Raw genomic sequence first — 144,179 nt, 5'->3', positions numbered from 1 at the left:
AGTTCAAGACCAGCCTGAAAAACATGATGAAACCCCATCTCTACTAAAAATACAAAAACTAGCTGGGAATGGTGGCAGGGGCCTGTAATCCCAGCTACTCAGGAGGCTGAGGCACGTGAATCACTTGAACCCGGGAGGTGGAGGTTGCAGTGAGCCAAGATCAGGCCATTGCACTCTGGCCTGGCTGACAGAGACGAGATTCCACCTCAAAAAAAAAAAAAAAAAGAAGAAGAAGAAGAAATAATGAGGAGTTCTAACCATGCCATCAGATTAGTTAATATTAATACATAAATTTCCTGTGACTATAGTACTATCATATCCATTATCTCCTCAACAAATCTCCAAGGCAGGTGTAGCAAGAATCTAGGAATCTCCCCGTTTTATTTTACAGATATGAAACTGATGATCAATGCAATTTAAGTGATTTGCTTAAGTTTACACAGTGTTTGCTCTTTTCACAGCAAAATGTTCAATCCTGTGGCACAATGATAGGACAAATAAGTAAAGCAGCTAATCAGTCCAAATTCATTCCTACAGGACAGAGAACTATTTCCTAGGAAAGCAAACCTGGGCAATTTTCTCAAAAATCAAAAGGAACAAATAGATAGCATTTAGTTATTAGAGGCTATTCAGGAAGGAAGCCAAAATTATTCATTAAGGTCTTAAAAAAATCCTTCTATTGAACCACCAAATAAAAAAAGCATTAATATTATACAATACTCATACTGGGCTATATTCAGTGGTAAAACCCTAATATCAAGAGAAAAATAGATTTAAGTGTAAAATAATTAGTGAATTTTTAATAATGCTCTAATGTCCCTAACTCGAAAGTACTGTTTTCTAAGTAAATAATCAGTTTAACCCTCGACTAAAAATAAAGTTTGCCTTGTCTTTTATTTTGCTTTTTAGAAAATCCATCATATGGTAATGAACTTGCCCTTTATCAGCGTACCACCACAATGCTAGAAAAGAAAAGGAAAAAGAAAATGCAGTCATTCTGTGTTTGTGTGTATATATATATATACACACACACACACACACACACACACATATATATATGCACACATATATATGCGTTTGTGTATATATATACACACATATATATGCGTTTGTATATATATATACACACATATAAGTTATATGTACATATATATGCTTTGTACCTTATACATATATATGTATACGTATGTAACTTATATATATGTAATATATGTACTTTTTTGTTGAGAAAATTTATGTATACATAAAAGCAGGTTTTGTTTCTCTCTGTGACCTCCCCAACAACACACAAACACTACAAGCACATGACATATGCACTCACAGACATGATTTTTACGTATAAAATGTTTAAGAAAAATTGCCCCAGACATATTTGTTTGAGCCACGTATAATATGAGGCATACTTTAAGAGGAATGACAGGGCTGTGTGAATTGCAGAGAATTCTGTTGGCTTATAGGAAGTTGGTGCAATGAGGCTGTCCAAGGAAGGGTAGGCTTTAGTGCTTGTACCTTAGCCCAGGTTTTCTGCAATGTTGTTAACTTGCTCTTTGTTTTGTTCATATTGCACCTCTGGAATCTTATAATTTATTGCTGTTCACTTGGACAACTTTGAAATTTTAGAGAAAAAAAAGTAAAAGGTGACTATAAGAGACTTTTCTATATTTATATTGTATTTGTTTATTCCATTGTAGTATTCAATCTAAAGTTGTTTTCTGTTGGGCATAAGGGCGTAGTAGCCTTATGGTCTTTTATGATCCTTATCATCCCAGGGGTCATCTGCTCTTCTGAATATGACTGCAACTTGTAGCCCACAAGACCTATATAGGCACAAGAGCCTCACTAAGCAATTGGGCATCAAGTGCTGCCTCTTTTCTCGATACTACAAGATGGGGCTTTCCCAGACCTTACAGATGATAACTCAGAAGAATGTTTAAGCATTTAACTTACTGAAAGATCAGGTACACATCCCAAAGCAGGGCCAAATATTAGCACCAGAAGTTAATAATTCATTTAACTCCTTTCCTTGTATTCTCATTCTACCTCCTGTTCACGGGGGTAGGGAGCAAGCAGGAATAGAGGATTCATCTTGCCACATGGACAACAAAATGCTTAGAACTTAATATCATTTTATAGATAGATGTCAATAAGGAGAGACTATAGTGTTAAGTTCAAGATTTAGTCCCCTCTGGGCCAAAGGCTGGGTATTTCAAAATCAAAAATTACATAAAAGTAGGTACAGAGGCAGTAATGATAGGACCCAATGTTATTCATCCTGTAAAATTACAAGAACTCTTCATATTCATCAAAGCCTCTAAGGCCTAAGTGCTGCCATTTCTTTCATTTTTGCAGCACGCAAAAGTATAGCCAACTAGTAGGTATTCTGTTTTCTTTATAGCCTTCTGCTTTCTTAGTGGTGAATTAAGCTGATTTTAATATCTGCCAGCAACTAGCCATTTATCTTGATCTGCTGCCTGAAAGTGTATGGTTCCGTTCCTTTCAGTTCACCCTGAAGATCCTGTCAGTCTTTTGAAATCATTGAGGGGGCAAGTCTGACTAGTTCTCCTTAACATGTGAATTTTCTGCAGCATAATATTTGCAACTGTCCATTGGATCATGGCTTTGACAGCAGTTTTGATTTAAACTTAATTCTCTGTAGTTTCTAATAGGTAAATGGGGGTATTAAAGGCTTTATTTACTTTGGAGGGAACATATTAGAAAAATGAATCCAATTTATGTAGTTAATGTTTCTCCCTTGACCCCAGAATAAAGTCTATATTTCTGCACATGGCTTTCAAGCCCCTCACTGATCTGATGTCATTCATCTTCTACTGTTTTTAGCTCCACCTTGCTTCTCATTCTCTAGCATGCCTTCACTTATTTTCTTAAATTAAAAATTAAGTGCCTTATATTGTTCCTTTGCTTAAATCTTTTCGATGCCTTTCCATTAACCTCAGGATAAAGTAACAAATCTAAAATATGACCACGAAAATCGCACATGATCTGACACCTGCCCACTTTCCTATTAATAATTTCTGCTTCACGACCCTTTCAGTTCCTCTAACATTCCATACTTTTTCCCCATTTTACAATCTTTACATATTCTTATATTTCTGCCTGGGATACTTTTTACTAACATATATAACATCACTTTAATTTATCATTCTCACAGTCTCAAATATCACTTTGTCACAGAGACCTTCTCTGACCACCTACCTAACCTACATTCATTTTCTCGTATACTGTATTATAAGACACACTCTCTCCAGCTGTAAATCTGTGAAACCAGAAAAGTTGTGTGCTTTCATAATACAACGTTGAGACAGGCATAGAATAGACATTCTCATTTCAAAAGGGAAAAATATAAAATAAAAGGAATGATCCCAAGTAAATTCAAAACCTAATAGTACATACTCCATTAAATCTTAATGCTTGAGATTAAGCATTAAGCGTTAAGATTGAGCATCTTTGGCTTAATGCTTTGCCTGCCAGACCCACTGGGGTGGCTTTCCCAACTTCTGGACATACTGGGTTTGCAACGTCACCCTGACAGCTCAGCAGGGTGCTGTTGCGGTTTTCTGCGGTGGCCCTACCCATCCTGCAGTTCTCAATTAAGGTTGAAGTTGTGCTTCCAGGGTTTTACAAAATGGCTACACCTTTTGAAATCAAAGTGAAGGCAGCCCTCCCTGCTGCCCTACGCCTGTGCATTTTGGGCCTGTGTAGGAGTGGTAGAATTGTTGATCTCTGAATTGCCTTTGGAGTCCTTATTCTCTTGTCTTAAAGATGGCAGGTGTTCACAGTATCTATAGCTCTATAATCCAGTCCTGCATGGTCTAGGAAGTCCAAGTTCTCCTTCATTTTCTTTCATTTCTGGTTTCCTTCAGTCCCAGCTAGCAGTATTTCTGCTAGTATAATCTCATCTCTATTCCTGGTTTTTGTTAAGGTGGTTGATTATATCCCTGGTGGTTCACACCCACACTAATCTTGTTATGAAATGGTCTGCCTACCCAACCCTTAGTTTTGTTTCCTGAACATTTATTGATTTTAGTAATATTAAAATGCTGAGAATTTTCCAAGTCTTTAATTTCTGGTTTCTTTTTGCTTAGCAATTTTATGTTTAATTCATTTCCTTCTTCCCAACTTTTACTATAAAGCGTCAGGAAGAACCAGAAACTTCAACCCTTTTTGCTTAGAAATCTCCTTAGCTAAATATTCAATTGTCATGTTCTTTGCCAGTTTACTACAAGGATTGCTTTTCTTACAGTTTCCAATAATATGTTTCATTTTCATTTCCATGTAAGATCTTACCAGAATGGCATTTACCATTCATATTTCTGCCAACATTCTACTTACGGTTATTTAAGTATTGTTTGAGAAGACAGAAGATTTCTCTACAGCTCTATTATTTTCTTTATAAGCTCTCACCATTATTGCCTTTAAAAGTACTTTCACAGCAATCTAGGTTTTCTCTAACATGTACCTCAATCTAGTCTCTACCCATTATTCAGGTGCAAAGCTGCTTTCATATTTTTAGTTGTTTATTACAGCAGTCGCCCCATCACCAAGGCTTATTACTAATGTCTGTCTTTGTCAGTTTGGATTGCTATAAGAAAACACCAGAGCCTGTATGTCTTATAAACAACGGAAATGTATTTCTCACTGTTCTGGAGGCTAGAAGTCTGAGATCAGGATGCCAGTATGATATAGTTCTAATAAGCGCTTTCTTCTGGGATGCAGGCTGCTGACTTCTCATATTTTCACATGGTGGAAAGAGGATGAGATAGCTCTCTGGGTTTTCTTTTTAAACGGCACTAATCCCATTTATGTGGGCTCATCCTTCTGAGCTTATTACTTCCCAAAGGCCATACCTCCTAATATCTTCATATCGGGACTTAGTATTTCAACATATGATTTTGCAGGGACATAAATATTTAACCCAAAACAACACCCAGCATAATACTTGTGATAATATTCTTGTGTAAATATCTGTTATTGTTTTCTTCACTGTACATTAAGATCCCTGAAGGCAGAGTTTATGTCAGTATTCCCAGGGCTCATGAGCACATAATCCGGCACACAGTAAGTAGGTGGTAAATAATATGAGATACATGAATGAATAAATAAATAAGAATGCAGAATAAGCAATAGTTCACTACAAATATAGTTGTACTGAAAGAATGAATGAAACCTAAACTCTTGCCAAATTAAATTTGTCCTGCATTTTTCCAGAAAACTTTTCTCTGATTATGTCTTCTCCTGGGAATTCCTTCTAACCAATCTTCATCTGTTGATAATTAATAATTTGTATTTTCCCAGTTACTATCTTAAATGCATCCAATTATATAATGTCTATTCAGTTTCCCTGTCAGAATTGATTTCCTTCTCACATGTTTCATTTGCTTATAGTATTGTTTTTTTGCTTCTTTGAGAGATTATTTATCACATTCTACTGCAAACTATGCTCAAAAGTCTGTATATTTTCCCCAGTTTAGACTTTATGCTCCTGGGGAACGTGAATGAGTACTGTTAATACTTATTGAAGGAGGCTATAATTGACAGCCCTCTCCTCTGTATACATTTCTTCCTCCTTCCAATGAAATGAATGTTTAATTGGGTACATAGACACTAAGACAAGTAATATATTTCTCAGCCTCCTTTTTAGATAGGTTCAGGCAAATGACTAAGTTCTGACCAATGAGATATATGCTGAAGCAGAGACTTCTGGGTTGTATCATTGAAGGAAATGGGTGTGGCTTTGCCCTCCTGTGTTTCTTTTCACCTGACTTGGAAAGCAAGTGAGGAGTCATTTTAGAGTCATCTCAAACAAGCACAGAGGTACAAAATCTCACGAAGGACAGAGCAAGAAGATAAAAAGAGTTCAAGGCCTAGCACCATGGGGATTATAGTCCAAGCATAACAACTCAGAGAACTTCACGCAGAAGATCTACCCTACTATTTCAGACTTTGACATGCAGGAAAAGTGAATTTTTATCTAATTTCTGCCATTGTTATGTTTGTCCCTCAGTTACATGCAACTCACTGTACATATTCATTAATACAAATGTAATTAGAAACTTTGTAGTTTACACACATTTCAAAGGAATACCCAAGTTTCTCTAAGCTACGTGGACAGCATTTCACAAGATCCTACTAGTAGGCAGGAGTGCCACCATTTTGGATACCTTTAAATGCTTTAGCTTTATTTGGTTAGTCATTTGACCTAGGTTGTTGTGCTCTCAAAAATAATTATATTTTACAAATAAGTATCTTGAATCTGGCCAGCGTGCCACATTTTCAAATACAGAAAATTTCCTAGCGTTTGCCATACTTCCCAGTGAATCACTTAACGACTTACTGCTTGTGAACACGATTTGCAAATATATATAGGTGTGTGTGTGTGTGTTACGTAGTTTTAGTCTATAACATAAAATCATGAGAAATATAAGAGAAGTCCTCTTTATGGTTTCCAGCTTTAAATTTATGTTAATGGGAGACAGAATACTGCCCACAAATTTGGAAGGTAAATGATTTTTAGTCAACCATAGATATGCATTGCAAACTAAGAATATAAACACAATTCATTTTTAGCAATAAATGACCATGAATCCAGGCAGACACAGTATAAACAATAATGCTACCTGTCTCCCAAGGTAGTTAATTAATAATAATCCCTTTGCCCCTCAAAAATGTCACTGCTTGGGTAATAAATACTAATATGTTCATCTTTGCACATCCCAAAACTTGCAGCTGAAACATAAAGCTGTCAGGTTGGAATAAAATGAGGTTCATTTATTAGAATAGTCTAATGGGCCTGAGAGTGCAGGAACAGAAGGTGGTGACAGAAGATTATGATGAGTAGTTCCAACTAGGGAAAGAAATGTATGGAAAGGAATGGAAGACAAATATCTCCCATCCAGCAAGGTGTATCTATTAAAGACAAGTTCAAAAATGAGTGGTCAACCCCTGTTGCTGGAACATAGGGTATGATGCTGAGAAGATGATTTATCTTAGTGCCTTTTAGGTTATAGAGCTTATTTCTGAATATCAGGGATGGAAACAGAAATTTGATCTCCATTATCACCATAATTTAATTTTTAAAGGGTTACATCAGTATATTATCAAAAATTGTTCCCTGGTATAATCTTATATAGGGTCCTCTGGTACTTTTAAACTAACTCAACTATAATTATTAGTATTTAGTAATGTATGCAGATAGCTAAAGACAAATGGTACATAATAGCCCTAGAAGGGAAGTCTAGGTTTTCATCCTTGACCCTCTCATCATGGTCAACAGTTTATAAACCCACGTTCACACACACACACAAACCCACACACACCTTTTTGGTGGTAATAGACAACATAAATTATAGGATTAGAACGTCATTTCTTTAACTTTAGGCAATTGTCTTGCCTGAAAAATGAGAGATTTAGCTTAATTGTGCTAACTTCCATCTTGTGGCTTCCTTTTTCCTGAGAATGTTGCTGATTATATTATTATACATAATTCTTCTGTTACCTCTATACATTTAATAATATGCTTAAATATTTATCATTTGTTCTATGAAATTTACTTTGAAACATTTTATTGTGAAATAAAACACACATTTGGAAGGGTACATGGAAGAAAAACATACAGCTTACTGAAGTCATTACCCGTGTGCTTACCACAAAAAGTAAATAAAACAGTGACAATAACCCAGAAGCACTCACATGCTGTTTTCCGGGAACATGCCTCTGCATTCTCCATAAAGCTTACTGCACCCTTGACTTATATGTTAATAATTTCTTAGTTTTTCTTTATTTTGTATACCACTTGCAATCTTAAAGACTATAATTTTGTTTCCCCTACTTTGTGTTTTATAGAAATGGAATCACACCTTATGTTTTATTTTGTGTCGTGTTTGACTTCTTTAACCCAACATTATATTTATGCCACTGTTGCTATGTGTTTATTCAGTTTCATAACTGTTTATTATTCTACCTTAAAAACATGCACAATTATTCCATTCTGGTGTGGATCAGTATTTAGCTTGTTTATAGATTTGGCACAATTCATGTTTATTGGACATTTTGGATATCCTCTTTTGTGATGTGTGTGTTAAAGTTTCTCAAATATTTTAGAATATTTGAGATTGAGAGTCTTTGTCTTCAGAATATTTGGTCTTTAGAATATTTGTCTTTAGAATATTTGGATTGACAGTCTTTGTCTTATCAATTTTGAGGAATTTCTACTCTGCATAAAAGCCTTTTGTCAATTGTATGTGTTAAAGTGTTAAATATATGTTCTATGTTCTATTCTGTGGCTTGACTTTTCAACTTTTTAAAATATATTTATCTCCATCTCTATCTCTTTTCATGTCTTTTGCATTTAGGCCTACAATCTACCTGGATTTGAAATTTTTGTACATTTATAGGGTGAGGCAAATGTCTCATTTCATTTTTATACGGTTATCCAATTTTCTCAGTTGAAATACAATTATTTTCTCCCTATTTTGAAGTGTCATGTTTACCACAAATTAAGAGTTCAAAATTGTAGAGGACTTTTCCTGGACTCCATATTTCACTCAGGAAGTCTATTTATCTCTACTTACTCTTATAGTACCATAGTATCTTGATTACTGTTATTTTATAAATAAGTTTTGATGTCCAGTAAAACAAGTTCTCCCATCTTGTTCTTTAAGATAACCTTAGTTTTCCTATATGTTTTCTGCATTTTCATTTACATTTTAGAATCAGTTTGTCAAGTCCAACAGGTAAAGGTCATTTTTTGTTGGAGTTACATTTAATCTATAGATCCATTTGTAGAAACCTGAGGGCCTCACATAGTTTAGTGTTCTAATCCATAAATATAGCATAATCCTCCATGTATTTAAATTTTCATTAATTGTGCACAATATGAATTATAAATTTCTGTATAGAAATCTTGAACATATTTAGTTAGACTTATTCTAGGTATTTGACATATTTGGCACTATTGTAAATGATAACATTAAACTTTATTTTTGTTGTTTTTGCAGTTAAAAAGACATTACATCCAATGATTTAGTTAAATTAATTAATTAAAATAACAGATCTATAGATTCTTAGAATTTCTTAACTATATTAATTTCATCCAAAAATATGGCAGTCTGTTTCCATTCTAATATTTATATACTATATTTTTCTTGTTTTATTGTACTTTCTAGAACCTGTAGTAAAATATTGAATGAAAGTGGTAACAGTAGGCACCTTTTCCTTTTAATTGACATCAATATTTCAACATTATAACACTAAGTATAATGTATATTGACTTTGTGTTTTTGTTTAAGTTGCCCTATATCATATTAAGAACTTTGTCTTCTATTCTTAGTTTGTTGAGGATTTCTTCTTGCATGTATGTTGAATTTCTCAAATATTATTTTCTGTGTAAAAATTGAGATTATCTAATGATTTTTCTCTTTTATTTTGTGAATGAAATATGTCCCATAGATTTTGTTTTGTTTTTTCTTATGGTAAAACACACATACCATAATTGTTACCATCTTATTCATTGGTGACAGTTCAGTGGTATTAAATACATTCATAACGTTGTGCAATCATCACCATCATCAATCTCCATAACTGCCTCCACTGAAAATGGGCTTTTCTTTTCCACCACATGGCCAGGCTGCAATTTTTTAAAACATTTAAGCTCTGCTTCCCTTTTAAATACAAGTCTCAGTTTCAGATCATTTACTCGTTCGTGCATATGAGCACAGGTATTTAGAAGTAGCCAGGTCATGTCTTGAATGCTTTGCTGCTTAGAAATTTATTCTGCCAGATAACCTAAATCATCACTCTGAAGTTTCAAGTTCACAGATCCCTAGAGCAGGGGCACAATAAAGCCAGGCTCTTTGCTAAAGCATAGCAAAAGTGACCTTTACTCCAGTTCTCAGTAAGTTCTTCATTTCTATCTGAGACCTCCTCAGCCTGGACTTCATTGCCCATATCACTATTAGCATTTGGGTAACAACAATTTAACAAGTCTCTTGGATGATCCAAATTTTTCCTCATCTTCCTGTCTTCTTCTGTGCTCTCGACACTCTTCCAACCTCTGCCTGTTACCCAGATCCAAAGTTGCTTCCCCATTTTCAGGTATTTTTAAAGCAATGCCCAAGTTTTGAGTACCAATTTTCTGTACTAGTTCATTCTTCCACTGTTAAAAAGAACTACCTGAGACTGGGTAATTCATAAAGAAAAGAGGTTCAATTGGCTCACAGTTCTGCAAGCTGTACATGGTGCAAAGTGGCTTCTGCTTCTGGATAGGCCTGGCAAAACTTACAATTATGGTGGAAGGCAAATGGGGAAGCTGGACCTTCGCATGGATGGAACAGGAGGAAGAGAGAGAGCAGAGGTGACACACACTTTTAATCAACCAGATCTCACAATAACTCACTATCACGATGACAAAACCAAGGGGGGGGTGGTGTTAAACTATGGAAAACACCTCCATGATCTAATCACCTCCCACCAGGCCCCACCTCCAACATTTGGGATTGCAATTTGACATGAGATTTGGGCAGGGACACAGATACAAATAATATAAATAGGTATGTAATTATATGTGTTATTTTTGCTTTCTCTGTCCTCTGCTATTCTCTTCCTCCTCCTCCTCCTCCTCCTCCTCCTCCTCTTCCTTTTACTTCTTTATTTTCTTACACACACTCTCTCTCTTACCCTGTCCAGGGGTTTATTATTTTTTTGTTCTTTGCAAAAAACAATTTTTTTGTAATTGTTTATCCTCCCTATAGCGTATAAGTCTTTAAACTATTTTATTAATTTCAACACTGACCTTGTAATTTCTCACTATAATTTCCATAGTTTTATTTTGATTATTTTATTTTACCGTTCATATTAATATTTGAATCTCACATTTTTACCTAGCACTGAAAATGAAAATCCTTATTTAGATAAACTGAAAATGTTTATTTTTAATTGTAACATCGAATAAATATATTTTAGTGAAATCACTAACATATTTCGGTGTATATGTTTCATCTTACACTATGATTTATATTTATCCTCTCTAATTTTCTTTTCTACTGCTTTTGATATTTCTTTTAGATAGATCTAGTATTTAAAACTAGCATTTCTCTTTTTTTCTTGTCAGTTTGGATGTTACACATAATTACAAAAGTTTTTCACTGATTACCATAGACTTTAAAACATGAATATTTGATTTATCAGTGTTTAATGTTAATTGATACCTTAACCACTTCCAGGAACTTGTAAAAGGATGAAGATATTAGAAACATTTGAATATTTCAATCCATTTATCCACTCAAAATTTATTTACTATTTAATTTGCCATGAGGAATTATAAATTAGAACACAATGTTTATACAAATTTACACATATATTTAAGTATTTGCTGCTCTTTATTCCCATCTTTATCTCCAAATTTATATCTGAAATTATTTTTTTTTCCTGCTTGAATTGCTGAGGAATATCCATTATGTGTGTATATGTATGGGTGTGCATGTGTGTATATACATAGATATGTACAACCAATGCATGTCTACTGTTACTGAATTCTATTAGGATTTAGTTTTGTTAAATAAGAAAGTCTTAATTTCCTTTTTATTCTTAAAGAATATTTTTGTTGGGTAAAGAATTGTAAGTTGGCTGGTTGCATTTTTCTGTTAATGGGTCAGCTATTAGTCTAATTCTTACTTTTATAACGTTTCCTCTTATATTATGTTAGGTTACTTTTTAAAAGTTAACTGTTGTCTTGATTTTTAAAGTTTTTTGTTTGCTTGTTTTCTGTGATGTGTTTAAGTGTATTTTTATTTAAATAACTCTGCTTTGGGCTCCTTGGATTTATTGAACATGAAAATTAATATACTTCATGAATTTCGAAAAGTCCACAAACATAATCTCTTTTGAATGATCCAAATAATGCTTTTATATCATGCTTTTTACCTTTTCCTTCTGGAATTCTAATTAAATATACATTAACATGTTTTAACATTTAAAATTATTTTATTATACAAAATACTTGTTTATTTCAGAAATTAATATTACATGCACAAGAAAATATTGAAATTAACTTCTAATCTCAGATAAACTTCAGAATAATTCTGTGAAGAACCAGATAAAGGTCATCGGAATTTCAATTGGGTTTCAATTAACAGGACAGAGTTTTGCAAAAATAAAAAATGGAATCTTAGCAAAGTTGATCTTCCTCTCCTGGAACTTGCCGTATCTTCTGATTCGGAAATCTTCATCCCATTTTATTTCTATTTTTATTTTTAGTGGTAATGGATAGTTTAAAGAAAATAATTTGATTTTTGTATAATTAAATTATATTTATACTCTACTGAATTATTCATTTGATTAATGTGTCTTCCTTTCTTGAATCATAATGCTTATTTCTAGCATTGGCTGAGACTTATGAGATAATATCTTATGGTAGAGCTAAGAGTTGGCCCCGTTTTTCTTTTATAAACAGCTTTACTGAGATACAATTCCCATATGATAAAGTTCACCCACAAAAAGTATGCAATTCAGTGGTACTGACTATCTTGACAGAGTTCTGCTGCCATCATCATAAGTCAATTTTAGAAAATTTTCATTACCCCAATCGCCATAAAAACCCAAACCCAAGAGCAGTCCCCACCATTAGCATTCTGGCTTTTTCCCCAGGTCCAGGCTACCCGTAATCTATTTTTGGTTTCTATAGATTTGTCTATTCTAGACTTTTCACATAAATTAAATTATATATGTTTTCTAGTATTTTGTTGAGGATTTTTGCATCAATATTCATCATAGATATTGGCCTGTAATTTTCTTTTATTGATGTGTCTGTCTGGTTTGGGTATCAGAATAGCACTAGCCTCACAGAATGAGTTTGGAAATATTTCCTCCACCTCTGTTTTTCAGAAAAGTTTGAGTAGTATTGGTAATCTTAATGTTTGACAGAATTCAGCAGTGAAGGAGTCAGGTACCAGGCTTTTCTTTACTAGGAGACTCTATTATGACTTCAATCTTGTTACTGCCTTCTCACTTGTGGTATTTTTTTTTCAGTCTTGCTGGAGCATGCGTCAGTACAGTACTCCATTTTTTAATTGCCAAATAATATTTTATTGCATCAATATATCACATTTTATTTATTCATTCATTAGTTGATGGGAATTTGTGTTGCTTCCATTTCTGGCTATTATAAAAACTGCTGATAAGAACAATCCATGGTCCCAGTGTTATGTGGACATATATTTTAATTTACCTTGGGTATTTACCTAGGATTAGAATCACTTCATCACATAGGAGCTCTGTGTAACATCTTAAGGAGCTACTAAACCGTTTTTCAATGAAACTACTCGGTTTACATAGCCTTGGGTAATGCATAAGGGTTCCAGTTTCTCCACCAGTAACTAACACATTTTAATTGCTCCCTTTTATCTTATAACCATTCTAGTTGACGTGAAATACTATCTCATTGGAGTTTTTCATTTCCCTAATGGCTAATAGTTTTGAGCAATGCTTTTATGAGCTTATTGGCCACTAATAACCTTCATCCATTCTTTAATTTATGGTCATTTAGATACTTTCTATATTTTGGCTACTGTGAATAATGCTGCAATAAATAGGGGACTGCAGATAGCTCTTCTGATTTCGCTTTTTTTGGATATTTACCCAGAAGTCGGATTGCTGGATCATATGGAAATACAGTGATTTTTAACTTTTGAGAAGCCTCCATATTGTTTTCCTTAACAGCTGTACCAATTTACTTTACAACTAACAGTTTGCAAGTGTTCCCTTTTTTCTACATCCCTGCTAACACTTGTTACCTTTAGTTGTTTTGATAATAGCCCTTCTAGCTGGGGTAAGGTGGTATCTTATTGTGGTTTTAATTTGCATTTCCTTGATACTTAGAGATGTTTAGCATTTTCTCATGAATCTGTGGGCCATTTGTATGAATCCTTTTGAGAAACGCCTGTTCAAATCATTTACTCAATTTATAACTGGGCCATTTTCTTGTTATTGAATTGTTTATTGAGTTTCTTATATATTTTGGATATTAGCAACTTATCAGATGTATTGTTGGCACATATTTTCTCCCAGTCTGTAAGTTGTATTTTCACTGTTTCGAATGTACCCTTTTCTGTGTAGAAACTTCTAAATTGATGCAATCCTATTTGTCTATTTTTGCTCTTGCAGCCTATGCTTTTGAGTTCCTATCTAAGAAGTCATTCCCTTATATTTTTTCTGGTAGTTTTACAGTTTCCTGTTTTATGTTGAAATATTTAATCCATTTTCCATTGATATTTGTATATTGTGTGAGATAAAGGTTGGTCCAATTTCATTCTTCTGTGTGTGAATATCCAGTTTTCCCAACATAATTTATTGAAGAGACTGTATTTTCCTCAATATATGTTCTTGACATTTTTGTTAAAAAGCAATTGACTGTTGCGTGTGTTTGTTTCTGGGCTTTCAACTCTGTTCCATTGGTTGATATGTCTGTTTTTAGGCCAATACCATGCTGTCTTGTTTGGAATAGCTTTATAATATATTTCAAAATCAGGGGTGTGATGCTTCCAGTTTTGTTCTTTCAGCTTAAGATTGTTTTGACTATTCAGTGTATTTTGTGGTCATATACAAATTTTAGAAAGTTTTTCTATTTCTGTGAAAAATAGAATTAGAATCTGGATAGGAATTCAATTAAATCAGTATATCATTTTGGGTAGTATGGATATTTTAACACTATTTATTCTTCCAATTCATGAACATGAGACCTTTTCATTTATCTGAGTCATTTCAAATTTCCTTTATCAATGTTTTACAGTTTGCAGTATATGTACATAGATAGATTAGATAGATAGATAGATAGATAGATAGATAATTTTCTTTTCCCTTATTTGTATTCAAAAAGATATCAAATTCTGGTTTTTGCCACGTGTGTGTGTATGTGTGTGTGTGTTTTGCCATGGAGGAAGAATACAGTTGAGCATAAAATATAACTTATGCTCAAGAAAATCTTATTTTCTTGGCTTTTGTCTCACAAAACACGAAGCCTATTCAGGAAAATATTCCATGAGTCTAATAGGGAGATGAGGGAATAAAAGACTAAATTTGGGAAAGCTATTTCCCTCTGACTAAAGAGATTCTTCTAGAATAAAAAAGAAAAAGAGTCTTTATATCCCATGAGTGACAGGGCCTAGAGCTCTGTCTTTTAGTTGTGCCTTAAAGAAAGGGCAATATTTTAAGAAGAAATAGCTCTATGGTTCTGATGTTGATTATTCTTCCCTTTTCCCCAACCATGGTTTGAAGACAACAGAACCACTACACTTGCAAAAATCATATGAATTTGGACAATGGTTTTCTGACCAATGACTGATGACAAAAGAAGCCTCTTAAATGCTGAAGAGCTACATAACTCTCTCTCTAGTTTTGTACTGCCCTGGGGGAAGAGTCTCAAAAGTGACTTTAGATGAAACCTCCACCTGTGTGATAGCCTAAAGGCTTGATGTCAAAATAAGTTGTAATCAAATTAAGAAATATTTAATCTCCTGTTGACTAGAGTTTGTGGACTTTGAATTGTATCCATTACCCTTGAGTATTATTTCTAGCTATTCAGTACAGTTTATATTTAACTCACAAGCTACCTATAAGTCTTCTCCTCATATTTCAAGACCCAGCTCAAATGAATACACCTTTAAGTTTTCAGCAGATTTATTCACCTTTTCTCTTCATAGTGAAATAAATATACATATACAGACATACACACATACACACACATATATATGTGTGTGTGTGTATATATATATATATGTGTGTGTGTGTATGCCTCCATCATACCTTATCACTCACCAAATTTATTATAGTTAAGCATTGTTCTTCCTTATTATAGATGAACATTAGAAGAGCGAGGTTTTGCCACACAGTCACACCTTTGTATAACAACATTTCAGTCAACAGACCACCTATATGACAGTGGTTCCATAAAATTATTTCCCTTATTTTTACTGTGTCTTTTCTAGCTTTAGATATGTTTAGATATACTAATACCATTGTGTTATAATTGTCTACAGTGTTCAGTACAATTCACATGCTATACAGGTTTGTACAGTGTTCAGTACAGTAACATGCTATACAGGTTTGTAGCCTAGGAGTAATAGGCTACACCATATAGCCTAGGTGTGTAATAGGCTATACCATCTAGGTTTGTATACTGCACTCTGTGATGTTCACACAAAGTCACTTAATTTATTGGAACATATACCAGTGATTAAGCAACACCGGATTGTATTAAATTCTGTGTTCCTATGTCCTAGTAGAGTGACTGGAGCCTGGTTTGTGTTCAACACATTTTTTCAATTGTATTATTATTTTTATTATTCTTTTTTTAGAAATTTAGTTTAATTAGTTCATTGTGCAAAAGCTATAAATTAAAAGCTACTTGACATAATAGAGTTGTTTCAACATACAAGATTAATTTTGATACTACATTATGGCAATTAATTAAACCATAAATAATCATTTACATAGGAAGCCAAAGGCTTCTGACAAAAAATAAAATATTCAATAATATAATCCTTAAGGGACATTTGTCTTGCACTGAGGAAGCAGCTGAGGTCTTGGTAGTGAGAAAAAAATAGACTCCAAGTTTTCCATTTAGATGAGCAAAGTATAGCAAGAAGAAATCTGATCATGATTTGATTAACACATGAAACATAATTATCTTTGTTGCATATGAGTAATGGAAGTGGACACTTGGGAAGAGAAATTATATATATCATTGGAAATAAAAACATACTTGGGAAGTATATTTTAAATGAATTGCTGAAAGAAAGATTTAAGTAACATAGCAAGTCAAAAGACAATGGTATTGGTAAAATGTTAGTAATGTTACCGACCATAAAAATGTCACTATCTTAGCAAGTGCCATTTTCCAGAAAGGGAAGAAAGAGATAGATGTTAGCAGCAAGGAAGTTCGGAAGCAGGAGTCCAGATAGGACTATAGTCTCGGGAAGGATGGATAATTTGTAGCATCGGCCCAAATCATTCTAGTCCTCCCCGTACCACCCCCACCACTCCATGTTCAATCTACTCTTTATCCAAAAGTCAGAGTGATATTTCTAAATGTAACTCCAGTCCTATCACCCTTGACTTCTCATTTAAAACCATTTAATGGACCCCTATTACCCAAAAGACAAAGTCTAATATTCTTAACATGGTACATTAGGCACTTCATGAATCGGCTGATGCCTATATCTCCAGAATCATTGCCATTTACTGTTTCATAATTCATATTTCACCCATATGAAACTACTGTGAGTTTCTTGATATAGATACACTTTGGTTTAAAATTGGCTTTAATAAAAATAAGAATTTGTTGGCTCAAAAATTTAAGAAAGTTTCAGACATTCAATCCATGGAGAGGATAAGGATTTAGCTAGGCCTGAAAAACACTAGGTACTAAAGATCTGACATGACCTGAGCTTTATTTCATTTCTCTTCACTTTGCTTTTGTCAACTTATTAGATTCATTCTTTCATAAAATAGAAAAGGTGGATTTAACGATGTTCCTCCAAAATTCATATTTTCCAGGAACCTCAGAATGTAAACATATTTGGAAATAGGCTCTTCACTGATGTCATAAGTTAAGATAAGGCCATACTGGATGACAGAGGACCCTATATGCAATGACTGGTAATCTTATAACAAGAGGAGAGAATACACAGAGACACGGAGAGAAGAAGGCCATGTGAAGACAGAGACTGAGATTGGAGTTGATGCTACTGCAAGCCAAACAACAACAAGGATTGCTTTGAGCCACCGCAAGCTAAGGAGAGGCAAGGAAGGATTCTTCCCTAGAGTCTTTAGTAAAACATTGTTCTACTTACACCTTGAGTTTGGAATTCTGGCATCCAGATCTGTGAGAGAATACATTGGTTCAAGCCACCAGTTTGTGGTAATTTGTTATGGCAGCCCTAAGACACTAATAAAATGACCAGCCTATTTAATGCTGCAACAAAACCACCTAACCCAGATTCCACTTTCCCCTCCTTTTTACTTTTCCTATAACTGATGACCTAATAATTTTCTACTACAGTTCATTGATCCCAAGATGCAATGCTGTTTTTTCACATTGTATCATCTCCGAAATTGGAATGAATTTTGCAATCAATGGCCTGTCATATTTATTTACCAATGCCTTTTTTTTTGTTCTTAGTGGTACATAAAACCATGGTGTTCTTTACAATTAATAACATCTTAGAGGCAATAACATATGGTTAACTTATCTATTATTTATGTTAATTATTTTCTGTTTCCCTCTACCTCATCCACCCAGATACATGAGGCAATGGGTCTTTGATCTGTTCACTGCTTTTTCTCAGCTCCTAGAGTGATGTTTGGCATGCTGCAGGGACTTAACACATTAATAGATAGTATATTATCGGCAAATATTTAGTGAACTTAACCAAAGTATATCTCCAGGCATTGAGTAACAGTCACTTGACCATCTCTCATTTTTTTAATGAGCCACTGGAAGAAGGCTTTTACTTCTTCCTTTCCAATTAGTCTGAAATTACTATTATTTATTTTGTTTTGTTATCTAGGCATGTTAATAATAACTTGCAATTATTTCATATTTTGAAAGTTTAAACATTTCTCATAATTATCACTTTTGATAAAATAAAATTCTAATTCACAGGGATGTGAAGCTTATTATTTTAATTTTAAAGATGAGAAAACTGAGGTTCAGAGGTACTAAAGCATTTTGTCTAAAGTCATAGGTCACCAAGAATTTCCTAGTACTCTTCTTCCTAACCCAGTGCTCTGTTTTGGGTCTCCTAATGTAATCCAGTATGTAAATGCTACAATTTAAGACATATAGGACTTCAGAAATCCTTGCAGATTTTCATAATTTTCTGGGAATTTTTAGAGTATAAAAGAGAAACCAGAGGAACAGATGGCAATGAATTATATATAGCAGCATGTTTTTAAATGGCATAAGTAATCTACATTTCAAATATATATTTGTGGAGGCAGATATGTTAATCAGACATAGATATAGTTATATGCATATGTAATATGAGTAACTGTATTATAAATATATCAGAGAGATAAACAGCTTGGTAAGGGCATCCCTGTATCCCTACCGAAGGTGCATTCATTCACAAAAATCAAAATGTACATTGGGGTTTAGATCTATAGCCCTGATATAAATAGACATACTATTGTTGTTAAGAGTCATTTTAATTGTTTTCAAATATACACTGTATAATGAAATATAGTAGACTTTACAGCACTGTATTTTAACAAAAAAAAATGGATAGATATGAAAAAAAAAACTGGTATGCAAAACCAAAACATAGGGTGATTATCAAGCAAATCAGAATTGCTTTAGACTTTGGGATGTGTTGCATTCTGGGATTAACTAGAGTTTAGCTTAAAAGACACAGTGAGAGATCCTAGAAACTGCCTTGGGTTCACTCCCTGCCTGTACACAGCTTTTTAACTCTGCTGGATTATTTAGTTTCATGTCATTCTCAAACACAATATGTAAGACAGGTGAGTATCCAGTGTTGGAATGGGCTGGGATTTAGTTGACTGTGATATTTTGTTGCAAATGCCAAAAGCAATGGGGTTTCTTACTGATATTTCACTGAGAAATACAGAAGTAAGAGATGCGAAAACAAAGTTAATTAATACTATCCATAAGTTTCTTTTTAAGTTCTCAGTTTCACATTCAAGGGCTTCCACAATATAGATCTAGTCTAATCTTCTATTCCCATCATATATTACCTTCTACTCTACACTATGCTCTAGTCAAACTCAATTGTGTTTTTCTTCAAAAATTTTCTACGAACAGTACTTTAATTATATCCTGTAGTCACATTTCTTATGTAGAATCATATATGGCTTTCTTCTCCCTCTTCCTTTTCAAGCTAATGTAACTTAGTAATTAAGGCTCTGGACAGTGGAATCAGACTAAATGAAGGTCAGATTATAACTGTCTCTCCTGTTTTATTTGTAATCTTAGACATGAGACAAAATTTCTCTGATCATTGAGATCTTCATCTGTAGGTTACAGTAATGTAGTATGTACCTCACGGTCAAAAGCAAATAAATAATGAATAGCATATGACATTAGGTTGTGATGAAAGAAATATAATATATAAATTTATAAATGTACGAATATATATACGTGTGTGTGTATTCAAATATATGTTTCTGTGTGTATTCTAAAGCAGGTTCCAATTTGTCAAAAGGCAGGATGACTTATCCAAGCTAGCTCAGGGTTCATTTAAGAGCACTTTGGCTACAGAAGGCATATGCCCCCACTCTTCTCATGTTTTTCCTAGGGAAATTAAATTACAATTATAGCAGTTTCCTCATGCTATCTTAACAAAGTATCACAAACTGCCTGACTTAAACAACGAAAAATATTTCAGTTCTGGAGTCTAGAAGTCTAAAATGGAGGTGTCATCAGGGTTGGTTCACTGGAAGGCTGTGAGGAAAGGATGCATTCCAAGCCTCTCTCCTTGACTTGTAGATGGCTGTCTTCTCCCTGTGTCTTCAGATTGTCTTCCCTCTGTACATGTCTATCCCTGCCCAAATATCCTTTTTTTTTTTTTTTTGAGATGGTGTCTTGCTCTGTCGCCCAGGATGGAGTGCAGTGGCGCGATCTCGGCTCACCACAACCTCCGCCTCCCAGGTTCAAGCGATTGTCCTGCCTCAATCTCTCGAGTAGCTGGGAGTAGCTGGGACTACAGGCGCATACCACCACGCTGGCTAATATTTTTGTATTTTTAGTAGAGATGGGGTTTCACCTTGTTGACCAGGCTGGTATCGATCTCCTGACCTTGTGATCTACCTGCCTTGAATTCCCCAAGTGCTGGGATTACAGACGTGAGCCACCGCGCCCAACCCAAAATATCCCTTTTTATGAGAACACAGTCTTACTGTATTAGGGCCCACACTGAAGACCTTGTTTAACTAGATTACATTTGCAAAGACCCTATTTCCAAATAAGTTCACATTTACAGGTATTGGAAATTAGGAGTACAACATCTTTGGCAGGGAAATGATTCAACCCATGACAAGAATTAAGGCAGTGAAAAAAGCCAGACCCAGAAATGCAAATGTCACATGATCTCACTTGCATGTGGGAGCTAAAAAAAAAAAAAAAAAGTGATCTCATAAAGGTAGAGACTAGAATGATAGATGCCAGGGATTGGGAAGGGGATGTGGGTGGGAGGGAGGAAAAGGAGAGGTTGGTCAATGGGTGCTAACATACAGTTAGAGAGAAGGAATAGGTTCCAGTGTCTTTAGCACAGTAGAATGACTTTAGTTAACAACAATTTATTATGTATTTGAAAATAGCCAGAAGAGAAGACATGAGAGGTACCTAACACATAGAAATGATAAATACTCAAGGTGATCAACACCCCCAATACCTTGATTTGATTATTAAGCAGTCTATACATGTAACAAAATATCACACGTACCCCATACATATGTAAAATATTATGTATCAATAAAAAGAAATTTTACAAGAATTAAGACAGTAAAAATGGATCTGGGAGCAAGAAAGGACACTGAAGTCCAGTGCAATAGCTCTGAAGCTGAAACTCAGAAAGAAGTGCCAGCCTGAATGCTTGCTGTCCACACTGAATAGAGACATCTGGCTGACTGTAATTTGTGAAACTTGCTTCAGATTCTCTAAATTATTTTTTAAAATATATTTGAAGGAGTTTAGAAGGTGCTGAAAGTATATGCCCAAGTTAAATTAAAACAGTTTCTATGAAATTATATATAATTAGCCTTAATGTGGAAATTTTGAATTAGAAATTTCTCTAGAAAGTTCAGAGCCTTACTTTGAGGTTAAATTATGACTCAATATAATTCAAATTATTATTGCTTTCATAGAAATAGTAATAATGCATATAGATAAAATTACTTTTAATTGACTATCAAATTGATTTAAATAAAAAGATCAAAGTTATGTATTTACTTTAGAAAGAAGCTCTTTGGGAAGCTACTTGTGAGGTCTCTATACCAATGTATTTAATAAGAAACTCAGAGATCTTTATTTTAGTCAAGTCACAGTGTTAATTCATCTGATTATTGGATCTGGCATACAAGTCTATAATCCAAATCAGGCTTTAGGACAAGTGCCCACTGTATACAGAATGTCTCCAAGAAAATATTATGCAAGATATTATAGCCCTGGGTGTGCTCACATGTCAACACACTTCAATAGGGTTAATATTAATTATGATTGGCAGAAAGCTTTGCCACTGATTCAGCTTATTTTCTAAAGGTATGTTTCTGTCCAGTTAGGGAAGAGTGGTCAGTTTTCTGGCTCCAAAATCTAGGATGTTTGGCTTTTCATCTTCTTTCTTACTGTGCCATATTGCTCTGCTCCACCTTACCATCTGCCACCCGACTCCTCACCCTCAAAAACTATATCTGCATAAGTTCAGAAAAAAGAAAAAGAAATGAAGTAAAAAGTGATCCGCTTTTTCCTTGCAAGGTCACATATTCGAATGCAGTATCTTGGCTGTTAAAAAGAAAAATAATACCTTTTTACATAATTAAAGCAAGCACAGGCCTCTGTGCCCTGTTTCCATCTATTCCCTTTTTAACAAATGTCGGCAACTTGGCTGAATATCTGAGTACCTGAGTCATAATTCCCAGTGTTATACTGCTTTATTATCTATAGTCTCTCCAATCCTCAGATCAGATATACATGAGAAAGAAGCCCCGTGTTGTCTCCCTCCTGTAGCAGGGCCTCAGAATCCCCAGGGATGCTGGTCTTACCTGCTCCTTGGTTTAGGTCCTTTCCTTTATATTTAAACATCAAAATAATATTACCAGACTGCTTTCCCAGCTAAATTCTAACCTGATCTACTTTTTTTTCTTCTTTTTTAAGAATCAAAAGCTAAAAGTAGATAAGGGTGAGAGGAAAAAGCAATATTTCAAAAAACAATATGAAAATTCCTAAGAGGGCCTGGACCAGGACCACATAGGAGCAACTATTTATTCTTTATTCAACATATAGTTTATTGAGTATTCACTATTTACCAAACACTTTGAGGGATCTCGGAAGGCGTAAAGCTTAGTCCATTCCCTCAAGGAACTGCTGACTAGAAGTGGAGTCCATGGGATATAAACAAGGATGACATAAAGTAGAATGCAGTAAGTGTTATAATTAGCATACAAACAATGTTCTGTAGAAGGATAGAGAAAACAATTATTTGTTCTGACCGTAGGAATATTTTCTCTTTTTTTCCCCTTAACTTTTATTTTAAGTTCAGTGGTACAGGTGTAGGAAGTGCAGGTTTGTTACATAGGTCAACATGTGCCTTGGTGGTTGGCTGCACAGATCAACCCATCACCTAGGTATTAAGCCCAGAATCCATTAGCTCTTCTTCCTGATGCTCTCCCTCCTCTCCCCCATTGACAAGACCCAGTGTCTGTTGTTCCCCCCACCCATATGTCAATGTGTTCTCATAATTCAGCTCCCCCTTATAAGTGAGAAAATGTGGTGTTTGGTTGTCTGTTCCCGCATAATAGTGTCACATAGTTTATATGTACCATATTTTTTTATCCAGTCTATCATTGATAGGTATTTGGGTTGATTCTATGTCTTTGCCATTGTGAATAGTGCTGCAATGAACATATATGTGCATGTATCTTTAGAGTAGGATGATTTATATTCCTTTGGGTATATACCCAGTAATGGGACTTCTAGGTCAAATGGTATTTCTGTCTCTGGGCCCTTGAAGAATCACAACACCATCTTCCACAAAAGTTGAACTAATTTACACTCCCACCAACAGTGTAAAAGCACTTCTTTTTCTCCACAACCTCACCAGTATCTGTTGTTCTTTGACTTTTTAATCATAGCCATTCTGACTGGCATGAGATGGTATCTCACTGTGGTTTTGAGTTGCGTTTCTCTAATGATCATTGATGTTGAGCTTTTTTTCATATGCTTGTAGGCTACATGTATGTCTTTTTTTTGAGAAGTGTCTCTTCATGCAGCTCCTCCACTTTTAAATAAGGTTTGTTTTTCTTTTGTAAATCTCTTTAAATTAATTGTAGACTCTGGAGATTAGATCCTTGTCAGATGGATAGCTTGCAAAAATTTTCTCCCATTCTCTAGGTTGTCTGTTTGCCATGATAATAATTTGTTTTGCTTTGCAGAAGCTCTTTACTTTACTTAGATCCTATTTGTCGATTTTTGCTTTTGTTGCAGTTGCTTTTGGTGTTCTTGTCATGAAATATTTCCTTGTGCCTATGTCCTGAATGGTATTGCCTAGAATTTCTTTGGGGTTTTTATAGTTTTGGTTTTTACATGTAAATCTTTAATCCATCTTGAGTTAATTTTTGTATACGGTGTAAGAAAGGGACTTGCCTTGTCTCAGATGAGACTTTAAACTGTCGACTTTTGGGTTAATGCTGAAATGGGTTAAGACCTTGAGGAACTGTTGGGAAGGCATGATTGGTTTTGAAATGTGAGAACGTGAGATTTGGGAGGGGCCGGGGGAGGAATTATATGGTTTGGCTCTGTGCCCCCACCCAAATCTCACCTTGAATTGTAATCCACATAATCCCTGTGTGTCAAAGGGAGGGCCAGGTGGAGGTAATTGGATCATGGGGGCAGTTTCCACCATGCTGTCCTCATGAGAATGAGTGAGTCTCATGAGATCTGATGATTTTATAAGCATCTAGTATTTCCCCTGCTTGCACTCACTCCATCCCGCTGCTCTGTGTAGAAGGTGCCTGCTGCTTCTTTGCCTTCCACCATGATTGTAAGTTTCCTGAGGCCTCCCCAGCAATGAAGAACTGTGAGTCAATTAAACCTCTTTTATAATTAACTCAGACTCGGGTATTTCTTCATAGCAGCATGTGAACGGACTAATACACCTAACAATCCAAAAAAAAAAAAAAAAAAAAAAAAAAAAAGCCCAGGACTACATGGATTCACAGCTGAATTCTGCCAGATGTACAAAGAAGAGCTGGTACCATTTCAACTGAAACTATTCCAAACAATTGAAAAGGAAGGACTCCTCCCTAACTTATTATATGAGGCCAGCATCATCCTGATACCAAAACCTGGCAGAGATACAACAAAAACAGAAACCTTCAGTCAAGCATCTTCGAAAACATTCATGACAAAATCCTCAATAAAATACTAGCAAACTGAATCCAGCAGCACATCAAAAAGCTTACCCACCATGATCAAGCTGATTTCATTCCGGGGTTTTAAAGTTGGTTTAACATATGCAAATCAATAAATGTGATTAATCACATAAACAGAACTAAAGACAAAAAACACATGATTATCTCAAGAGATGCAGAAAAGACTTGTGATAAAATAAACACTCTCAATAAACTAGGTACTAGAGGAACATACCTCACAACAATAAGAGACATCTATGACAAACCCACAGCCTATACCATACTGAATGAGCAAAAGCTGGAAGCATTCCCCTTGAAAACCAGCACAAGACAAGGATACCCTCTCTCACCACTCCTATTCAATATAGTATTGGTAGTTCTGGACAGGGCAATCAGGCAAGAGAAAGATAGAAAGTCAGCACAAAAGCTTCTTAAGCTGATAAGCAACTTCAGCAAAGTCTCTGGATACAAAGTCAGTGTGCAAAAATTGCTAGCATTCTTACACACCAACCACAGGGAAGCAGAGAGCCAAATCATGAATTAACTCTCATTGCAAATTGCTACTGAAAGAATAAAATTCTTAGGAGTACATCTAACAAGGGAAGTGAAGGACCTCTTCAAGGAGAACTATAAACCACTGCTCAAGGATATTTTTTCAGGTGTGACATTTGACTTGTGTTCAGAAATATGAGTAATGTCTTAGTCCATTGGTGCTGTTATAACAAAATACCTGTGACTAGGTAGTTTATAAACAGCAGAAACTTATTACAGTTCTAGTGACTAAGAAGTCAAAGGTCTAAGTGACAGCAGATTTGGTGTCTGATGAGTGCTGCTCTCTGCTCCAAGATGGTGCCTTATTGCATCCTCACATGGCTGAAGGCAGAAAGGCAAAAGGGACCTATCTATTTCTCCCCAGGCCTTTTTTGTTGTTGTTGTTGAGACAAAGTCTCACTCTGTCACCCAGGCGGGAGTGAAGTGGCATGATCTTGGCTCACTGCAACCTCTGCCTCCCGGGTTCAAGTGATTCTTCTACCTCAGCCTCCTGAGCAGCTGAGACTACAGGCGTGCGCCACCATGCCTGGCTGATTTTTGCATTTTTAGTAGAGACAGGGGTTCATCATGTTGACCAGGCTGGCCTCGAACTCCTGACCTCAAGTGATCCACCCACCTCAGCCTCCCAAAGTGCTGGGATTACAGGTATGAGCCACCACCCCCGTCCCCACTAGGCCTTTTATAAGAGCACAAATTCATTCATGAGAGTGAAGCCCTCATAACCCAGTCACCTTCTGAAGACCAGATAACTTCATATTGTTGCATTGGGAATTAACTTCCAACATAAACTTTGAAAGGCACACAAATGTTCAAACCATAGCAGGTAGGATTTCAAAAATTGATTAAGAGCCTACCATGCTGAATGTTTTCATCCAAAGAATGGAGATGTGTACCTTTAAAGGCAAGTGATCTGATAAATAATTGTGCATCTAAATACTCAACTCAAACTTTTCCCAATATTTTCCATTATTCTGAAAACTGTCTCAATTCTCTTGGGCCAAGTCAAAAACATTTCACATAGAGCTATTTCTATAGGCTAAAACCAGCCAAAACTATAGACAGAGATACTGTATCTTCATTGGTTAACATGAAAGGTAACTCATAACTTACAAGGGTTTTAAGAAGATCAAATGAGGGAATATATATAAGAAAGGGTTTGGCACCACAGACTCTGCTTACTGTACTCATTGAATTTCTAATTATATGTCTTGCTTTATTTTTGTCTCTCTTAATGGATTATAAATTCTCTGAAGAATGGTGTTTTTCTTGTTACCCCAGCATGCAGTGCAATATCTAATGTGATGCGTGTGCTTAATAAGTATTTTTGATTGAAAAATATAAATAAAAGAAGTTATGGGCCTATAATTTCTATATAGATATTATGTGGTTAGTATTAATGCTGTATATCATATTTGACTCATTTCCTATTTGTGACCATAAAAGCAATTATAAAGCCTAAGCCTAATTGAAAATCAATCCAAACATCTTGTCTTTACTTAACGCCACTCTCCCTTTATATCAAATATTCCTTATTGGAAGTAAAATATGTAGCCTAAATTAAGGTGTTTCCCCAAACCTGGAGAAGTAAATATTAGAGATGGTAAGATTCTTTGGTATATTCTAGTACAACTTCAATATTTCATAACTGAGGAACCTGAAGATCAGAGAGGGAGAGGATTTACCAATCCTGACATCTTAATAACAAAGCCAGGGATAAACCATCTGATTCAAGCCCAATTCTCATTTCAGAACACCATGTTGAATTTTTGAGCATTCATCAAACTAAGCCATAATCTTTAATGTGCTATGACTGGTTTCCCTCACAGCTATATTTTGAAAGATACTGTTTAGATAATCATGTTCAATGAGTATCCCAACAATGATCTTCAGGGACATTCTTATGCTACAATACCATTTCTTTGTCTCGTTCAGTTTATTTGATGATCCAATCAGTATCAATTATTATTAAGCGTATTCCATGTCAGTAAATAGCTTTCTCTATGAACTGGTATGTTAGGGACTGCCAACAAACAATGATCTAATATAACAATTTTATTAACCAGAAAGGTTAGAGTGACAAATACTAGTGTGGCAGCTATTTATTGCTAAAACTACCCTCCAGGAGTGCCAAAGGCATCTGAGCCTGCTGAGGGATATAGCTGAAACGGGGCAATATTCTTTTCCTTGAAAACCAATGGCAAAGTAGATAATCTTTTAAAAAACTAAAATGACAAGTCAAAAAACAAGTAATGAATATAAAAGCATAGCTATCTGAACAAGAGTAACCTAAACGGTATCACCATCATTATCATCTATTAAAAATTTACCTTGTATTATACACTGTTTGGGATGCTTTTTAGGTATCATCTAATTTATTCTTCACAATAGTGTTACACTATATTTTCATACTAATTTTTCAAACAAGGAAACCAAAGCATTTACAAGTTCCATAAATGTCCCAATTTCACACAGCTAATAAATAGCAGAGCTGTTATTTTAACCCAGGCCATTTGATGCTTGAACTCCATATTATGTTATTATAATGGGATAAAATACAAGTAAGACAGATCCACTTGAGAGAAATCCTTTAATGCCAGATTGAATTAAAACTTGGAATAAAAAATAAAGAAGCCTCTGTATTCTTGCCTAGGGTAGTGGATGTTTAAATGAAAAAAATATATACATATAATTAACAGGACAAAAAAGTTCCAGGTAGAATGAGCAGAGCTATGAAGCAGCAAAAACTAGTGTGAAGAGGGCTGAGGCTAGATAAGTGGCAAGAGCATCAGACAGGAGAGTACATGTTCCAACACACATCCTATAAATAACTGACATAACTTAATGTGCTATGTTTAATGGAGTGTGGGAAGGAGAAAGTTGAGAGAAAAGCCAAAGATAACTCAAAAGTTCAATACTCAGAAATAAGAATGGCCAGCTGTAAAAGGGAGCATCTTGAATGAAGAGAAAAAATGAGAAATAGTTTTTGTTTTGAGTTTCAATTCAAGGTGAGACTCATGTGATAGCAGTTTGTGCTATTGAGATCTTGACCTGTCAAAGCCTGCTGCTGTGATTTGTAGCCTTATCGTTATGATTTGTAGCCTTACTGTTTCTTAGTGAAAATCAAAATCAAGCCTTTTCCCGAGGTAGTGAAAGATTGTGTTTACATACTACTGATACGGTTTGGCTCTGTGTCCCCACCAAAATCTCATGTTGAAATATAATTCTTAATTTTGGAAGAGGGTCCTCATGGGAGGTGACTGGAACTCAGAGGTGGTTTCTACTGGTTTAGCACCATCACCCTAGTGCTGTCTCATAATAGAGTTCTCAAGAGATCTGGTTGTTTAAAAGTGTGTAGCATCTCCCCCTCTCTTTCTTTTCCTTCTGCTCTGGCCATGTATGATGTGCCTCCTTCTTCTTCACTTTCTACCATGATTGTAAGTTTCCTGAGGCCACCCCAGTCATGCTTCCTGTACAGCCTATGGAAACATGAGTCCATTAAACCTCTGTTATTTCTAAATTACGCAGTCTCAGGTAGTTCTTTATATGAATGTGAGAACAGTCTAATATATAAAATTGGTACTGGGAGTGGAACACTGCTATAAACATAACCTGAAAGTGAGGAAGTTACTTAGGAACTGGGTAGCAGGAAGAGGTTGGAACAGTTTGGAGGGCTCACAAGAAGACAGGAAGATGAGAAGAAGTTTGGAACTTCTTAGAGACTTGGAGGGCTCAGTAGACAGAAAGATGTGGGAAAATTTGGAACTTCCTGAAGACTTGTTGAATGGCTTCAACCAAAATGCTGATAATAATATGAAAAATGAAGTCCAGGCTGAGGTGGTCTCAGACGGAGATGAGAAACTTTTTGGGAACTGGAGTTAAGGTTACTCTTGCTATTCTTTAGCAAAGAGACTGGCAGCATTGTGCTCTTGCTTTAGAGATCTGTGGAACCTTGAACTTGAGAGAGATGATTTAGGGTATCTGACAGAAGAAATCTCTAAGCAGCAAAGCATTCAAGATGTGTGACCTGGCTTCTTCTAACAGCATATGCTCATATGTGTGTGCAGACAGAATATCTGAAAATGGAACTTACACTGAAAAGGGAAGCAGAGGATACAATTTTAAAATTTTTTCAGCCTGACCATGTGGTGAAAAAGAAAAACTCCTTTTTCTTGGAGGAATTCAAGAAGTCTGCAGAAATTTGCATAAGTAAAGAGGAGCCAAATGTTAATAGCCAAGATAATGGGAAAAATGCCTCCAGGACATTTCAGAGGCCTTCATGGCATCCCCTCCCATCACAGGCCTGAAGGCCTAGGAGGAAAAAATGGTTCCAGGCCCAGGACCCTGCTGCTCTGTGCAGCCTTGGGACCTGTGTACCAGCCACTCCAGCTCCAGCCCTGGCTAAAAGGGGTCAAGGTACAACTTGGGCCATCGCTTCAGATGGTGCAAGCCCCAAGACTTGGTGGTTTCTATGTGGTGTTGGGCCTGTTGGTGTGCAGACGGCAAGAGATGAGGCTTGGGAGCCGCCACTTACATTTCAGAAGATGTATGGAAACATCTGGATGTCCAGGCAGAAGTCTGTTGCAGGGGCAGAGCCCTCATGGAGGATTTCTACTAGGGCAGTGTGGAGGGAAAATGTGGGTTCACAGCCCTCACACAAAGTCACCACTAGGGTACTGCCTAGTGGAGTTGTGAGAAGACGCCCACCATTTTCCAGGCCCCCAAATGGTAGATCCACCAACAGCTTGCACCCTGTGCCTGCAAAGGCCACAGACACTCAACACCGGCCTGTAAAATCAGCCATTGCAGAGGCCTGCAGCTCTGCAGAGGCATAGGGGTGGAGCTTCCCAAGGCCTTGGAAGCCCACCCCTTGCATTAGTGTGGTCTGGATGTGAGACATGGAGTCAAAGGCAATTATTTTGGAGCTTTAAGATTTAATGACTGCCTGCTGGGTTTTTGAATTGCATGGGCCTGGAACTCCTTTGTTTTGGCTGATTTATCATTCTTGGAATGGGTGTATTTATCCAATGCCTGTACCTCCATTGTGTCTTTAAAGTAACTAACTTGCTTTTGATTTTATAGGCTCATAGGCAGAAGGGACTTGCCTTGTCTCAGATGAGACTTTAGACTTGGACTTTTGAGTTAATGCTGGAATGAGTTAAACCTTTGGGGGACCGTTGGGAAGGCATGATTGTATTTTAAAATGTGAGAAGGACATGAGATTTTGAAGGGGTCAGGACCAGAATGATGTGAGTTGTCTCTGTCTCCTTCCAAATCTCATGTCAAATTGTAATCCCAATTTTGGAGGAGGGGCCTGGTGGGAGGTGATTGGATTGTGAAGGTGGTTTCTAATGGTTTAGCATCATCACTCTAGTGCTGTCTCGTGATAAAGTTCTCAAGAAATCTGGTTGTTTAAACGTGTGTAGCACCACCCTCCCTCCCTTTCTCTTCCTCCTGTTCCAGCCATGTAAGACATCCCTCTTTTCTTTTCACCTTCAACTATGATTTTAAGTTTCCTGAGTCCTCCCCAGCCATGCTTCTTGTAGAGTCTTTGGAACTGTGAGCCAATTAAATCTCTTTTCTTTATAAATTACCCAGTCTCAGGTAGTTATTTATAGCAATGCAAGAACAGACTAATACAACTACACTAGAGAATATTTCCCTGGCCAGCTGGCTGGACCAGGTTTCCACAACTAGATACCACTCAAAGGGTAAGTCAAGAAGGTTGCCAGTAAATTGTCCTTCATCCTCAAACTACCACCTTACCAAAATACTGGGCTTTCCAATTTAAAAGGATTTCCATTACTCAATAAACATTTGAAATATATCTGCTTTATACTCATGTGACTGGGGCCAACTTTCTGAACACCAAATATACACAGAGGCCTGTATACAGTAAAGGAAAGATCAGACATGATGTTTTCAAAAAAGTCAAAGGTCACAGATCCAGAAAGAGAGAATACTGTAAAGAAGCAATAGGAGGTTATGACCAGAAACACAGTAATAAATATGCCTGATATAGGGAGGCATGAAGTTGCAGAAGGAGGCCAAATGATTATATATGTAAGAGACATTTGAAGCAGAGTGACTCCATCTTGAACAGGAGCTGAGTAAAATGAGGCTAAGATCTACTGAGCTACATTTCCAGGAGGTTAGTCATCCTTAGTCACAAGATGTTTATGGTTAAGGGAACAGATTAATAATGTTTACTAAACAGACTTCAGAGTTAACAGACCAGAAAATGTCCTGATGTCTTGATATCTGAAGGACAAAAGCATTCTTTGTTCGAGAAAAAGTTTTGCTTTAAAGATAATATAGTTGGTGTGGTGGCACATGCTTGTAATCCCAGCACTTTGGGAGGCCAAGGTGGGCAGATCTCTTAATCCCAAGGGTTTGAGACCAGGCTGGGCAACACGGCAAAATCCTATTTCTATAAAAATTACAAAAATTAACTGGGCATGCTGCTACGTAGCTCTAGTCCCAGCTACTCGGGGGGCTGAAGTGGGAAGATCATCTGAGCCTGGGGAGGTTGAGGCTGCAGGAGCCCTGATGGCACTACTACACCACAGCCTGGGCAACAGAGGAGGCCCTCTCTCCAAAAAAAAAATAATAATAATAATAATATAGATTACTGTGAAAGTCAGTGATTACACAAAGATGAACCATCTTTTGTCACAAGCCCTTGAAGTAGAGCACATCTGCCCCATGGTTATTTTTTGATTTATCTCATATATAAACAAGCAGTGCACCTATGGTGGTTGCATTCACCCTCGTGCTTTCAGGAACGCTCTATTCTGTCAATAGAGTAGCCATTCTTTTGTTGATTTACTTCTCTAATAAACTTGCTTTCACTTTACTTTGCATGCTCACTACAAATTCTTCCTTGTGTGAGATCCAAGAACCCTTTCACTTGATCAGGATTCCTTTCTGTTAACTGGTAATATGTGATAGAAAAATCATAAAGTAAGAAGAAAGTAGGATCAAAAGTAAGTCACAAGCGGTACAAAGCCAAAGCTTGATTAAGAATGCCAGTGCTTTGGATGATTACTTTTGTTTTGTGATGCCTGCATGGTGAAATGACTTGGATTTAATGACTTTGGAATTATGCAGAACTCCACAGAATAGCATGATTTTTCCAGATGGTCTCAGTTACATGCATGAGAATACAAACCAAGAAGATTCAATAAAGCTTATTTGTAGTGTAATATTTTTTCCAGGCTCTCATGTTTCTTTAAAAACTTAAATTTAAGCAATTTTATCTCAGGTATGAATTGGAAAAAATTAAATAAATGATAACACACACACACATTTGTAACTACAAAGAAGTTAAAGACCCCATGAAGGTAAACGCTGACTAAAATATTCAGTCAGAGTAGGTGTGACTTAGGCCCAAGCAGTTAGAGAATTCCCTGCAGTAAAGTGCAATATCATTGACTTTCATGGCAGAAGACAGAGCACACACAGCATATTTTATATTACCAGTGTCAAGTACACTACCTGGAATACGGTAGGAACTCTCTAAATATTTGTTGAACAAATGAGAGAAAGACATTGCTCAATGAAATGCAGCATTCATTGTAGTCAAAGAAAAGTCTGACATCCATCTGATTATTCCTCTTCTGCCCATTCCACAAATATAAACAGAACACTTGCTCTGTGGTAGGAAAAATACTACATACATGATCGTTATACCTTCTCCCCATGGAACATATAGTCTACTGCAAGAGACAGAAAAATAAATAAGTAGACAAAATGAAATAATTTTAATTTTGGTAAGTACTAGAAGGAACTAAATAGCTGTTTAAAAATAGTTTTTAAATAGAGAATAGACAGCCTATTTAGTGAGGAAGGTTAGAAGAAAGCCTCTCTGAGAAAGTGACATTTACTCTGAAACCTGAAAGATGAGAATGAACCAGCCATATGAGGAGATACCGTTAAATAATTCCAAGCAGTGAGCACAAAAACCCAGAGTAGCTGGAAAGAGCAGGAGATGATAAATTATCAGAAAGAGGCTTTTTTGTAAGTTGCTTGTTTTCTATCTCTTCAACCCTGCATTCTTGGGATTCTAAAATTTTACTCACACATACCTAGGTATTCTTTGCGAATGTTTGTGCTTTGGTGTGAACTTTGAAAAGCTTAATAACTAATAGTCTTTTAAACAAGCGTGAGCCACCGTGCCCGGCCTAAACACAACTTTTTCAGCTCTGAAATTTTCTTCTCCTTCTCATTCTTTCAATTGTGTATTTTGAAAACTCTGCTTTCACATATTTTAGAACTTCTTCATGTGTCTTCTCTGTCTAGTAATTCTTTTCTTATATTTTAAATCCTTGTTTTTTGACACTGAGTTCAGAATTATATTAATCTAGGAGAATGACATCAGCAGGATGGCAGAATAGAAGTGTTTAGCCCTTAAATCCCCAACAGAAACACAAATTTAAACAAATACTCAAGGACTAGAATACCTTTATGTGAGCCTGGGAGTCCAGTGGAGATGTTCTAGCATCAATGGAGCAAAAAATTCAAGAAGAGGGCAAGTAAAACAGTTTCACTTTACCTGTAGAACCCCTCCTCCAAAAGAGCATAGCTCAGAGCCAGGAAAGAGCCCTTCAGCCTGTAATTTCTACCATGGAGAAAAGTAAGAGAGAAATGAGCACCTGGCTTCCCCAGCCTTGCAAGATACTGCCCAGGAAACTCACTTCTGTCTCATTCCACCCACCACAGTGAGGAAATCAGCAAAACTGAATTATTTTGGAGCAGTCAGGAATAGAGAAAGGGGAGGGTGCCCACAGCATCTTGTGTCCACATCTCAATAAACAGATGCAGATGCTACTGGCTAGCTCACATAGTTTACCAAGAGCCCCACTAATAAGCCTTATGGAATGTCTCACCTGCAGATCTTTTAACTACCTGACATACAATGCTAGCTGATATAACAATTATAAGTAAATGTACACCAAACATTGGGGCATCTAAATTTGTAAACAAATATTAATAGATTTGAAGGGAGAGATAGACTATAATAGAATAATAGTAAGAGACTTGAACACTTCACTTTCACCAATGGACAGATCATGCAGACAGAAAATCAGTAAGGAAACAATGGACTTAACTAACACTTTGGACAAAATGGACTTAACAGACATACGCAGGACATTATATCCAACACAAACAGAATACGCACTCTACTCAAGTGCACAAGGAACCTTCTTCAGGATTGATCATGTGTCAAGCCCCCAAAATGGTCTGAACAAGCTTAGGACAATTGAAATAACATTGAATATATTTTCTGGTCACAATGGTATAAAATTTGAAATCAGTAACAGGAAGAATTTTAGAAAAATGATAAAGACATAGAATTAAACAACATGATCCTGAACAACCAATGAGTCATGGGATGAATTAAGAGGAAAATTAAAAAATATCTTAAGACAGACAAAAATGTATACACAACATAACAAAATTTATGGGATGCAGCAGACATCATCTTAACATGGATGTTTATGACAATAAATACCTACATCAAAAAAAAAGAGAGATCTCAAAGAACCTAACACTACATCTCAAGGTAGAGAAAAAGAAGAACAAACTAAGCCCAAATTCAGAAGAAAGAAAGAATGATCAGAGCTAAAATAAGTAAAATAGAGACTAGAAAAAACAGTCAAAAAGATTAATGAAACTAAGATTTGGTTTCTTGAGAAAAGGAACAAAATTGACAGACCTTTAGGTAGATTAAGAAAAAAAGTGAAAACTCTAATAAATTTTTAAATGAAGAGACATTATGACCGTGTAAACTCCAAAAAATCTGAGACAGGTCTCAGTTAATTTAGAAAGTTATTTGGCCAAGGTTGAGGATATGCACCCATGACCCAGCTTCAGGAGGTCCTGATGACATATACCCAAGGCAGTCAGAGCTGTTTGGCTTTATACATTTTAGGGAGATGTGAGACATCAACCAACACTTGTAAGATGAACCTTGGTTCAGTTTGCAAAAGGCAGGACAACTCGAAGCAAAGGTGGGACAACTTGAAGTGGGAAGGGTGTTTCCAAGTCATAGGTAGATAAGAGACAAATGGCTGCATTATTTTGAATTTCTGATTAGCTTTTCCAAAGGAGGCAATCAGATATGCGTGAATCTCAGTGAACAGAGAGATGACTTTAAATAGAATGGGAGACAGGTTTGCTCTAAGCAGTTCTCAGCTTGACTTTTCCCTTTAGCTTAGTGATTTCAGGGCCCCAATAATTATTTTCCTTTCAGAACTGATACTACAGAAAGAATGATAAGAGCCTAATGTGAAAAAATTATATGCCGACAAACTGAATATCTTAGAATAAATATATAAATTCTTAGGAACATTGAACCTGCCAACCCGGAATCATAAAGAAATGGATAATCTGAATAGACCCAATAACAAATTCGAAGGTTGAATCAGTAATAAAAACTTTCCTGTAAAAGAAAAGCCCAGAACCTGATGGCCTTACTGTTGAATTCTACCAACCATTTAAAGAACATCTAATACCAATCCTTCTCAAACTCTTTCAAAAAATCGAGGAAGAGAGAATACGATTCAAATTCCTTTGACAAGGCCAGCATTACCCTGATACCAAAACTGGACAGAGACATATAAAAAAAAAAATCAGGCCAATATCTCTGATAAACATAGATGCAAAACTCTTCAGCAAAATACTAGCAGTATTTTACTTGGTTTCTGTGCATTTGAAGAAGCAGGGATTAATTCCAGTCTTTGCAGACTGGCTTTGTCTGAGAAAGTCCTTCAATAGTCAATCTGTCTAGTGATATGGGACAGGAACTCTGGGATGGTCTGTGGATGGGCCTGCTACTAAAGTCCTCAAGAAGGTTGATCCAGTTCCCAGATTAGCTGGTGGGCAAGTCTGTTACCTGGTACCTGAGTCCCCATAGTTGGTCCTGGAGCTTGGAACCACTGAGGTGGACCTGTGGATGGGGTCTGCAGCAGTAGGACTGGGGCCTGGGTCCACAGCCACAATGGCAGTTCTGGAGCCTGCATCTGAGGGGCCAATCTGAAGCCTCAGTCCACGGGGCCTGACTTGGTGCTCAGGTGGGCTTTGATCCTTAGGCTGAAGGTGCAAACCAAGTGATAGAATAAGCCTTTGTCATGGATCCATGGGGGCTGGCCTATAGCATGTGTCTGCAGGGTTGTCCCTAGAGGCTCAGTTCACAGGAGCCAGCTTGGCACTTGAGTCTACTGGGATAAACATAAATCTTGAGTCTGTGGGAGCTGGCCTAGTGGCTGGTGCTGGTCTAGAGACTAAATCTATGGGATAGCTTGGATTCTTGGGCTGCAGAGGCTGTCCTAGCATGGAGACATGTCTAGAGGCTTTGTCTGTAGATGCTGGCCTTGAGTCAAGGGCTATAGGGACCAATCTGATGCTAGAGAAATTCCGAAGCCTGTGGCCATGAGGGCCGCATTGATACTGCAGCTGAATTGGAGCCTGGGACTACTGGGGCCCAACTGGCAGTGGGTCAGGCCTTGTAGCACCTGAGGCTGTGAGGTCAGATTGGAGCCTGGGGATGAGGGGGCTGGCTTGGAATTGAGGTGGGCCTGGAAGCTCAGTCTGTGGGTATCATCCAGGAATGAGGGGCCATAGGGGCCTGCCTGGCTCTGGGTTTTACTAGGACAGACCCAGTGTTGCAGTCCAAGGCAACGTCCAGTGATCATTTCCCTCCCCCTCTCCTGAGAAAAGGGTGTCTCTCTCCAGGCTGCTCTGCCCAGAGTTGGGATAGCGGTGATAAGAGTAATGTGAAACTGTCTTTTCCACCCTCTTCAATGTGTTTTCTATTATTTCTGTGCTTCAGCCACATGCTAAAAAACTCTCATCTACATTCCTTGGCTCTTACAAAGTTATTGTCATGAGTGGGTAGTTGTTTAGGTAATGTTTGTGTAGAGGTTTGAGCATAGGCAAGTCCTATTCCTCTATCTCGATATCTAACTCCCTACCAGCTTTAAGCATCATAGGCAAGAAAGAGAAAGCTGGAGGCATCTTACTTGCTGATCACAAATTATATTATAAAACTGGAGTAATCAAAACAGCATGGTATTGGCATGAAAATAGACACATATACCTGTGGAACAGAAGAGAAAGCCCAGAAATAAACCCAAACACATATGGTCAACTAATTTGTACCCAAAAAATAAAAAGAAAAGGATAGACTCTTCAATAAATGGTTTTGGGAAAACTGGGTATCTACCTGCTTTATTTACATGTAAAAGAATGAACTTGGAACTCTGTCTTACACTATACAACTGAAAATGGTTTGCAGACCTACACAAAAGACCTGAAACCATAAAACTACCAAGAGAAAAAACAAGAAAAAAGCTTCTTAACATTGGTATTCTTAATAATTTTTTGTATATTCTTAATAATTTTTTGTGTGTAAAAGCACAGGCAAGAAAAGTAAAATAGAAACTGGTGGAATTACATCACACTAAAATGCTTTTGCATAGCAAATGAAACATTCAACAAAGTGAAAAGGCGACCTACAAAATGGGAGAAAATATTTGAAAACCATATATCTGATGAGAGGTTAATATCCAAAATGTATAAGAAACCCTTACAATTAAATAGCAAAATAACTAATAACCTGATCTAAAGGTGGGCAATGGAATTTAATGTGCATTTATTTAAATGAAACATACAGATAGCCAACAGATATATGAAAAGGTGCTCAATATCATGAATCATCCAGGAAATGCAATAAAAAACACAATGAGATATTATGTCTCACCTGTCAGGATTGCTATTTAAAAAACAACAACAAAAGATAACAAGTGTTAGTTTGGATATGGAGAAAAAAAAATCCCCTTACACACTGTTGGTGGGAATGTAATTTGGTACAGCCGTGACAGTAAACAATATGGAGGTTCCTCAAAACAGTAAAAAATAGTTTACTATCTAATTTGATCCCTTATATTAGACAAGATGGACTCTAAAATTAAGGAAACAAAGGTATCTATGGGTTGAAGGTTCAGGACTGACTGGCCCGGCACATTTTTAAATTCCTACTGACACAAGAAAAAAACCACACTTTTGTTAAACTCCCTAACAATAGTAGCTATCAGTCAAATTTTCAGACCTCTCTTAACTCTGATTTACATTCCAGACCACTGCAACTGATTGGACAGAGGGCCAGTCTTACAAACATTCTTTCTTGATAAGCAATTACAGATTTTAAGACACTTTCAGTCAGCTTATAGAGGCTGTGCACAAACTGTCTTTGTGTCCTATAGTTCACCTTTTGACATAAAGAACCAAGTTCTACCTCATTTTAATGATAAAACCCTATTCCAAAATGAACATAGGATGTATGTTATGTAAATGTTTGCCCTTTGTGCATATGCTTAGCTCCCCTCATAATTATGTATAGCTTTTCCCCAAAACCTGTTTAATTATATGACCTAATTGTGTGATACAGGCCCTGTGAGGCATAAAACCAAACCTGTTTTTCTCTCTTCTAAAAGAGAGCACATTTTTCACATGCCAGAGACTGTCTCTTTCTAGTTTATAAACTGATATCACCAAAGAAGCTCTTCTTTCTACGATTTAGCCATCCTGGTGGTGTTTTTTGACAACACCAGAAATCCCACTTATACATATTTATCCATAGGAATTGAAAATAGGATCTTGAAGAGACACCTGCACTCCAGAACTCACTGAAGCATTGTTCACAATAACTAAGATATGGAAATAACCTAAATTTTTATCAATGGACAAATGAATATGGAAAATGTGATAAATACACACAATGGTATATAATTTAGCCTTACAAAAGAAAAGAAATCCTGCCATTTGTGACAACATAGATGAACCTGAAGTATATTGTACTAAGTGAAATAAGCCAAACAGGTAAAGATAAATACTGTATGATTCCACTCATAGGTGAGAGCTGAAATAGACAAACTCATAAAAGTAGAATGGTTGTCACCTAGAGCAGGCTAAAGGGGGAAATATGGATGGCAAAGCATATAAAGCTTCACTTACACAAGATAAATAAGTTCTGGAAATAGACTATACACCCCTGTGCCTACAACTACAAATACTTTAATACATACTTAAAATTTGCTAAGAGAGTAGATTTTATGTTAACATATTATGTTGTAATATGATATGTTACGGTCTGAATGTTTGTGTTCCACCAAAATTTATATGCTGATACCTAATTCTGAGTGCAATATTATTAAGAGTTAGAGCCTTTGGAAAGTGTTTAGAACATGAAGGCAAAGCCCTCATGAATGGAATTAGTGTCTTTATAAAAGAGGCAAGAGGGAGCTTTTTCACCTCTTCTGTCACGTTCTACAGGAAGTCACCATCTGTGAGAAACCGGCCTTCACCAGACATTGAATCTGCTGGCACCTTGATCCTGTACTTTCCCACCTTCAGAACTGTGAGAAATAAATTTCTATTGTTTATAAATTATCAAGTCTAAGGTATTTTGTTATAGAAGCCCAAACAAAGACAGAAATTCATACCAGGAGTGGTTACTGCTATATAAAATACCTTAAAAAAGTGGAACGGGCTTTGAAATTGGATAATCGGAATACCTCAGTGAGCAGAAATTGCACCACTGCATTCCAACCTGGGCGACAAAGCGAGACTCCATCTCAAAAAAAAAAAAGTGGAACCGGCTTTGAAATTGGATAATCGGTAGAAGTAGAAAAGTTTTAAAGAGCACGCTGGACAAAAGCCTGTATTGCCCTGAACAGACCATAAAGGCCAATTTAAATGAGGCCTAAGAAGAAGAGGAGGTCTGCAGAGGTAGCCTCAATCTTCTTAAGAGATTACCTAAGATGTTATGAATCTAACGTTAGTAGAAATATTAATGGTAAAGGATATTCTGATGAGGACACAGTTGGAAATGAGTGTCATGTTATTGGAAACTGGTGGAAAGCTATTCTTTTTATAAAGTGGCAAATAACTTGGTGAATTGTGTTGTGTCCTAGTGTTTTGCGAAAGGCAGAACTTCTGGACAATGAAATAGAATATTTGGCAGAAAAAAATAATCAAAATGTTAAGGGTATGACCTGGCTTCTCTTGACTACTAACAGTGTAATCTGAGAAAGTATTAAAATTAAAGTTGGAATTTGTAATCACAAGGAAAGCAGAACTCAAAGATTTGGAAAATTCTCTTCCTTGCCATGTTGTAAAGAATGAATACGTGTGTTTGGGAGAGAACACCAAGGTTATTGCCAAGTGGACATTTCATGAGATTAGTATGGATGGGTAGAAGCCAGGCGTTATTCATCAAGAACATGGAAGAATGATCTCGAAAGCATTTCAGACATCTTCAGGGCTGCCCTGCCCGTTATTGTCTCAGAATGCCAGGGCTTTCCATGCAAAACAATTTCGAGACTCTTCTCCCTGCATTCCGTTGCAGCACTACTTGGCTGCCCCATCTGTGGCACAAGCCAGACCAGGTGCAGCTTAGGCCACCCTTCTAAAGGGCACAAGTGGTAAAGTTTGATAGCATCCATGCAGTGCCACATTTGCAGGCTCACAGAGTGCAAGGACCCGTGGGACAATGGCTACCTTCATCTATATTTCAAAGGATGCCCTGTGCCCAGGCAGAGGATTGTCATAGGCATGGGGCCACTGCAGAAATCCCACACAAGGGCAATGTTTGGTAGAGCCATTGGGTGAAGCCACCTCTGAGATCCCAGAACTTGCAAGAGCTTGCAAGTCCAGCCTGGGAAAGGTGCAGTCACTTGACTCCAACCTGTGAAAGCTTCAACATGGGCTGTACCTAGCAAATCCATGGAGGTGGGGCCACCTAGAACCTTGGGGCCCAATCTCTGGCCCAGTATGTCTGGAAGGTGGGGCATTGTAAAAATAAATATTATCCTTAAAGCTTAATATTCAATGTTGATGGCCCTGATGGGTGTTGGAATTACTTGGGACCAGCTCTTTCTTTCTTCCCACTTCTTTCTTTGGGAATGGGAATGTTTGTCCTGTTCTTGCCACACCATTGTAGTTTGGAAGCACAAAACTTGTTTGATTTCTCAGGGTCATAGCTGGAGAGCAATTTGCTTCAAGACCAAGTGTACCTTGAGTCTCAACCATATGTGATTTAGATGATATTTAGATGAGATGCTGGACTAGAATTTTGAGTTGATGCTGAAATGAGATAAGACTCCTGGGGATACTGGGATGCAATAAATGTATTTTGTATGTGACAAGTGCATGAATTTTGTGGGGCCAAGGATGAGATACTACGGTGAGAAAAATTATGCTTGCCAAAAATTCATATGGTGATACCTAATCCCCAGTGCAATTTTATTAGGAGGTTGGGGATCTGGGAGGTGATTAGGTCAGGAGGGTAGAGACCTCTTGAATGGAATTAGTAACCCTATAAAAGAGACACAAGAGAGCCTCCTTTGCCCCTTCCACCATGTGAAGACACATGGAGAAGGCACAATCTATAGGAACAGACACCATACACCAAATTTGCTGGCATCTTGATCTTGTACTTCCTAGCTCCAGAAATATCAGCCATAAATGTCTATGGTTTATAAATTACCAAGTTTAAGGTATTTTGCTTTAGCAGCACAAACAGACTAAGACATGGTGTTTTTACTGAAAAAAATGTACAAGACAGGTACAATCTGTGGGAGGAGGTAGATGTGTTCATGGCTTTGATGATTGTGATGGTTTCACAAGTGTATACTTATCCCTAAACTCACAGAATTGTATACATTAAATCTGTATAGCTTTTTACACGTCACTTATACCTTAGTAAAGTAGTTTTTAAGTCACTCATTTTAGATACATTATGTAGAACATCTTAAATAAAAAATATCATCAAATTACATTCTGAAACCTAATACACAAAAAAGAAATAATATTAATCTTAGGAGTCTATCACTAACTACATCTTCAGCTGTGATCAATTTTGATATTTATCTAAAGACTTAATTTTAGTTTTGACAATTGCATTTTAAATTTTTAAGAAACTATTTACTTTTTCATATCAATTTGGTTTTTTAATGTAATAGTCACTGAATCTCCCCAACAATATTAATTTCACCTGTTTTATACATTGTGTAATTCTTTTTTCATAATGGCAGAACTTCGATCAGTGCACCTGATTGTGAACTTTGCATGGAAGAAGAAATGGCCAGATGCGATACTGATTCATGGGCTGTAGCCAATGATTTGGCTGGATGATCAGGGACTTGGAAAAAGCATGATTGGAAAATTGGTGACAAAAAAATTGGGGGAAGAAGTATGTGGATAGACCTCACTGAGTGGTCAAAAATTGTGAAGATATTTGTATTCCCATATGAGTGCTCACCAATGGGTGACCTCAGCAGAGGAGGATTTTAACAATCAAGTGGATAGGATGACCCATTCTGTGGACACCATTCAGCCTCTTTTCCCAGCCACACCTGTCATCACCCAATGGGCGCATGAAAAATGTGGCCATGGTGGCAGGGATGGCTACTCATGGGCTCAGCAACATGGACTTCCACTCACCAAGGCTGACCTGGCTATGGTCACTGCTGAGTGTCCAACTCACCAGCAGCAGAGACCAACACCGACTCCTCGATATGGCACCATTCCTCGGGGTGATCAGCCAGCTACTTAGTGGCAAGTTGATTATCCTCTTTCATTATGGAAAGGGCAAAGGTTTGTTCTCACTGGAATAGACACTTACTCCAGATATGGGTTTGCCTATCCTGGATACAATGCTTCTGCCAAGACTACCATCTGTGGAATCATGGAATGCCTTATCCACCATCATGGTAGTCCACTCAGCATTTCTTCTGACTGAGGCACTCACCTTATGGCTAAAGGAGTGCGGCAGTGGACTTATGCTCATGGAATTCAGTGGTCTTATCATGTTCCCTATCATCCTGAAGCATCTGGATTGACAGAATGGTGGAACGGCCTTTTGAAGTCACAATTACAATGCCAACTAGGTGACAATACCTTGCAGGGCTGGGGCAAAGTTATCCAGAAGGCCATGTATGCTCTGGATTAGCGTCCAATATATTGTACTGTTTTTCTGATAGCCAGGATTAAGGGGCCAGGAATCAAGGAGTGGAAGTGGAAGTGGAAGTGGCACCACTCACCATCACCCCTAGTAATCCACTAGCAAAATTTTTGCTTTCTGTTCTTGTGACATTATGTTCTGCTTGCCTAGAGGTCTTAGTTCCAAAGGAAAGAACGCTGCCACCAGGAGACACAACAACAATTCCATTAAACTGGAAGTTAAGATTGCCACCTGGACACATTGGGCTCCTCCTACCTTTAAGTCAACAGGCTAAGAAGGGAGTTACAGTGTTGGCTGGGGTGATTGACCTGGACTATCAAGATGAATTCAGTCTACTCCTCCACAACAGAGGTAAGGAAGACTATGCATGGAATACAGGAGATCCATTAGGGCGCCTCTTAGTATTACCATGCCCTGTGTAAGGTCAGTGAGAAACTACAATAGCCCAATGCAAGCAGGAATACAAATGGCCCAGACCCTTCAGGAATGAAGGTTTGGTTCACTCCACCAGGAAAAACAAACAAACAAACAAACAACAAAAAACTCACGACCTGCTTAGGTGCTTGCTGAAGGCAAACGGGATACAGAATGGGTAGTAGAAGAAGGTAGTCATCAATACCAGCTACAATCATGTGACCAGTTGCAGAAACAAGGACTAATTGTCATGAGTATTTCCTCCTTCTTTTGTTAAAAACGTGTTTGTGCAAGTATACACTTATACTAAGAAAATATCTTCATCTTATTTCCTTTTTTCTTTAGCACGTATCATAGGATTTACTGACTTCATATCAGCATTTACTTATTATTAACCTTATGTAATAGCATTTGGGTTAGAGATTGGTGCATTTCTGGTTGTATGAATGATAGCTGTATTATGTTAGATATAATTATGACCTTATTATTGTCTTTATTTGAAGATTACGTATGATCTCAGGAGATGTTTATGGGTTCAAGTTGACAAGGGGTGGACTTGTGATGGTTAATACTGAGTGTTCACTTGATTGGATTGAAGGATGCAAAGTATTGATCCTGGGTGTGTCTGTGAGGGTGTTGCCAAAGGAGATTAACATTCGAGTTAGTGGGCTGGGAAAGGCAGATCCACCCTTAATTTACGTGGGAACCATCTAATCAGCTGTCAGCGGATATAAAGCAGGCAGAAAAATGTGAAAGGGCTAGACTGGCCTAGACTTCCAGCCTACATCTTTCTCCCATGCTGGATGCTTCCTTCCCTCAAACATTGGGCTCCAGGTTTTTCAGTTTGGAACTTGGACTGGCTCTTTCTCCTCAGCTTACAGACGGCCTATTGTGGGACCTTGTGATCATATGAGTTAATACTTAATAAACTCCCCTTTATTTCTATATTAGTTCTGTCCTTCTAGAGAACCCTAATACAGCCCAGTAATGGGATTGCTGGATTGAACAGTAGTTGAGTTTTAAGTTCTTTGAGAATTCTCCAAACTGCTCTCTATAGTGGCTAAGCTAACTTACAATCCAATCAGCAGTGTTTATGTCTTCCCTTTTTGCTGCAGCCTCTCCAGCATTTGTTTTTGTTTTTTTTTTTTTTAACTTTTATAATAGCTATTCTAGCTGGTGTCAGATGGTATCTCACTGTGATTTTGATTTGCATTTCTCTAATGGCTAGCGTTGCTGAGAATTTTTTCATGTGTTTGTTTGCTACATTTGTCTTTTTTGATAAGTTACTGTTCATGTCCTTTTCCTACTTCGTAATGAGGTTGGTTTCTGCTTGTGGATTTCTTTAAGTTACTTACGTATTCTGAATATTAGATCTTTATTGGATGCATAGTTTGTTAATATTTCCTCCCATTCTATAAGTTATCTGTTTATTCTGTGGATAGGTTCTTTTGCTGTGCAGAAGGTCTTTATTTTAATTAGGTCCCACTTGTCAATTTTTGTTTTTGTTGCAATTGCTTTTAGAGTCTTCCTCATGAAATCTTTGCCAGAGCCAATGCTCAGGATGGTATTTCCTAGGTTTTCTTCCAGGGTTTTATAGTTTTAGGTTGTACATTTAAATATTTAATCCATATTGAGTTGATTTTTGTATATGGTTAAAGGAAGGGGTCCAGGTTGAATCTTCTGCATATGGGCAGCCATTTATCTCAGCATGATTTATTAAACAGGGAGTCCTTTCCTCATTGCTTGTAATTGTTGACCTTGCCAAAGATGATATGGTTGTAAGTGTGTGGCTTATTTCTGTTTTCTCTATTCTGTTTGATGGTCTCTATGTCTGTTTTGGTACCAGGACCATGCTGTTTTGTTTACTGTAGCATTGTATAGTTTGAAGCCAGGAAGTGTAATATCTCTGGCTTTGTTCTTTATGCTTACGATTGCTTTGGGTATTTAGGCTCTTTTTTGCTCCCATATGAATTTTAGAATTTTTTTTCTGATTCTGTGAAAAAATGTCACTGTTAGTTTGCTAGGACTAGCATTGAATGTGTAAATTGCTTTGGGTAGTATGGCCATTTTAACAATATTGGTTTTTCTTATCCGTAAGCATGGATTGTTCTTCCCATTTGTTTGTGTTATTTCTGATTTCATTCAGCAATGTTTTGTAATTCTTATTGTAGAGATCATTCACTTCCCTGATTAGCTATATTCCTATGTATTTCATTCTTTCTGTGGCTATTGTGAATGGTATTGCATTCTTAATTTGGCTCTCAGCTTGGATATTACTGGTGTATAGAAATGCTACTAATTTTTGTACCTTGATTTTTTTTCTTCTAATCCTTTGCTAAATATGTTTATCAGATCTGGGAGTCTTTGAGGAGAGATTATGGGATTGTCTAGGTATAAAATCATATCAACTGCAAAAAGAGAGAGGTTAACTTCCTCTGTTTTTATTTGGATGCCTTTTATTTCTTTCCCTTGCCTAACTGCTATGGCTAGAACTTCACACACTGCCATTCTTGCTGTTTACAAAAAAAAAAAAAAAATCAGTAACATTCTTACCTCAAGACTCTTGTTTGCACTTCTTTTTGTTTTGCCTAATGTTGTTCTTAGAGATATATTTTTGGCTTGGACATATTTTTTCTGTAGCTCCTCACTCAAATGAAATCAACATATTTATAGCATCTTTCTCGGCCACTATCTATAATTGCAATCTCCAGGCTTCCTGCTACCCTTTTTATTCTTTCTCCATTTTTATTTCTCCTTAACACTTACTTCTATTTAATATTGTTTATTTAACTTATTTAATTTAGTACGGTCTGTTTTGTTTCACTGTAATATAAGCTTCTTGGCAATATGGAATTCTCATTCTCTCTCTCTCTCTTTCTCTCTCTCTCCACTAAAAGAGTGACTCATACATAGACCTTGAAGGAGTACTCAGCACATAATAGGTGACCTATAAATATTTGGCAAATGAATTAAATGATTCAGCAGTAATATTAACAAGTCTAAAGAATGATCAAAACCATTAGTCTATATTTCTTTACTAACACTATGCCCTAACCAGCTGAGTTAAGAAAATAATAACTATTATCTTACATTCTGAAGATACTAAAATATCATCGCTGGTAAAGCCTTTGGGGATCTCCCTGAGTAATCAATTTATATTACAGATGAGGGCATTTAAACATAGTTTTATGGCTATATAGTATCAGAGCCAGGGTTAAACTTTGTGTCTCCTGATTTCTAGTCTAGTTTTTTAGCTAACTTTGTACATTGCATTTTGATTTATAGCCAAATATGCCAGACACAATGTGAAAAATTGTCTTTCTCTCTGAATTTTTGCAGCTTTACAAACCGTTCCTAATAACCACTTATGAACAGAATCAACTATGATAAAAATTATGTTCTTTTTAATATTTAAAGGAAATACTGATCCAGTTCTGTCATAAGCTTCAAGTATACAACACCATTATTTGAACAGTGAAGAATAAAATCTATCAGTTTACAAATAACTCGGTTTAATGTGTTTAATGCCAACATAAGAGACATTGTTTTTTCATTTAATTTATGCTGCATAACATTAAATTATACTTGTAGTCTCCATTTTCTTAAAACATAATGATAATCGACAAAAATATGGCTTTTAGCTGCTGTTAGTGAGGAAAATATTTGGTGCTGTCTCTATAAGATCAAAAACATTTAGACTATGCTAATATTTACCTTAGTAAATATTAGTAAAACAAAATACAAAATTTTAAAAAGCTATTCCTGTTTCAATAGTAATTTATATAAATACACAGTAGTACCCCCTTACACGCAGGGAATAAGTTCCAAGACCTCCAGTAGGTTTCTGAAATGGCAGACAAACTTAACCCTATATATACTGTACTATGTTTGTTCTTTGCATATATATGTACGATAAAGTTTAATTTATAAATTAGGCACAGGAAGAGATGAACAACAATAAGTGATCATAAAATAGACCAATTATAATAATATCAAAAGCTATGTGAATATGGCCTATCTCTCACTATCTTACTGTACTCACCTCTTTTCAGACCATGGTTGACCACGGGTAACTGAAACTACAAAAAGCAAAACTGTGGATAAAGGACTACTACTGTATTTATTTATCACAAAGGATGTACAATTACTTGAAACAATTACTTGAATACATACCTGTGATATATTTATTCCATTTACAAATAAGTGTTAATGATTATTTGATATATAATTATACAAACACACATTATGCAATTATGTCATATGATATATATTTTTATATAATATATAAAAACAACTTTATAATTCTAAAAAGTTCTTTTGGTCCAAAGCTTTTGTAAGTGAGGTGTGTGTGTGTGTGTAATTATATAAAATATTCATATAATAATGACTGGCAGTATTGTAGGCTGAATGCTTGTATCCCCCTAAAATTTTTACATTGAAGTCTTAATCTCCAGTGTTATGGTATTTGGAGATGAGTTATTTGGGATGTAACTAGGTTTAGATGACATGAGAGTGGAGGCCCCATGTTAAGATAAGTACCTTTTTTAACAAGAGGAAGAGGCCGGGTGCGGTGGCTCATGCCTGTAATCCAGCACTTTGGGAGGCCGAGGCAGGTGGATCATGAGGTCAGGAGTTCGAGATCAGCCTGGCCAACATAGTGAAACCCTGTCTCTACTAAAAATACAAAAAATTAGCCAGGCATGGTGGTGGGCACCTGTAATCCAGGCTACTCGGGAGGCTGAGGCAGGAGAACCACTTGAACCTGGGAGGTGGAGGGTGCAGTAAGCAAAGATCATGCCACTGCACTCCAGCCTGGGTGACAGAATGAGACTCCCCCTCAAAATAAAAAAAGAGAAAAAAAGAAGAGGAAGAGACACTAATGTGGAGCCTGATACTATGTGCTTCACTTGCATATTCCCATTCAATACATATAAACATTTATGAAAGGGGAAAGATTTATATGATTTGAAGAGAAACCAGAGCTCATGGGTTGGAAGAATCAATATCATGAAAATGGCCATACTGCCCAAGGTAATTTATAGATTCAATGCCATCCCCATCAAGCTACCAATGACTTTCTTCACAGAATTGGAAAAAACTACTTTAAAGTTCATATGGAATCAAAAAAGAGCCCACGTCGCCAAGTCAATCCTAAGCCAAAAGAACAAAGCTGGAGGCATCACGCTACCTGACTTCAAACTATACTACAAGGCTACAGTAACCAAAACAGCATGGTACTGGTACCAAAACAGAGACATAGATCAATGGAACAGAATAGAGCCCTCAGAAATAACACCACATATCTACAACTATCTGATCTTTGACAAACCTGACATAAACAAGAAATCGGGAAAGCATTCCCTATTTAATAAATGGTGCTGGGAAAACTGGCTAGCCATATGTAGAAAGCTGAAACTGGATCCCTTCCTTACACCTTATACAAAAATTCATTCAAGATGGATTAAAGACTTACATGTTAGACCTAAAACCATAAAAACCCTAGAAGAAAACCTAGGCATTACCATTCAGGACATAGGCATGGCAAGGACTTCATGTCTAAAACATCAAAAGCAATAGCAACAAAAGCCAAAATTGACAAATGGGATCTAATTAAACTAAAGAGCTTCTGCACAGCAAAATAAACTACGATCAGAGTGAACAGGCAACCTACAAAATGGGAGAAAATTTTCGCAACCTACTCATCTGACAAAGGGCTAATATCCAGAATCTACAATGAACTCAAACACATTTACAAGAAAAAAACAAACAACTCCATCAAAAAGAGGGTGAAGGACATGAACAGACACTTCTCAAAAGAAGACATTTATGCAGCCAAAAAACACATGAAAAAATGCTCATCATCACTGGCCATCAGAGAAATGCAAATCAAAACCACAATGAGATACCATCTCACACCAGTTAGAATGGCGATCATTAAAAAGTCAGGAAACAACAGGTGCTGGAGAGGATGTGGAGAAATAGGAACACTTTTACACTGTTGGTGGGACTGTAAACTAGTTCAACCATTGTGGAAGTCAGTGTGGCGATTCCTCAGGGATCTAGAACTAGAAATACCATTAGACCCAGCCATCCCATTACTGGGTATATACCCAAAGGACTGTAAATCATGCTGCTATAAAGACACATGCACACGTATGTTTGTTGCGGCACTATTCACAATAGCAAAGACTTGGAACCAACCCAAATATCCAACAACGATAGACTGGATTAAGAAAATGTGGCACATATACACCATGGAATACTATGCAGCCATAAAAATGATGAGTTCATGTCCTTTGTAGGGACTTGGATGAAACTGGAAACCATCATTCTCAGTAAACTATCGCAAGGACAAAAAACCAAACACCACATGTTCTCACTCATAGGTGGGAATTGAACAATGAGAACACATGGACACAGGAAGGGGAACATCATACTCCGGGGACGGTTGTGGGGTGGGGGGAGGGGAGAGGGTTAGCATTAGGAGATATACCTAATGCTAAATGACGAGTTAATGGGTGCAGCACACCAACATGGCACATGGATACATATGTAACAAACCTGCACATTGTGCACATGTACCCTAAAACTTAAAGTATAATAATAATAAAAAAAGAAAAAAAATTATCAAACATGAATTTATTTAAAAATTAAATAAAAACATGCTATCTGAATAAACTTTTTTATAAAGAATAAAAATAAATAAATAAACATTTATAAGGTACATACTACAAGTTTTCTTATTTTAGAGATGAGAAAAGTAAAGAATAAAAAGGTAAAATAACTGGCTCAATGTCAGATTTAGGAAATAAATTTGAGTCTGCTGAATTTTAGAGTGCAGTCTCTGTACCATCATGTTATACTTTTAATGCAAGAAAACCAAAGTAGAACAATATTTAAAAATCTAGAATATAAATAATATTATGCCAAATGGGAATATTAATGATTAGCCCAGTACTTTCTAGAACATTAATATCAGCTTGATGGAAACTTTCTCAGAGTTGTACTACATTCTGAAACCCTCCCTATCCAATCATTTCTTCCTTCCCTCTCTCTCTCACAAATGTCAGATCAATATCATTGTCTGAAGGCGCTACCCACCATTTCTAGGTCTTTCTGCTTTTTTTAATCTTACAAGCTTTTTTCTCAACAAATCTCAAGTATGTCTAACCTAATCTTTATGTCTTTTTCTCAGAGGACACAAACACACACTGTAGTAAGTCCCTGATAAGTACTAATTTTCTCCATTACAGCCAACTTTTGGTTATTTGCCAACCAAGGCTCTATTTCTCCATTATCTGTCTCTATTCGTCATTCCTTCTTTCTCAAGCAAATGTGTTTGTATCTCATTGTAGAGCAGCTCTGTCCACTCACATTCCCACACACCTACCAAAAGACATGTCTTAATGTGTAAGTTTCTAAGTGGGATTATCAAATCACTTACCTAATAGAACAAGAGCTCTTTTGGAAGGAGTCATGACCATACAACTCGCTAATAAAAATAAGATTGTGCCCATTGTATTGCATACATAAAATATTTAGGAATAGACATAACAAGATATGACAGAAGCCGTATTTATAAAATTGAAAATACTTGCAGAGGAACATAAAGGAAGTCCTGAAAAAATGAAAAGAAAAACTGTATTACTAAGTAAGAAGACTTAATTTCATAAACTTTCCAGTTATTTCTCACATTAAGCTACCAAATCTAAATATCACAAGTGTTTTTGCTGTAGCTTTTTTTGTTTGTTGTTTTGTTTGTTTGTTTTCGAGACTGAGTCTTGCTCTGTCGCCCAGGCTGGAGTGCAATGGTAAGATCTCTCCTCACTGCAACCTCTGCCTCCCAGGTTCAAGAGATTCTCCTGCCTCAGCCTCCTGAGTAGCTAGGACTGCAGGCACATGCCACCATGCCTGGCTAATTTTTTGTATTTTAAGTAGAGACAAGGTTTCACCATATTAGCCAGGATGGTCTCAATCTCCTGACCTCGTGATCTGCCTGTCTTAGCCTCCCAAAGTGCTGGGATTACAGGCGTGAGGCACCGCACTTGGCCATTGCTGTAGCTTTTAAAAATTTTTTGTCATTATTGTTGTTGACAACATAATTATATTGATCATATGGAAAAATGGACAACCAGTAATGAACAGGGTAATTCTAGCCAAAGAAGAGCAATGAGAGAATACTTTCCTTAAGAGACACATCACTCTGTTCTTCAGGATGATTCATTATAGACTGGACTCAAGATAACATTCAGTAAGGTCTCGCCTCCCTCCAGGCATTTATTCATAGAAGGTTGTAGAGCAAAGCAATTCATGTAGCTTCTAACTGGTGAATAAGACCCAAAGCTGAGGGTAGAATCTTCAAACAACCTCCATTTCACAGAAAGCCAGGTATTCATGCGGACATGACAGTTTGAGTTGAAATATGTCCTCCCCAAATTTATATATTGAAGCCCTAAAACATCAGTACCTGAGAATGTGATCTTATTTGGGAATACGGTCTTTGAGTATATAATTTGTTAAGATAATGCGGGAGGCTATGACTGATGTCTTTATAAAACGGGAAATTTGTACACAGACATGCACACAGAGAGAAAGTCACATAAACATGAAGACAGCAATTGGGTTGATCCATATTACAGAACAAGTAATATCATAGATTGACAGAAAACCACAGGAAGCTAGGAGGGAGGGCTGGAACAGAGTCTCCCTCAGAGCCTCTAGAAGGAACCAGCTCTGCTGACACCTTGGTCTCAGATATCTAGCCTCCAGAAGTGTGGGAAAATAATTTTTGTTGTTCAAGCCACCCAGTCTGTGGTACTCTGTTACAGAAGCACTAGTAAACTAATACATACCCTCTGCAGAGCTTATTAAGAATCAACTAGACAGGATCTCCAATTCCCAATGTATATTAACAGAAAACTAGGTAAAAAGATGCAAAATACTTAAAAGCAAGCATCAATGGCCTTATGGAAATTTACCCTTTTAGAGAAAGGAAAGAGGTACTTTCTCACTCAGAAGATAAATGAAGAGGCTCCAAGAAATTCATTCTTAGAGACTGGTGGTATCTTTAACTGGAGAAGACAGGCAACTGATTACCTTGCTAAATTCCTTATTAAATGGTAATCCACAGACCAGCACCATCATCATCACCTGATAAAGTGCTAGGCACGCACATTATTGGGTTTCACCCCAGACCTACTGAATCAGAAACTCTAAAAATAGGGCCTAACTATCTATGTTTGAACAAACTGTCTTGGTGATTCTGATGCACATTCACATTTGTGGGCCACTGACTTATGCATGGGCTTGCTGGTTTCCCCCTGTGCCTATTTCAGCAGAAACAAATGAACATTTCAGAGAAATGGTTGAACAGAGAAGGGGCAGCAACAACAAAGCAGGCACTCTCAGTGTTGGGCATAACAGAAATGCATTCTTTTATCATGATGTCGTAGATGCCATAGAAGAATTTGAACCATCCTGTTGTTACTGTAGCCAAAAGGGCTGGCTATGGAAAGAAGGAAACTCTAATGGCAATATGCTAGAGGGTATGCCCTTGAGTATAAAGGATAAGTAGGAGTTAAAAAGGTGTGGCTAGAGTGAGCTCATCATAAATATTGGCTTAAGTCTGAACTTAGAACTCTGGGTATAGAATTACTTAAAATATCTTCTCTCCCAGAACATGGATTAACTTAACCCCAGGGCTTGCTCAGGTGCTGAGCTGACAAGTGAATGCTTAGTGGTCCTCACTATGGAAATTGGTCAGTTAAAGGGGCTGGGAGTTTGGCAGATCCCTACAGATGGTAGGTTGTTGCTATCATCTGTGTATGAGAAAGATTTTTTAAATTATGGTAACGTGCATTTAGAAAGATTTAGAGATGTGCTGGTTTCACAGTGTAATCACAATTTTGTTACAACTTGTCTCACTCGAGTAACATAGATTTTTCTGTTTTTTACAGGATGCAACATCAATTCAAATTATTATTTTATTTTCATTTGGAGGCCAGAGAAACATGTTATGATCTGAACATTCAGAAGCCATACACAGACATGTGATATTTGTCAATTTAGGCTGAAAAGTAAAATGCAAGATTTAGAAAGTAGTTCTTGAATTGCTAAAAGTTCATGAGATGAAAAAACTAGTAAGTTAGCCTACAAACCAAACTGTAGATAAAGAAGAAGTCTCTAAAATGGTAGGGTTTTGCATTAGCCACCATTCATACAAGTAATAAAAAAATAGGCCACCAGCTATATAGAAAAAATATTTTCATGGGCTTAGAAATATAAAGGAGTAAAGAAATTACTTAAACCATGCCTATATCTAGTGTAAGAGTTTCCTTTACAATTTTACTGTAGATGATCAACCATCCATTGATGGTGTGCCTCTGGTGATGAGAAGCTCACTGAGAAAGACTGTACCATTTTAAACATTGCTGATTTCTCTGGAAGTTTGTCCTTATACTGAAATGGACTTTGTTTCTCCGTAACTTTCACTGATTGGTATATTGGCGAAGAACTGGGAGAAAAAAATACTAATTAAATTGAATTGAAATTGGTTTTAGGCTAATCAACAAACCCTCTAAGGCTACACCAATTGGCATTACCTAGGTTTAGGCATTAGTCATAATGAACCTTATATTGAAATACATATTTGTTAATGTCTAAAGTGGAACAAAATAAATTACATAGGGGACTGTACCTAGAAGTTTAAAGAGAATAGAGATATAAAAGATCTTGACTGGGCATGGTGGCTTATGCCTGTAATCTCAGCACTTTGGGACGCTGAGGTGGGTGGATCCCTTGAGCTCAGGAGTTGGAGACCAGCCTGGCCAACACAGAAAAACCCCATCTCTACAAAGAAATTACAGAAAATTAGCTGGATGTGGTGGTGCCCACCTGTGGTCCCTGCTACCTCAGAGGCCAAGGTGAAAGGATCACTTGAGCCTGGGAGGCAGAGGTTGTAGTGAGCCAAGATCATGCCACTGCATTCCAGCCTGGATGACAGAGCAAGACCCCATATCAAAAAACAAGCAAAAAAATTAAGTGCTATATAAGTTGTAATAAATTATTGCCAAGGCACAGGCACTGCCTGCCCTTAACACACCATGTAAAACAGAAAAGGATGATGTTGCTGTATAAGTGAAGATGGAATGTCTTGAGCGCCATATTTCTCTACAGACATTCATGTTTCATATCATTTTTTTCTCTACCCAGCTATGTCACAAAAGGAGTCAAAGCAATTTATGTAGACAGTGGCACATGTGGTAGCTGATATCATGTGCTAGAAATTCAAGGTGGGCAATTGGTAGTGTTAGATGAGTATTCTGTGAATGAAGCCATTGCTGTACCTGAAATAATTTAACACTGGTTGAATGGACAACTTAAGGAAAGAGAATTGAATGTTATGAAGGGATGTGGCTGATCAATTGTGCCACTTTGTGACATGAACATTTGTCCCTAAAGAATCAACATATCTTCCTAGTGTGAGAAATACTATGATCCAAATTATTTTCCAAACAAGTATAACACATTAACACATCAACTTGAATTCGTTTATAAATATTCTAACACTGGGAGGAACAGTTTCTTTTTCCTAGCGAAGGAAGGATTGCCAAAAATTTCTGTAACTTCTAGAGAACCAGACATACTAGCTAGGGGAAGAGGGCATATCAAAGACAGTCACAGGGTAATATTTTCCATACTAGGTTTCTACTTAAATTTTCACAGTTGCACATCTATGTTTACACAACTTCATACCTTTCTATAAAGAGCTTAATCGACATTTATTTAATGAACCAACCACTAGCAAAGCTCCTGTCAGGCATTGATAGTTTCCAAGGGTCTTCCCTTATTGAAAGTAAAAATATTTTCACATAAAATTGGGTAGGAAGTGAAAGAGGAAAACCAATTTGAACCAAATTCTGAAGGTCCAATAACATGCCCAGCAGTATAAGATATAGTGATAGATGAATGAGGTTCTGACCAGTGAAGGTCACATTATCATCTCCCATGGAAAAAGGAAAGGATGGAGGAAAAGGAGGGAGTATATGGTAGTTCTTTCCCCAAAGAAATTATCATGCTTGATAAGAGGGGGTAAAAATTCCTTTTCCTCAGTATAGCTGTCTGAGTATAAAGATGTCAAAAATTTCTGTGACATATACAAGATACCAGATGTTATACTATCCTTCAGACATAATTAAAGTGTTTTTCATGCTGGTGCATGATTATTAAATCCTATATTTTATACTAAGTGTTATATATGAGCAAAATAGTTGGAATTTAATTGCCAACATTTTTGAGGAGGCAAAGCAAGATGGCAGAATAGAAGGCTCCACCGGTCATCCCCCACAGCAAGAATACTAATTTAACAACTACCTACATGTAAAAACACCATCATAAGAACCAAAAATCAGGTGAGCCCTCATAGTAACTGGTTTTAACATCATATCGCTGGAAGAGACACTAAAGAGATAGAAAAATCAGTCTTAAACCGCTGGCTCCACTCCACCAACTCTCTCCTACCTCCCCCATCCAAACCCCAGCCCACCCCACTCCATCTCGCAGCCACAGCATAGTGTGGAGAGCATGTCTGGGAGTTGGGGGAGGGAGAGTCCAGCAACTGTGACATATTGCGCTCAGTGCTGTCCCGTAAAAGCAGGAAGGAAAACTAGAGCAAAACTCAGCTGACAACCACCCATTGTGGTGGCATTTAAACCAGCCCTAGGCAGAGGGGAATCACTAATCCCAGCCATCTGAACTTGAGTTCCCTCTAACCTAGCATCAAGGGGCTGAAATGCCCTGGGGCTCTAAATAAACTCAAAAGGTGGTCCATGCCGCAAAAACTGCAACTCTTAGGCAAGTCCTAGTACTGAACTAGGCCCAGAGACACTGGACTGAAGAGGTACGTAACCTATTGAGACACCAGCTAGGGCAGCTAAGGGAGTGCTGGCATTACCCTTTTCCTAACCCCACGCTGCATAGCTCATGACTCCAAAGCAGACCCCTTCCTTGTGCTTGAGGAGAGGAGAGTGAAGAGTAAGGAGGACTTTGTCTTGCATCTTGGATACTCTCTCAGCCACAGCAGGATAGGGTAATGGTCAGAGTTGTGAGGCCCCCATTCCAGGCCCTGGTTCCTGGAAGACATTTCTAAACACTCTGGGACAGAAGGGAACCCACTGCCTTGAAGGGAAGGACCCAATCCTGGCAGTATTCACCACCCGCTAAGTGAAGAGCCCCGGGGCCCTTAATAACCAGCAATGATACCCAGGTCCTACTTTGACGGTCTTTAATGCTTCACCTATAAAGACACAGATAGACTAAAAGTAAAGCAATGGAAAAAGATATTATAGGCAAATGAAAAACAAAAAAGAGCAGGAGTGACTAGATTTATCAGACAAAATAGACTTCAAGACAAAAACTATAAGAAGTTACAAAAAGTTCACTATATAATAATGAAGTTGTCAATTTAACAAGAGAATATAACAATTTTGAATATATATTGCCAACGCTAGAAGACCCAGATATGAAAAGCAAATATATTGGAGACAAAGAGAAATACCTCAGTATAGTAATAGTTGGGGTCTTCAACACCCCACTTTCAGCATTGAACAGATATTCCAGACAGAAAATCAACAAAGAAACATCAGACTTAATCTACACTATAGACTAAACGGATTGAATAGATATTTACAGAATATGTCATTCAACAACTGCAGAATACACATTCTTTTCCTCAGCACATGGATTATTTTCAAAGATAGACGATACGGGTAGGTCACAAAACAAGTCTCATAACATTCAAAGAAATCAAAATAGTATCAATCATCTTCTCTGACCACAATGGAATAAAACTAGAAACCACAAACCAGAGGAATTTTAGAACCTATAAAAACAAATGAAAATGAAACCATATGTTCCTAAATGACTTGTGGGTCAATGAAGAAATTAGGAAAACAATTGACAAACTTCTTGAAACAAATGATAATGGAAATATAACATACCAAAATTTATAGAATACACCAAAATCAGTACTAAGGGGGAAGTTTATAGCTATAAGTGCCTACATCAGAAAACATGAAAAACTTCAAGTAAACAATCAAGTGATGCATTTTAAAAAACAAGAAGAACAAGAGAAAAACAAACCATAATAAGTAGGACAAAAAGAAATAAAGATCAGAGCAGTAATAAATAAAATTGAAATGAAGAAAACAATTTAAAAGATCAATAAAACAAAGTTTTTAAAAAGTTGAACAAAATTGACAAATCTTTAGCAAGACTAAATTTAAAAAGACAAGATCCAAATAAATAAATCAGAAATGAAAAAAAAAGACATTACAACTGATACCACAGAAGTTCAAAGCAGCATTAATTGCTACTATGAGCAACTATATGCCAATGAATTGGAAAATCCAGAAGACATGGACAAATTCCTAGACACATAAAGCCTAGCAAGATTGAGTCAGGAAGAAATGCAAAATCTAAATAGACCAATAGCAAGCAATGAGATTGAAGCCGTAACAAAAAAATCCCTTACTAAAGAAAACCCTGAGAACTGATGGTTTCACTACTGAATTCTAACAAACATTTGAAGTAGAACTAATACCTACTCAAACTATTCTGAAAAACTGAGGAGGAGGGAACACTTCCAAACTGATTCCACAAGGCCAGTGTTATCCTCATACCAAAACCAGACAAAGACACATCAAAAAAAAGAAAACCACAGGCCAACACCTCTGATGACTACTGATGCCAAAATCCTCAACAAGATTCTAGGAAACCAATTCAAAAATACTTTAGAAAGATTATTATTTTTTTAAATTATTACTATACTTTAAGTTTTAGGGTACATGTACACAATGTGCAGGTTTGTTACATATGTATCCACGTGCCATGTTGGTGTGCTGCACCCATTAACTCGTCATTTAGCATTAGGTATATCTCCTAATGCTGTCCCTCACCCCTCCCCCCACCCCACAACAGTCACCGGAGTGTGATGTTCCCCTTCCTGTGTCTGTGTGCTCTCATTGTTCAATTCCCACCTATGAATGAGAACATGCGGTGTTTGGTTGTTTGTCCTTGCGATAGTTTACTGAGAATGATGGTTTACGGTTTCATCCATGTCCCTACAAAGGACATGAACTCATCATTTTTTTATGGCTGCATAGTATTCCATGGTGATTATTAATCATGACCAAATGGTATTTATCCCTGGGATACAAGGATTGTTCAACATACACAAGTCAGTCAATGTGACACACCATATCAACAGAATGAAGGACAAAATACATATGATCATTTCAATTGATGCTGAAGAGCAATTGATAAAATTAAACATGCCTTCATGATTCAAAAAATCATCAAGAAACTGGGTATAGAAGAAACATACCTCAACATAATAAAAGTTATATATGACAGACACACATCTGGTATCACGCCAAATGGGGAAGAATTGAAAGCCTTTTCTTTAATATCTGAAATATGACACATAGACCAAAGGAACAGAATAGAGAACCCAGAAAGAAATTCACACACCTATAGTGAACTCATTTTTGACGAAGGTGGCAAGAACATACCCTGGAGAAAAATTCTTTTCAATAAACCGTGCTAGGAAAACTGGAAATCCATATGCAGAAGAATGAAACTAGAACCCTATCTCACACCATATGGAAAAATAAAATTTAAATGAATTAAAATTTAAATCTAAGTCCTCAAACAATCAAACTACGAGAATAAAACCTTGTGGAGAATCTCCAGAACTTTGGTCTGTACAAAAATTTATTGAGCAATACCCCACGAGCACAGGCAACCAAAGCAGAAATAGACAAATGTGATCTTATCAAGTTATAAAGCTTTTGTACAGCAAAGGGTACAATCAACAAAGTGAAGAGACAACCCACAGAATGAGAGAAAATATTTGCAAACTACCCATCTGCCAACAGATGAATAACTGGAATATATTAGGAGTGCAAACATGTCTATAGGAAAAAGTCCAATAATCTGATCAAAAAATGGGCAAAAGATTTTAATAGACATTTCTCAAAAGAAGACTTACAAATGGCAAACAGGCTTATGAAAAGGTATCAACATAATTGATCATCAGAGAAATGCAAATAAAAGCTAGAGAGATATCATCTCAACCCAGTTAAAATGGCTTCTATGCAAAAGTCAGGCAATAACAAATGTGGCAAGGATGTGGAGAAAAGGGAACACTCGTACACTGTGGGAATGTAAATTAGTACAACCAATATGGAGAACAGTTTGGAGGTTCCCCAAAATACTAAAAACAGAGCTACCATATAATCCAGCAATCCCACTGCTGGTTATACACACAAAAGAAAAACAAGGAGCATATATATATATATATAAAAATCTGTGCTCACATGTTTATTGCAGCACTGCTCCCAGTAGCCAAGATTTGGAAGCAACCTAAGTGTCCATCAACAGATGAATAAACAAAATGTGTCACATGTACATGACGGAGTACTATTCAGTCATAAAAAATAATGAGAGCCTGTCATTTGCAATAACAAGAGTGGAACTGAAGGTCATTATGTTAAGTGAAACAAGCCAGGCACAGAAAAACAAGCATAGCATGTTCTTACTTATTTGTTGGATATAAAAATAAAAACAATTGAACTCATGGATGTAGAGAGTAGAAGCATGGTTACCATAGTCTGGGAAGTATAGTGGGGTGATTGGGGGGCATGTAGGAATGGTTATTGGATCCAAAAAGTAGAAAGCATGATAAGACTTACTATTTGATAGCACAATGGGGTGACTACAGTCAATGATAAATTTTATCTTTTAAAATAACTAAAAGATTACAATGGGTTTGCTTGTAACACAAAAGATAAATGTTTGTGGGTTGGATACCCCATTCTCCATTATATGATTATTTCACATTGCCTGCTTGAATCAAAACATTTTATGTGTCTTATAAATATATGCCCCTACTATGTACCCACAAAAATTAAAGATTTCAAAATTTAGAAAATTTAGAAAAGTGAGCATTTAAAAAAGATTGTATTTTTCTGTGGCATTACTATTTACCCAGCCATATAACTGAAGAATAATTTATTTGTAGGAAGAGGGCAAGAAGTCACCATGACACTCATTTAGGCCATATCCTCCTTTTACGAAGAGTAAATCGAATTATGGGATGTCCCCCACCCAACTCAGCAGACTAGGCAGGCACCAGTTCAGGTTAGCAATTTGGCTTTCAAAGACTCATTGGGGCTGGAAATCCTAACCAAGGTGGTCTAATTCAAAAACAAGCAGTAAAGATATTCTGAGAAAAGTCCTTGAGGAAAAGTTCAGAATACTCAAAGTGATCTAATTACAACAGTGTGCTTAGAGGTATAAAAGCAGAATTATTAAAGAGAAAGTATGCCCAGAACAGAAATAGATGTAGTCTACTATGGTTTGATAAAATCACAAAGAAGAGACTAGAATCCTGATGTGACGCAGATTAAATGACAAAACAATGGATTTTATAATGTTTTCTTTCATCACCTTTAAAAAATATATATAGCTTAGCATAAGAAAATTGCCCCTGGATCTGCTCACTGACGCAGCTGATAGCTTTAGCACCTGCCACATTTTGCACGTGCAGGATTGGACTTTTCATTATGTGCAGGGCTACAGACTCTTTCTACAGACTTAACCCTTTTTCACAAGAATGTTTCAGAGACTTACTTGGAAATCTGATTCATCCTCATATTAGCTACACTTAGAAATGAAATTTCCGGTGGCTTCCTCAGCATTTATGAGAGAAATTTAATATTGCACATTTGAAAATATATTTGAAATTTTGCTGAGAAGCAGAAGATAAATTCACACCAGGAAAAGTGGTATTTTGGTAGAAAATATCTATGCTGATGATAAGTGTCAATGACAATTTGTTGTTGTGACATAAAGTTTAAATGGACTGGATATTTAGAGATATGCATTCAATCAACATTTCCTCTTTTTCGTGAGGAGAAATGCCTTTGGTATATAGTTATTATCTTGTTTCTTTTGAACTTGAGAAATATTATGTGAGTTTATTGGCCTGTTCTTCCAATGGTAAGTGCTAAAACTGTCTTACCCAAGCCTTAAATTTAATTGAGAGCAGCACTGCACTAGTATTAATTATTGCTTTGCCTCCTGAATCTGATTACTATTATGATTGTTAAAAATTACATTAAATTACATTTAGGCAGATAAGAGACATCTATTTGACTGTTGACCCTAGTGTCACATAGTGCTAGAAGGGGCTTATTGGTTGTTAACACTTTTTAATAATAAAGAAGAAGAAAAAAAGGTAAGTAACTGTGAGGAGGCAAATAGTTGTGGGATTCTGACTTCCTACCTTTGTGACCTTGTTGAGGATAAGCATCATGACTTCATCAGCTGCTATATTAATGGCTGATGGATGGTAATCACCAAACACATTTCTACTAGAGAAACGAATGAACAAACAAAATTCAATGCTCTTCTTTCCCTCTGCATCTTTTTTGTTTTGTTTTAGCAAGTACTAGTTCATTCTGACTTTTGGGACATCCCCAGCCCATCTTATATTACTTGTTTCAAAGAGAGATCAATAGGCATTTGAGGAGTCTATTGAAGATGAAAGAAAAAAAGAAAACTAGGCTGAATTTAGTAGCATCACCTATGGTGTGTCATTGGTATACAGTACAAATAATACAACAGTTTTACCATTGCTAAGGCAACAAGGTCTAAAAAATATTTGATAAAGTTCAGTTGATTCTGTTGGTTTGGAGCTATACTTATAAATTATGGAGATCAGATGTAGGCTTTTGTATCTCGGCCCACCTGACTATTACATGTAGTAGCCAACTCTCAAAATATTTTTATCTATCTGGGTAAATTCACCTTAGAAACTCATAAAGTGAATGGCATCTCTCCTAAGAAACCTGTACAATTATATATGATGTCTCCTGATTACCGATGAGTTATTCTTTTGCATATCAGTGATTTCCAAATATTCTGACTTTCTAGTTTCAAGTCCACAGAATTTATGTACGTTAATTCTGGAGTCTAGATCTTCAATTTTCAGATAAGCCGTTTTGTTCAGATATTACAGATTGAGTACATCAAATCCAAAAATTTGAAACCCAAAACGCTCCAAAATCTAATAGTTTTTGAGTATCAACATAACACTCAATAGAAATGCTCATTGGAACATTTTGCATTTGGGATCTTGGATTTCCAGATTTGGAATACACAACCGGTAAATACAATGCAAATATTCACAAATCCAGAAAAATAATAAAAGTTCTGAATCAATTCTCATTTGAAACATTTCATATAAGGGATACTCAACCTTTATCAGTATCCATTTCCATTCCAAGGTCTTTAATTGTCCCTAAATTGCCCACTTTTTGTAAAATTTTTTCAAAACCAAGGAGCAGACTCCTAGAGCAAATCTAGTTCCTTCCATTGCTTTGAGACTAGGCGTTTCAACACCATGAAACAATTTTAATGTATGACAGGTGTGATCCTCACTACCCAAAGGCCATCTCTTTTTATCTTGACTTCCTTCGTAATTCAGGGCCTGTCCATTATTGTCTTGAAACTCTCAACTGGTTTTAATAACAATTTGCCCAAAGGCATGGAATTGTCATCCACTGCACACGCCATCTCTGATGGTAGGCCCAAGTTTTCTGCCAGGCCTTCTATAAACAGTGGCCTTCCCCTTGGGTGTTCCAGGTATCCCTAATTTCCTCACTGGGGATGGCTGTAATTGTCTGTGGCTGTGGCTGAGGTGAGAGTGGGTCCTCTTGTTGTTGGGGTCAGATCTGGGGTAAATTTTAAAGTGAGGTCTTCTAGAGCTACTACTTACTACTGCCCCAGTGCTTAATGTTTGACACTGCTCCATTAATTGGGAAGAGGATAGTGTGAAATTCACATTTGGAAAGACACCCGCATGTTTATCTGTTAATTCTGGTTTTGGACCTTTCAAATTACACTGTCTTTAGTTGCAAAAGGATGTAAGCATCTTCTTCCCTGAAATGTCACAGAGCATGGTCACTATGCCCCAAAAATGAAATCAGAATTGAAAATGAAAGAATGGTCAGGATCAGCAATTAATGTGGCAAAAGTTAAAATCACCATAAAAACCTTCAGACTTCCCTCCATCAATCTCTAGAAGTGAGAGGGGTTTGATTTCTAAATGCCACTAGACTGCTTTTTCTTATAATTTCTAACTTGCTAACTCTGAGTCAGGTCATTAAAGGTATTCTGTTTGTTTGTTTGTTTCTTTGAATAATTCTCCAGTAGTTTTGCAAATATGCTCTAGTGTCAACAGACTCCCATATGTTTTAATTACTAATGATTGACACAGTGTTGCCTATTGGTAGCAGTGCAATTCATTCCAGGGTTTGTTATCACCCCTGGCAATATCCAACCATCAACAAATTTATTTTCCACCTAACTTCTCACCTGCACCCTAGCAACTAAGGGTAACTGGAGAAAAACACCAACATATAGGTTGATCCCACCTCAAAATTCATGTCCAGGACTCCCAAGAGGGCCTTCTCTTTCTCTCCAGAAACCTTGCTGAATTTTTCCTGGTGCTGTGATATTTACATTCTTTTATCTCAACCATTACATTGTATCTTATCAATTCTTAATCTTATCTTTGGATTTGGGATGTAAGTAAGGCATACTCTTACTTCCACCACAATTAACAACCAGTGATGTATTATCTGGGCCTAGAAAGTATTTAAACCTGGCCGGGCATGGTGGCTCATGCCTGTAATCCCAGCACTTTGGGAAGCTGAGGTGGGCGGATCATGAGGTCTGGAGTTCGAGACCAGCCTGACGAACATGGCGAAGCCCCGTCTCTACTAAAAATACAAAAATTAGCTGGGGGTGGTGGCGCGCACCTGTAATCTCAGCTATTCAGGAGGCTGAGGCAGGACAGTCGCTTGAACCCGGGAGATGGAGGTTGCAGTGAGCCGAGGTCGCACCACCACACTCCAGCCTGGGTGACAGAGCGAGATTCCATCTCAAAAAACAAAACAAAACAAAAAAACAAACAAACAAAAAACAAAACGAAAGTATTTAAACCTGATTCTTTCTCTTGTATTCTGTGTGAAACATACACAAAAGACAAAGGAAGGCCAAAGCCAAAGACTGACTGATTAAACTAGTAAACATACAATCATACAATTTTTAGATTCAGAGAGTTTATTGCACATATAACTAAATAAAAAACAGTCAAAGATGCCAACTCCCCATGGTCTGTATCTCACATATTAAGAAGGATGACACGAAACAAAGAGGCTAGATGACTGCATTGTGTCGTGGGCTACATTATTATGGAGGGAAGAAAGCGCCTACCTCAACATAACCTGAAGAGTAGTGAGAAACTGTCACATGATGGCCTCCCAAGGAAGAGAAGCAGGCAAATGAAAGGTGGTCTTGAGGCTGCTTCTCACAGGTTTCCTATCCTCTTGTGTTTTGGGAACATCATAAGGTATTGTACCAAGACTAAGATGATCTTCAGTTCAACCATTTGCCTATACGGCTATGCAGATATACACAAGGTTTGCCTGAGTACCTTGGTGGAACCTTTCCCATAAATTCTGTAGTGCTGCCTGAATTCATCAGAGATCACTCCACTGTTAATAGAGATCTTTATTTACAGTTTCCTTGAAGTTCTTGAAACACTCTCCTTCACTCTAGCATTCACTCCTCTTTCTCAGCTCACTGTGTTTCTACCCAAGTGTCAGTTATGTCTTAAGTGCTCAATCATCCCTTTGAAGTCCTTCTTGTTAAGCTTGAGGTGAGGGGCGAGCCCCTAATTTTAATACCTTGATAAACAGGACTCATTGCAGATCCATGTCTTTCTCCAACAATCATTTTCTCAAAACCTCCCAATCTCCAACTCATAACCCAATTTATAGTCTCCAGGTGTTTAGATTTGGATGCATAGTCCTTCACGCTTGCTTGGCATCTAGGTCCAAAAGCTAGTTTTGATTTTTGCTATTTGTCAACCTTGGCTCTTTGTCTAAAGTTCATTTTTAATATTATCTTATATATAGTTATCTTAGAAAAACCATAATTGCCAAATAATTCATACCACTGATCACTTATTCAATAAGCCATTCTAACTTTTTTTTTTTTTTTTTTTTTTTGAGGCGGAGTCTCGCTCTGCCGCCCAGGCTGGAGTGCAGTGGCGCGATCTCGGCTCACTGCAAGCTCCGCCTCCCGGGTTCACGCCATTCTCCTGCCTCAGCCTCTCCGAGTAGCTGGGACTACAGGCACCCGCCACCACGCCCGGCTGATTTTTTTATATTTTTAGTAGAGACAGGGTTTCACCGTGGTCTCGATCTCCTGACCTCGTGATCCGCCCGCCTCGGCCTCCCAAAGTGCTGGGATTACAAGCGTGAGCCACCGCGCAAGGCCCATTCTAACTTAATAGTATCCTGTAAGTCCCCTTGAGGTATACTTTTCAAATTAGTAGAATGCTAGAGATGTATTTATTTATCTTTCACCTTTATTCAACATAAATTAATAATACACAATCAGCAAGTCCAGCAAAAAGAAAAATTAGGATTCCCTAGTAGGCAGACTAGGGCAAATATAACTCAATGAGAGGGTGAAGGCTGGAGGATATATTAGAAACCAAATGTAAGTGAGCTATATCAAACTACAGTGGCTTCCACAGGGTTTGGTATTCCATTCCAGTTGAGGTACATATCATTCTGTCCTTCCTGGTTGACCATCACTTCATTGTGAGTCATCATCATAACTGATCAGGTTGTCATTTCCCTCAGGTTGATTTGAGTTGGCCAAAGTAGGACAAGAGGCCTAGTGTACTGCCAGCGTGGCATATCTATTCAGCTAATACTACTTATTGCTCCATTCATTCACTAAACACATTATCAAGTACTTTACTATCCTCCTGATACAAGTTTGAATTTTATTTGACTTTTTTTTTCATTGTCATTGTACCTCTACTGGATAAGCATTTGGAACATGGAATTCTGAGATTAAAGTGATGCCACTAAATAGTAGTTCTTTATAGTATGGTGCAAATCTCAGCCACGGAAATATTTGTAGACTGTTCTGTAAGAGATTGAGAATATTGTACCTCTGTTTATTGATTCATCCTCAATTCAGTGCACACATTTATCAGGCATGAAAACAGAAAACTATTTCTAACTACTTTTTTTTCTCCTTCTGCACTGTAGGTTTTAGAAAATTTTCAAAATAAATGCTTTTTGAAACTAGTTTACAGGAACTGGTTGCAATCTTACCTTTGAGAACCTAGAATGGCTCAAATCTCCAGCCCACTTACGATGTTTTGACATTCATCGAGTCCCCAACTTTGGAATATTAAAATTGTGATTTTTGCCAAGTCTTTTTATATACAATCAGATTCCTCCTCATGAAAATGAGCTTAATGCGCATGCTTCTATTTGTAATTTTTTTTTTTTTTTTTTGAGACGGAGTCTCGCTCTGTCACCCAGGCTGGAGTGCAGTGGCGCAATCTCGGCTCACTGCAAGCTCCGCCCCCCCCGGGCTCACGCCACTCTCCTGCCTCAGCCTCTCCGAGCAGCTGGGACCACAGGCGCCCGCCACCACGCCTGGCCAATTTTCTGTATTTTTAGTAGAGACGGGGTTTCACCGTGGTCTCGATCTCCCGACCTCGTGATCCACCCGCCTCGGCCTCCCAAAGTGCTGGGATTACAAGCGTGAGCCACCACGCCCGGCCTCTATTTGTAATTTTAAGCACACTAATCTTAGTTCAGCATCATTAGATTTGGTGGCCTAGAATTTTGCATTTTAAATTCTAAAAACCAGGTCCAATGTATATGGATTAAAAAGTTTTTTCCCAGGCACCCATTTTCTGGTTGCTGCTTGGTGATACAGAGTAATCAACATCTTCAGCAATTTCCCGTATGATTGAAATCACTTCATTAGTGAGTATGCCCTCAAGTACCCCGCCTGCCCAGGGGTTTTAAATCAGCTTGTAGTGCCTCTTAGATTTTAGCATCATCCTGTTCACAGATATTTCCCATACCCACAGTGAGCCATGTGCTTTCCTCTATATATCAATCTTTGCACACTGTCATTACTACTCTCCCAAGCATCAAATGACCCTGTTTCATATGTGAATAATACTAGCTTTGTAAGAAACCCAAACAACATAAATGTCACCAGCCTTGGTACATGGGTTAGCAAATTACAGCTCAGGATCAAATGCAGGCAGCTACTTGTTTTTGTAAAATAAAGTTTTATTGGAAAACAGCAATGCTCATTTTTTGAAAACACGTCTGTGGATTTTTTAAATGACAATGTCAGAGTCGAATAGTTTTGAGAGAATTGTATGCCCTGAAAAGGATAAGATACTTGGTATCTGGACCTTTAGAAAAAGAAGTTGGCCAAACTCTACTCAAAACCAGAATTAATCTCAATAAGCTAAGCCCTCAAATTCCAATAATGCCATATCTTAATAATTGGCTTCAAATTTCCACTTCAAAATATTTGCACGCATTCAGTGCAGTGGGCGGTTGAATAAGTCCATCGGCTTGTGCTGGTTACCACTTGTTATGACTGCTTACATGCTGAAAATCTGACATCACGAAGAGTTACAACACGTAGTGATATGCTTCCTTGATTCATTGCCCCAGCTAGATAAACATCAACTTTCCAGCATAGACACAGACAGTTTTACAAGTGTGATTTTCTGATTAAAGTATTGGCAGGAAATTCCCGGTTCATTATAGCAGTATAACAGTCCATTCATCTCAAAGGAGCAATGATATTTGCTGACAGGGAACATCTTGCACCCAGCAGAGTGGTAACTACTGTGCCTAGTGGAGAAACGGGTTGCTCACAAAGGATGGATAGATCACACATCATATCCACTGAGCCTTAAGAAGGTCTGGGTAAACTACAACACTGGTTCTGAATTCTGAGTGCACATTAGAATCTCTTGAAGAGCTTTTAAAAAATACTGATGCCTATGTTGTGTCCCAGAAGGGTTAAATCAGTATCTCTGGGGATGGGCTTAGGTATTGTTTTTGTAAAACATTAATACCAATTGTTAACTTATTTTAAGGAGTAATTAATACAAGTCTAAACCGTCAAATGCCATTTCCCACTTGTTACTATTCCTGTCAAATGCTAATGAAAACCTGTTTTCAAAATTAAAAAAAGGTAAACTGACATAATTTTACCTTATAGGTATTTTGTTTGTTTGAGCCACTCCAGAAGCATCTTACTAGTTTTCTGTCTCTCTCATTCCCAGTCCATGCAAGATACAAGCAAAAAAACATTTTCTTAAAGTTTCAATTTAGATGAAATTAACCCTTCTGGGGATGCTCAAATGCTTTATAAATTCTTATAAATATCCCCATATCAAAAACTTCAAAGCTTACCTAGCATTGGCTGAGTGCTTCCTATGCATTCACTGTGACACTAGACACTTTACATAGATTATCTCATTTGTTAGGTCACAAAACAAGTGTCAAAACATTCAAAAAATTGAAATAATATCAAGCATCTTCCCTGACAATAATGGAATAAAATGAAAATTAATAGCAAGAGGAATTTTGGAAACTACAAGAAATATATGGAAATAAAAAAATATACTCCCAAATGACCATGGGTCAATAAAGAGATTTGAAACACTTCTCAAAACAAATTATGATGGAAACATAACATAGCAAAATCTATGGGATACAGCAAAACCAGTACTAAAAGGGAAGTTTATAGCTATAATTGTCTTTATCAAAAAACAAACAAGAAAAACTTCAAAAAAACAATCTAATGATTCATCTTAAGGAACTAGAAAAGCAAAAATAAACCAAACCCAAAATTAGTAGAAGAAAATAAATAATGAAGATTAGAGCAGAAATAAATAGACTTGAAATTGAAAAAATACAAGAGATCAATAAAACAGCTTTTTTATAAGTTAAACAAAATTGACAAACCTGTATCCAGACCAATTAAGAAAAAAAGAGAGAAGATCCAAATAAATGAAATCAGTAATGAAAAATGATACTGCAGAATTTCAAAGGATCGTTAGTGGCTACAATGAGCAACTATATGCTAGTGAACTGAAAAATATAGGGAAAATAAATAAATTCCTAGACACTTACAACCTACCAAAATTGAATCAGGAAGAAATGCAAAACCTGAACAGACCAATAACAACTAATAAGATCAAAGCCATAATAAAAAGTCTCCCAGTAAAGTAAAGCCTGCTTAATTCTACTAACACTTAAAGAATGAATATCAACCCTTCTCAAACTATTTCAAAAAATAGAGGATGAAGGACTACTTCCAAACCCGTCCTATGAGGCCAGTATAACACTGATACCAAAACAAAAGACACACCACAAAATAAAAAAAAGAAAAGAAAAAGAAAAATCACTACTGGCCAACATCTCCGATGAATATTGATGCAAATATTCTCAATGCAATACTAGCAAAGCAATTTCAACAATACATTAGAAAGATCATTTATCATGACCAATGGGAATTTATTACTGTGATGCAAAGATAGTTCAACATACACAAATCAATCCATGTGATGCATCGTATAAAAACAATTAAGGATAAAAATGATACAATCATATCAATTGATGCTGTAAAAGCATTAGATAATATTCAAAATCCCTTCATGAGAAAAACACTCAAAAAACTGGGTAGTGAAGGAACATACCTCAACAGAGTAAAAGTCATATATGACAAACCCACAGCCACTATCGTACTGAATAGGGGAAAACTGAAAATCTTCTCTCTAAGACCTGGAACACGACAAAGATCCCCACTTTTACCATTGTTATTCAACATAGTACTGGAAGTCCTAGCTAGAGCAATCAGACAAGAGAAAAATATAAAGGACATACAAATTTAAGTCAAATTATTCTTGCTTGCAGATGATATACTTTTATATTTGGAAAAACCTAAAGAATCCACCAAAATGATTGCAAATCATAAACAAATTCAGTAAAGCTGCAAGATGCAAAATCAACATACAAAAACCAGTAGCATTTATATATGTCAACAGTGATCAATGTGAAAAAGAAATTAAGAAGTAATCCCTTTTACAATTGTGACACATAAAATTCCATAAAATTAAATACCTAGAAAATAGCCAAAGAATTGAAAGGGCCTTATAATGAAATCTGTAAAACAGTGATGAAATAAATTGAAGAGGAGACCAAAAAATCGAAAAACATTCTCTGTTCACGAATTGGAAAAGCCAATATTGTTAAAATGTCCAAACTGCCCAAAGCAATCTACAGAGTCAATGCAAGCTCTATCAAAACACCAATGATATTATCCACATAAATAGAAAAAACAATACTAAAATTTATATAGAACCAAAAAAAAAGAGAACCAGAATAGCAAAAACTATTCTAAGCAAACAGAACAAAACTGGAGGAGTCATATTACCTGAATTCAAATTATACTACAGAGCTATAGGAACCAAACAGCATGGTACTGGCCGGGCATGGTGGAACACTCCTATAAAACTCACAGTTTGGGAGGCTGAGGTTGATGGATCTCTTGAGCTCAGGATTTCAAGACCAGGCTGGGCAACATGGCACAACCCCGCCTTTATACAAAATACAAAAAAAAAAAAAATTTAGCCCTGCATAGTGGTGTGTGCTTGTAGTTCCAGCTACTCGAGAGGCTGAGGTGGGAAGATGCATGAGCCCTGGAGGTTGAGAATGTCATAAAAACAGACACACAGACCATTGGGACAGAATGAAGAACCCAGAAACAAATCAACACATTTACAGACAGTGAACACATTTTTTGATAATGGTACCAAGAACATACACTGAGAAAAAGACAAACTCTTCAATAAATGGTGATGTGAATACTAGATATCCATATGCAGAAGAATGAAACTAGACCCCTATCTCTCATCATAAAAAAACCAAAACAGATTAAATACTTAAACCTAAGACAACAAACTATAAAATAACGACAATAGAACTTTTGGGAAAATCTCCAGGACATTGGTCTGGGCAAACATTTCTTAAGCAATACTCCACAAGAACAGGCAACCAAAGCATAAATGAGAACACATCAAGTTAAAAAGCTTCCACATAGCAAAGGAAAAATCAACAACATAAAGATACAACCTCACATAAATTGGAGAAATTGTTTGCAAATTACCCCTCTGACAAGACAAGGGATGAATAACCAAAATATAAAAGAAACTCAAACAGCTGTATTTTAAAATGCCTAATAATTTGATCATAAAATGGGCAAAAGATTTGAGTAGTTATTTCTCAAAAGAAGACATACCCCAATGGCAAACAGGCATAGGAAAAGGTGTCAACATCATTGATCATCAGAGAAATGCAAATCAAAACTACAATGAGATATTATCTCATCCCGGTTAAAACTGCTTATATTCAAAAGAGAGGCAATAACAAATGCTGGTGAGGATGTGGAGAAAAAGGAACCCTCCAGCACTGTTGGTGGGAATGTAAATTAGTACAACTACTGTGGAGAACAATTTGAGGTTCCTCAAAAAAATTAAAAATGTAGCAACCATATAATCCAGCAATCCCACTGCTCAGTATATACAAAAAAGAAAGGAAGTCAGTATATGAAAAAGACATCTGCACTCTTATGTTTTGTGCAGCACTGTTTACAATAGCTAAAAATTGGAAGCAATCAAAGAGTCCATCAACAGACAAATGGATAAAGAAAATGTGGTGCATATACATAACGGAGTACTATTCAGCAAGAAAAAAAATGAGATCCAGTCATTTTGCAACATCATGAATGGAACTAAAGACCATTAAGTGAAATAAGCCAAGCACAGAAAGACGAACATCACATATTCTCACTTACTTGTAGGATCTAAAAATCAGAACAATTGAACTCACGGACATAGAGAGTAGAAGGATGGTTACCAGAGGCTGGAAAGTGTGGTGAAATGCTGGTGTGGAGGCAGGGATGGTTAATGGTGTGATGGTTAATATTAGGTGTAAAGTTGATGAGATTGAAGGATGCTTAGATAGCTGGTAAAGTATTGCTCCTGGGTGTGTCTGTGAGGATGTTGCCAGTGGAGATTAACATTTGAGTCAGTGAACTGGGAGAGGCAGACCCACCCTCAATCTGGGTGGGCACTATCCAATCAGCTGCCAGCATGGATTGAACAAAGCAGGCCAAAGAAGGCCGGATATTCTGGCTTGCTAAGTCTTCTGGTTTACATCTTTATCCCTTGATGGATGCTTCCATCCGTTTCTCCTCCCCTTGGGCATCGGACTCCAGTGTCTTTGGCCTTTGGACTCTTGGACTTACACCAGTGATTTGCTGGGGTCTCTCAGGCCTTTGGCCACAGAATGAAGGCTGCACTATTGGCTTCCTTACTTTTGAGGCTTTTTGACTCAAAATGAGCCACTACTGGCTTCTTTCTTCCTCAGCTTGAAGACGGCCTATCGTGGGACTTTGCCTTGTAATTGTGTGAGCCAATTCTCCTTAATAAACTCCCTTTCATATAAACATATATCCTATTAGTTCTGTCCCTCTGAAGAACTCTGACTAATGCAAATTGTTACAAAAAAAATAGAATGAAAAAGACCTACTGTTTGATAGCATAACAGGATGACTACAGTAAATAATAATTGTAAATTTTTAAATAATGTAAGGAGTGTAATTTGATTATTTGTCATTCAAAGGATAACGCTTGAGAGGATAGATACCCCATTTCCCATGATGTGCTTCTTTCTTATTGCATGCATGTATCAAAATATCTCATGTACCCCATAAATATATACACTTACTGTATATCCACAAAAATCATTTAAAATAAAAACCACCAAAATATAAAAAGAAACTAAATCCTCTTGATGGAGATTCAGAATGCAAATACACACACCCAAGTCTCTGAAAAAAATCTGAAGGAAATGCACACACGGACACACACACAAACACACATGCACGTTCCATGTGCAGTTATTTTAACTCAGGATTTCCAAAACTTATTTGACCATGGAAGAACCTTTATCTAGCTATACTAAAACTCTGCAGATCTAGTGTTCGATGAATTAACATTGAGAAATGTTGACTTAAGTCATTCGACCATTTCAGTGACTCAATTGTAAATTGAACAACTCACAAGGATTACTAATACTACCTAAATTATCTGAAAGTGTTACATTTTGTAATCTTTTTTGTGAATATAAATCTGTTTTACTTACTTCCCCTCCCCACCTACACATACACACACACACACACACACACACACACACAGCCATAGTTTTTCTCCTTTTCTGGCTGAATGGCATATGATGAACTCAACCCATGCCCTGCCTTTCCTCTCAGCTCTTCCTGTGACTTCCTCAGATAGAGAAGTTGTCTGTGGTAGCATGAAAATGTGGCAATTATATCTCCTGTTCCAGGTTGCATAATTGACAGATGGCCTCAGCAGCTGAATCCTAATTCCACCACTACATTCACACTGACATCACACCTCCCATGGGCTGCTCTCAATGACTGACTATCACAGGAATACTAAGGCAGCCCATTCCTACAAGTTATACAACTTATTTTATGTTGGGTCACTCAATAAGTTCCTCATTGGCCTCACCAAAATATTTTTATAATTGCTCTGTGGCCTGAAACTGGGTCTATCCAAATCTCCTTCCTTTTCTCTCTTCTTCAAAGGGATTTGACCTGCATCAGAGTCTGATGGCTCCTTCCAATGTTTCTACATTTCCATCTACTTTTTTTTCATAGACATTTCCACACTATATCACCTCATATGTCTGATCACATCTTGCCCTCTGCTTCTCAGAGGAGCTGAACTAACAGTGTCCTTCCTCCCATCAATATCCCAACATATTTTGCATATATCTATACTTTCACAATTATCTGTTTATAAAGCTAAGACTTTCACTGAAAACTATAAGCTATAGCTCACTTATATAAGTAACCGCAATGTCTACCAGTATTTTAAAATAAAATGTTAGAGGGAAGAATAAGACAGAGAGAGAGAGAGAGAGAATATGAATATGAATAAAGAAATAATGGCCAAATAATGAAATTAGCAAATTGACTTGATCTCTTGGGATTAGTTTCCCCATCTTCCCCATCTGTAAAATGGGAATAATAATATCTGCCCTGCTTACCCTACAGAGTTATGTGCATATGAAATAAAGCAACTTAATGCAACTTATGTAGTTACCAAAGTACATGGTCCTTTCCAAAGCTGCTCGCTATTCATTTATTTCCCAAATATTTTTTGAGCTCCTGCTCTGTGTTATACTTGGCTTGAGGTACTAGGAATAAAGAAATCTCAAGCAGCTCAGAGTCAAGTGGGGAATACAGATAGAGACAGAAAAAATATGTTTATGTGGAATAGTGATTGGGTGATGTTTAGGTATGCTCTAGGTACAGCAATCCAACTTGTGTGAGGGGGATAATAACTGGCTTTCTGAGGAAGGTGGCATGTGACTCTTGAGAAGAATCAATAACAGTCAGTGAGAGGAAATATGCAATAAGGTGAAATATGTGGGATGAGCATTCCAGCAGAGGGAAATACACAAGCAAAGCAGCGGGGAATCAAGAAAAAACTTAGCACATTAGGAAGTTTCAAGAAGATCCGTCAAGCTAGAATACAGAAAAGCAGATGTTGGTGGGAAGAGCAATATATACACATTCTAAATCTCGTCTTAGAATAGAAATGAAAAATATTTAACAATATATAGATGACAAATATTAAACAAATATTTAGACGTAAGTTCAACATTGTCTGTCAAACAAGCTTGATAATTATTGAATAGTAGATATGTTATCTGGTTTCTACTATTATTTTTTCTTGTATGTCTTTAATTTTATTTTATCCTGGAGATGAAAAAAGTATTAAACTCAAATGTGAATGGAAGGTGATAAGAGTTCTGGAATTTTGAGAAATAATGTCTCTAGCAAGTGACAAGATATATTTGAATAGACAATTTGACAGAAAATTGTTATTTTATAGTTCACATATATCTTATTTCAAATCACAAGTTGTTTTAACCAAGTAATACTTCATTGAGAGTATTAGGATAGTGGGAATGGGAGGTTGATAGAGGAAACATCTCACGCCCACTATCCTACCATTCAGAATTCATTAAGAAATAAGATTAAAGTTAATATAAATGATTTTCTTGTTTTCCCTCCACGTTTTTAATGTGCATGTTTTGTTTTCATTATAAAAATTATTATATGGGAAAATTATAATTTTGTTTGTGGATCTGCCTCACAATGAAATAGCAAAATGTCAAAAAATCCCAGTTGTCAAAGCTTAGAATTGGTAATGCCACAGAACTCAAAATGGCTCAGAATGAACAATGTGTTCATAACAAGCAGATGAGTATAAGTTTGACAAGAATGTCAAGTTTCCATATTGCAAAGAGCATAACGGTACAGCTTTCCATTAAGAAGGTGATTTTTGTGTTTCAGTTTTGATTCTAGTACATTGTTATTTTTAAATTCTAATCAAAACATTGACCCGCTTATATTTACCCTTATATTGAAAGAATAAAATAAAACTTGTCTGTATGTTACTTGATATTTATAGCAAACATGGATTTTATAGATAATTAGTAACTGAGGTGAGAATTCCAGCCATAACAAGATTAGATTTTTCCCTCATCTTAAAACCACCTCACCACAAGGAGAAAGCTTCATCTCTGGTAAAATAAAGGAAGCACTATGTTGGCATAGCACCATACCTCAAAATATATTTAAAAGGGCTATGAAGTATAGGAAAATTTACACTAGAATGAAAGAGAATGCCAGGAAAGAACACATATAGCTGCCGCTATTGTTGGGCAGAGCCAGCTGACTCTTATCTTCTTCAAAGTAGCCAGCCCACTCCCAAAAGGCATACATTTGCAAGGATCTCTTTCACATCTAATGATACCTATCTAATGGTAGATATGGAAAGTAAACAAAGATGATTCATAATTGGTGTCTCTGGGGAAGAAAACAGATTTAAAAATTTCAAAGGCATAACTCAGAAAAGACTTTTCTAATTAATACAAGCTTCAACTCTTGTATTAATTACAAGAGTTAATTATCTAGAGCTTACTCTAGATCAAGTGGGCTCATGATGTGCCAAGAATATTGTTACATTACAATAATAACCATCATACTGGCAAACAATAAAATGAACAATGACACCGAGTGTTTGGTAGAGAGTGAGTAAAGGATACTTTCATTCTCTACTAATTGAAATATAAAATTGCAATATTCCTGGAGAGCTATTAGAAATTAAATATCAAGAGTACTTTTTATTAGCTTGTATTTGTATATTTATTGTTGTCTGACTCAGTATTTAAAACCTAAATGGGAAAAGGTGATGAAATCGCCAAGAAATGAAGCCAGTCAGCTGAATCTACCTTACACCATGATCAAAACCTCAAGGTAATCAAATAGGATAAAATAAAAAAAATCTAAAGGTCAGCAACCTCAAACTTTGAAGGTAGATAAGCCCACAAAGATGAAAAAGTATCAGCACAAGAATGCTGAAAACTCAAAAAGTTAGAGTGCCTTCTTTGCTCCAAATGACTAAATCACCTCTCCAGCAAAGAAGGGTTTGGAACTGGGCTGAGGCTGAGATAGCTGAAATGACAGAAATAGAATTCAAAATATTGATAGGAATGAAGTTTACTGAGCTGCAGGCGTACCTTAAATGCCAGTGCAAGGAAGCTAAAAATCCTGATAAAATATTTTAGGAGATGGCAGAAAAAAATAGCCAGTATAGAGAATAAAGTAACCAAGTTGATATAGCTGAAAATCACAGTACAAGAATTTCGCAATGCAATCACAAGTAGTAATAGCAGAGGAGACTAAGCAGAGGAACGAATCTCAGAGCTGGAAGACTGCCTTTAGATAATAAGACAGGCAGATAATAATAGAAAAAAAAAGAATAAAAAAGAATGAGCAAAACTTCTGAGAAATAGGAGATTATGTAAAGAGATTGAATCTATGACTGATTGGTGTTCCTGAAAGAGGTTAGGAGAATGGCACCAACTTGAAAAACATATTTCAGGATATAATCCATGAGACCTTCTGCAACCTCACTAAAGAGGCCAACATTCAACTTCAGGAAATGCAGAGAACCCCAGTATGATACTTTGCAAGAAGATCATCCCCAAGACACATATTTACCAGATTCTAAGGCAGGAGAATAGGGTCTGGAGGCAGAGAAACTACGGCCAATTCACACTGACTTCTTAGAACTGAATCAAAAGGAAAACCCCACCTCTCCACACCGAAGTAACAAAAGAATCAGAGGCTAATATCTTTGCACTGCATCTTGTACCGCATCACAGATAAAAAATGAAAAGTACCTCTGATTTGTTCCCTCCAGCAACCAATCTTCATGTGCATAGGGTGTAACTTTGTAACTTCACTTCAGCATCTGATTCTTCGCCTCCTGCAAACTATTAGACTGGTCGTGGGCCAGGTTCTCATGTGCAACTTTGTAACTTCACTTAAGCCTCTGATTGATCACCTCCTGCAACCAATCAGACTGATCACAAGCAAGTCTTTATTTATACAAGGTGTAACCAAGTAACTAATGGGAGACCTCTAGAGCATATTTAAACCTGAGCAAATTCTGTAACCAGCGCACTTGGGCTGCTTGCTGGAGCCCACTCTCACTTTGCTGAGTGAACTTTCATTTCAATAAATCTGTGCTTTCATTGCTTCATTTTCTGTTGCTTTGTTTGTGCATTTTGTCCAATTATTTGTTCAAAATGCCAAGAACCTAGATGACTCGTAGTCAAGACCTTCCACCAGTAACAATTCTCTAAAGTTGAAATGATAGAAAAAATATTAAAGGCAGCTAGAGAGAAAGGTAAGGTTACCTACAAAGGGAAGCCCATCAGTCTAACAACAGATCTCTCAGCTGAAACCCTACACACCAAAAGAGATTGGAGGTCAATATTCAACACTCAAAAAAAAATTCAAATCCAGAATTTCATATCTGGTCAAACTAAGCTTTATAAGTGAAGGAGAAATGAGATCTTTTCAGACAGGCAAATGCTAAAGAAATTTGTTACCATCAGACCTTTCGTACAAGAGCTTCTGAAAGAAGCACTAAATATGGAAAGTAAAGGCTGTTACCAGCCACTACAAAAACACACTGAGGTACTCAGATTAGTGAAACTATAAATTAACCACATAAGTAAGTCTGCAAAATAACCAGCTAACATCATGATAACAGGATGAAATCCATACATACCAATACTAAGCTTAAATGTAAATGGGCTAAATGACACACACACACACACATACACACACACACACACACACACACACACACACACAAAGAGTGGCAAGCTCAATAAAGAACCAAGACTAATTGGTATGTTATCTTTAAGAGACCATCTCACATGCAATGATACATGCAGGATCAAAATAAAGAGATGGAGAAAAATTCACCAAGAAAGTGGAAAACAGAAAAAAGCAGGGTTGCAATCCTAGTTTCTAACAAAACAGACTTTAAATTAGCAAAGATCAAAAAAGACAAAGACGGACATTACACAATGGTAAAGGGTTCAATTCGACAAAAGGATCTAACTATCCTAAATATATATGCACCCAAAACAGGAGCACCTAGATTCATAAAACAAGTTCTCAGAGACCTTCAAAGAGACTTAGACTTCCACACTATATTAGTGGGAGACTTTTACATACCACTAACAATATTAGACAGATAATTGAGACAGAAAAATAACAAAGATATTCAGGACCTAAACTCAGCAGTGGGTCTAAGGAACCTGATATCTATCACAGAAATTCAGAAATTTCCACCTAAAAACCACAGAATATACATTCATTTCATTTCCACATAGCACATACTCTAAAATTGATCACATAATTAGAAGTAAAACACACCTCAGCAAATGCAAAACAACTGAAATCATAACAACCACTCATACAGATGGCAGCACAATCAAATTAGAAATCAATACTAAGAAATTCACTCAAAACCATACAGTTACACAGAAATTGAACAGCGTGCACCTAAATGAGTTTTGGGTAAATAATGAAACTAAGGCAGATATGAAGAATTTTCTCGAAACTAATGAGAACAAAGACAGAACATACCAGAATCTCTGGGACACAGCTAAGGCAGTGTTAAGAGGGAAATTTATAGCACTAAATGCCCACATCAGAAAGTTAGAAAAATCTTAATTTAACAATCTAACATTACAACTAAAAGAACTAGAGAACTAAAGGCAAACAAATGCCAGGGATGGCAGAAAATAAGAAATAACCAAAATCACAGCCGAGCCAAAGAAGGCAGAGGCACGATAAACTTTTCAAAAGATCCATGAATCCGGCACCTGGATTTTTGAAAAAAAGTAATAAGCTAGATAGACTGCTAGCTAGATTAATAAAGAAGAAAAGAGAAAAGGTTCAAATAAACACAATCAGAAATGACAAGGGGGATATTACCACTGCACAGAAATACAAACAACGATCAGACAGTATTATAAACACCTCTTTGCACATAAACTAGAAAATCTAGAACAAATGGATACATTTCTGGGCACATACACCTTCCCAAGACTGAACCAGGAAGAAACTGAATCTTTGAATTGAGCAATAGCAAGGTGGGAAATGGAAGGAGTAATAAATAGCTTAGCAACAAAATAAAAGGCCAGGACCAGACAGATTCACAGCTGAATTCTACCAGATGTACAAAGAAGAGCTGGTACCACTTCTACTGAAACTCTTCCAAAAACTCGAGGAGAAGGGGCTCCTTCCCTAACTCATTCTATGAGACCAGCATCATCCTGACACGAAAACCTGACAGAGATAGAAAAAAATAAAAGAAATTTCAGGCCAACATTATTGATGAGCATTAATGCAATTATCCTCAAAAAATACTGGCAAACCAAATCTAGAAGCACATCAAAAAGCTTATCCATCAAGATCAAGTAGACTTTATCCCTGGGATGCAAAGCTGGATCAACATACACAAATTATTAAATGTGATTCAATACATAAAATTAACTAAAGACAAAAACCACATGATTATCTCAATAGATGCAAAACAGGCTTTACATAAAATTCAACATCTGTTTCTGTTAAAAATTATCAATAAACTAGTTATTGAAGGAACATACCTCAAAATAATAAGAACCATCTATGCAAATCACATAGCCATCATCATACCGAATGGACAAATGCTGGAAGCATTCCCCTTGAAAATCGGGACATGACAAGGATGCCCTCTCTCACCACTAGTACTCAACATAGCATTCAATGTCCTGACCAGGGTAATCAGGCAAGAGAAAGAAATAAAGGGCATGTAAATCGGTAAAGAGCAAGTAACATTTTCTCTATTTGCAGATGACATGCTTCTCTATCTAGAAAACCCCACAGACTTAGCCCAAAAGCTTCTTAAGCTGATAAACAACTTCATCAAAGTCTCAGAACACAAAATTAATGTGTAAAAATCACTACCATTCCCATACACCAACAACAGTCAAGCCAAGAGCCAAATAAAAAATGTATTCCCATTCACAATTGCCACAAAAACAATAAGACAACTAGGAAAACAGCTAACTAGGGAAGTGAAAGATGTCTGCAAGGAGAACTACAAACCACTGTGTAAATAAATCAGAGATGACAGAAACAAATGGAAAAAAACATTCTATGCTCATGGATAGGAAGAATTAATATTGTTAAAATGACCATACTGCCATAAGCAATTTACAGATTCAATGCTACGCCTATTACAACACCACTGACATTCTTCATACAGCCAGAAAAAGACAATTTTAAAATTCTTATGGAATCAAAATGAGCTTCAATGGCCAAGGAAGTAAGCATAATAAAAAACAAAAACAAACAAACAAAAACAAAGCTGGAGGCATCATGCTACCTGACTTCAAACTGTACAACAGGGCTACAATAACCAAAACAACATGGTACTGGTACAAAAACAGACACATAGACCAATGGAACAGAATAGCAAACCCATAAGACTGCACACCTAAAAATATCTGATCTTAGACAAACCTGACAAAAAAATGCAATGGGAAAAGGATTCCCTATTTAATAAATGCTGCTGAGATAACCAACTAGCCATATGCAGAAGATTGAAAGTGAAGCCCTTCCTAACACCATATGCTAAAATTAAATCAAGGTGGATTAAAGATTTAAATGTAAAACCCAAAACTTTAAAAATCCTGGCACACATCCTAGGCAATACCACTTAGGACAAAGACACAGGCAAAAATTTCATGACACAGATGCTAAAAGCAATTGCAACAAAGCAAAAATTGACAAATGGGATCTAATTAAACTAAAGAACTTCTGTACAGCAAAAGAAACTATTATCCTGCAGAACAGGAGAAAACTTTTGCAAGCTATCCATCTGACAAAGGTCTAATATTCAGAGTCTACAAGTAACTTAAACAAATTTACAAGAAAATCAGATAACAACGCCATTAAAAAGTGGGCAAAGGACATGAAAAGACGTCTTGATATGGTTTGGGTGTGTCCTCACCCAAAACTCAACTTGATTTGTATCTCCCAGAATTCCCACGTGTTGTGCAAGGGATTCAGGGAGAGGTAATTGAATCATGGGGGCCGGGCTTTCCCGTGCTATTCTCGTGATAGTGAGTAGTTCTCACGAGATCTGGTGGGTTTATCAGGGGTTTCTGCTTTTGCCTCTTCCTCATTTTTCTCTTGCCACCAACATGTAAGTAGTGCCTTTTGCCTCCCATCGTGATTCTGAGGCCTCCCCAGCCACGTGGAGCTGTAATTCCAATTAGACCTCTTTTTGTTCCTAGTTTCTGGTATGTCTTTATCAGCAGCGTGACAATGAGCTAATACAGTTAACTGGTATCAGTAGAGTGGGGTGTTGCTGAAAAGATACCCAAAAATGTGGAAGTGACTTTGAAACTGGGTAACAGGCAGGGGTTGGAACAGTTTGGAGGGCTCTAAAGAAGACAGGAAAATATGGGAAAGTTTGGAACTTCCTAGAGACTTGTTGAATGGCTTTGACAAAAATGTTTTGTGATATGAACAAAAAGGTCCAGGCTGAGGTGGTCTCAGATGGAAATGAGAAACTTGTTGGGAACTGGAGCAAAGGTGACTCTTGTTATGTTTCAGCAAAGAGACTAGCGGCATTTTGCCCCTGCTGTAGAGATTTGTGGAACTTTGAACTTGAGAGAGATGACTTATGGTATCTGGTAGGAGAAATTTCTAAGCAGGAAAGCATTCAAAAAGTGACTTGGGTACTGCTAAAAGCATTCCGTTTTAAAAAGCAAACAGAGCATAAAAGTTCAGAAAATTCACAGCCTGACGATGCAGTAGAAAATAAAAACCCATTTTTTGAGGAGGAACTCAATCTGGCTGCAGAAATTTGCATAAATAGCAAGGAGCCTAAAATTAATCCTCAAGATCATGGGGAAAATGTCTCCAGGCCATGTCAGAGACCTTCACAGCAACCCCACCCGTCACAGTCCCAGAAGCCAGGAGGAAAAAGTTGTTTGATAGGGTGGGCCCAGGGTCCCCGTGCTGTGTGCAGCCTAAGGACTTGGTGCCTTATGTCCCAGCCGCTTCAGCTGTGGCTGAAAGGGGCCAATGTAGAGCTTGGGTTGTGGCTTCAGAGGGTGGAAGCCCCAGGCCTTGCAGGTTCCATGTGGTGTTGAGCCTGCGGGTGCACAGAAGTCAAGAATTGAGGTTTGGGAGCCTCCGCCTAGATTTCAGAAGTTGTTTGGAAATGCCTGGAAGCCCAGGCAAAAGTTCGCTGCAGGGGCAGAGTCCTCATGGAGAACCTCTGCTAAGGCAGTGAGGAAGGAAAATGTGTGGTCAGAGCCCCCACACAGAGTTCCTACTGGGGCACGGCCTAGTGCAGTTGTGGGAAAAGGGGTCCTCCAGACCCCAGAATGGTAGAGCTACCCACAGCTTGCCCCATGAGCCTAGAAAAGCCACAGACACTCAATGCCAGCCCATGAAAGCAGCCAGAAGGGAGGCTGTACCCTGCAAAGCCACAGGGGTGGAGCTGCCCAAGACCATGAGGGCCCACGTCTTCCATCAGCATGACCTGGATGTGAAACGTGGAGTCAAAGAAAATCATTTTGGAGCTTTAAAATTTGGCAGCCCTGCTGGATTTGAAACTTGCATGGGCCCTCTAACCCCTTTGTTTTGGCCAATTTCTCCAATTTGGAATGGCTGTATTTACCCGATACCTGTACCCTCATAGCATCTAGGAAGTAACTCACTTGCTGTTGATTTTACAGCCTCATAGGCAGAAGAGACTTGCCTTGTCTCAGATCAGACTTTAAACGGTGGATTTTTGGATTAATGCTGAAATGAGTTAGGACTTTGGGGAACTGTTAGGAAGGCATGATTGGTTTTAAAATGTGAGGTCATGAGATTTGGAGGGAGCAGGGGCAGAATGATATGGTTTGGCTCATACCCCACCCAAATATCAGCTTGAATTTTATCTCCCAGAATTCCCCCATGTTGTGGAAGGGACCCAGGGGGAGGTAAATGAGTCATAAGGGTCAGTCTTTCCCGTGCTATTCTCATGATAATGAATAAGTCTCATGAGATCTGATGGTTTTATCAGGAGTTTCTGCATTTGCTTCTTTCTCATTTTTCTCTTGCCACTGCCATGTAAGAAGTGCCTTTCACTTCCCGTCATAATAGTGAAGCCTCCCCAGCAATGCAGAACTGTAAGTTCTAAACCTCTTTTATGTTCCCAGTTTCAGGTATGTCTTTATCAGCAGTGTGAAAACAAACTAATACACTTCTCAAAAGAAGACATACATGTGGCCAACAAACAAGTGAAAATAAGCTCAACATCACTGATCATTAGAGAAATGAAAATCAAAACCACAATGAGATACCATCTCATGCCAGTGAGAATGGTTATTATTAAAAAGTAAAAAAAAAAAAATACAGATGCTGGTGAGGTTATGGAGAAAAGGGAACTCTTATACACTGTTGGTGAGAGTGTAAATTAGTCAACCATTGTGGAAAGCAGTGTAGTGATTCCTCAAAACCTAAAGACAGAAATACCATTCTAGCTAGCAATCCCATTACTGGATATATACCTATAGGAATATTTTTGTTCTATTATAAAGACACATGCATGTGTATGTTCAGTGCAGCACTATTCACAGTTGTAAGGACATAGAAACAGCCTAAATGCCCATCAATAGTTTACTAGGTTAAAAAAATGTGGTACAAATACACCATGAAGTACTATGTGGCCATAAAAGATGAGATAATGTCCTTTGGAGGAATATGAATGGAGCTGGAGGTCATTATCCCTAGTAAAATAACGCAGGGACAGAAAACCAAATACCCCATGCTCTCACTTATAAGTGGGAGCTAAATGATAAGAACACATGGACATATAGAGGGGAACAACACACACTAGGGCCAATTTGAGGGTAGAGGTTGGGAGGAGGAAACAGATCAAGAAAAATAACTAATGGGTACTAGGCTTAATAACTGGGTGATGAAATGATCTATACAACAAACCCCCATGACACAAGTTTACCTATATAACAAACCTGCACATGTACCCCTGAATTTAAATAAAAGTTAAAGAAAAATTAACTATAAAAATTGAAAAAATGGTGAAGGTGACAGCAGTAGGTTAGAGTGAACATCTCCAAAGTTTTGCATCATGATCAAACGCTTTCATTATATGTTGCTCTTTTTATTGAAGAGCCATTCCAAATATTGTGAGATGCATTGCTGCAAGAAGCTATTTAACTTCTCTCAATAGCATTTCAAACATAGTTAGTTTTAACTTACTAACTTGTTTTGAATTGATACTAATTACTTAATAGAATATTCATGATGAGGCATAGTTACAGATGTGTTCACCACAACATCATTCTTAAAAATTAAAAACAAAATCCTCTAAAACTCTGAATATGGGCTGAAGTTTTTCCGTGATGTATATATGAATATATATGGAATACATTAACATGGAATGCATATGTTAAATATTGATATGTTTATGCACTATTATTATTATTATCATTATGTTGGAGATGGAGTTTTGCTCTTGTTGCCCAGGCTGGAGTGCAATGGCGCAATCTCAGCTCACTGCAACTTCTGCCTCCCGGGTTCAAGTGATTCACCTGCCTCAGCCTCCCAAGTAGCCGGGATTACAGGCATGCACCATCACGCCCAGCTAATTTTGTATTTTTAGTAGAGACAAGGTTTCACCATGTTGGTCAGGCTGGTCTCGAACACTAGACCTCAGGTGATCCACCCGCCTCAGCCTTCCAAAGTGCTGTGATTACTGGCGTGAGCCATTGCACCCAGCTGCATTATTATTTTAATAAATGGTTATCTTTGGTACTGAGATTTACTAAAATTTATGTTTCAGTTTTCTTTCTTCTTATCTTTTTTTTATTTTTATTTTTTACATGGGCACATACTAACAAAAGTGGGAAAATTTTCAGGTTAGGGAAATGTAGTCTACTAGACCTTAAACCAGTCTCCCGGGTGTGACCAATACAAGCCCCAGATGTATAAATTGAAAAAAGACTTTAGGGAAATGGTAAGCAAGTTACTTTGATAATCTGAAAAATATAGGGTTAGGATAAAGGGCAGATCCAGACCCTGATACTTGATTTCTTTACATAAGGCTTACACTTTGTTTAGCATAACTCAAATTGTAACCCCCGGTACTGAACTACTAGACTCATAATAAATTTAAGGCAATTATATATTTCATATTTTTTTAAATCAATCTCAATGAATCTATCTACCTATCTATATATCTGTAAGGTAAAACACAGCATAGCATTGGGCACATTATTATGTAGGTGTGCATATGTATATAGAAACATATATTTAAATTTATTTCTAGAAACAGTTCAATAAATGGAAGGCTTTTAAATGCAGGAGTTTCCAGCAAAATTATGTAAACTTGTAAGTTGTTGCATCTTTTAAGCACAGAAGAATTTGATTCCTTAAGTACAACTCAAGAATATATGACTTTTGTGAATTAAAATGGAAAAACTACTTGGGTAAATCATTGCTGTCATAACTCTAAAAAATGCTTTCATAAATCAATCCAAAGCTTCAGATCATGCAGAAAGGTACTTGTCTATTATTTTCATTATTCCAGAATTTGACACAGCCAAACAGGCCCCAGGACCCTCCCAAATCTCATGTTCCTTACACATTTCAAAACCAATTATGCCATCTCAGCAGTCTCCCAAAGTCTTAATTCCAGCATTAACCCAAAAGTATAAATCCAAAGTCTCATCTGGGATAAGGAAAGTCTCTTCCACCTATGAGCCCGTACAATCAAAAGCAAGTTAGTTATTTTCTGGATATGATGGCGGTAGAGGCATTGCGTAGATACACCCACTCCAAATGGACGAAATTGGCCAAAAAAAATGAACCCCAAGCAAGTCCAAAATCCAGTGGGGCAGTGAAATCTTAAAGCTTCAAAGTGACCTTTTTTGACTCCATGTCCCACATCAAGGTTCTGCTGATGCAAAAAGTGGGCTCCCATGGCCTTGGGAAGCTCCAACCCTGTGGCTTTGCAGGGTACAGCCTCCCTCCCAGCTGCTTTCATAGGCTAGCATTGAGTGTCTTCAGCTTTTCCAGGTGCACGGTAAAAGCTGTCGGTGGATCTATTGATACCATTCTGGGGTTTGGAGAATGGTGGCCCTCTTCTCACAGCTCCACTAGGCAGTGCCCCAGTGGGGACTCTGTGTGGAGGCTCCAACCCAACATTTCTCTTCTGCATTGCCCTAGCAGAGGTTCTCCATGAGGGCTTCACCCCTGCAGCAAACTTCTGCCTAGATATTCTGGCATTTCCATACATCCCCTGAAATCTAGGCAGAGGTTACCAAACCTCAGTTCTTGACTGCTGTGCACTCGCAGGCTCAACACCACATGTAAGCCACCAAGGCTTGGGGCTTGCACCCACTGAAGCAATAGCCTGTGCTGTACGTTGATCCCTTTTAGTCATGGCTGGGATGCAGGGCACCAAATCTCTAAACTGCACAAAGCAGAAAGGCCCTAGGCCCAGCCCAGGAAACAATTTATTCCTCCTAGGCCTCTGGGCCTGTTATGGAAGGGGCTGCTGTGAAGACCTCTGACATGCCCTGGAGACATTTTCCCCATTGTCTTGGCGATTAACATTTGGCTCATTACTTATGCAAATTTCTGCAGCTGCCTTGAATTTCTCCTCAGAAAATTGGTTTTTCTTTTATATCACATCATCAGGCTGCAAGTTTTCTAAACTTTTATGCCCTGCTTCCCTTTGAAACATAGGTTCCCATTCCAAGTCATCTCTTTGTGAACATATAAAACTGAATGCTTTTAAGAGCACCCAAGTCACTTCTTGAATGCTTTCCTGCTTAGAAATTTATTCTGCCATATACCCTAAATCATCTCTCTCAAGTTCAAAGTTCCACAGATCTCTAGGTTGGGGACAAAATGCGAGGGTGGGGACAAAATGCTTCCAGTCTCTTTACTAAAAGATAGCAAGAGTCACCTTTATTCCAGTTCCCAACAAGTTATTAATCTCTAACTAAGCCAACCTTAGCCTGGACTTAATTGTCCATATAAATATCAGCATCTTCATCAAACCCATTCAACAAATATCTAGGAAGTTGCAAGCTTTCCCACATTTTTCTATCTTCTTCTGAGCCCTCGAAACTGTTCCAAACTCTGTCTGTTACCCAGTTCCAAAGTTGCTTCCATATTTTTGGGTATCTTTTCAGCAGCACCTCACTACTTCAGTACCAACTTATTGTATTAATCCATTATGACACTGCTGAAAAAAGACATACCTGAGACTCGGTAATTTATAAAGAAAAGAGGTTTAACTGACTCACAGTTCAGCATGGCTGGGGAATGCCTAAGGAAACTTACAATCATGGCAGAAGGCAATGGGGAAGAAAGGCACCTTGTTCACAAGGCAGCAGGAAAGAGAAGTGCCGAGCAAACAGGGGGAGAACCAATTATAAAACCATCAGATATCATGAGAACTCACTCATTATCACAAAAACAACACGGTGGAAACCACCTCCATGATTCAGTTACTTCCACCTGTTCTTTCCCTTTACATGTGAAGCTTATGGGGATTATGGGGATTACAATTCAAGATGAAATTTGGGTGGGGACACCCAAATCATATCAACATCAATACACAACATCAAAAGCTACATATATAGTGGAAAAAAGCACTGTGCTGAGTATCAGCAAATGGTGATGGTGATAATAAGAAATACTTGTATAATACGTTATATTTACTAGGAATGTTCACAAAAAGCACTTCATGTAATCCTCGCAAAAGAGCATAATAAAATAAGCACCTTATTATCCTCATTTTGCAAATGAAGAAAACTGAGACTCAAGAGTTTAAATGACTTGCTCAAGTCATACACAGCTGGTGGTAGAAGTGGGATTAAAACTTACATGTTATAATGTGATTGACTGGCTTTAAGAGCTGGCTTTATCATTTATTAGCTGTGCAAAATTCAATAAATTTCATCCTTTCCTTGGTACTTAGTTTCCTCATATGCAAATGGTTTAGGCTAGATGGTCTCCACTTTTAACCAGTCAGTATATTTGTGTTCTATAATCTCTTTGGAGGAAAAGATTTAATGGTTTAAAAACAATTAAGACTGCTTCCTTAGAATAAATAACATTGGAAATCTCCTGCTGATTTGATTACATTTGCTTATAGCAAAAATGTTAATACTGTGTTCAATTCCGAGCCATTTTGGCCATATTGCAATTTTGTAGATCCTATATATGGCTTACTGTAAAATTCATTGCAAAATAAAATAACTCATGCAAGCACACATACATATACATATACACACAAACACAGGTATCTCAGATGGAGATTCCACTTGTATAGCTAAAGAATTTGCTAGATAATGCGAGAGAGGTCCAAGATGACTGCTAGTTGACACTGGAAAGCTGCTAGGATTGTACTTGTGTGACTTGACACAATGGAAAAACTGTAGTCAAAAAACCAACACAGACGTTTGGTTGTGAGGTGTCTCAGCTATGAAGATGTACACATTAAAGACTCTTTGACATCAGAGTTAATAATGGGTTTGAAAGAGTGATTTTGGCCACCGAAGTCGATGATAATGGAAGCCTCATTGACCTCCACTGAGATTGTAACAGCATACTGGAGCGCAATAAAGGCACTCAAACAACAGCTCTTCGATGTCTTTATACATTTGATATTACTTTCTCTCTTCGTCTTTAAACTATAACATTTACAATTTTTAATGAGCTAATCAGCTAGGCCAGCAAAATAAAACATTAACACCATGAGATGTGTACTTAACATATAAGAGGTGTGTTATAGAACATTTTCCTTGCCCTTCTTTTATATGGCATCTGTATGTTTTTCAAAGCTTTTGAGCTCATTTGTAATGCATCTTTTCCCATACTAGCCCAAGATGACAAATTACATCTTGACACTAACTCCTTCGCTTTTAGTGTGTTCTTAGATGTTTTCCAACAGCTTTCAGTTTTTGGATAATTAGTTCTAACTCAATTAAATTCTTTGATGAAAGGAGATTATTTGAAACTTACATTTGTATTAGTTAGGATGCAAGAAGTAAAAGAAAAGGTATTGGTGCATTTGACAAATTGTCTTCACATATAGTTAGCTGTGCAAATACCTCACACATCAATTCACCATTTTGAAAAAATGTATCACTATGCATTAGATATTGTACTAGGTGATGGAAAGACAGAGAGAGAATACAGGCATTTTATGATAAGCTGTCTAAAAGCCCTGGGTCTAATGCAGCACTCTGTGTATATAGGGTGCATAATAAATATGTGTTAAACGGTATTAAGTTGGGGTACTTGCCATGGAAAGATAATTGCCTTTGAGATAAAGTTGAAAACATGAACTTCAGTTTCACCATCTATAAGATGATGAAATAGAAATATATTATCCTTAATCTTTCCCTTTAAGAGAAGTAAACTCATGAAGGAGTTGCATTTTTTTGCTGTCTGTTTTCCCCTTAATTATAAATCAAAAGCAAACTATTCCTTTCCTTGAACAGCAATCAAAGGTGAAGGGAGTAAGGTGAGCATGATTTCGTATTCACGATAGTCTTTCTTCTTGTCTCTCAGATCCTGATTTTAATTGCTTTGAATAAATATGTAGAAGTGAGACTGCTGAATCATAGGGTAGTTTCATTTACAATTTCTTGAGGAACATTCAGATTGTTTTCCATCATTGCTGTGCCAAATTAAATTCCCATTAACAGTGTGCAAGTTTTCCACTTTTTCCACATCCTTGGCAACACTTGTCATCCTTTATTTTTTTGACAATTATCCTAATGAGTAGGAGGTAATGTCATTGTGGTTTTTATTTCCATTTCCTAGATAGTGATATTAAGCACCATTTCATGTATCTCTCGGCCATTTGTACGTCTTCTTTGGAGAAATATCTATTTAAGTCTTTTGCCAATTTTTAATACAATTATTTATTTTATTTATTTTTCCTATGGAGTTAAAGAAGATATATATTTTAGATATCAATCCTTTATCAGATATAAGGTTTGAAAATATTTTTTTTTCCCATTCTGTGCTGCCTTTTTTCTTTTTCTTTTTTGAGACAGAGTCTCACTCTGTCACCCAGGCTGGAGTGCAATGGTGTCATCTTGGCTCACTGCAACCTCCGCCTCCTGGGTTCAAGCAAATCTCCTGCCTCAGCCACCCGGGCAGCTGGGATTACAGGCACCTGCCACCACGTCTGGCTAATTGTTGGATTATAGTCAACACATGGTTTCACCATGTTGGTCAGGCTGGTCTTGAACTCCTAACCTCAAATGATCCACTCGCCTCGGCCTCCTAAAGTGTGGGGATTACAAGTGTGAGCTACCGTGCCTGGACTGTGCTGCCTTTTTCACTCTGTTGTTTGTTAACTTTGTGGTACGGAAGCTTCTTAGCTTGATGTGGTCCCAGTTGTCTGTTTTTGCTTTCTTTGCCTGTGCTTCCTGTGATGTATCCATAAAATCATTGCCAAGACTAATGCCTTGAACTTTTCCCCTATGTTTTCTTCAAGAAGTTTTACAGTTTTAGGTGTTATACGTAAGCTTTTTATCCATTATGGGTTGATTTTTATGTATGGCATAAGATAGATGTCCTATTACATTCTTTTGCATGTGAACATCTAGTTTTCCTGTACTATTTGTTTAAGAGAATATTCTTTCCACATTGTGTCTTCTTGGTGCCCTTGTCAAAGATTAATATGCCATATATGCTTGGGTTTATTTCTGGGCTCTCTACTTTGTACCATTAGTTGATATGTCTGTCAGAAAGTTATTTCTCCTATACTCACTGAGGACCTCAATTATATCTTTATTATAGCATTTATCACATTGTGGTGAGTATCTCAGAGTATTTTGGATGTAAAAAAATACATGGTACACAGCAGATGCTCACTAGATAAGTGAATAATTTGCATGATAATGACAACTACATGTAGGCTCTCTACTAGTCCTAGAATTGACATGAATCACATCTAGACTTAGGGCCAGGGAAGAGAAGAATACTCTGAAATGAGGCATCATCATATACTATGGCCAGAAAAATAGTAAAATCAGGGTTGATAGATGGCACACAAATTCTAAATCCTTTCCCTAACAAGATCAAGAATGTGGTTAGGAAGCCAGTAACTGGCTTTAATTTTAGATTTAGATCGCATTTGACAAACAACTTTGAGTTATCCAAGACTAGATGTTTGCAAAGCAATCAACATTGCTCTCTGAACTCACTGATCAGATAATGTATTCTATAACCAGTTTTGACTATTTTATTAAATTATAAGTTGGTAAATATAATACTAAATGAAAAGAAACAGGATTTTGCAAATATGTAGCAAAAAAGCTACTAGTCATCCATTCTGCTAACAACATTAATAAGGGTTTACTTTATTGAGTGTTTACATACTGAATATTGGTAGTTGAAGCCCCACCATCTATTCACTATTCGTTATACAGAAGCTGACTCCAGTGTGAGCTAGTGGAGTTCAGCATTAGAGATGTGGATGTGAGGTCCAGAACTACTAGAGCCAGTTTTCTACCAGGAGGAAAGCCAGTCTGAGGAAGAATATGGCCCAGGTAGGAGAGCAAAGCTGAGATAATCACAGAGGAATTGGACTACTGATGACATGAGGAAGCTGTGGATCACATTGTGACTGAAGCATTTCCAGACTTTGGATCTCTCAGTTAAGGAGCCAGACAATTTTCCTTATTTTTGAAATATGCTTCATTTGGGTTTTATAATACTTTCTACTGAAGGGCATCTAATTCAAAGTTTACTCTGTGCAAGGTCTTATGCTGAGCTTTTATGTGGGCTACCTTACTTACTCCTCATCTAAATCTCTGTAAGGGAGGCATGACAGACATTGGAACAGTTGTTTCTACTGAAACCAGATATATACTATCAGAATCCTTTTCAACACAGAGCTCTTGGTTGCTTTTACCAATCAACTGTAGGTTATATGGTTTGGCTGTGTCCCCACCCAAATCTCATCTTGAATTTTAGTTCCCATAATTCCCACATGTCATAGGAGGGAACCAGTGGGAGGTAATTGAATCATGGGGGCGATTACCCTCATGACATTTTCATGATAGTGAGTTATCATGAGATCTGATGGTTTTATAAGGGGCTTTTATCCCTTTTGCTTATTCTTCTCCTTCCTGCCACCATGTGAAGAAGGACATGTTAGCTTTCCCTTCTGCTGTGATTGTAAGTTTCCTGAGGCTTCTCCTGCCATGCTGAACTGTGAGTCAATTAAATCTCTTTCCTTTATAAATTACCCAGTCTCAGGTGTATATATATTAGCAGCATGAGGACATACTAATACAGTAGGGGACATAAACAATGAAATTTAATGCAACACTCTACACATATAGAGTGCTTAATAAATATATTTTGGCATATATTAAGTTGGAGTCATTACTATAGAAAGATCTCTGGAGTAGCACGTTCAAAGACTTACTTCCTCTCTCCAGTGCCTGAGGTCCCAGGAGCCAAATAGAATGTAATTTCATTATCTTCTCATAGACACAAGGATTTCCCCTTGCTCTTTTTTTCATTATCTCCTTTAAGATTTTGCTCTCCTAGGTATTCCTCAGTATGTATTTTTCTACTATTCCTCTCTGGTTGGTCCCTTTAAGTTGATTTCTTGTTTAGCCTGTCTATCTACAATTTAATTCAGCTTCTATTTGTTCATGTTTTCCTTCCTTGTACTAAATAATCCTTAACTCTATATAAATGAGCATCTTAGCAAATTCTTTACTGAGCCCTATTGTCAGCTTTGTCAGGAGAAGAATCATTTATACCTAGGAAATGAGGTAGCAAATTGACCCAGGAAGACATTTTTACAACATGTTAAGTCCAGGATTTGTTAAGCTGTTTTATTGCCATACAGATGAAAGCTATATTTTGTTTTGTTTTTTAAGACAAATTCTTGCTGTGTCACCCAGGTTGGAGGGCAGTGGCACGATCTTGTCTCACTGCAATCTCCACCTCCTGGGTTCAAGCAGTTCTCCTGCCTCAGCTTCCCAAGTAGCTGGGATTACAGGCATCTGCCACCACACCTGGCTAATTGTTTTGTATTTTTAGTAGAGATGGGGTTTCACCATGTTATCCACGCTGGTTTCGAACTTCGGACTTCAAGCGATCCATCTGCCTCAGCCTCCCAAAGTGCTGGGATTAACAGGCATGAGCCAACACGCCTGGCCTGAAGCTATGTTTTACGCATTAAGATTTTTTTTTTGTTCATCACTAAACCCATCTGAGTTTTCAATGACAAAATCTGGTCAAAGAAAATCACAGTTCACCTCTCTGATAGAGTAAATGCAAATTCAAGTTTCCTGGGAGTTATACTAAGGGTTGAAATAATCACAGTTGATACATTGGCTATTGTTTCTAATCACAAGCTGGAATTAGAATATCATCCTATAAAGTGAAATACATTACATTTTTTATTATTGTTATGTTGTAATATGTTAGCATCAAATTGGGTGTTTATTATTACTAACAATTTAGTAACAATGACCCTATGACAGAAAATAAGACATAAAAGAAAGAGCATGGAACAAACTTAGATGTATCTTCAAAATAAATGACAAGATTATTATTTTTCTATTGTGGAATATAAAACTGGGTGCCAATGCTTTTGCATTTCTGATTGTCATTTAGTATGGAATAGAACCTGGCAGAGGCAGATGCCAATTGCTTATTAAAATGAAATGGTACATTATTGTGGAAGAAAGCTATGACCTGTGCTTCCTTCCAGTAGGTATAATTATCCCTTAATGATCCATGCAAGGATTACACAATACTTGTATTTCATAACAACCAAGCAGCTCTTTTCTGTTATACAAATTTTGACAAATAATAAAAAAGAAAGAAAATATATTATTTCTCAACATAATGTTAAGAGAATTAAATTACATTTAATTTCCTGGACATGTTTCTGTGGAAATACCTATAGGCTATGTAAGAGAGTAGATGCAGAAACCTTTAATACAATGGTATCTGGGCAAATCAATGATTATTATTTGTATAACATAATTACTTCCACTATTAATACTACAACTGTTTGTATTTGTCACAATTTTGGCTTCCCTAAATCTGATCAACCTTTATGTGTTTGGGAAACTCCTATGCCATGAGGCAGATCTCACCTGACATCCATCCACTCAATCATAAATATGTATTTAGTATCTACGACAATCCAGGTATTGTTCTAGGCATTTGGGGTACATAAGCAAACAAAATATCCTATTCTCCATGTAGGCCCCACCCCTGCAGCAAACTTTTACCTGGGCATGCAGTCATTTTCATATATCTTGTGAAATCTAGGGGAAGGTTCCCAAACCTCAATTCTTGACTTCTGTGCACCTTCAGGTTCAACACCACTTGGAAGCTGCCAAGGATTGGGGCTTCCACCCTCTGAAGTCATAGCCCAAGTTCTACATTGGCCTTTTTCAGCCATGGCTGGAGCAGCTGAAACACAGGGCACCAAGTTCCTAGGCTGCACACAGCATGCGGCAGACCCTAGGCCTGGCCCAAGAAACCACTTTTTCCTCCTGGGCCTCCAGGCCTGTGATGGGGGATGCTGCCATGAAGGTCTCTGACATGGCCTAGAGACATTTTTCCCCATGGTCTTGAGGATTAACATTAGGCAACTTGCTATTTATGCAAATTTCTGCAGCTGGCTTGACTTTCTCCCAGAAAATGGGATTTTATTTTCTATCACATTGTCAGGCTGCAAATTTTCTGAACTTTTATGCTCTTTTTCCCTTTTAAAACTGAATGCACATGTACCCTAAAACTTAAAGTATAATAATAATAAAAGAAAAAGAAAAAAATAAAACTGAATGCCTTTAACAGTACCCAAGTCTCATCTCGAATGCTTTGCTGCTTAGAAATTTCTTCTGCCAGACACTGTAAATCATCTTTCTCAAGTTCAAACTTCCATAAATCTCTAGGGCAGGGGTAAAATGCTGCCAACCTTTTTGCTAAAACATAACAAGACTCACCTTTACTTCAACTCCCAACAAGTTCCTCATCTCCACCTGATACCACCTCAGCCCGGATTTTATTGTCCATATCACTATCAGAATTTTGGGCAAAGCCATTCAACAAGTCTCCAGGAGGTTCCAAACTTTCCCACATTTTCCTGTCTTCTTTTGAGCCCTCCAAACTGTTTCACCCTCTTTCTGTTATCCAATTCCAAAGTTGCTTCCACATTGTTGGGTATCTTTTCAGCAATGCCCCACTCTACTGGTACCAGTTTACTGTATTAGTCCATTTTCATGCTGCTGATAAAGACATATACAAGACTGGGAACAAAAAAAAATGAACTTACAGTTCCACAAGGCTGGGGAGGCCTCAGAATCCTGGCAGGAGGTGAAAGGCACTTGTTACATGGCGGGAGAAAGCAAAAGTGAGGAGGAAGCAAAAGTGGAAGCCCCCAATAAAATCATCAGATGTTGTGAGACATATTCACTATCATGAGAATAACATGGGAAAGATGGGCCCATATGATTCAATTGTGTCCCCCTAGGTCCCTCCCACAACATGCAGGGATTCTGGGAGATACAATTCAAGTTGAGATTTGGGTGGGGACACAGCCAAACCATACCATACATACATTTAAGAAATATAAATAAAGACAAAGACAATTGTTTACCCAATTTTTGGTGAATCAGTGAGTGACAATTGTTGTAGTGGTTTAAATAAAAGAATATATGTTTGCTAAGCAAACATTATAAGGGGCATCTTCTGCCACCACTCAGTTAAGAAACAAGCAATTAAAAATATTACAGGTGGCTCACGCCTGTAATCCCAGCACTTTGGGAGGCCGAGGCAGGTGGATCATGAGGTCAGGAGACTGAGACCATCCTGGTTAACAGAGTGAACCCCCATCTCTACTAAAAATACAAAAAATTAGCCAGGCGTGGTGATGGGTGCCTGTAATCCCAGCTACTGGCTACTCGGAAGGCTGAGGCAGGAGAATGGCGTGAACCTGGGAGGCAGAGCTCGCAGTGAGCTGAGATCACGCTACTGCACTCCAGCCTAGGCCACAGAGCGAGACTCCATCTCAAAAAAAAAAAAAAAAAAATTACAGGCCCACTGATTGTTGCCTTACTGCATCATTTATTATCATGCATTTGTATGATTATTGTAGACTTTCCAAATATTTATTTTACCATAATGTATTCATGTAGACATTTGTTTTCCAACCTGCCTATTCTGTTTCAGGGTCATGGGTGGCCAGAGCCTGTCCAGGCAGTTCAGGGTGCATGGCAGGAACCAGTCCTGGCCTGGGTGCCATTCCAATGCAGAGTGCACTCACACGTACCCTGACACTCACTCACTCAGAAAATGTAGACACGCCAGTTCACCTGGTGTGCACAGCTTTGGAATGTGGGAGAGGCATGAAGTACCCAGAGAAAGCTCACACAGACATGATGAGAATGTGCAAACTCCATACAGACAGTGGGCCTGGCCGGAAATTGATTTTATTTTCTCATCAAGGGTTTTTAAAAAGACATTGAATGAAACAAGATTATTTGAAGACCTGCTCTACTACATAGTGGTCAAATAGAATCGATCCTTTATATAAAGAAACATTTTCCTAGTGTCACCTTACGAATTATCACTAAATGTTAATTTAATTCATTACAGTCTATTGTTAAAAAGCAAACAAGGAATTTGATATTTTTTCAAATGGCTGTTTGGATTATGCAAGTGTAGGGGTAGGGGATAGAATGGTGACGTGCTGAGTGAAGGGTTAAAGAGGTATACTCAAGGGAATTCTTGCCTTTAGGCCTGATTACTTGGTTGTAATTGAACTATTGTATGTAGTGTGCTAATATGTTTTCAAAATTGTATACTCTACTTAAAACTATTTTGTGTTTTCAAAAGCATTTTTTTTTCTGCACAATACAACCTTCAGGGTATGTTTGTTGGCTAATAAAATATCGAAGGCATGCAAGTATTGGCAGACAAGCCCATACCCTGGAGTGTGTTATTGCTTGCATAATTAGCCATCAATTATCACCAGTTGCATTTGCACCTGTTCCATTTGCAGATCTTTGGAATTTCAAGGTAGCCCAATTAGCATGTTGTGAACTTTCTCCTACTTGTGACAAAGTGGGAAAATAGTCCTTTCTTTGAAGAATCTCTACTTAAGGAGAGTCTGCACAACCATCTGAGAAGGAACTAGTTCAGTCAAACCACTTTAAAGACACTGTGAAAATATTAGTATGTCACCAAACAACAGTTATTTAGTTTGCAATCATATATTTTCGAGTTCAAAAAAATGAGATAATTTCATTCTACTAATAAAGAAAATAAGCCCTGGAAAGCAAAAGTGACTTTTCCAAAGTCGCACACCATGTTAGTGGCTCAGCCAATGCCAGAGCCCAAGTATTTCTAGTTTTTACTCTGGCATGTGGTTAAAATGCACCTTTGGGACTGAATTCAAGATCTAGCTTGTTTTGGATATTCAGACTTATGGGATTCAATGCCACATTTCAAACACATCCCTTCCCATTTCAGCTACACAACTTGCTGATTAAACCAGGCTTAGAATAAATGTTCTCGCAGGTGAATGTTTTTGTGCTTTCTGTAGTTATTTTGAAACCTTTGGGAGGCATAACATTATGGCAATACTGTAATTAGTAAAATGAGGCTTCTCTTGGGTCTTTTACCTCAAGATGGTCTTCCAAGTCTTTTATTTTTGTCTGTGATTGGAAGCAGTCTGTAAACCCTGCTTATATCTGAGGGCTTCTAACTCTAGTTTACCACATAATGACTATAGTTTGCCAGGTCCATTGGTAGATCTGGTGACCTGGGTTGTCCAAAAGCCACAAATGTTAATATCATTTTAGTATAAATTGTATTGGAAGAAAAAGCTAAGGATAAATTATGCTTCCAAACTTTGTATTCTAGGGCTTACAAAAATTAGTCTTCTGGATCTTTAAATTATAGATTTCAGTCCCCATTCAACTGTATGAGTCTTTAATAGCTAACCTATTTTGGCTTTTTTATATACAAACTTAGAAATAGTTCACCCTCTGAAGGGTAAATCTATATGCAACACACTTGATGAAAAGCTATGATTGATGTCATAGTTAATAATTTAACAGATATTCTTTCACCTTTGCCTGCAGTAATTTCAGCTAGTCATTACACTCGGTTCTAGTCATTATCTCATAGCAGAGTATGCACAACAATTCATTCAATGAGACTTCAACTCGGTAGTTAAAAATGTTAGTAATTGGATGGTTAAACTGATGATATAATGACTGTAGAATTACACTAAAAAGCGAAGAAACCAACCTTTTATCCAATCTACCATGTATGAGCTGGGTTTCCTGAATCAATGAGAAGTGATGTTGAGAATATGGGTTTTCGAGTAAGACTAACCTATCACTTACTTTTAGGGTATGACCTTGTATCAGCTATTAAATCATTTTAAACCTTAGTGTCTTTATCTGTAAAATGGAAAACTGTGTCTAGCTTGAAAAGTTTACTGTAAAGATTACATAATTTATATAAATATCTCAGCACTTGTGAATTTTTGCTATTATAATCAGGAGCCAGTAAGACATTCACAGAACTGGATCAGTGCTGGGTCAGTGGAGTGGAACCAAATATTAGCTAAGAGAGAGTTTGTTAATTTGAGAACACCCTTCCATGTTACTGAATTTATCATTCATGCAAGGATCCTGCAATACTGTGAGGGAAGGCTGCTAAGAAGCCTCATAGACAATTAATTTTAAAATGTCACCCTACAAGAAGGCTGAAATTCCAGAATTGCCATGCAGCCACACAAGGAGAGATTAAAAGCCTCAAAGAAGAACACATTCTGGATATACTAAGAAAGGTGGAAAAACACACCAGATGATCATGATTCAGTGGGGACCCAGGGATATGACATTTATCAAAGAAATAAGAACAGCAGCTGTGAAGGGGTAACCAGCACCACAGTGAAGTTTACTGAGGGTATAAAATGGAGGCCAAAGCTGATAATAGGAAGGGCTATTGCAAAACTGGGCTTATTGATAAGAACAGGATAACAGGATTCTAAAAAAATAAAAGTCACAATCTGGTATTTATCAGAATTGCATCTCTCTTGATGCAATTCTCATACTGGGTGGCAAGGTCTCAGTGGCATTAAAGGAATTGTGACATGCAGAAAGTTAAGGAAATGGCCAACAGAGTATAGTATCCCTAAAGGCAAAACTGATGAACAGCAACACAGGCATCAGTTCTCAATAGATACAATAAAACAAAATTTAATCACAGATAGATGATTATGAGCCTATGGGTCTTTGCTCCTGTCTCTTGCCAAGTTTTCTGAGTAAAATTGTTATTAGACACCTAGAACCCATGGCCTAAAAAAGAGTCCAGATCCACAGAATAAGGACTGTGCAGTGCCATTTTAAGTATCCATGAAAACAATTATCTCATTACTTCTGCAAAGGGAAAATGACTCCTTTATCCTGATAAAATTGGCTACATTCATTTCTTAGTAGTTTGCAACTCCATTAAAATGTCAAATTGATCTACTTTTAAAAAAATGGTGCTATCTTTGTAATATGAAAAATACACAATGTTTAAGACAGAAAATTGAACATATACTGAAAACTCCAACTCTTACCTACGATGCCTAGCAATAATCAAATATACACAAAAATAAATGTGTACTTGAAAATACACACATATCCTTAATTCCAGATACAGAAAAAATATATATTTAATGATTAGAAAGCACTGTGTATAATATTTTACATTTGAGTATCTAGATAAAGTAAACATTTTATAAGAAAATAAAATTTAATGAAATAACCTCAGGAAGAAATAACACATCTGAATTGACATACAAACATAGACAAAGTTTAAAAAGGCAGTCAAATGTTCTTACCTCTCACTCATCAAAACATACAAAAGGCCCAGATGTCTTTTTTTTTTTCTTTTTTTTGAGACGGAGTCTTGCTCTGTCGCCCAGACTGGAGTGCAGTGGCGTGATCTCTGTTCACTGCAATCTCTACCTCCTGGGTTCAAGCCATTCTCTGCCTCAGCCTCCCAAGTAGCTGGGATTACAGGCACCCGCCACCACACCCGGCTAATTTTTGTATTTTTAGTAGAGACGAGGTTTCACCATCTTGGCCAGGCTGTTCTTGAACTCCTGACCTCATGATCCACACGTCTCAGCCTCCCAAAGTGCTGGGATTATAGGCCCGAGCCACCAGGCCCGCCCCTCCCCCTCCCCCCCATTATTTTTATTTATTTATTTATTTAAATAGACTGGGTCTCACTCTGTCGCCCAGGCTGGCGGTGGCACGATCTCAACTCTCTGCAACCTTTGCTTCCCAGGCTCAAGCAATTTTTCAGCCTGAGCCTCCTGATTAGCTGGGTCTATAGGTGTGAGACAGATTTCTACCAATCATTAGAAAAACAACAACAACAAAATCATTTTCTACAAACCATTTCAGAGCATAAGAACAATATGTGAGACTACTCAACTCATGTTTTGAGACTAGTATAATCTTGATATTAGACCTATAAAAAGAACAGCACATGAACAGGTAGCTATAGGCCAAATTCATTAGCTTAAAAGGAAAAGCAAATCCAAAATAAGGCATAACAAGCTGAATTCAGCAATGTATTAAAAAGTACATTGCAACTGAAAAATCTTGACATCTGTATATTTGGAAGGAAGACTTTCTTTTCTTTCTTTTTTTTTTTTTTTTTTGAGGCAGGGTCTCACTCTGTCATCCTGCTAGATAGAGTGTAGTGGCACAATCATGGCTCACTGCAACCATTGCCTCCTGGACTCAAGCAGTCAGCCTGCCTTGGCCTCCCGTAGTGCTGGATTACAGACATGAGCCACCACACTCAGCGAAAGACTTTATTTCTTATAAAAGTTTATTAATGAAATGTTTGTCATCCCACAGGCTGGGAAGTGCAGCATCTGGTAAAGCCTGAAAGGCACGTATTTCAAGAAAGGGGAAGGTGGAACAGGGATTTATGCTGAACAAGTTGGCCAATTATACATATTCAACAGGTTATAGAAGGAGCTATGAATATTCATAAAGGCGAATGTGTCCCATGTTCCCCTCGGGGTGGAGACTTAATATTTAAATACATTGCAGTTAAGTTCTGTACATCAAAAAGTGGAGCAGGGACGCAAAGGCAATCAAGTGTGCAGCATCTGCAAACTGGCCAGAACCAGTCTGTGGTCAATAGTTTCTTACCTGAAGAAAATTACTGAAATCAATCGCTTATCCAATCAAAGCTGTAGTTACGGCTTGTGAAACAGGGAGTCAGTCAGTCAGCATCTGACCATAAATGACGTGCAATTATTTTAATACTGCTTATCTCAAGGCCAGCGTTTGTGTAGCTGTCACAGAAAAAGAAAACCTTGTGTCAGCCAGAAGACAGTTTATTCTTTAAGTGTAGAAATGCATGACTTAACCCTTACCTGGCATGCTTTTATGCCTCATTTATAATTTAATATCTTATTGCCATAAACAGTTCATTCTGTCAGTCTCCTGATCTCCATCATTATTGCTGATCAGTTGTTGTGTCTAAACCGCAAGAAGGAAGGGTTATAATGAGGTGTGTCTGAGCTTCCATTCCATCAGAGCCTGAAACTCACTTTTTAAGGTTTTCTTGGGGTCACCTTGGCCAAGAGAAGGTCCTTTAAGTCAGTTGGGGGACTTCGACTTTTAATTTTTAGGTCTCAACGTCATAACCAAGTAAGAAACATCTCATAATGCAAAGTGTTTTTTTAACTTTTAAGTTCAGGGCTACAAGGGCAGGTTTGTTACATAGGTAAACTTGTGTCGTGGGGGTTTCTTGTACAGATTATTTCATCACCCAAGTTTTAAGCCTAGTAACTGTTACTTATTTTTCCTGATCTTCTCCCTCCTCCCACCCCTACCCTCTGAGAGGCCCCAGTGTGTGTTGTTTCCCTCTATGTGTCCATGTGTTCTCATCATTTAGCTCCTAGAGAAAATACCAAATAATATTTTCATATTATAAAATGTAATTTTTATTTACTTTATTAAAATTAAATCTACTCTATTAATCACTTACAGGAATAAATGTATTTGATGATTTCAAAAGATAGCCAAATAACAAGCACTTGATAATATGCAACACCCAATAAAAAATTTATAAAAAAAGAACTTTTAGCAAACTAGGCAAAGAAAGAAACTTACTTAGCAATGAAGGTGGAGTAAGTTAAACTGGACCATAAAACAAAGTAATGATCAAAACTATTTGAACATTTGATAAACTCGACTTCATACACACGTACACACACAAACACACATAGTGAAACAGACAAAAAGACAGAGTGCTAACTCCACGTGCTCAAAATAAAAAATGAAAATTCTTTCCAAGCACAGATGATATAGTTATGGAAAATTGATCATTTAGTAATAAACTAATGATGTCCAATTTAGAAGGATTTAGATCTACCAGAGTGCTTCCATTGCTGGTGGCAGTGTAAACTGATAAAGCCACTTCTGGAAATTGCTTGCCAATAACTTGAAAAGATGAACATTCACCCATTCTGATTCCAAGCAATTTCATTTCTAGGTGTACTTTCAAGATAAAAGTTTATAGTTGTAGACTGTAAGATATGAGCAGGAAGGTTTATAGCACAACTATTCTTAAGAGAAAAAAAGAGAAACATCCAAACTTCCCAGTGACAGAAGAGTGGAGAAATAAGTGGCCATATTCAAACACAGCATTTTATACAGAAGATTCAATAAGTTAACGACAGTTACACATCATAATATAAATCAATCTTATTAACTTTATTGAGTGAATTAATTTTAAATTGGCCAGAGAGATATATAGCTATATCTTTCTATTTGTCTATTTCCTATGCATAATCATCAACAGATTAAAAGTCTATAGAACTAAATATTTAACATTTTTATTCATAAAGATAAAAATGTAAAATCTAAGAAATAAGATAATGCAGTTCCTTTAAAGAGATAACTATAAAACTTTACCGAAGAACATAAATGAATACACCAGGGAATGAAGATAAATACATTTGTTCCTGGATTGGGAAAGCTGTTATGGTAAAGTTATAACCTCTCCTTGAGTTAATTATTTTTAACATTTTTATTTTGATTTTTGTGGGTACATAACAGATGTATGTATCTATGGGGTACATGAGATGTTTTGATACAGACATGCAATGTATAATAATCACATCATGTAAAATGGGCTATCCATCCCTCAAGCATTTATTCTTTCTGTTACAATCTAAGTAAACTCTTTATTTTAAAATGTACAATTAAATTATTATTGACTATAGTCAACCTGTTGTGCAATCAGATAGTAGGCCTTATTCATTCTTACTATTTTTTATACCCATTAACCATCTCCACATCCCCCCACTGCACACTACCCTTCCCAGCTTATGATTACCCTGTTACTGCTCTCTATCTCCATGACTTCAATGGTTTTGATATTTACATCCAGCAAATAAGTGAGAACATGTGATGTTTGTCTTTCTGTGTCTGGTTTATTTGACTTAATATAATGACCTCCTATTCCATCCATGTGGTTGGAAATAACAGAATATCAGTCTTTTTTAATGGCTGAATAGTACTACATTGTGTATATGTACCACATTTTCTTTATCTAGTCATCTGTTGATAGGCATTTAGGTTGCTTTCAAACCTTAGCTATTGTAAACAGTGCTGTAACAAACACAGGAGCGCAGATATATCCTCAATATACTGATTTCCTTTCTTCTGGGTACATGCCCAGCATTGGGATTGCTAGATCATACAGTAGCTGAATTTTTATCATTTTGAGGGACCTCCAGACTATTCTCCATAGTGGTTGTAGTAATTTACATTCCCAGCAACTGTGTCCAAGGGTTCTATTTTCTCCACACCCTTGTCAGTGCTTGTTATTGCCCGACTTTTAGATGTAAGTCATTCTAACTGGGGTGAGATTATATCTCATTGTAGTTTTGATTTGCATTTCTCTGATGACCAGTGATGTTGAGCATCTTTTTATATGCCATTTGTATGTTTTCTTTTGTGAATGTCTGTTCAGATATTTTGTCTATTTTTTAAATCAGATTAATATATGTTTCTTACAGAGTTGTTTGAGCCCCTTATATTTCCCGTTTATTAATCCCTTGCCAGGTAGTTTGCAAATATTCTCTCTCATTCTGTGGTTTGTCTCTTCAATTTGTTGATTGTATCCATTGCTGTCCAGGAGCTTTTTAACTTGATGTGATCCCATTTATTCATTTTTGCTTTGGTTGCCTGTGCCTGTGTGGTATTACTCAAGAAATTTTTGCCCAGACTAAAGTTCTGGAGATTTTTGTCAGTGTTTTCTTGCAGTAGTTTTCATAATTTGAGGCCTTAGACTTAAGTCTTTAATCCATTTTGATGTGATTTTTTTTTTTTTTGAGATGGAGTCTTGCTCTGTTGCCCAGGCTGGAGTGCAGTGGTGTGGTCTCGGCTCACTGCAACCTCCGCCTCCCAGGTTCACGCCATTCTCCTGCCTCAGCCTCCCAAGCAGCTGGGACCTCAGGTGCCTGCCACCACACCCGGCTATTTTTTTGTATTTTTAGTAGAGACGGGGTTTCACCATGTTAGCCAGGATGGTCTCAATCTCCTGACCTCGTGATCCGCCCGCCTTGGCCTCCCAAAGTGCTGGGATTACAGGCTTGAGCCACCGTGCCCGGCCTTGATGTGATTTTTGTATATGGTGAGAGATAGGGGTCTAGTTTTATTCTTCTGCATATAGATATACAGTTTTCCTAGCACCATTTATTGAAGATACTGTCTTTCCCACAGTGTATGTTGTTGGCACCTTTGTCAAAAATGAGTTCACCACAGGTGTGTGAATTTGTTTCCAGGTTTTCTACTCTGTTCCATTGCTCTATGTGTCTGTTTCTATGCCAGTACCATGCTATTTCGGTTACCATAGCTCTGTAGTATAATTTGAAATCAGGTAATGCAATTCCTTCAGTTTTGTTCATTTTTCTCAGGGTAGTTTTGTCTATTCTGGATCTTTCGTGGTTCCATATAAATTTTAGGATAGTTTTTTCTCTTTCTGTGAAGAATGTCATTGAGGTTTTGATAGGCATTGAATTGAATCTGTAGATTGCTTTAGATAGTATGGACATTTTAAAAATATTGATTCTTCCAATCCATGTACAGGGAATATTTTCCATTTTTTAGTGTACTCTTTAATTTCTTTCATCAGTGTTTTATAGTTTTTATTATAGAGATCTAGTTAACTTCTAGGTATTTAATTTTATGTGTGGTTATGATAAAAGGGATTACTATTTTGTTTCTCTTTCAGATTGTTGGCATATAGAAATACTACTGATTTATGTAAGTTGATTTTCTATCCTGAAACTTTACTAAATTTGTTTATCATTTCTAATTTTTTTTTTTGGTGGAGTGTAGGTTTTTCCAAATATAAGATCATTGTATTAGTCAGGGTTCTCTAGAGGGAGACAACTAATAGGATATATGTATATATGAAAGGGAGTTTATTAAGGAGAATTAACTCACAGGATAACAAGTTGAAGTCCCACAATAGGCCGTCTGCAAGCTGAGGAGCAAAGAAACGAGTATTGGCTCAGCCCCCAAACCTCAAAAGTAGGGAAGCTGACAGTGCAGCCTTCAGTCTGTGGCCAAAGGCCCAAGAGTCCCTGGCAAACCACTGGTGTAAGTCCAAGAGTCCAAAAGCCGAAGAAAGTGGAGTCTGAGTTTCCAGGGCAGGAAGCATCCAGCAAGGGAGAAAGATAAAGGCTGGAAGACTCAGCTAATCTGCTCATTCCACCTTCTTCTGCTTGCTTTTTCAAGCTGTGCTGGCAGCCGATTGGATGGTGCCCACACAGATTGAGGGTGGGTCTGCTTCTCCCAGTCCACTGACTCAAATGTTAATCTCTGGCAACACCCTCACAGACACACCCAGAAACAATACTTTGCATCCTTGAATCCAATCAAGTTAACACTTAATATTAATCATCACAATTATATCATCTGCAAACAAGAATTGACTTCTTCTTTTCCAATTTTATGTCCTTTATATTCTTCTGTTGTCTGATTGCTGTACTAGAACTTCCAGTAGTATGTTGAATAATGGTGGTGACATTGGGCATCCTTGTTGTGTTCCAGATCTTAGAGGAAATGTTGTCAGTTTTTCCTTTTTCAGTATGATGCTAGCTGTGGGTCTGTCATAGATGGCATCTATTAAAACTTGAAATATGTTCTTCCCATACCCAATTTTTTGAGGATTTTTATTGTAAAAGGATGCTAAATTGTATCAAATATTTGTAGGCATCAATTGAAATTATCATATTGTTTTGTTTCATCATTATGTTGATATGATGCATTGCATTGGTTGATTTGCATATGTTGGGCCAACCTGTCATTCCAAAGATAAAATCCACTTGGTGAAGATAAATGATATTTTTAATGCGTTGTTAAATTTGATCTGCTGGTATGTTGCTGAGGATATTTTCATCAATAACCATGAGAGATATTGGCCTGTATATTTTTAGTGTGTCTTTGTCTGGTTTTCACATCAGGTTAACACTTGCCTCCTAGAATGAATTGGGAAGTATTCACTTTTCCTTTATTTTTTGAAATAGTTTGAGTAGGATTTGGTAGAACTCAGAATTGAAGCCATCAGGTCCTGGGCTTTCCTTTACTGGGAGATTTTCTATAACAGTTTTGCTCTTCTTACGTGTTGTTGGTCTGCTCAGGTTTTGGATTTTTCATGGTTCAATCTTGTTATATTGTATGTGTCTAGGAATGTGTCAGTTTCTTCTGTGTTTTCCAGTTTATCGGCATACAGTTGCTAATAGTAATCCCTAATGATCCTTTGAAATTCTGCAGTGTCAGATTTAATGTCTCCTCCACTCCCTGGCAGCTGCGGCATGGTGTAGAGACGGTCTCTGGGCACGGGGGGAGGGAGAACACTGAAACTGTGAGGTATTGACTTTCAACTTCCTGCTGTCCTGTTAGAGCAGAAAAGAAAACTGGACCAAACTCAGCTGACACCCACCCACTGAGGGAACACTTAAATTAGCCCTAGCAAGAGGAGAAATGCCAATAGGGATATGAACTTGAATTCCCACAAACCTTGCCACTAAGGGCCACTATGTCTATAAGTAATCCTGAAAAGCAGTCTATCTCATGTATCACAGAAATAGATGAACCTACTACATAACCACAAAAACTAAAAATTTAAAAATAAAAAAAGAAAGAGATATTCTGCCATATGCCACAATGAGGATGAACCTTGAGGACATTATGCAAAGTGAAATAAGCCAGACAAATGCTGTATGATTCCTCTTACATGAGGCATCGAAAGTAGTAAAAATAGAAACAGAGGAGCTTGGGCTGGGGGAAAAAGGGAGTTCTTTCTTGGATATAAAGTTTCAGATTTGCAAGATGAAGAAATTCTGGAGATTGGTTGCACAATAAGGTCCATATAGATAACACTAATCAATTATACACTTGAAAGTGATTAAGATGGTAAATATTGTGTTTTTTTCCCACACCAAAAAATATATAGTTTTAAAAAAAGTTAGGCCAATTTTGAAAAAGAAGAACTGCAGGACAGGAATACGCCTTCCCAGGTCTCAAAACATATAATAAACTTAAAGTAAGTAAAACACTGTAGTAATTTTTTAAGAAGAGAAAAATAGATATGGGCAATTGAATTTAACAGAACATTAGATATAAAGTGATTTAGATGTATGTAGGGTTTTAGTTTAAGATAAAGTAGCATTTAACATTAGCAGAGAAAATTAGTAAGTAGTAAAATAGTTGAGGCAATTTGTTATCTATTTTAAAAAATATTTCTTTACATCATTGATTAATGTTAACTTCAGATGGATAAAATATTTAATATAAAAAGAAAGTTACATTTTATTAAATAGAATTAGAATTTTTAGAACATATGGAGAATATATTCATAATCTTGGATGCTGAAGCTTTCTTAAGCGGGACTCAAAAGGCAAAACCTGTGAAAATCAATACTGTTTAATTTCTTATGTCAAGATTAAGTGCATTCTATATGACAAAAAGCATAAGCAAATTTTTTAAATCACAAGAAAGTATTTTCAACACATATAAATATGAGAATTAACATTTACAATGCATAAATTTTACAAAAAAATGGATAAGAAAAATTTAAGTATTAAACAGAAAAAAAATGACAAAGTATTTCAGTAGACAGTTTTCCAACGCTAATACAAATGAATAATTGAAAGATTGTGAATCTTACTGGTAATCCAAGAAGTACACAGTGAAAAGCAAAGAAGTAAGCAAACAAAAACGGGAAATTCAACTTTTCATCTCTCAGAATGATTTTTTTAAGTACAAATGTTAAGTACTGACCAAGTAAAGAGAATTGGGTTCTCATTTAAAATGATGCTGTAAATTAGTATTGATATATTGGAAGACAATATAAGTGTAAATGTTGCATACTATGACACAGTCTTTTTACTTCTCAAATTCCTGTCTGGTGATGTTAAACTGGCATGTGGCATGTCTGTATTATACTATTTATTTATTCATTTGCTTGTTTATTTATGTATACACACACATACACACACACACACACACACACACACATACATATATATGTGAATGTTTACCTGAGTTGCAGGATCAATTGTACCCCAAACCTCAGCATCACAAGATATACCCAGGTAACAAACCTGCATATGTACCCCCTGAATCTAAAATAAAAGTTGAAATTTTAAAATAGTAATAAAATTAAAATTATTAAAACATATAGATGAATACCTTAAGATTTTGAAATATTAGAATCATCATCTCTCATCTTATAAACAGACAATTCAAGACGGATCAAAGACCTAAATGTAAGACCTTAAACCAGGGAAATTCCAGAAGATAACATTGGAAAAACTGTTCTGAACATTGGCCTAGGCAAATAATTCATGACTAAGACCACAAATGTAAATCCAATAAAAACAAAAATAAATAAGTAGGACCTAACTAAACTAAAAAGGTACTGCACAGCAAAAGAAATAGGAGAGTAAACAGATAAGGCACAGAATGAGAGAACATATTTGCACACTATGAATCTGACAAAGGACTAGCATCTATAATCTGCAAGAAATTGAAATAGGAAGAAAAAGAAAATAATTCTATCAAAGAGTGGGCAAAGGACATGAATAGACATTTCTCAAAAGAAGACACACAAATGGCCAAGAAATACATGAAAGGAAGCTCAACACCACTAATCATCAGAGAAATGCAAATTAAAACCACAATGAGATACTACTTTAGTCCTGCAAAAATAGCCATACTTAAAAAGTCAAAAAACAACAGATGTTGGCATAGATTTGGTGAAAAGGGATGCATTTACACTGCTGATGGGAATGTAAAGTAGTACAACCTCTACGGAAAACAGTATGGAGATTCCTTAAAGAGCTAATAGTAGATGTATCATTCATTCGAGGAATCCCACTGCTGAGTATCTACCCAAAGAAAAAGAAGTTGTTACATGAAAAAGACACAGGCACATGTATGTTTATAGTAGCACAAATCACAATTGTAAATATATGGAACCCACTTAAGTGCCCATTGACCAAGGAGTGGATAAAAATTTTGTGGTATATATACACCATGAAATACTACTCAGCCATAAAAGGTAACAAAATAATGTATTTTGCAGCAACTTGCATGGGGCTGGAGGCCATTATTCTAAGTGAAGTAACTCAGGAATGGAAAACCAAATACCATATGCAGTCACTTATAAGCAGGAGCTAAGCTGTGAGGATGCGAAGACATACAAAGAGGTATAATGTACTTTGGAGATTCAGAAGGGGAAGAGTGGGAGGAAAGTGAGGCATAAAAAACTACATATTGGGAACAACGTGATGTACCCAATAGGTGTAGGGTGTTGAGTGCACTAATATCTCAGACTTACGGGGGCACTAAAATCTTAGACTTTACCACTGTAGAACTCATCCATGTAACCAAAAACTACCTGTACCCCAAAAGCTATTGAAATACTAAAAAATAATAAAAGGAAAAGGAAAAAGTAAAAACAAAAAACAAAAGGGAAAACAAAAAATATTATAAAATTAAAATTTATCTTTATATGCATACATTTTAACCTGTTTAAAGTGAAAGTATAATAAAAGTTATATAAAGCAAAAAAATAATAGAAAGAATTCAAACACCCATTGCCATGTGAACTGATAGATAACCTCTAGTATAGTCCAGGCTATAAAATATGTTGCAGCAGTTAAAATATAAAACAAAGTAGATAATCCATGAAATGGAAAGTTCTCAATGACGTTGTAATTGACACTAGCAAATTGAATAATCATATAACATGATGAGGAAAAGAGGAAGTCAAATTGTCCCTGTTTGCAGATGACATGATTGTATATCTAGAAAACCCCATCATCTCAGCCCAAAATCTCTTTAAGCTGATAGGCAACTTCAGCCAAGTCCCAGGATACAAAATCAATGTGCAAAAATCACAAGCATTCTTATACACCAATAACAGACAAACAGAGAGCCAAATCATGAGTGAACTCCCATTCACAATTGCTTCAAAGAGAATAAAATACCTAGGAATCCAACTTACAAGGGATGTGAAGGACCTCTTCAAGGAGAACTACAAACCACTGCTCAATGAAATAAAAGAGGATACAAACAAATGGAAGAACATTCCATGCTCATGGGTAGGAAGAATCAATATCGTGAAAATGGCCATACTGCCCAAGGTAATTTATAGATTCAATGCCATCCCCATCGAGCTATCAATGACTTTCTTCACAGAATAAGAAAAAACTACTTTAAAGGTCATATGGAATCAAAAAAGAGCCCACATGGCCAAGTCAATCCTAAGCCAAAAGAACAAAGCTGGAGGCATCACACTACCTGACTTCAAACTATACTACAAGGCTACAGTAACCAAAACAGCATGGTACTGGTACCAAAACAGAGATATAGACCAATGGAACAGAACAGAGCCCTCAGAAATAATGCCGCATATCTACAACCATCTGATCTTTTTTTTTTTTTTTTTTTGAGACAGAGTCTCGCTCTTTCACCCAGGCTGGAGTGCAGTGGCGCGATCTCGGCTCATTGCAGGCTCTGCCCCCCAGGGTTCATGCCATTCTCCTGCCTCAGACTACCGCGTAGCTGGGACTACAGGCGCCCGCCGCCTCACCTGGCTAATTTTTTGTATTTTTTAGTAGAGACAAGGTTTCACCTCGTCGAGCCAGGATGGTCTCGATCTCCTGACCTCGTGATCCACCCGCCTCGGCCTCCCAAAGTGCTGGGATTACAGGCGTGAGCCATCGCGCCTGGCCAACCATCTGATCTTTGACAAACCTGCCAAAAACAAGAAATGGGGAAAGGATTCCCTATTTAATAAATGGTGCTGGGAAACTGGCTAGCTGAAACTGGATCCCTTCCTTACATCTTATACAAAAATTAATTCAAGATGGATTAAAGACTTACATGTTAGACCTAAAACCATAAAAACCCTAGAAGAAAACCTAGGCAATACCATTCAGGACATAGGCGTGGGCAAGGACTTCATGTCTAAAACACCAAAAGCAATGGCAACAAAAGCCAAAATTGACAAATGGGATCTAATTAAACTAAAGAGCTTCTGCACAGCAAAAGAAACTACCATCAGAGTGAACAGATAACCTACAGAATGGGAGAAAATGTCTGCAATCTACTCATCTGACAAAGGGCTAATATCCAGAATCTACAATGAACTCAAACAAATTTACAAGAAGAAAACAAACAACCCCATCAAAAAGTGGGCAAAGGACATGAACAGACACTTCTCAAAAAGAAGACATTTATGCAGCCAACAGACACATGAAAAAATGCTCATCATCACTGGCCATCAGCGAAATGCAAATCAAAACCACAATGAGATACCATCTCACACCAATTAGAATGGCGATCATTCAAAAGTCAGGAAACAACAGGTGCTGGAGAGGATGTGGAGAAATAGGAACACTTTTACACTGCTGGTGAGACTGTAAACTAATTCAACCATTGTGGAAGTCAGTGTGGCGATTCCTCAGGGATCTAGAACTAGAAATACCATTTGACCCAGCTATCCCACTACTGGGTATATACCCAAAGGATTATAAATCACGCTGCTATAAAGACACATGCACACATATGTTTATTGGGGCACTATTCACAATAGCAAAGACTTGGAACCAACCCAAATGTTCAACTATGATAGGCTGGATTAAGAAAATGTGGCACGTATACACCATGGAATACTATGCAGCCATAAAAAATGATGAGTTCATGTCCTTTGTAGGGACATGGATGAAGCTGGAAACCACCATTCCCAGCAAACTATTGCAAGGACAAAAAAACCAAACACCACATGTTCTTACTCATAGGTGGGAATTGAACAATGAGAACACATGGACACAAGAAGGGGAACATCACACACCCAGGCCTGTTTTGGGGTGGGGGGAGGGGGACAGATAACATCTGGAGATATACCTAACGTTAAATGACGAGTTAATGAGTGCAGCATACCAACATGGCACATGAATACGTATGTAACAAACCTGCACGTTGTGCACATGTACCCTAAAACTTAAAGTATAATAAAAAAAGAATAAAAAACAACACATAACATACATAAAACAATGCTATATTTTCTACTAGTTAATGCATGTAAATGCACAGCATAATTATCAGCAAGTTTATATACACCACAAAAAGAGCAAATTTCTCTAGGAAATTTATTTAGAGTAACGGGGTACCTTAGGAAGAATATTTAAGGTAATGTGGTGGGGGTCACAGGACTTTTTTCTGTGAAATTTGAATATTTTATATTTTTCAATCCACTTGTGTAAATAAAAATTAATCTAAATTTAAGAAACAAATCAAATCATGTCCTTTATTTCTATGTTTACAGGCAGGCAGGGATAAAAGGATGAAAATGATCTCATATCTGACATTTGAAAGAATGAACCTCTTAAGACACATACCATGAAGCATTCTGGAAAATTATTCTTTTGTTTTTTTCCCCCTTTTTAGCTTTATTTTTTATTTTTTTATTTTTGAGATGGAGCCTTGCACTGTCGCCCAAGCTGGAGTGCAGTGGCGCGATCTCGGCTCACTGCAAGCTGCGCCTCCTGGGTTCATGCCATTCTCCTGCCTCAGCCTCCCGAGTAGCTGGAACTGCAGGTGCCCACCATCACGCCTGGCTAATTTTTTGTACTTTTAGTAGAGACGGGGTTTCACCAAGTTAGCCAGGATGGTCTCGGTCTCCTGACCTTGTGATCCGCCTGCCTCGGCCTCTCAAAGTGCTGGGATTACAGGCGTGAGCCACCGCACCTGGCCCCTTTTTAGCTTTTACCATGATTATTATTTTGAGTAGCTTTTGAATGTAGGAGAGGGTTAGCAATTTTATCAGAAATTGGTCAACCGAACTGAGATTTTCAAATGCACATCATAACACTCTTTGCTATAACTAAGGATAATTATTGTAATAGAGTTGAGGGCATGAGCTCTGTAGTCAATGAATTTAGAATCACTGGCTCTGTCTCTTACAAAACTGTGTGATCCCTATAAAATCATGTAACCTTTTTATTTGCCTCCTCTACAAAATGAGGATAATCTTATCAACTATTAAGTTATAAAGTGAGCATGTACTGATAGTGTTTGTATAGGGTGTATCATAGTACGTTATTATTATTACTTTTATTACATTGCAGATTCACTCTTTCTTGATTTTTTTATTTCAAATGTCTGTATAAGGTATTAGCCATTTCAAATTATTATGTCCAGTAATCCAAGATGTATGTGTCAACATTACTTTTTTTTCTAATTCGTTGCCTAAGTTATTTTTTGTCAAAATTGTTTGAGTTGAATATTAAGCTAATTTACTTCTATTCTTCCTCATTTAGTAATACAAACATTGATGGTTGTAAATTTTTCTCTTTTGTTGGCCATATTTAAGCTTGCTATGTGGAATTATTTTACACATAGATTGAAATTACAGATTCACTGCCTTTAAATATTATTTTATCTTAATTGCAGTTTGGGGAGAAGTTTTTTGTTGTTGTTGTTTAGCTTTGTAAGTAATTGGGTTTAAATGCGTTTTAACGTTGATTTCTAACTTTGTTGCATTTTGATCATAGAGTATGATCTTCTTACTTTGTGATTTTAAAAACATATTGAGTTTATGTTTTGATAATGGGTGTAATCTATTTTAATTAGACCTAACGTTTAGAGTAGTTTTTAGGCTCACAAAAAATTGAGGGAAAGGCACAGAGATTCCCCATATACCTCTTTCCCCATAGCCCCAGCCACCCCACTACCAAAATCCTTAACCAGAATGGTACATTTGTTACAATCGTATACCTACATTGACACATTATTATCACTCAAATTCCAGAGTTTACCTCAGGGTTCACTCTTGGTTTTGTACAATCTATGGGCTTTGACAAATGTATGATGACATGTACCCATGATGATAGTATCATACGGAGCAGTTTCACTATCCTAAAAACTGTCTGTACTCCTGCTATTTAGCCCTTCCTCATCCTAGCCCCTGGAAACCACTTATTCTTTTACGGTATCCGTAGTCTTCCCCTTTTGAGAACGTCATACAGTTGGAATTGTACAGTATATAGCCTTTTCAGATTGCTTCTTTCACTTGGTTACAAGCATATAAAGTTTCTCCATGTTTTCTCATGACTTGGTAGCTTATATCTTTTTATTGCTGAATAATATTCTGTTGTCTGGATGTACCACAGTTTATCAATTCACTAACTAAAGATATCTTGGCTGCTTCCAAGTTTTGGTAATTGTTCATTAGGCTGCTATAATGCATTTGGGTGCAGTTTTTTTTAATGAAAAAAAGTTTTTAATTCATTTGGGTAAATACCAAAGAGCATGATTGCTGGATTGTATAGCAAGGCTATATTTAATTTGTAAGCAACTACCAAACTGTCTTCCAACATGATTGTACCATTTTCCAATTCCAATAATAAATGAGAGTTCTTGTTGCTCTACATCCTTTCCAGTATTTGGTATTGTCAGTGTTTTGAGTTCAGACCACTCTAATAAATAGGTAGTGGTATCTCATTGTTGTTTTAATTTATATTTCTCTAATAACACATGATATCGAGTATATTTTTATATGCTATTTGCCATCTGTACATCATCTTTTGTGAGGTGTCTGTTCAGGTTTTTTGCCCATTTTTAATCAAGTTGTTCATTATTTATTGGTGATTTTAAAAACTCCTTATATTTTGGATAACAGTTGACTATTTTATGTCTTTTACAAATTTTTTTTTCCCTCAGTCTTTGGTTTGTCTTCTTTTCACAGCATCTTTCACAAAGCAAAAGTTTTTAATTTAAATAGAGCCCAACATATCTATTATTTCTTTCATGAATCATGTCTTTGGTGTTGGCTCCATCACCATACCCAAGGTCATCTATATTTTTTCTTTGTTATCTTCTAGGAGTTTTATAGTTTTGCATTTAGCATTTAGGTCTGCAGTGCATTTTTGCATCTCTCCTTATGAATGGTTTGAGGTTTACATGTAAATTTATTTTTTTTTTTGCATGGGGATGTCTAGCTTCTCCGATAACATTTTAAAAAAGAAAAAAACGACAGTCTTTGCTCTCTTGTATTGCCTTTATGCTTTTCTCAAAGATCAGTTGACTATTTTTATGTGGTCCTATTTCTGGATTCTCTATTCTGCTTCACTGAATTACTTTTAGATGTTTATTCTAATACCAGACTATCTTGATTAACGCAGATTTTCACTGACTTTTGAAGATTAATAATGTCAGTTACTTGAATTCATTTTTTATCCCTCAAAACTGAATTAATTAAATTGTTTATTTGCCTCTCCATATAAACTTTTGAATTAGCTCAACTATATCTACAAAAATAACTTACTTGGATTTTGTTTGGAATTGTGTTATATTTATAGATCAAGTTGCAAGGAACTGGTATCTTGATGATATTTAGTTTTACTATCCATAAGCATGGAGTATCTCTCCCTTTATTTAGTTTTCTGTTGATTTCTTTCATCAGAGTTTAGTAGTTTTCCTCATATAGATCTTGTACATATTTTAGATACATACCTAAATATTTTATTTTGAGGACTGGTAATGCAAATAGTAAAGTGTGTTTAAATGCAAATTCCAGTTGTGCATTGCTAGTATATAAGAAAGTGGTTGACTTTTCTATGTTAACCTTGTATCCTGAAACCGCTGCTATAATTGCTTATTATTAGGTGGGTGCAAAGGTTCTTGCGATTTTTGCCATTGGGAGTAACGGCAAAAGCTGCAATAACCTTTTCACCAACCTATAGTTCCAGGCGTTTTTGGTCTTGTTTTGTTTTACTTTGGGTTTTTTTTGGTCAAATATTTCAGGTTTTCTGCACATTCCTGTTATCTGCAAACAAAGACAGTTTTGTTTCATTTTTCCTGACCAATATACTTTTATTTCCCTTTATTGTTTTACTGCATTAGGGAGGACTTCCAGTACAATATTGAAAAAGAGTAGTGAAAGGGGAAATACTTACTCTATTCATGAACTTAGCAGGGAAACTTCTAGTTTCTTGTCATTAGGTAGATTTTTATCATTAAGTATGATGTTAGCTGTAGGCATTTTTGTAGATGTAAAGAAACACATAATTTGCTGATAGTTTTTGTCATGAATGGGTATTGGATTTTGTCAAATGCTTTGTCTGTTCTCTATTGATTTGATCATGTAATCTTTCTTCTTTAGCTTGATGATATGATGGCATTACTTGACTTTCAAATATTGAACCAGCCTTGTATAGCTAGAATAAATCACACCTGAACATGGTGTGTAATTATTTTATATATTGTTGGATTTGTTAATATTTTCTTGAGGATTTTTGCACCTAGGTGCATGAGAAATATGTGTTGTAGTTTTTATTTCTTCTAATATATTTGTCTGGTTTTGGTATGAATGTAAAGACTGCCTCATTGAGTCAGAGAGTATCCTCTCTTATTCTATGTTCTGGAAGAAATTGTAGAGAACTGATATAATTTATTCCTTAAATTTGGTATAGTTCACCAATGAACCTATCTGGTCCAGTGATTTCTGTTTTGAAAGATTGTTAATCATTGATTCAATTTCTTTAATACATATGTAGGTCTATTCAAATTTATTATTTCTTCTTGTGTGAGTTTTGGCAGATTGTGTCTTTCAAAGATTTGGTCCAATTCTTCTAGGTTATCAAATTTGTGGACATAGAGTTGTTCATAATATACCTTTATTATTATTTTTATGTCTGAATGGTTTCTAGTAATATCCTCTCTTTCACTTCTGTAATTAGTAATTTGTGTTTTCTCTCTTTTTTATCAGTTAGCCTGGCTAGAGGCTTATTGATATTTATTGACTTTTTCAAAGAATTGGCTTCTGCTTTTGTTAATTTTTCTCTATTAATTTCCTGTTTTCTATTTATGTATTTCTTAATTTTTATTAGTTCTTTTATTCTGGCTACTATGAAATTAATCTGCTCTTATTTTTGTAGTTTCATAAGGTCGAAGTTTATATTATTAATTTTAGATATTTCTTTTTTCTACTTATGCATTCAATGCTATAAATTTTCTTCTAAGCACTGCTTTCACAGCATCCCACAAATTTTGATAAGTTGTATTTTCATTTTTATTTTGTTCAATTTTTTTCATCTTGATTTTTTTCTTTGACTCATGTACTTTGTATATGTGTGTCGTTTAATCTCCAAATATTTTGCAATTTTCTAACTATCTTTTCGTTATTGACTTCTAGTTTAATTCAATGTGGTCTCAGAGAAGATATTTTATGAATTTTAGTCTATTACATTTATTAAGATGCGTTTTATGGCCCAGAATATGGTCCATCTTGGTGAATGTTCCATGTGAACTTGGGAAGAAATGGTATTCTCTTGCCGGTAGATGAAGTAGTTGATAGATGTGAATTATATTCAATTGATTGCTATAACTGAGTTTACTTGTGTTGTTAACAGATTTTCTGCCTGCAGAATCTGTCTATTTCTGATAAAGGTTGTTGAAGTCTTCAACTGTAATAGTGGATTCATCTATTTCTCCTTGCCTTTCTCAGTTTTTGCCTCATGCATATTGATGCTCTGTTATTAAGTATGTACACATTGACAATTTTTATGTTTTTGTGAACTGACCCCTGTATCATTATGAAAGTCCCTTTTTTATCCTGATAACTTTGCCCAGAAATATTCTCTGTCTGAAATGAATATAGCCTCCACTGCTTTCTTTTGATTAGTGAATAGCATGGCGTATTTTTCTCCTTCTATTATGTTTAATTAATATATGTCTTAATATTTATACTGGGTTTTCTGTATAGACTGTATTATTGGGTCTTGTTTTTCCATCCATTCTGACAATGTCTATCTTTTAATTGGTGTTTACACCATTGCTATTTAAAGTGGTTATTGATACAGTTAGTGTTATGAACCGAATTGTATCCTCCCAAAACTTATATTTTGAATGAATTTTTGTATGTATGATAATGATGTTAACCTTCAATGTGACTGTATGTGGAGATGAGTTTTTTTTAATAGGTAATTAAACTTAAACGAGGTCATGAGGGTAGTGCTCTTATCTGACAGGACCTTGGTCTTATAAGACTAGGAAGAGAGAGAAATCTTTCTTTCTCTGCCATGTGAGGAAACAGTGAGAAGGCGGACATATGCAAGCCAGGAAGAGAGTCTACAGTTGCATCCAACAAACCTGGTACCCTAAACTTCAACTTTCAGTCATTTCTGGTTTCTAAGCTACCCAGCGTATGGTGTTTTGTTGGGTCAGCCTAAGCTAAGGCGGTTTATTTAATATCTACCATGTATGTTATTGTGTTCTATTAATTGCCTTTGTTCGTTGTTCTTATTTTTGTTTTCCACCCTTTTTCTGCCTTTCGTGGTTTTGAGTTTTTATAAAATTAAATTTCCCCTCTTTTCTTAGCACATCAGTTATACTCTTTAAAACAAAACAAACATTTTTTGGTTGCCTTACAGTTTGCCATATAAATTTACAACTAATTCATGTACTGTGAATGGATTATACATAAGCATACAAAACAGAATATATTGTTATTATTATTTTGAACAAATTGTCTGTTATAGCAATTAAGACATTTTTGAAAGTGTTTATTTTACCTTCACTTATTCTTTCACTGAAGTGCTTCTTTTATTTATATTCAAGGTTCTCATTGATATTATTTTCCTTCTCTCTGATAAATTTCTTTTAATATATCTTGCAATATCAACTAACTGGCAACAAATTTCCTCAATTTTTTATCTGAGAAAATCTTTAGTTCTCCTTTCCTTTTGAAGGATACATTCACAAGATATAGAATTCTAGGTTGGTGTTTTCTTCTCTTAAGATTTTAAGTATTTTACTCCACTCTGTTCTTACTTGCATGGTTTCTGAGGAGACATCAGATATAATTTTCGCCATTGCTTTTCTATAGGTAAGATGTCTTTTTTTTCTCTCTCTGCATACTTCCAATATGTTTTCCACAGATTTAATTTCCTGTAGTTTGAATATGATATTCCCAGGTGTAGTTTTCTTTATTTATTGTACTAGGCGTTCTCTGAGCTTCCTGGATCTATTATTTGGTGTCTGGTTTTAATTTGGAGAAACTGTCAGCTATTGTTTCTTCAAATATTTCTTGTGTTCCTCGCTCTTCTTCTTCCCCATCTAGTGTTCCTATTATGCATAAGTTTCACCATTTCAAGTTGTCTCAAAGATCTTGAACATGATGTTGTGTTTTTTTATTTCAGTCTTTCATTCTCATTTATTTTTTATCATTTTGGACATTCGTATTGAAATAGCCTGAAGCTCAGAGATTATTTCCTCAACTGTATTGAGTCCACTAACCAAAGGCATTCTTAATTTCTGTTATGATGGTTTTGATCTCTAGTATTTCCTTTTGATTCTTTATTAACATTTTCATCTTTCTGTTTACATTGCTAATCTCACCTCCATACTATGTATTTTATTCATTAGAACCCTTAGGATGTTAATCATAGTTGCTTTAAATACTCAGTCTAATAATTCCAACATCCCAGCTGTATCTGGGTCTGGTTCTGATGCTTGCTCTGTCTCTTCAAGCTGTGTTTTTTTCCTCTTTTGTATATCTTGTATTTTTTTTTTGATAGCCAGACATGATGCACAGAGTAAAAGAAACTGATAAATAGGCATTTAGTAATGTTGTGGTAAAATGTGGGAGGAGGGGAGCATACTATAATCCTCTGATTAGGTCTCAGTCTTTTAGTGAGTTTGTGCTTCTGGATGGTGAAATTTTCAAGTGCTTCTCAGTTGTCCCCCTCACTTAGGTGAGACAAGATGTCCAGAGGGGGCTGGAGTTGCATATTCTACCCACAGATGAGTTCGGCTTTGAAAAAACCATGTAGTTTATGTTCTGGTAATATTGTTTATATTAAAGGCAGGCCTTGTTAAGAACAACAAAGTGGTCTGATGTATTTCCAAATGGTTGCATTTCTCTTCTTCCTGCCAGAAGCATGAGTGGATTTTTCTGGAATATTCCCTGTGAGAATCTGTATGAGCTCCTGGAAGTAAAACTCACAAGTGTGGGGATCGTCTTGTAACTAAGCCTCCATGAAGTCTTTTTGTTTGTTTGTTTGTTTGTTTTTTGAAATGGAATCTTGCTCTGTCGCCCAGGCTGGATGGAGCACAGTGGCGCGATCTCGGCTCACTGCAAGTTCCGCCTCCCGGGTTCACGCCATTCTCCTGCCTCAGCCTCCCGAGTAGCTGGGACTACAGGCGCCCGCCACCATGCCCAGCTAATTTTTTGTATTTTTAGTAGAGACGGGGTTTCACCGAGTTAGCCAGGATGGTCTTGATCTCCTGACCTCGTGATCTGCCTGCCTCGGCCTCCCAGAGTGCTGGGATTACAAGCGTGAGCCACCACGCCTGGCCAAAGTTTTTAATTCTCAGTCTTGCCCACACTGAACCTTCAGAAATTTATCAATTACACTTGAGGTTCTCTTATCCCAGTAATGATTCTCATGAAGTGTCCTCTTCATGGGTTTCTCTTCCAGTAAGTTGTGATTCTCTGTGTTTACTTGTCTGTCTCTCCAATTTGGGGACAGCAGTTTGCCCTGTAACCTCACTTTTCTGACCAATCTAAGTAAAGTTGTTATTGCAGCTTGTTCAGCTTTCTACTTGCTAGAGTGGAAATATGACTTCTAAGCTTCTTGTATGTTGGATTGGAAATCAGAATTTGATGTAATCCATTTTTATAAATGACCTATGGATAACTGGATGTCACCTACTTTTCCCCCAGAATTTTTTCTTTTATAATTTTTATAAGAGTTCTCTCAATATTAATTGTGCCCATAAATTTATTATAATTTTATATATAGATAAATGGAAAGAGAGAATGCGTGACAGTAAGTGCACTTGTGTTTTCCCTAATTTGGTGCTTGCCTTTTACTTTTTGTTTTTCTTGCTTGCAAAATTTTCAAATAATTGAGTTGGCCAATCTGTCACTGTGTTTTTCCTTATATCAGTAATTTTCGAGCAGTGGACATATTGAAGTAGGACTCCTAAATAAGCAAAGGAATATTCAATCTAATATGCGGTTTGAAAAAGTATGCTTAATAATAAAGTAATTATGCAGTTTGGAAATTTTCTTAAAAAACATTGCCTTCATAATAGAAACTATTGAAGAACAATTCAGTACAAACTTAGCTGGTAGAAATACAACAAAATATAAACAATGATTCTTAAGAGGGATATGTCACCTGTTGAATACTAGGAGATTCTGTAAAGGGAAGAGATGATTTACACCGATTTATAAAGGGATAAAGTGGCTGAAAAAATTTGTTTATGGACTCTTTATTTGATTATGTACTTAGAAAGTTAACCCTTACCCTGAGGTCAGATAACTATTATTTTCTAAGTATCAGAAAATGAGGTTGCAGAATCTAAGTGGCAAAATAAACATTTTCTTGAATAAATACGAAGTATTTTTACACAACTGATGAAAACACTGAACAATTGGGTCTCCAAAAGGGAATGAACTAAATTATCTTTTCTATTTTCCTTGTAAACTGCAAAATGTTTAAGTTTTTTTCATTCAATATATTTCAAGCATCTCTAATAACCATTTGGCTTTTCCTTGCATTGAATATACATTTTAAAATTGTAAGATTACTTTTTTATTGTTGTCTTCTCCTTCTCCTTTTCCTCCTCCTCCTCCCCCTCTTCCTCCTCCTCCTCCTCTTTCTTCTTCTTCCTCCTTCTCTCTCTCTCTCTCTGTGTGTGTGTGTGTGTGTGTGTGTGAACTTCAACAAATCCCCTTAAGTATCTCTGATATCTTGGCAGCATGTTATGGTTTTGTGGTATTTCATTGACAACATGTTTTCTTGTCATGCATTAAGGATGCCCATGAGTTCTAAAAATATTTTACTTCTAGACCTGCATTAAATGATTTTAAAAAGCATATGGGATATTTCAGGTGAAATTCTATTTCTTTGGTTCTATATTGTTTTATCGGAGACCTAAAGTAGTTTTCTTTCTGTTTATTCAATGTGAAACAAGACAATATCTATACATATCCAATGCTAATCAATGGATAGCATGTGTGGTGTGTGCTTTCCCTTGGCTCTATTCACTTTCCACATGAATAGTTTTGCCAGATGATCTCAACAGAAACATTGTACTTTAAAGTTTATGGACTCATATAAAAGCAGATAAGCAGAATAATGAATTTTAAAATACTAGAGTAAGAACATGTGCTTGCAATGCACAACAAAACATGTCTAATTGGAAAAAGCTTAGCTATTACAATCAGACTTAAAATTTACACCTGGCAAACTTTACACTTGGATTTTGGTAGAATACTCTTGGCATATCTGTAGCCAAATGACAGATGGGTGTGCATAGGAGCTGGCCCAATTTACAGTAAATGTTGTAGTGTATCTTATTCGTTTTGGGATATTTGTGGCTAGCTAATTAATTAATTAATTTTTAAAATTATATTGACTTGAAAAATGAAAAAAATTACTTTTACAGTGTACAAGATTATGTTTTGATATGTGTATACATTGTGAAATGACATAATCAAGCTAATTAACATATCCATTACTTCACATACTTATGTTTTTTGTAATGAGAACATTTGAAATCTACTCTCTTAGAATTTTGCAAGTATGCAATATATTATTACTTGCTTTAGTAACCAGGGTATACAATAGGTCTCTAGAACTTATTTCTTTTGTGTAACTAAAACTATGTATCCTTTAATCAACATCTCCCCATTTTCTACCCACATCCCCAACCACTGGTAACCACCATGCTATTCTCTGCTTCTGTAAGTTTGATTTTTTGAATTGAGTCAGAATAGTTATCTATGTCCACCATCTCTTTCAAACCCAAACAATCATATGCAACCCAATAGTCCTCCAACCTATGGTGACACCAGGGTTCTTTCTATCTCTATCCTGTGCATTGCAATTTTAGAGGTGGTCATTAACCCCTTTCAGAAGCAATAAATAGTTATTACTCTTCTCAACTTCCTACTTTACCTTTTGTGAATGGTGGTACTCCACTCTGTGGGGAAGAACTAAAAGATGCAAGAGGAAAGGCATAGCAATTTAACTATTGCCAAAAGTTATATCCATAGGGATTGGCTTCCAGTCATGACAATGTATCTGAAACCTTTCATCCAACTGCAAATAAGTACAAAATTTGATAAAATATATGAAAGAATTTAATTTGGCTGATATTGTTCATTGAATCAATCACAATTTTGCCACAATGAAAAACAAATTTGTAAAGCGTCTATCAGTTGATGTGAAAATGTGAAATAATGAATAGAATATATGCTGACACATAATGCAATTAAAATATCCTGGACTTTAGGGTATTTGCTTTTAAAAAGAAAATAATATTTTTGGGTGCATATAATTTTTTGAGAATTATATGAGCTAAAATATGTGATATGCCTACTTAGGCCTGGCCAATAATGGAATAACATAAATAATATGTGCTTCTCAAATTATGGGCATATATATGTGTGAGTGTGTGTGAAACTTTAATGTATTTTATATGTAATATAAGCCCACACAAATATATATATGTATGTATGTATATATATATATAAAATTAGTATGCATCTAGTAGCAAATAAACAAAATAACAGGTTTACAATATATCTCATTAAACTTCCAGGTCATGCATAGAAAATTCTCATTAAGCCATAATTTGCTTTACTCTATTGAAATGTTTCTAATTCATAATTTTATTTCATAGGCATGCATATATTCAAGATCATTAAATTTGCAATACATTAATGAAGGACTTAGGGTACACTGTACAGGCCAGTTAACACATTAGCACTTAACTGATGTTGAAATAATCTTGCTAAAAATATATCCTACCAACAAACATTGGATTCTTGTATCATTTCCAATTTGGATAATAAATGAATATTTGACAGCAATTTTTATAACCAACTGCAAGATTTTTGTTTTGTTTAGATGATCTAAATATCTGGACTATTCAGTGGATATCCCACCTTTTTCTTTTTTTCTAAAACGGAGTCTTGCCCTATCGCCCATGCTGGAGTACAAGGGCATGATCTCAGCTCACTGCAACTTCCACCTGCTGGGTTCAAGCGATTCTCCTGCCTCAGCCTCCCGAGTAGCTGTGATTACATGTGCGTGCCACCACGCCTGGCTAATTTTTTGGGATATCCCATCTTAAAACAGCAAGTGTTACTTAGACATTTGCTGCCATAGTAGTTTAAGAGTCTTCCTTTTTAAAAAACGTATCATGATATTCATGTTGGTGATATGTGTAGACCCTAACAAAGTGGAAGCTTCATATAAATAAAACATAATAAATATGCATTGAAGATTTTTTTAAAATTATAACAAGATTTATCACTTTTGTTAGATCTGACACAACTTATTAGAGAGTAACAAGTGTGCACATCTGTATATTTGCATACTAAAAATAGATTTTCAAGAAACAAAAGGTTACTTAGAATATATAACCCCTTACTTGTTTAAATTATATGTTTCTGAGTGGAGTATTATGATCTTGTTTTCAACGATATGTATGTGACTACCTAATTACAAAGCAGGCATTTTAAATATAAGTGTTTGTTTCAAAGCATTGTATCTCAGAATAAAAATATATTAACAGCAGTGTTCAAGGGTGAAGAGAGGCAGACATGTTCAGTGGATTGAACATAGACCTCAAGATATTCATCCTCCATTCTCAGTAAGTTTCATTGTGACTATAATTAATGCAGTGCAGACCCAATGTAATGCTTTGGCTATGAAAATGCTGACAGCATGATCAATCCATGAAGAATCATGTCATATTATTTTTATTTTACCTTAGACTCATTATTAGCTTAATTGAAATTTACAAGGGTAGCAGAGAATGAGATTAGGGAGATGATGTCACACTGTTAATGTCTACCTTTATTATGTTTTTATCAGCTTTGTAAAATAGGAAAAAATCTTTAGTGCCGGGGCTTGCTGGTTGGTGAAGGAAGTGTATCCATGAGTGTGTATATAGGGGTGAGGGTTTAACAAACTGACCTAGGTATAGGAATAGACTCTGAGAAGGATGGCCACATTGTATTGCATCCAAATAGGAGCTTGTTTCAGTAACCATTGTTGTTTCAGGTTTTCCTCAGCAAGCTCCTTGCTGGTGTGTAAGGAATGCAAGAAAGGATGAGGAACAGTGATGAGAGTGTGCAGGATCCAGCCCTCTAGAAGAAGGATAATAAGAACTAGGGTAGATGTTAGGCTCCAGCCAGCTGGGTGTGGGTGGCTTAGAACATTCTACAGTATGACTGAGAATTACAGGACTTGACCAATAAACCATAGAAGAGAACCCCAGCCATCATAGAGAATCCATTGATACAGCGGTCATGCAGGAATACAAATACCTGCATACTCAATCAAGAGCAAAAGTTGAGATCTAAACCTCACTTGGTAGTTTGCTGTGGCTCTTTACACACACACACACACACACACACACACGCCTGCTCTCAGCTCAGGGATTACGTGTGACTGAGCGTGTTGGTGGAATGTATCAGTGCCTCCAGCTGTGAGAGGTTGGGGGAGGCAGGGCATGATAAAGAGAATAGGGTCTCATTATGTTTGTCTATACTGAGCTGGTACATCTACACTCTGAAGAGATAAAGATATCCACCAATTCTAAGCCAATCCTTCTGTCACCTTGCATTTAGCTCCAGAAAATGTGGAAAGAAAAATAAAGATATTGAGGCAAGTCTACATAAATATTAACATAAGCAATGACAATTGCACATGTAAAGCCAGATTTATATGCCACAATAAATAATCTATAGCATAATCAATTACATGGTGTTTACTTAAGTGACATTTTGTGTATTTTCAATGGTGAAATATATTGCTACAACTTTTCTGAGGTCATAGGACACATACTGGAGTCCTAACTAGTCACAGTAAGTTGGCTAATACCACTTTGACGGCACAAAACCTAGAATCTGCATCTCTTTATAAAGAGTTTATGCAAATTTACTGTTTATTCTGAGGCTATATGCTATTATAGTTGAACTTTTAAATAATAATTTTATTTAACGAGAATGTGTATGCTTCTAGCATTTTTCCGTCTTTTTTACTTACTTATTCTATACGGAAATAATAGTGTTATCACCACATACATTTTTAGTTCTCCTTAAACACGTATTATTGGAAAACATGCTGGTGTTTTGGTAATATGGACAAAACTTTTTCTCTTATAAATGATACTTAACAAAAATTGGCTAAAACTTTTTATCCAGATCACAGTTAATGAAGCAAAGTGGATTGTATGCCTGTTTTCCTCCAACTGAAATAAAAACGAAAGCAAAAGATAATTCTACCCATACACTATCGGGCATGTGATTTTGGTCTGGTATGGTGGCTTTACTGTCTAATCTTTTTTTCCTTTTTTGCATCATACCATATAATTTTATTTATATTCAGTGAAGATAATGCAAACTCTGGCCATAATTTAAGTTGAAGGTATTGCCTTTGAGAACTTGCAGATTAAGATCAATGGATAAAAATCTACAAAATAAGCTTTGATTTTTGAACAGATAATGTCATTTTTCTGCATGGTCCAAGGAAATCTTAATTAGAATTATAAGAGAAAAAATAGTTGTCATTTGTTGGAGAAAATGGGTGCTATCACTATGAGAAAAAAAGTTAGGCCCTACTGCTCAGAATAAATAGTGCATTGCAATTGGTACAGATCAGGCTTAGGGTTTAGTAGGTAATATTGATAAAGAGCATTAGGACATAATAACTAATTGCATGAATAAAAGTCACAGGAAAATTAAACATCTCCTGCCCCTAAGTAAATGCAGTATCTTCTCTTCAGTGAGTTTTCAATAGTCTGACTTGTAGGCTGGGAGAACTGGGATGAGTGCGTTTAATAATTCTTTAAACAGCTTTGGATGAAGAACCTAATTAGGTAGTTCACTTGACTCAAAAGAAAATCTGTTTTTCCTAGCGAAAGCTGAATCTGTCCTGAATTTGAATGCCAAGATACTTGATAACAACTAACCTATGATATTTGCCTTTAATTTAGAAAATCAAACAGTGTTCTTTGCCAGTGATTTAATTTAATAATAATAATTTTTAGAAATGAAATAAGTCACTGGGAGGAGCTCATTTTCTATTCTGGTTGCATTAAAATATACTGAATGTTCTGCTATAATAAATTAACAAAAAGATATGACTATGTCCTAAGGAATCAAATAAAGTGTATCTGCTTCTCACATCTGCATATATGTCAACAATCTGTCAATAAAATGAACAAAAATAATACATTTTTTATGGGAGTGGACACCCCATAAATGATTTCTGCAAGTGGTAACAATACTTTGATTCATGTTCACATAGCAATTCAGGTTATAATTTTTATTCCTATGGTGGTTACAACCATCTCAAATTCCCCATCAACTTTAATTTTTTAGAAGGAATAATCAATATGCATGGTATTTCTCTCATTTGCCTTGAATTACAAATGATGATTCCAGCACCAGTGTTCCAGGCTTTATCTTGCAAATGGGACAGTGACTAATATATGAAGCCATGGAATTCTTGCACTGACATAATTTCCATAGTAGGCAAAATGAGTTTTTCTTATATAAGGATGGTCTGATCATTTCTCAAATCCAGCATTTCTGAAAATGCATTACTCTGTGCACATTTCAGAAGAGAAGTTAGCGAGTCTTAGAAGAAAGAACATAGAGATAGCAAGGATTCTAAACCCGCTCCTGACATTATCTTGCAGCGTGTGCTTTGGCCAAATCACTTTCTCTAAGCTGCTATAATTTTCTAACTGTTTTATTTGTAAAGAAAGGTAATTCTGCCACTTCATTATTCTCAAATGGATACAGCAGGCAGGAGAAAGGGAAGGACAGCAACATTCATTCAAAGGAGCATATCAGAAAATCCTGGATGATATTTTTTCTCAAACCACACATGCTTCTACCCAAAGTTTACTTTCCTCAGATCTTTCAGTTATAATAAAACATATTATTTGTAGGAATATGTTGCCTATATTAATAGTACTTAGACTGTAACCTGGTTAAAACCCACCAGACTAGACAATCTCTAATAGCTTCTTCCAAGGCTAATATTTTATGGATGTAAATAAAATGATGGCTTAGTTGTATTACTGCTAAATATTTATATCCAAGCCACTTCTTGCTTCACAAAATTGTACTAGGAAAATAAAATGACATTAACATATAATATAGTACAGTGTTTACCTGGTACATACTGTGCATTCCATAAATAAAAGTTGCCTTCCTTCTATGCAAAGCAATAGATAAGAGTTTTGCTTACACATAATATGCTCCATAATACGCTCAGTGATGGGAGGTTGAAGAAAACATAGCTTCTACAGAGGGGCATGGTAAATTTGAAATTTTTCTATCTGGAATTTGAGTTAACTCCAGATTCTGTTGATTTGTATTGACATTTAGCAGTTTTTACTGCATTGTTTAGAAAAAAGCAGTAACTATTCTCATGCCTGTGATATACAGAAAAACAACCATATTATTGCATTTAGGATGATTTTTATTTTTGTTTAGTGAAAATTTTTCACAAACATATGTCCTACTTTACTTGTTATACAGGAAATATTTCTGTCATTATTTAAAGGGTAGTTACTTTCTCTTTATGCCACAAAACAGTAATATATATTCTCTTCACAAATTGGAAGAGCAACTGATCAGATGCATTTCATTTAAATTCTGTGGCTTCATTTTCATGCTCTAAGCATACAGACTACATACATTTGCTACATAGAAATACCTGTGTTTGGCACAATACATGATGACTTTTATAAGTAGATGTGTATCTACATTAGGAGAGCTTGCAAAATGTAACACATTCAATATAGTTATTGTAGAATAATATCTACCCAAATATAGTGAAAACATATTTATTTACATTAAAGCCATGTCAAAATGACCATGTCTAAGACCTAGAAGAAGAAACAAATTGAGAGTGTATGTGAGAATAAAAAAGTGAAAGAGAAAAATATGAATTAAAAGTTGAGGCTGGGCATGGTGGGTCACACCTGTAATCCCAGCACTTCGGGAGGCCAAGGGGGGCAGATCACTCTGGGTCAGGAGTTGGAGACCAGCCTAGCCAACATAGTGAAACTCTGTCTCTACTAAAAATACAAAAAATAGCCAGGCACGGTGGCAGGCACCTGTAATCTCAGCTACTTGGGAGGCTGAGGCAGGAGAATCGCTTGACCCCGGGAGGTGGAGGTTGCAGTGAGCAGAGATCGCACCACTACACTCCAGTCTGGGCAACAGAGTGAGACTCATCTCAAAAAAAAAAAAAGTTGATATAGTTTGGATGTTTGTCCCCTCCAAATCTCATGTTAAAAGTGGCCCCCAATGTTAGAAGTAGGCTTAGTGGCAGGTGTTTTGGTCATGGGGGCAGATCCATCATGAATGCCTTGGTGACCTCCCCATGGTAATGAGGGAGTTCTTACTTTATTAGTTCATGCAAGAGCTATTACATAAGACTGTAGCACCCCCTTCTTTGCTGTTGCTCTCTCTCTCACCATGTGGCATGCCTGCCTTTACTTCACCTTCCACCATGAGTACAGTCTCACCAGAAGCCAAGCAGATACAAGTTCCCTGCTTGTACAGCCTGCAGAATAGTGAGCCAAATAAACTTCTTTTCTTTATAAATTACTCAGCTTCAAGTATTTTGTTATAGCAACACAAAACAGACTAAAGTTTGTGCAGAAGTCAGGAAATGTTAACAAATTATATATGCTCCTGAAGTATGTCAATTGAATATAAATTGTATATAATGATAAGTTATTATGGCCTTAATATAAAACCACATAGTTCTTTATTTTAATACAATCCAGTAATAACTAGCTAAGCTTTTCTTTGACAAAAACAAATGACAGTAGGGCCTTCAGTCCTTTGAAACCTCAGCTGGACTGGGCACTCAAAATAGTTCACTGATGTAACTGGTATTAGATGCTGACTTGAGGCTGGGACCCCAGTTGAGACTTTCCAATAGATTACCATGGTAGTTGCAGAGCAATTGGCCTTCCTATATGACCTTAATCTACCACCAAATAAGTATTCCAAGAGATCCTAGTAGAAACTTTAGAGCCTTTTCTATTCTAGCTCTGGGAGCCATACACCATTATTTCTCTTGCCCTGTGATGCTCAAAGCAGTCTAAAGTCCAGTCACATCGGAGGGGTGACATGGTTTGGATTTTTCTTCCTGCCTACATCTCATGTTGAATTGTAATCCCCAATGTCGGAGGAGGGGCCGGGTGGGGGTGGCTGGATCATGGGGGTAGATTTTCCTCTTGCTGTACTCATGATAGTGAGTGAGTTCTCATCATATTTGATTGTTTAAAAGTGTGCAGGACCTCCTCCTTCACTCTCTTTCCCTTGCCCGGGCCATGTTAGACATGCCTCCTTCCTCTTCACCATCTGCCATTATTGTAAGTTTCCTGAGGTCTCCCAAGCCATGCTTCCTATACAGCCTGTGGAATAGTGAGCCAATTAAACATTTTTACTTTTTAAATTACCCAGTCTCAGGTAGTTCTTTATAACAATGTGAGAAAGGACTAGCACAGAAAATGGGTACTGAGAGTGGGGTATTGTTATAAAGATACCTGAAAATGTGGTAACGACATTGGATCTGGGTAATGGACAGAGGTTAAAATAGTCTGGAGGGCTCAGAAGACAGGAAAATGAGAGGAAGTTTGAAGCTTCTTAGATACTTGTTACATTGTTGTGACCAAAATGCTGATAGTGACATGGACAATGATGTCCAGACTGAGAAGGCCTCTCAGACGGAGATGAGGAGTTTATCGGGAACTGAATCAAAAGTTATTTTTGTTATGCAGTAGCAAGGAGGTTAGAGGCATTGCACTTCTGCCCTAGAGATCCATGGAACTTTGAACTTGAGAGAGATGATTTAGGGTATCTGGTGGAACAAATGTCTAAGCAGCAAAGCATTAAAGATATAGCCTGGCTGCTTGTAATGACATATGCTAATATATATGAGCAAAATGATAGTCTGAATCTGGAACTTACATTTAAAAGGGAAGCAGAGCATACAAGTTTGGAACATTTTTAACCAGGCTATGTAGTAGAAAAGAAAAACCCATTTCAGGGGGCAGAATTCAAGCCAGCTGCAGATATTTGCAAAAGTAAAGAGTAACCAAGTGCTAATAGCCAAGACAATGGGGTAAAGACCTCAAAGGCATTTCAGAGACCCTTGCAGCAGCCCCTTCCATAACAGGCCCAGATGCCTAGGAGGGAAGAATGGTTTACTGGGCCAGGCCCAGGGCCCTGCTGCCTTGCACAACCTTGGGACACCGCTTTCTGCTTCCTAACTGCTCCAGCTGCAGCCATGTCTAAAAAGGCCCCACCCAAAATGTGAGAGTGTCAGTTAGTTCAACCATTGTGGAAGGCAGTGTAGCAATTCCTCAAAGACCTAAAGACAGAAGTACTATTTTATTCGGCAATCCCATTACTGGGTATACACTTAAAAGAATATAAATCATTCTATTTTAAAGACACATGCACATGTAGGTTCACTGCAACACTATTCACAATAGCAAAGACATGGAATCAATCTCAATGCCCATCAATGATAGACTGGATAAAGAAAATGTGGTGCATGTCACCATGGAATACTATGCAGCCATAAAAAAGAATGAGATCATGTCCTTTGCAGAGATATAGATAGAGTTGGAGGCCATTATCCTTAGTGAACTAGTACAGAAAAAAAAAATACTGCATGTTCCCACTTATAAGTGGGAGCTAAATGATGCGAACACATGGACACATAGAGGGGAACAACAGACACTGGAGCCTATCCGAAGGTGAGGGTAGGAGGAGGGAGAGGATCAGGAAAAATAACTAATGGTATTAAGGTTAATAGCTGGGTGATGAAATAACCTGTACAACACACCCACGTGACACAAGTTTACCTATGTAACAAACCTGAACATATGCCTCTGAAATTAAAATACAAGTTAAAAAAAAGAAATATGACATTAAGCATCCAATTTGAAAATGTATTTGGCATATACATACTCTTACACTAGGAAAAAGAAGATAAATTGTACCATATCGTCTCGAAGACACCTGTCATTTCTATTATGCTGTGCTTCATAATTCATAAATAAAAGTGAAAATATTACAAAAGTAATATTTTATAATACAGAAATAATAAGAAGCTACATCATGATAAGCCTTGTAAGTTGTTTTAAGAAATAACTATAACTCAGTGATAATTGATCAGGGGCCCTTGTGGGAGGTTAAAGGAGGGGAATGATATAATATGAATTGTATTTCCAAAAGAGCACTCTGACTGATGTGAGAATGAATTGGAGAAGGCCAAAACAGAAGAGAGAGGAACCTAATTTGGAGATAGATATGCATCATTGCTAATACATTGGATGTGGTTCATTAAGAAAAGAGAGAAATCAAGAATGACCCTTAGGTTTTTGGCCTAAAATATAGGTAGATATTGGTGCATTAATGTATATATGGGAAACTAGCAGATGAGCAGTTTGGGGGAGAAAATCAAGCATTTTCCTTTGGACAAGTTTGAATATTTCACAGTAGGCAGTTAGATCTGAGAGTATTTGAGTGAGTGATGAAGACTTGAATCAATAAGGACTAGAGCCATGGTGAGGCACACAACAAAATGACAAAGGATGTGAGACTGAGGGAGGAACTATATCTATTTGATTCAGTCTTAATGCACATTAAAATGATCAAGAGGCTGGGAAGGTAAGGTTTTGTGGATAAGTCAATCAGCAAACTAAAAGTTTGCTTGTGGTTTATCTTAATCTGGGTTCTTTAGAAAATAGAGATTGAAGTCACAAGAAAGTGCCGATGCTATTTTTGAGAAATTCAATCCAAGGACAGTAACAGTGGAGAGAAAGGGAAGCTAGGTAAAAAGGATGGGAATCAACTGAAGGTGATATGCTGGCCAAGCCAGTAGACTGTTGAGCAGGTAAATTCTCTCAACCACATAGATCTCCAGCTAGGCAGTAGTGCAATTCTTAGAAGAGTCTGTGGGAGGAAGAAATGCATTTATCTGCATGATTCTCTGCTTTCCTCTCTTTATGATTGGTCAATAAAATAAACGGTATTTATGTATATGCCACATACATTTTCAAATTGGACGCTTAATGCCACATTTCCTTTTTTTAACTTGTATTTTAACTTCAGGGGCACACGTTCAGGTTTGTTACACAGGTAAACTTGTGTCATGGGGGCTTGTTGTACAGATTATTTCATCACCTTTACAGCCCCATACTTCTGCATTAAGTCATCCTATATAGACTGCTTAGAAACCAACTGAAGCACTCTGCAAGTATGTACAAGTTGCAGGATAAACCAAAAACTCAAGGTGCACATTTAGTGGGTCTGGCTGTGCGGTAATACTCAAAGGGGATGCCTGGCTCTTATAGGTAATTTACAGATTGGCCCTGGGTGAGAAACAATGCAGCCTAAGTAAGGTGGGTTAACATATGGGTGGTAGTTCAGGCAAAGCAAGCAGCTAAAGCTCATGGTCCTGTGGGAATCTCTGAAGATATATATGACATATTCAATATACAGCTGCTTTTGAAAATAAAGTGAATACAATTACACTCTAACTGTGCCCGACCGCCCTCCAAAAAAAAGAAAACATTGCGAATTAGTTGTTAGCCTCAGCATAATCTGTTAAATCAGTTAAGTGATCCATATTGATCTGACCTTCAACAGGCGTGATCATGTTTTCCTTTAAAACAGATAGTGACAAAAGAAAAAAAAATAACAGTATCTCAGGGTATAATAGAAAATTCATTAGATTTGGTGCAGGGTGTTTAAGGCAATGCATTCAATTTGAAGTTATTAGCTGTGTTTGTTTCCATTCCCTCTACTCCATTTATTGTCCTCTCTATCCAAATCATAAGAAAATGGCAGGCCGAAATATGCGTGTTTAAATATAACAAGCACCAATTTTCCAACAGAGTACCTGTGCATGCCATACTAAAAGGTAATGTGAAAGGGACATGACACAAAATATATATTAAAAATACTCTTCACCAAACGTGGTGGCTCACGCCAGCACTTTGGTAGGCCAAGGCGGATGGATCCCAGCACTTTGGTAGGCCGAGGCGGGTGGATAACCTGAGATCAGGAGTTTCAGACCAGCCTGGCCAAAATTGCGAAACCCTTTCTCTAAAAAATAATATAAAAAATTGGCCAGGTGTGGTGGTGTGCGCCTGTGGTCCCAGCTACCAGGTAGGCTGAGGTGGGAGGATTGCTTGAGCCTGAGAATTTGAGGCTGCAGTGAGCCGAGATCACACCACTGCACTCCAGCCTGGGCAATAGAGTGAGATCCTGTCTCAAAAACAAGCAAACAAAAAACCACACAAAACTCTTCAGAAGACTTCTTTTTGTAAATAGAAAAAATTCATACAAAAAGTCTCTATTTTTTAAAGCAAATAAAAACACTGTCTTTGGAAAAGTAATTCAAAGAAATGGGAGATCAGATAACAAGCAATTAGACAAAAAAAGAGAGACAAATACTGCAGAATTAGACTACATAGAAATCATAAAGCCATTTCAAAAAATAAAAGTTACATCAAAGGCAGAAATAAAGCAGCCAAAAAAATAGTAAAAGTCAGTTAAATGGAGGGCAGATATAAGAAAATAACTCACCTAAATTAGCCTCTATCAGCCATAAACTGTTTCAGTCTAATTCATCCCCAAATCCTATCAATTCTACTCAATGCTTTAAATTTGTCTACCTCTAACTCCATTCTCTTTCTAGTCTAAGACGAAACCACCATCATTTCTTTTTTTACTATCATAGTTTCCCAACTTGTTCACTAACTTCTGCCCTTGCCACAAGTCAATCTTTCTCCTTAACAACAGACAGAATCAGTTTTAAAACTGCAAATATGCTCATGTCTCTTCCTCATTTGAAGCCCTCCAATGGTTTCCCATTGCAATTTAAGGTAAAGTAAAATCCATAGCATGGCCTATAATTTCCCTGTATAACCTATTGTGCTGTTTCATTTCCTTCTATGACAAAAATAATATGTTATATGTGTGTGTGTACTTATGCAATTATTATTATTTATGAAATGGGAATGACACAGCAAAGGCTGCTTCCTAGGCATTAGAAGTAGAATACCATACGCAATGGCTCAAACAGGTAGCCAAAGATGAAAACTTAGAGGTATCTCTCCTGCCTAGCAAACTGGACTCTTAGCTGTTCTGACTGTCTTCTTTAAATGGACCATTTAGGCATTTAATGCCTGGAAACATAAAGTGACTCACACCATACTCCCTTATGTACTACTACTTGCCGCATGTGCTCTCTCTCTCTCTCTCTCTCGTCTGCCCGACTCTTCATTCCTGGCTCCCACAACCTGGGAATGGAAGAATTCTCTCCCGACTCATTGCATCTTCCCTGTCCAGGATCTGTAAGTGAAAATCCTTGAACTTTTTCCTATTGTGGTGGTGTACTGAATTTAAGCCTTCTATCTGAAGAGCCAATGGCTCCCCCAGGCAAGGGTTTCCAGGGTTTGGGAGAGAAGATAAGATCAGGCTCCCAGTGCTACAGCAATGGTCAGGTAGGCATAAACTGGACATGGGTCAGTCAGGAGCTACGGGAGCATCTGACAGTATAAATAAGTTTTCCATGTGAGGAACCTCTGGTCATGGGTTGGAAAACTGGACATTAGGCTATCCTCCAGGTAAAAGAAGTATCCTATGAAAGGCATCCTGTAACGACCCACATCCAATTCCCATTCCTTTCCCTTTATGGCAGAGTTGCTAGCCGCTCTGGTATTGGAGCCTTAATTTAGTTGGGAGCTTTTCAAATAACATTATTATTTAATGTGTTGTATGTATACATTTTGTGTATTAATATCGTTTATTACTTACTACCTATACAGTCCATAAAGAAAAGGTCTGTTTTCTCACCACTATACCTACAGTGCTTTAACAGCTATACTTTTAAATTTAAAAAAATGAATGATTACCAGAAATGTATAAGGCCTAAAATATGTCTACTTAAATTATGATAGTCACACAATTACTAAATTTAAACACAAACACTATTTGTATCATAACAATAGGATTCAAAAGTTTATCTGGAAAAAGATTCAATATCTAATAAACTTTTAAAAAATAAGAGTACAGGTAGAGTGAAGAAACTGAATCTACAAACCATTAAACCTATAACTAGTTACCATAATTTAAATGAAGTGTTACTGTTGTGAGCATAGACAGAAATATTAGTGGAAGAGGGAAATACATCTAGATGTTACTCTCTGTATATAAGTGTATGTGTGTGTGTGTTGATAAATACATATATAGAGAAAGATAGAATAAATGTCATAGAATAAATATCAAAATGAGTGAATATCAATGAGGACAAGATGAACCATTCAATTATTTAGAGACATCTGATAATCACTTAGGAAAAATTAAGCTGGACCCATTTTACTTCCTTATAACAGTAAAAATTTTAGTTGGATTTTAGATAGAAAAAAGTTAGTGAAATCATAAAATCACAAGGATAAAATGCAAAAGAAATATTTTTAAAGTCTTGGAGTGAGGAAGGACTCCTCAGAAAGAGAGAAGCCATAAAGAAAGCAATTGATAAAATGTAGTATCTAAACATTTAAAAATTTCATGTACCAAGAAATAGCATAAACGTTTCAAAAGACAATAACTAGAAAAAAAATTCAACTCCTTAACAGACTGAGGCCTGACACATGTATAGTTCTTTCAAGTTTGCAAGGGGAACACACAGATAAACTGGTTAAAAAAAAAGGGGGGTGGGATAAAAATTGGGAACAAGGTATCCAGAGAAAAAATAAAAATGATTAATAAATGTGAAAGGATAGTTAACTTCACCAAGAATCTATGGAATATATTATAGTTTGCCTATCAGATTTTTTTTAAAGTGAAAAGGCGATAAACTACCTTATTGTCAAGGATATGAAGAAAGCTATTCTATCATTCATTGTTGGTTCAATGTAAATTGGCATATCTTACCCAACAACAATGCAGGAATATCTCTAAACACTTAAAATATTCATACACCTCTGCTCAGCACTTCTAATTTTATAAGTTTATCCTATAGACAGACATGCACAAATATTTACACATGCATTTGTAAAAATTTGCAATACCATATTATTAAAAATAACAAGTTGAAACTACTTAATTATCAATCAATAGGGTATGTGACATGTAAATTAGCAAATGTTCATGCACCGATTCAATGGAATATTATGCAACAATTAAAAGGGATGGTAGATATACAGGAGCTGACATAAAACAATATGTCAAATACATATTAAAAGAAAATAAAGATCCATAGATCCATAGTTTTAATTTTTTTCTAACAAATAATATTATTAATGATATTTCCATCTTGGAAAACTGAAACTCTGTACCTATTAAACAATAATTCCGCAATCCTCATTCCCCTTACCCTCTGACAGTGACCATTCTGCTTTTTGTCTCTACAATTTTGACTACTCTAAGTACCTCATATATGTGGAATCATACGGTATTTCTCTTTTTTCCACTGGTGTATTCCACTCATGATAATGTCCTCAAGGTTTATTCATGTTGTAGTATATGTCAGAATTGTATTCCTTTTTGAGGCTAATATTCGATTGCATGTATATATAGATCTTGCTTATCCATTCATCTGTCCATGGATACTTGGGTTGCTCCCACATTTTAGCTACTGTGAATAAAGCTGCTATGAACTTGGATGTACAAGTATCTCTTCAAGACCCTGCTTTCAATTCATTTGGGCATATACCCAGAAATGCAATTGTTGGATTATATTGTAATTCTATTTTTAACTTTCTTAGGAACTGCCATACTCTTTTCCACAGTGGCTGCGCTACTTTACATTCCTACCAGTAGTGCACATAGGTTCCAGTTTCTCCAAATCCTTGCCAACACTTCTTATTTTGTTTCGAAAGTAGCCATGCTAACTGGCTGTGAGGGGGTATACCTTTGTAGTTTTGATTTTCATTTTTGTAATGATTACTGATAACACGCATCTCTTTATGTGCTTATTGGTCATTTGTATAATTTCTTTTTTACATTTTATTTGTTCATTTATTTTTATTTATAATTATTATGGACACATACTAGCTCTACACATTTATTGGATACATGTGATATTTTGATGCAAGCATACAATGTACAATGATTAAGTCAAGGAAATTGAGGTATTCACCATCCCAAGCATTTATCATTCACCATCCCAAGCATTTATCATTTATTTGTGAAACATTGCCACACCATTCTTATAGTTATGTGAAAATACAAAATAAATTACTGTTAACTACAGTCACCCTATTTTACTACTGAACACTAGATCTTATAAATTCTAACTATATTTTTGTATTCATTAACAATTGCTTCTTTATTGCCCCCTCCCCACTATCCTTCTTAGCCTCTGATAACTATGATTTTACTCTCCACCTCCAGGAATTCAATTTTTTCAGTTTCCACATATTTGTGAAAAGTTCCATCCATGTTGTTTCAAATGAAAGAATTTTGTTATTTTTTATGCCTGAATAATATTCCATTGTATATATATACCACACTTTCTTTATTCATTTATCCATTGATTGACATTTGGGTTGAATCTCTATCTTAATTATTGTGAACAGTGCTGCAATAGACATGGGAGTGCAAATATCTTTTGGATATACTGATTTCCTTTCTATTGAATATATGCCTATCTGTGGAATTGCTGGATCCTATGGTAGCTCTAGTTTTAGTTTTTTGAGAACCTCCATAATGGCTGTACTAATTTACTGTTTTCCATAGTGGTTATACTAATTTACATTCCTGCCAGCAATGTACGAGGGTTCCCCTTTCTCCACACAGTCATCAGCATTAGTTTTAGCCTGTAATTTGAGTTAAGATAAATGAAATGGAGAATAGTAAAAGAATAGAAAATAATCAACAAAACTAAGAGTTAGTTTTGTGAAATGATCAACAGTGTTGACAAACTGCCATCTAGATTAACTAAGAATAAAAGAGAGAAGATTCAAGTGTGAAAGAAAAATAAATCTTGGGACTCCAAACTCATTAAGCCAAAGGAAAAGTCATGCTGAAAACTGGGTTATGCACAACGGCATTCCCTTTTGGTTCCTAAATAAGATGGCTACAGATTAAAAGCTACATACCTCCCTCATCTTTTGCCCACAAGGAAATTCCTAGTGGACTCCAAGATGTTTATCTTAAAGTATTTCTGTAAAAATTCACCATGGCAATGTAAATTGATAGCTTATCTTTACAGGTTCATAGGACAGAACTCAAAGGACAGATTTTAATTTATGTGTCATCCCCCTGCCTACCTGACACAAATGTATATCTGATTATTACCCCTGTCCTATTGTCTATGTTATCTTATGCAAAAATGCAGATTCACTGAACCAGACAAAGGCATGAATGACTATTTTCCCCCACCCTCCTCTTACATGAAAATTGTGTATTTCTCAATATTTTCCCCTCTAAATTTGGAGCCCTCAAAATCAGCTTCAGAGAAAGGCATAAGCCTGTCTCCCCAGTGCTCGTCCTTAACTTTGACAAATAAACCTCCTAAAATGATTGAAATTTTTCCCGGTCATTTTTTTAAATATTCTTAACAGCTTTATTTGTAGGAATCCCAAACTGGAGACAACTCAAATGCCTATTAATAGATAAACAAATAAACAAATCATAGTGTATCTCTACAATGGAATACTCAACAATAACAAGGAATGATACATGTAACTACATGGTTAAATCGTAAAACTATGCTGAGTGAAAGAAACCAGACACAAAATAGTACATTGTATGATTCCATTTATGTGGAACTCCAAAAAAGACAAATATAATCTAGAGTGACAGCAGATCAGTTATTTTTTAGCTAATTAATTAATTTTTGTATATGAATAAATTATTTAGTGGTGATTTCTGAGATTTTGGTGCACCCATCACCTGAATAGTGTACACTGTACCCAATGTGTACTCTTATCCCTCACCCCCTTACACCCCTTCACCTGAGTCTCCAAAGACCGTTGTATTAGTCTTATGCCTTTATGTCCTCATAGCTTAGATCCCACTTATGACTGAGAACATACAATGTTTGGCTTTCCATTCCTGAGTTACTTCACTTAGATTAACAGTCTCCAATTCTATCCAGGTTACTGCAAATGCCATTACTTCAGTCCTTTTTATGGCTAAGTAGCATCTCTGTCATTTTTCTTGATTGACACAAGTAACTAAAATCAGAAATGAAAAGAGGAGAACATGATGACTGATGCCATAAAAATAAAAAGTCTAACAAGAGAATATATGAGGAACTGTATGCCAATAAATCAGATAATCTAAAAAAAATATCAATTACTAGAAACCCAAACTATCAAGACTGAACCATAAATAAATAGAAAATATGAACAAATCAATAATGAGTAAAGGGATGGAATCAGTAATCAAAAACCTCCCAGCAATATCCAGGGCCAGATGGCTTCCCTGCAGAATTCTACTAAAGAAACAACACCATTCATCCTGATACCTGCAAAAAAAAAAAAAAAAGGGAGGGAAAACTTCCAAGTTTATTCTATGGGACCTGAATTATTCTGCTACCAAAGCCAGGCAATTAAACTACAAGAGAAGAAAGCTACAGACCAATATTCCTAAAGAATATTAATGCAAAAATCTTCAAGGAAATACTAACAAACCAAATTCAACAGGACATGCAGCACACCAACGTGGCACATGTATACATATGTAACAAACCTGCACATTGTGCACATGTACCCTAAAACTTAAAGTATAATAATAATAATAAAAAAGGATTATATACCTTGACCAAGTGGAATTTATTCCTAGAATGTAAAGATGGTTCAATCTATGAAGATCAATTAGTGTAATACACTATGTTAACAGAATAGAGGACACACATGGCCTTCTCAAGTGATGCAGAAAAGAAGCATTTGACAAGATATAACAAGCTTTTATAACAAAAATACTCAGCAAAGTAGAAATAGAAGGAAATTGCTTCAACATAATAAAACCCACTCACTAAAAGTCTATGACTAGCATCATACTAAATAGTGAAATATAAAGAGCTTTTTCTGGAAGATCAATAACAAGGTAAGGATGCCCACTGTCAGCACTTCTAACATGGTATTGGAAGTATTAGCCAGTGCAAGTGAACAAAATTGATTAATTAATTACTTAATTAATGACTTCCAAGTTGGGAATGGGTAAGTAAAATTATTTTTGTTCATAGAATGCATGATCGTACTGGTAAAAAACTAATAATTTTACAAAATTATCTTAAAATTAATAAATGAATTCAGCAAACTTGTAGAAAACAAAGTCAACACAAAAATCAGGTACTTCTATTCACTAATAGTGAACAATCTGAAAAGACAATTGAGAAAACCATTATATTTATCATAGCATATAAAAAATAAAGTACTTAGGAATAAACCTAACCAAAGAGATAAAAGACTTATACACTAAAATCAATAAAACATTGCTGAAATAAATTAAAGAAGACACAAATAAATTGAAAGATATAAAATGCCTATGGATTGAAATACTTAATATTATTATGATGTCCATAATATTCAAAATGATTGATAGTTTAAATTCAATCTCAAAATCCCAATGTCATTTTTTGCCAAAATTAAAAGATTAATCTTAAAATTAACATGAAATATCAATAAACTCCAATTATCCAAAACAGTTTTGAAAAGAAAATAACAAAGTTGGAGCCCTTCAATCTCAACTGAAACCCCAATGTCAGTTTTTTGGCAAAACAGAAAGATGAATCTTAAAATTAACATAAAATATCAAGTAACTCCAAATATCCAAAACAATTTTGAAAAGA

The sequence above is a fragment of the Nomascus leucogenys genome, chromosome X (assembly GCF_006542625.1).
Source record: "Nomascus leucogenys isolate Asia chromosome X, Asia_NLE_v1, whole genome shotgun sequence".
In the NCBI taxonomy this organism is placed as follows: domain Eukaryota; kingdom Metazoa; phylum Chordata; class Mammalia; order Primates; family Hylobatidae; genus Nomascus; species Nomascus leucogenys.
This window is presented reverse-complemented; position numbering follows the sequence as displayed.